The following is a 102055-nucleotide window of genomic DNA, read 5'->3' as shown; positions in this document are numbered from 1 at the left end:
AATGTATGTATAGATAGATAGACAGATAGATTTTTTTATCTACAGTTAGTTGAATCCACAGATATGGAGGGCCGACTGTATGTATCTCCAGCTCTGACTTCCATGTTCCAAATGTGTGTACCCAACTGCCTACTTGTCATCTCTACCTGAATGCCTAATGGCCATCTAAATGTAAAACCCCCAAGAAGAGCTCTTAGTTCCATGCCCCTGAATTCATTCTTCCTCTTTTCAGTAATTGGCACTATCATCTATATAGTTGCTCAAGCCAAAGGCCTAAAGGCCATTAGTGATTCCTCCCTTTTTCTCATTCTTTACATTCTATCCACCTGCAAATCCTGCTGTTCTAGTTCCAAAATACCTATGAAATCAAACAGCTTCTCTCCATTTCCATCATCACTCCCTTCATCCGGCAGCCTCCTAACTGGTCCCTCTACCTCCACCTCTACAATTCATTTTCCATGTAGCAGCCAGAGTGATTTTTCAAAAACATCAATCAAGTCATATCAATGCCTCCTTTTATTGGGCTCTGTAAGGTCTTCACCAAGGCCCACAATTTCCAGCATGCCCTGGCTGCCACCCACCTCTCTAATATTGTAGCCCTCCAGTCCCCTCTTTAATTACCACACTTCGGCCACACTGCTGTCTCTCTTTTTCTTTCAACATACCCAAGTGGTTTCCATCTTAGGATCTTTGCCTTTGCATCCCTCTGCCTTCAATACTCTGCCCTCAATCCTCACTGAGCTTTTTGTCTCACACAGACTCAATCAGTGCTCTTCAATAGAACTTTCTGTAATGAGGGAAGTGTCCTTTATCTGCACTGTACAATATGGTAGCCACTAGCCACATACGGTTATTGAGCACTTGAAATGTGCCTAGTGTGACTCAGAAACTGAATTATTTGATTTAATTTAAATTTAAATAGGCACAAGGGAGAGTGGATATCGTATTGAACAATTGAAGATAAATTGCCCACAAGCCATTCTCTATTAAATTATCCTGTTTTATTTTCTTCAAGGCACATTTCTGTAGATGAAATAATCTTATTCATTTATTTATTCATTTTCTGCTTCTATCTACAAGAATTTTGGTTCTCTGAGAGCAGAGGCCTTACGGATCTTGTGTACAGTGCACCACCCAATATTCAGAGCCTGGAACAGTGTCAGGAATGCGGTAGACACTTGATAAATATTAACTGATGAATAAAGCATTAGATCAGCAGTTCTCCACATGTGATCTGCAAATTCCTGAAGGTTCCAGGACCTTCAGAGGGTCTGTGAAGTCAGTTATTTTCATAATAACACTAAGACCTTATTTTGTCTTTTTTTTTTTTTAAGAGATGGAGTCTCGCTCTGTTGCCCAGGCTGGAGTGCGGTGGTGCGATCTCGGCTCACTGCAAGCTCTGCCTCCCAGGTTCACGCCATTCTCCTGCCTCAGCCTCCTGAGTAGCTGGAACTACAGGCGCCCACCACCAAGCCTGGCTAATTTTTTTGTATTTTTAGTAGAGATGGGGTTTCACCGTGTTAGCCAGGATGGTCTCCATCTGCTGACCTTGTGATCCGCCCTCCTCGGCCTCCCAAAGTGCCGGGATTACAGGCAGGAGCCACTGTGCCAGCCTTTTTTTTTTTTTTTTTTTTTTTTGAGAGAGAGTCTGGCTCTGTTGCCCACGCTGGAGTGCAGTGGTGTGATCTTGGCTCACTGCATCCTCCACTTCCCCAGTTCAAGTGATTCTTTTTTTTTTTTTTTTTTTGAGATGGAGTCTCACTCTGTCGCAAGGCTGGAGTGCAATGGTGCAATCTCGGCTCACTGCAACCTCCATCTCCCGGGTTCAAGCGATTATCCTGCCTCAGCCTCCTGAGTAGCTGGGATGACAGGTGCGTGACACCATGCCCGGCTAATTTTTGTACTTTTAGTAGAGATGGGGTTTTACCATGTTGGTCAGGCTAGTCTGGAACTCCTGACCTCGTGATCCGCCTGCCACTACCTCCCAAAGTGCTGGGATTACAGGCGTGAGCCACCACACCCGGCCCCATTTAAGTTTTAATCACGAGATTGAAGCAATTCAGTCGCATCTGAGGCCCTACTTCTAGTCTTGCTATTTCCACTCCGTCTGCAATGATTCCTTCCTCTGAAGTCTTTTTTTTTTTTTTGGGACAGAGTCTTCCACTGTCGCCAGGCTGGAGTGCAGTGGCATGATCTTGGCTCACTGTAACCTCTGCCTCCCGGGTTTAAGCCATTCTCCTGGCTCAGCCTCCTGAGTAGCTGGGATTACAGGTGCCCACCACCACGCCCAGCTAATTTTTGTATTTTTAGTAGAGACGGGATTTCACTATGTTGGCCAGGATGGTCTTGATCTCCTGACCTTGTGATCCACCCGCCTCAGCCTCCCAAAGTGCTGGGATTGCAGGCATGAGCCACCGCACCCAGCCACCTTCCTCTGAAGTCTTGAACTCACAAAATCATCATGACAGTTGGCATCAACTTCTTCCAAACTCCTGTTAATGTGGATTTTTTTTTTTTTTTTTTTGAGAAGGAGTTTCACTCTTGTTGCCCAGGCAGGAGTGCAATGGCATGATCTCGTCTCACTGCAACCTCCGCCTCCAGGGTTCAAGCAATTCTTCTGCCTCAGCCTCCTGAGTAGCTGGGATTACAGGCATGCGCCACCACGCCTGGCTAATTTTTGTATTTTTAGTAGAGACGGGGTTTCTCCGTGTTTGTCAGGCTGGTCTTGAACTCCCGACCTCAGGTGATCTGTTCACCTTGGCCTCCAAAGTGCTGGGATTACAGGCATGAGCCACCGTGCCCGGCCAGTATGGATATTTTGACCTCCTCTCATGAATGATGAATGTTCTTAGTAGCATCTAGAATGGTGAATCTTTTCCAGAAGATTTTCAGTTTACTTTGCCCAGATCCATCAGAAGAATCAACATCTATGGCAGCTATAGCCTTTTGAAATGTATTTCTTAAATAATAAGACTTGAAAATCAAAATTACTCCTTGATCCATGGGCTGTAGAATGGATGTTGTGTTAGCAGTCATGAAAACAACATTACTCTCCTCGCACCTTTCCATCAGAACTATTGGGAGACCAGGTACATTGTCAATAAGCTGTAATAGTTTGAAATGAATCTTTTTTTTTTTTTTTTTTTTCTGAGCAGGAGGTCTCAACAGGGGGTTAAAATACTCAGTAAACAATGCTGTAAACAGATGTGCTGTCACCAGCCTTTGTCATTCCATTTATAGAGCACAGGCAGAGTAGATTTAGCACAATTCTTAAAGGTCCTAGGATTTTCAGAATGGTAAATGAGCATTGATTTCAGCTTAAAGTCACCAGCTGCATTAGCCTCCAATAAGATAGCCTGTCCTTTGAAGGTCTGAAGCCAGGCATTGACTTCTCTCCAGCTATGAAAGTCCTAGATGACATCTCCTTCCAATAAAAGGCTGTTTTGTCTACACCGAAATCTGTTGTTTAGCCACATTCATCAATGATCCTAGCTAGATCTTCTGGATAACTTGCTGCAACTTCTATATCAACACTTGCTGCTTCACCTGCATTTTTATGTTATGAAGATGGCTTTTTCCCTTAAACCTCATGAACCATTCTCTGCTAGCTTCAAACTTTTCTTCTGCAGCTTCCATCTCTCTCTTGGGCTTAATAGAATTGAAGAGAGTTAGGGCCTTTCTCTGGATTAGGCATTGGTTTAAGGGAATATTGTGGGTGGTTTGATCTACCCAGTCCACTCAAACTTTCTCCTTATAGCAACAAAGCTGTTTCACTTTCTTATCATTCATGTGTTCATTGGAGTAGCCCTTTGAATTTCCTTCAAGAACGTTTTCTGTGTATTCACAGTGGGGCTGTTTGGCGCAAGGGGCCTGCCTACCTTTTGGCCTGTCTCAGCTTTCAACATGCCTTCCTCACTAAGCTTAATCATTGCTAGGTTTTTTTTTTTTTTTTTTTTTTTTGAGATGGAGTCTCCCTCTGTTGCCCAGGCTGGAGTGCAGTGGCGCAATCTCAGCTCACTGCAGGCTCCGCCTCCTGGGTTCAGGCCATTCTCCTGCCTCAGCCTCCCCAGTAGCTGGGACTACAGGTGCCTGCCACCACGCCCGGCTAATTTTTTGTATTTTTATTAGAGATGGAGTTTCACCGTGTTAGCCAGGATGGCCTCGATCTCCTGACCTCGTGATCCACCTGCTTTGGCCTCCCAGAGTGCTGGGATTACAGGCATGAGCCACCGCGCCTGACCAATCATTGCTAGTTTTTGATTTAAAGTGAGAGAAGTGTGATTCTTCCTTTCACTTGAACACTTACAGGCCAGTGCAGGGTTATTAATTGGCCCAATTTCAATATTGTATTGACTCAGGGAATAGGGGGGCTCAAGGAGAGGAAGAGAGCTGGGGGAGCGCCGGTCAGTGGAGCAGTCAGAACACACACGATATGTATCAATTAAGTTCTCCATCTTATACGTGCGTGGTTCATGGTGCCCCAAAATGGTTACAGTTATGTGCTGCGTAATGATGTTTCAGTGAACAATGGACCACACTGTGGTCCCGTGAGATCCTAATACTGTGTTTTTCCTGTACATTTTCTATGTTTAGACATGCAAATTATTACCATTGTATTACAACTGTCCACAGTATTCAGTACAGTAACATGATGTACAGGTTTGTAACCTAGGCACAATGGGCCATACCATATAGCCTAGGTGTGTAATCAGCTCTACCACCTAGGTTTGTATACTCTATGATGTTGGCACAACAACAAAGTTGCCTAATGATGCATTTCTCAGAATATATGCCCATTGTGAAGCAACACATAACTGCATGATAGTGACATCAAAGCTCACCGATCACAGATCACCATAACAGATACAATAATAATGAAAAAATTTGAAATGTTGTAAGAATTACCAAAATGTGACACAGAGACATGAAGTGAGCATGTGCTGTTGGAAACATGGCTCCAATAGATTTGCTTGATGAAGTCGCCACAAACCTTCAGTTTGTAAGAAATGCAATATCCGTGAATAAAAAAATAAAGTGGAGTGTAATAAAAGGGCATGTGCCTATATGCCCACCTTTTCTAGTTATCTGTGTGAGACTGAATTTTCTTCATACGCTTCAACCAAAACACCGTATTTCAACAGATCAAATGAAGAAGTAGATATGGAAATTTAGCTGCATTTCATTAACCCAGAATTAAAGAGATTTCTAAAAATGTAAAACAATGCCATTTTTCTCAGTAATTATTTTGTTTGGAAATGTAGTTTTTTAAAAAAAATTTAACAATGTTTTATTTACGTTAACATTAATTTAATGAGTCTTTTTATTTTTAAATAAATATTTTAAAAATTCTTAATTTTAACTTTTTTCTTTTTAAGACAGGGTTTCACTCTGTTGCCCATGCTGGAATGCAGTGGTGTAATCATGGTTCACTGCAGCCTTGACCTCCTAGACTCAACAGATCCTCCCACCTCAGCCTCCTGAGTAGCTGGGACTACAGGTGTGCACAACCACGCCCAGCTAATTTCTATATTTCTTGTAGGGACAGGGTTTCGTCATGTTGTCCAAGCTAGTCTCAAACTCCTGGGCTCAAGTGATCTGCCCACCTCAGCCTCCCAAAGTGCTGGGATTACAGGTGTGAGCCAGCATGTCTGGCCAATTTTAATTTATAATATGGCAAATATCAATAATAAAACCCACATAAACAAAAGCTCTTTTAAGTCTTCAATAATTTTGTTTTGAGACAGAGTTTCTCTCTTGTCACCCAGGCTGGAGTGCAATGGCATGATCTCAGCTCACTGCAACCTCCGCCTCCCGGGTTAAAGCAATTCTCCTGCCTCAGCCTCCTGAGTAGCTGGGCTTACAGGTGCCCACCATCAAGCCCTGCTAATTTTTTGTATTTTTAGTAGAAACGGGGTTTCACCATGTTAGCCAGGCTGGTCTTGAACTCCTGACCTCAAGTTTTCTGCCCACCTCAGCCTCCCAAAGTGCTGGGATTACAGGCGTGAGCCACTGTGCCTGACCTTCAACAATTTTTAACAGCATAATAGAGTCCTGAGATCAAGAAGTTTGGGAGACGCTGCTATAGATAAATACTAATCAGCTTAAAATACCTTGGTGCATTGGTGGAGGGAAAACAAGATAATTACAAATAAGCAACCCCATCTGGAAAACGGGAGAAGGAGAACACTCAGTGGTCCACGGTGTGCATTACATGAAGAACAGCAAGTATTTCCTGCCTCAGTAGAGCAGGGCCAGTCTGGCTGCTCTACCTTGGTGGAGGGACTCCCCTACCCATTGTAATTCTGTGTCCACACCTTAGAAGGGTTTTGAGGATTTCCTGTGGGTACTCTTTGGGGCCAAGACATTGCCTTAGCGGTTGATCAGCAGTCACAGGCTTCCACTTGCCAGGATTGGGGTTTCTCTGGCAAGACCACTCTATTAAAAGATGTGTAAGTTTAGCCGGGTGCAGTGGATCACACCTGTAATCACAACACTTTAGGAGGCTGAGGCAGGAAGATCGCTTGAGGCCAGGAGTTCAAGACCAGCCTGGGCAACGTAGTGAGACCCTGTGTCTACAAAAAGTAAAAAAAACCTGGCATGGTGGCACACACCTGTAGTCCTAGATACTCAGGAGGTCAAGGCAGGAAGATTGCTTAAACCTAGAGTTCAAGGCCACAGTGAGCCTTGATTGTACCACTGCACCCAGCCTGGATGGTAGAGTGAGACCCTGTCTCTAAAAAAATTTTTTAAATAAAAATAATAATAAAATAAAATACAAAGACATGTAAGGTTTCTGACTTATTTGCATTTGGGTAAGACCATGGGCTAATAACTGAGTCAGAAGAATTGTAAATTATGGTCCCTGAATCTAGACTTTGATCTTGATTTGCTAGGGAGAGGGAGGACGTCTCTCTTAGCAACGGAAACCTCCCAGTACTCAGATCCCTAAGGCCTCTGTCTTCACCTCTGCCTTGGAGCAATGTGAACAGCAGGCATGGGGGTGGGGGCACAGCTGGCCTGCTCTCACTATGTGGAAGGCTCTTTACATAAGGGTCATTGTCCTCTTAGTGGGACAAGTCAGAAGGGCTTGGGAGGGGTGTGTTTCCTGCCTCCCTGCCTTTGCTCCCATTCACTTTAACTTTGACGTAAAGAGATGAGCAATTTTTTTTTTTTTTTGAGACAGAGTCTCCCCCTGTCGCCCAGGCCGGAGTACAGTGGCATGATCTCGGCTCACTACAACCTCCACCTCTCAGGCTCAAGCAATTCCTCTGCCTCAGCCTCTCGAGTAGCTGGGATTACAGGCAACTGCCATCATGCCCGGCTAATTTTTGTATTTTTAGTACAGACAGGGTTTCACCATGTTGGCCAGGCTGGTCTCAAACTCCTGACCTCGTGATCTGCCCACCTTGGCCTCCCGAAGTGCTGAGATTACAGGCGTGAGCCACCGCACCTGGCCAAGATGAGCATTTTCAATCCTACAAAGCACACGACCATCTGACACTGAATCAGCTTGGATTGTTGGCTATGGGCAGCCTCTCTGAGCAGAGCTGTGGGAGCACAAGCTCAGGGGCCAGACTGCCTGGATTCAAGTTCATAGCTCAACTGCCATCTAGCTGTAAGACTTTGGGCAATTATTCTGTGCTTCAGTTCCTCAAATGTAAAATGGGAAATAAAATAGTACCCACTTATTTATGTTATTTGAAAGATTAAATGGGCCGGGTATGGTGGCTCACGCCTGTAATCCCAGCACTTTGGGAGGCTGAGGTGGGAGGATCACTCGAGCTCAGGAGTTTGAGACCAGCCTGGCCAACACAGCGAGACCCCCATCTCATTTTATTTAAAAAGAAAAGAAAAATAATAAACGAATTAATATGTGTAAAGCTCTTAATATAGTGTCTGGCACATAGTGAGTTATGTTAACATAGTAAGTTATGTTAAATGTTAGCTTTTTTTTTTTTAGACGGACTCTTGCTCTGTCTCCAGGCTGCTGGAGTGCAGTGGCATGATCTCGGCTCACCACAACCTCTGACTCCCTAGTTCAAGCGATTCTCCTGCCTCAGTCTCCTGAGTAGCTGGGACTACAGGCACGTGCCACCACGCCCAGCTAATATTTTGTATTTTTAGTAGAGACAGGCTTTCACCATGTTGGCCAGGGTAGTCTTGATCTCCTGACCTCATGATCCGCCCACCTTGCCTCCTAAAGTGCTGGGATTACAGGTGTGAGCCACCACGCCCAGCGAAATGTTAGCTTTTATTATTATTTTCTCTGCAAAATTTGTCTATTTCTGGACTCTGAATTGAAGATTTGGGAAAATAGCCAGCAAAGATCCCACCTTTGCTGGGTACGTGATCTGAGTTTCAGGACACTCTGGCTGTGCAGCTGCATCCCAGGGTACACCCGCCTCCCAGCCTGGGATTGGGAAATCCTCACCATTCTATAACCCACCTCAACTCAGCCGACTCCAAGTGTGAGGGGCCAGCACTAGGAGTATCCCACTTCCTGTATTAGTCAGAACTTCTTTAGTTACAGATGACAGAATCCTAACTGAAATGGGCTTTGGATAAGGGGAAAGACATTTGTTGGATTATGTTACTGAAAAGTTCAGGGGCTTTAGGCATGGTTAGATCCTGGCATTAAAATGATGTCACCTAGTGTAATCAAATGGTGTTTCTTTCTCTTTCTTTTCCAATTTCTCAGCTCCACATTCCTCTGTGAGTTGCAATATTAGGTAGTCTCTGTTCTCTGGAAGATCCATGCTTACATCTTCTCAGCTTAGGAACCCCAGGAGAAAGCAACCTCTACTCATTTGGAATTCCAGGCAATTCAGATTTGCTTTCGTGTGTTCTTTAGCCTTGTAACATCTCAGAGTGATGTCACATGTGGCCTCAGAGGACTGAAACTGCACAGCAAGGAAGGGGAGGAGAAGACTGATATTTATCAGCCATCTGTTTTGGAACAGGCATTTTATATCTTCTCATTCTGAAGACCATCACTTTTGAGAAGGAAACTCATTCCTTTTGTTTATTTGTTTGAGACAGAGTCTCACTCTATTGCCCAGGTTGGAGTACTGTGCCTCAATCTCAGCTCACTGCAACCTCCGGGTTCAAGTGATTCTCCTGCCTCAGCCTCCTGAGTAGCTGGGATTACAGGCGTGCACCACCAAACCAGGCTAATTTTTGTATTTTTAGTAGAGGCGGGGTTTCACCATGTTGGCCAGGCTGGTCTTGAACTCCTGATCTCCAAGGCCCGCCTCAGCCTCCCAAAATGCTGGGATTACAGGCATGAGCCACTGTGCCGTCTACTTCTTTTTTTGATCTAGCTATGTGATTCCCAGAAAAATCAAGGGCCATGTTTGGGTATGTTCTCGAGCTCCTTTAGGTATGCAAGGAAGAGCCAGGCTCGGAGGACTTTCAGTAATGGAGGCTACAATAAGGACACAGAGGAAGTGAGATCATTGGGGAAGTCCTCTCAGCAGCGTCCAGCAGGTCCCCGGAGAACAGGAACTGGGATAGGCTTGTGCTCCGGCTCCATGCCCTCTGGGCATGTTCCCAGCATCGATGTCTCCCATACCAGACAGTCTCACACAGGCATTGGCCTCCATCACATCCAGCTTGTCCATGGCAGCAAATAGCTCGGGCCCAAATCCTGTGTCCAATCAGCTACAGTGAGGTTGACAGGACTGGCCTCATTGGACTTACGTGACCTAGATCACAGTGATTTCATGAAGCCAGGTCAGCTCAGGTCCACTGGCCTCAGGAGGTGGCTGAGGGAGCTGTAGGCACTCGGCCTCATGGTTTTTATATCTTCCTCCTTGTGCCTTCGTTTCCTTCTTTGTCAAATGAAGGCATTGGACTGGTCGATCTCAAAGGTGCTTTCAATTCTGGCTTTCTAAGAGTATATTATTATTATAGTTTGGCTGCACATCAACTCTAGCAAAATGACATGCCATAGCCTCTCTTTGAGGACACTGTATCACATGGTGCTGTTTATCATCGGGGATCAGTCACAGGAAACAGAAGTCACTCTAATCGAGCAGAAAGGGATTTAATACAGGGAACTAGGTGCTTAAAAAAATGGGGCCAGGCGCGGTGGCTCATGCCTGTAATCCCAACACTTTGGGAGGCTGAGATGGGAGGATCACCTGAGGTCAGGAGTTCAAGACCAGCCTGGCCAACATGGTGAAACCCCATCTCTACGAAAATACAAAAGATATCTGGGCATGATGGTGGGTGCCTGTAATCCCAGCTACTCAGGAGGCTGAGGCAGGAGAATCACTTGAGCCTGGGAGGTGGAAGTTGCGGTGAGCTGAGATCACGCCATTGTACTCCGGCCTGGGCGACAGAGCAGGACTCTGTCTCAAAAAAAAAAAAAAAAAAAAAAGGTTGGGGGCGGCAAGTAAAAAGAATAGTTGGGCTGGGCATAGTGGCTCACAACTGTAATCCCAGCACTTTGGGAGGCTGAGGCGGGCAGATCACTTGAGGTCAGGAGTTTGAGACCAGCCTGCCCAACATGGTGAAACCCTGTCTCTACTAAAAATACAAAAATTAGCTGGGTGTGGTGGTGGGCGCCTGTAGTCCGAGCTACTTGGGAGGCTGAGGCAGGAGAATTGCTTGAACCCAGGAGGTGGAGGTTGTAGTGAGCTGAGAATGCACCACTGCACTCCAGCAAGACTCCATCTCAAAAAAAAAAAAAAAAAAAAAAAAAAAATAGTTGGAAGGACTGGAGGAGTGGGCTCTAGGACATTTTCAGGAATAACTCCCAGAATCAGACTCTGCAAATTGGGTCCCAGAATAGCTACAAACTCTGGCACAATTGGGAAGGTGATGAGTCAGGAAGTGACTACTAGAATTGTTGCACTGAAGAACATACCAGGTGAAAAGACTGCCCACAGATGGGAGAAAATATTTGCAAATTATATATCTGTTCAGGGACTTACATCCAGAATATATAAAGTCTTACAACACAACAACAAAGACAACTAACCCAGTTAAAAAGTGGGGAAAGGAGGCCGGGCACGGTGGCTCATGCCTATAATCCCGACACTTTGGGAGGCTGAGGCGGGCGGATCACAAGGTCAGGAGATCGAGACCATCCTGGCTAACACGGTGAAACCCCGTCTCTACTAAAAATACAAAAAATTAGCCAGGGGTGGTGGCGGGTGCCTGTAGACCCAGCTACTCGGGAGGCTGAGGCAGGAGAATGGCGTGAACCCAGGAGGTGGAGCTTGCAGTGAGCCGAGATTGCGCCACTGCACTCCAGCCTGGGTGACAGAGCGAGACTCCGTCTCAAAACAAAAACAAAAACCAAACAAAACAAAAAAGTGGGGAAAGGATTCAAAGAGACATTTCTTCTAAGAAGACATACAAATGGCCGATGAACACAGAAAAAGATGCCCACCAACATGTCATAAGGGAAACATGAATCAAAACCACAATGAAATATCACTTCATACTTACTAGGATGGCTATAATAAAACAGACAAAAAGAAATATCCATGCTTACATCTTCTCAGATTGGGAACCCCAGGAGAAAGCAGCAGTTGGAGGATGTGGAGAAATTGGAACCCTTGTATGTTACTGGTAGGTAAAATGGTGCAGCCACTGTAGAAAACAGTGTGGCAGTTCCTCAAAAAGCTAAACATAGAGTTAACACAGGATCCAGCAATCCCATTTCTGGGTATATTCCCAAAAGATTGAAAACAAGGATTTAACACCAATATTTATAGCAGCATTATGTACAACAGCCAAAAAGTGGAAACAACCTAAATGTCCATGAACTGAGGGATAAACAAAATGTGGTATATCCATACAATGTCCATGCAATATACAATGAAATATTATTCAGGCCGGGCACAGTGGCTCTTGCCTGTAATTCCAGCACTTTGGGAGGCCGAAGCAGGTGGATCACTTGAGGTCAGGTGTTCGAGACCAGACTGGCCAATAGAGTGAAACCCCGTGTCTACTAAAAATACAAATATTAGCTGGGCATGGTGGCATGCACCTGTAGTCCCAGCTACTCAGGAAGCTGAGGCAGGAGAATCACTGGAACTGGGGAGGACGAAGTTGCAGTGAGTAGAAATGGTGCCACTGCACTCCAGCCTGGGCAACAGAGCAAGACTCCGTCTCAAAAAACAAAAACAAAAACAAAACAATGAAATATTATTCAGCCACAAAAGGAAGTACTGATACATGCTACGACATGGATGAACTTTGAAAAACACTTGCTAAGTAGAAACCAGACACAAAAGGCTACACATTGTATGGATTCCATTTATACAAAATGTCCAGAATAGGAAGATTTATAGAGAAAGTATTAGATTAGTGGTTCTGGGGCTGGGGAGAAGGAGTAGTTAGGACTGATTGCCAATAGGTTTCTTTTTGGAGTGATGGAAGTGTCCTGGAATTAGATAGTGGTGACAGTTGCACAACTTTGTGAATAACTAAAATCTACTAAATTTTACAGTTTAAAATGGTAAATTTTCTGTTGTACGATTTTTTTTGAGACAGGGTCTCACTCTGAATAAAAAAACGAATCCAGAATCACTGTGTCTAGCACTAGTTCCACAAACAGATAAAACTTTGAGCCCTTTCTTATAATCTTATAACTTACTCCCTCCTCACAATTTTTTTCTTTTTTTTTTTTTTAGAGACAAGGTGTTTGTCACCCCAGCCAGACTGCAGTGGTGCTATTAGAGCTCACTGTAGCCTTGACTTCCTGGGTTCAAGTGATCCTCCTGCCTCAGCCTCCTGAGTAGCTGGGACTACAGGCACACATCACCACACCCAGCTAATTTAAAAAAAAATTTAGTAGAGACAAGGTCTTGCTATGTTGCCCAGCTCTTGGCCTCAAGCAACGGAACCCCCACCTCAGCCTCCCAAAGTGCTGGGATTATGGGTGTGAACCACCTTGCCTGGTCTGTTATACAAACTTTATTTCAATTTTAAAAACTAGTTTGGTTAAACACACGCACACATGCCCCATTGTGCCTGCAATCTAAGGATCAGAAAGCCACCCCTGCTGCTGCCAGCCCTGCTTTTCAGCCTCCATGAAGCTAGCGGATGGATGCTAGAACTCGTAGCTCAACTACTGCTGCTACTGCAACTGCCTCTTGACACCCACAAAACCAGTGAGTGGACACTGAGCTGCTGCTGAAGAGTAACCTAAGGTTGTCACAAACCTGCAGCAACAACCACACAGCTGAGAGATATCTTTGGTCTCACTTTCTCTTCCCAACTTTTATATAAATGGATGCAGTTGGTCAAGCTTAATTTTTTTAGGTTTAATTAAATTAATTAATTAGCTCAGGTGTAGTGGCTTACACCTGTAATCCCAGCACTCTGGAAGGCTGAGGCAGGCAGATCACTTGAGCTCAGGAGTTCAAGACCAGCCTAGGCAACATGGCTAAACCCTTTCTCTACAAAAAATACAAAAAAAAAAAAAAAAAAAAAAAATAGCCAGGTGTGGTGACATGTACCTGTAGTCCCAGCTACTTGGGAGGCTAAGGTGGGAGGATCACTTGAGTCCGTAAGCCGAGTTTGCAACTCTGGCTCTCTGGCCTGGGCAACAGAATGATAAACTATCTCAAAAAATAATTATTTTAAACTTTATTGTGAATAGACAAATTATAGTTGTATATATTTATGGGACACAAAGTGATGCTATGATTTTGAATACAACGTGAATAATTAAATCAAGCTGATTAATATATCTATCACCTAAATACTTATCATTTTTGTGGTAAGAATGTTGTAACCAAGCAAGTTATAAAGAAACGCCACACTTTGAGACTAACTGAGGAGTCCTTTATTAGACGATGACCGAGAGACGGCTAGTGCTCAAAATTCTCTCAGCCCTGAAGAAGGGGCTAGATTTTCTTTTATACTTTGGTTTAGAGAGGGGAGGGGGAGCCTAGCTGTAGCAATCTTACAGAAGTAAAGCAGGCAAAAAAAGTTAAAAAGACAAATGGTTACAGGAAAACAAACAGTTCCAGGTGCGGGGGCTTTAAATTCATCACAAGGTGACAGGTGCAGGGGCTCTGGGTGCTATCTGCCCGACACAAACGCGGGGGCTTTAGGGTACTATCACCTGGGCGAATTCCTGGGAATTGTGGACATAGCTCGCCACAGTACCTTATCAGTTAATTGCACTCTTTGATAAGCTGAGAGTCAGCTTGCACAAGTTAAGTCCTTGAGGAAGGGGGTGGGTAAGGAGCCCTTGATGTCTTGCAAATGAAGGACCCAAATGGAGTCCATCTGGCTTTCTCAGCTAAGAGAGAGTCAATCAAGTTAATACAAGTTAGGGTATCACATTCCCCACTTGTGTTTTTGGGGAATCAAATCATTGATTCCTCAGTTATAACAAGGGGGTCACATATTGGGTTTTAAGATACATAAGCTTGACAGAAGCTATGTGTTGCTTTACAAAGTTAAGAAACTAGTTTTAACATACAAGGTTTGAAGACTAAACAAGAGGAGGAGAAAGGGGTCCTGCCAATCCAGTAATTAGAATAGTTAGTCATGGATTACAGTTAAACATGCTTTGGTACTAGGGGGTGTTATGAATCTAAGCAGGAATGCTGTCCACTTTCAGAGCCGTTGGTGTGGTGGATGACAGTATGAGGTCTTTTCCAGGCAGGAGTGAGTCCTTCTTTTTGGAACTTTTTAACGTACATCAGGTCACCTGGCTGGAAAGAGTGGCAGGGCCCCGTCTGGTCAGGAACTGGATTGGGGTGAGCTCCCTGGACAAGTGGCTGGATGATGTCTTGCACCTGTTGGAGAGACTGCAGGTACTGTAATAAATTAGCTTGTGAGATTTCTGCTAAATGGGTATTCCTTAGCTTAGGCAAGATAGGCGGAACCTTCCCATACATGATTTTAAAAGGTGAAAACCTAGCCCGGTAGGGAGTGCATCTTACTCTAAGAAGGGCTAAAGGAAGGAGTCTTACCTAATTTTCACCAGTCTCTAAGATCAATTTTGTAAGAGTATTTTTTAGGGTGCGGTTCATGAGTTCTACCTGCCCAGAGCTCTGGGGTCGATAGGCACAATGGAGCTTCTGTTGAATGTTTAATACCTTGCTGACTGACTGAGCTATGGACGAGGTGAAGGCCGGTCCATTATCAGACCCTATGGCAGCAGGCAGCCCATGTTGAGGGATGATTTCATTGAGTAAAAACCTAACTACTGTGGTGGCAGTCTCATTCTTGGTGGCAAATGCCTCAGTCTATCCGGAAAAGGTGTCTACTAGTACTAGAAGGTATTTGTACCCAGTCCGGTGTGGCTTTATTTCTGTAAAGTCAATTTCCCACCTTTTTCCTGGTGAGTCTCCCTGGAGGCAGTGGCCTGAGCTGGGTTTAGGACCTTGCTTGGCATTTACCCGGGCACAAGCTGTACACCGGAGAGCTGCTTGCTTAACTAAGTGCTGAAGGTGAGGGACCTTGAAATGGCTCCTTAGAAGCTGGGCCAGTTTTACTCCTCCTGAAGATCTGAAGCTTGTTTTTCCTCCACTGGGGAGTATTTTGGGTGGTCAGGTAAGTCAGGTTGTGGAAAGGACACTGCAGGCAGCAGGGTCAGGGGCGCGACTGGGAGTGGAGCTGCCTCATGAGCTGCAGAGTCTGCTCTTTGGTTACCAAGGGCAATGGCTGTATCTTCTTTTTGATGTCCTTTGCAGTGAATTACAACCACCTGTTGAGGGAGCCAAACAGCTTCAAGCAGGGCCAAAATTTCTTTGTTTTTGATAGCCTTTCCTGCTGAGGTGAGTAGCCCACACTCTTGGTAGATGGCTCCGTGTACATGTACCGTAGCAAAAGTATACCTACTGTCAGTGTAAATGTTAATATGTTTGTTCTCACCCCATCGGAGGGCCTGAGTGAGGGCAATCAACTCAGCCTTCTGTGCTGAGTTACCTGCTGGCAGTGCTTGGGCCCACAGTATATCCATCTCCGTAGTGACGGCAGCACCAGCCTTTCGAACTCCTTGCTCAAGGAAGCTGCTACCGTCTGTGAACACGGTGGCATCTGCCCCCTTTAAAGATACATCTTGGAGATCATGTCGGCCAGTTTCCGTAGTCTCTAACAGTTCCTGGCAGTCATGGACAGGTGTGGTAAGGTCTGGATTACGGAGCAAGGTAGGTGGATTTAAACACCTTGTGGGAGAGAAAGTTAAATGAGGCTGATCTAACAGTAAACTGATACTGCAGGATGCGAATGTTCGACATTCATTTGTCAGAAGCACTTTGTAGCAATGTCTTTATGGCATGAGGAGCCGTAAGGGTTAAATTCTGGCTTAGAGTCAGTTTATTAGTCTCTTGGATTAGGCTTGCTGTTGCTGCTATGACTGGCAGACAACTTGGCTACCCGGAGGCTACAGAGTCTAGCCTCTTAGACAAGTAGGCTACTGGACGTCACCATGGCCCTCCACTGCGGCCATCACCATGGGCTCCTGGGGGCCAAGTGAGAGGGAGCCCCAGCCTTGTCAATCATCAGATTCCTCTGCTGTGGGGAGGATGAGGACCTTTTTCTTTTCTGGTTTTTCTTCTGGCTTTAATGGGCATTCCTTCTTCCAGTGTCCTGTTTGCAATAAGCGCATTGGTTTTATTGTAGGGAACCCCGCTCACTTTTCTGGCCTTTCTGGCGTGGATCCGGGGTTCCCTGGCTAGTACTCTGTGATGGGGGCCCTTCTTTTTTTGCTTCCTGGATGGCTGCCACTAAGATTTTCGTTTGTCTTTCTGATGTTTTGTCAGCAGCCTTTTCAGCTGCCTCAGCTGCCTGTTTTTGTTTCTCAAACTCTCGATTGTCAAAAACTCTTTCGGCTAGTTCTAAAAGTTGGCTAATGTTCATTCCAGCAAATCCCTCCAGTTTTTGTAATTTTCTTTTAATATCAGGGGCTGCCTGAGCCACAAACACCAAATTAATAGCATAGCTATTCTCAGGAGTCGCTGGGTCAAAAGGGGTGTAAGTCCGATAGGCCACCTGGAGGCGTTCTAAAAACGCTCTAGGTGACTCATCAGGCCCCTGGACAACTTCAGTTGTCTTAGATAAATTCATGGGTTTTCGAGCGGCTCCCTTGATACCTGCAGGGAGATACTGATGAAAATCATCCAAAGCTCTCTTCCTACCCGAGGAGTTTGGATCCCAATTAGGCCGGGTAGAAGGAAAAACCTCCTCAAGGAGGTCTTTGGCTTCCTCTTCTGGCCTATTGGCTGATGTGAGGAAATGCTTTCTGGCCTCTCTTGGGATACGTTCCCCCTCTTCAGAGGTAAAGGGTTAAAAGGAGCTGTTGACAGTCATCCCAGGTGGGCCGATGGGTCCAGAGCAGGGACTCCATCAGTGAGGTTAAGACCTGGGGCTTTTCGGAGAAGGGGGGATTATGAGCCTTCCAGTTGTACAGGTCAGAGGTAGAGAAGGGGACGTAAACTAAGAATGGAGCTGAGTGCTCATCACCCAGAGGGATTTGTGCCTCAGCGGGAGGAGGGGGCTACCTCCTCCTGCCGTGGCCCCAGTTGGGAGGCGATAGGCGGACAGCCCACAGGGGACATAGTCGAGGAGACAAGGGAATATTCTAAGCGAGCAGGAGGGTTATAAGGCGGCGGAACTGGGTGAGGGAGACTTTCCTCTTCTTCAGAAGGAGGCAATACAGGAGGAGCTAAGCTGGCTGAGGGTCGAGGCGAAAGGGAGGTTTGGCTCAAAAGGACCTTGGAGGTAGAATTATGAATGGCGCATGAGCAGAGCCACGGAAGAGGGCTCCGGACCAAACTCAGCCATTGATCAATGTAGGGAAACTGATGGAGGTGACCGGGAGTTCCAGCAACAACCTGCCACACAGCCTGAACAATTGCGAGGTTCAGTGACCCTTCTGGGGGCCACCCGGTTCCAAACTTTGGCCATTCTACTTCACAGAGTGCCCGGAGTTTGCCTTTTTTAAGGCAGACCCCATAATCCTCTGAGAAGCCTAGAGAGAAATTTTGTAACATACATTGGAGAGGGTTCCAATCTTTACGAGGCCGGGAAGAAGAGTTTCTCATTCTAGAGGCAATTTAACAAGGTTTGAGAAGAAATATTAAACCCAGCAGGGACAGAGAAATTTACAACCTGGGGGGCTGTAGTATCGGAAGAACGGAAGTATTATAACCAGAAGAAGCAGGAAAACTATAGTCAACACTTCTTGCCACATAAGGACTGTCTCTTTAAGCTTTGAGATCTAGGGGGAGGACAAGAGGTGGGTCCGAGGCCAGTGGGACCAATGTGATCCCCCCCCCTCCTCGACCTATAGCCTAAATATTTTTGGTGTCTCCACGACTGGGAGGGAAAAAGTTCAAACTTGGCCTTTTCTTTTAAGGGTTTAAAAAGGGAGAGTAGAGCCAAATCTTGGAGGCGCTGGACTTGCTGTGACACAGAAAAACGAGATGTGCGGGGTAAGGGATGGGGATGTGGAGGAAAGGGGCCACTGGGATCTTCTGAGGCTGGGAGGAGCTGTGCCCGGCAGCGCTGGGTCCCCTGGGTCGCCAAGACGACTCTGTGGTCCCCTGCGCCGCCTCCAGGCCCCGTCAGGCACTGCAAGCCCGGCTCAGAAGCCCGGCCCGGGGCTAAGGTCACCACGTCAGGCCGGGCCCCTGCGTTCCGAGCCGGGTGTGGACGCGCTGGTGCTCAGGGATGTCAGGGGCTTTGACGCCTGAAGGCGCAGGAGTCAGGCGCCCACGGGGGTCCCTGGGGGAGGGGGTCCGGCGCCGTCCCCTCCCGCTCCTCCCCTGCAGGTCGGGGAGCCTCTGCCGAGGGAAAGGAGGCTGTTTGTTTTGTAAACTGGTGGAGGCGCGCCTGGCCCCTGGGCCCGGCAACCCGAAGAGACACGCCTGAGACCTCCTGTGTTAGAAAATCTGCACTCAGGACTTTGAAGAAGTCCTTGCCCAGTCATCTTGGGCAATATCAACGACCAGACATAAGAAACTTAGACACCAGACAGGACAATAGACACTAAACAGGACAATAGACACTGGGGTATATAAACAATTATGACAATTTTTATAGACACACAAGGGGAGGGGGTCCCGTGATGGGATCAGTCAGATGCCCGCTTGGCTGCTCCCCCTGAGGGGACTTAGGCTCCTCTTAGCATTGGCAGGCCGGTATAAACCCCCGGCTCAGATGGAGCTATGCCCGATGCTGCCTTAATTAAGCCTTATGAGGTCGCCACGGAACCGTAGGTGAGGGCCCTCTCGAATTCCGTAGCTTTTGCCGTGGAGCTACAAACTGGAAATTCAAGCGCAAACCCTTGAACTCCACATACATGCACTGATTCACACAGAGTTTACAATCGTTTTTTTTTTTTTTAATTCCCGTTCTAAAACAGAGGTCTCCAAGAGACCTGAAAGAAAGAAGAAGAGATAAAGAGAGAGGGAGAGAGGGAGGGAGGGAGAGAGAGAGGAGAGAGAGAGAGAGAGAGAGAGACAGAGAGAGAGAGACAGACAGACTAGTCTTAACGGAGAGGCTGGCCTGCCAGAAACCAGAACTCAGTCCACCAGCGTCCTAGAATATGGACAGAGTTAAGGGAGGGCCCTCGTCAGGGCTGCTTCTCTCTCAGAGAGACACAGAGGCGCCTAAAAGAAAACCAGGACTCTGTCCTCCAGCGTCCTGGAATGCGGGCAGAGTCAAAAAGGGAGGGCCCTCATCAGAGCCGCATCTGAACCTTCTGATCAGAGGGTTCTGATCAGAGCCCTCATCAGAGCAGATCTGACTTACCTTCCCGGGACTAGAAACGGAGGACTCAGGAGCTGAATTTTTTGTGGGCACACACCGGTGGTCGATCCGTTCCCTTCCGCAAGATGGGGTCTTATGGGGCCCTGGAAGGTCTTCAGGTGGCGCCTCCCCTATAAATCTGCCGTCTGTCCAGGGGAGCCTGGAACGAGTCTGGCTCTCACCCAGTGGCTAATTTCTGGCTGGGGCCTCCAAATGTTGTAACCAAGCGAGTTATAGAGAAACACCACATTTTGAGACTAATTCAGGAGTCCTTTATTAGACGGTGACCGAGAGATGGCTAGCGCTCAAAATTCTCTTGGCCCCGAAGAAGGGGCTAGATTTTCTTTTATACGTTGGTTTAGAGAGGGGACAGGGAGCCTAGCTGTAGCAATCTTACAGAAGTAAAACAGGCAAAAAAAAAAAAAAAAAAAGTTAAAAAGACAAATGGTTACAGGAAAACAAACAGCTCCAGGTGCAGGGGTTTTAAATTCATCACAAGGTGATAGGTTCGGGGGCTCTGGGTGCTTGCTATCTGCTGGACACAAATTGGGGGGCTTTAGGGTACTATCACCTGGGCGAATTCCTGGGAACTGCGGACATAGCTTGCCACAGTACCTTATCAGTTAATTGCACTCTTTGATATGCTGAGAGTCAGCTTGCACAAGTTAAGTCCTTGAGGAAGGGGGTGGGTAAGGAGCTCTTGACGTCTTGCAAATGAAGGAGCCAAATGGAGTCCATCTGGCTTTCTCAGCTACGAGAGAGTCAATCAAGTTAATACAAGTTAGGGTATCACAAGAACATTTGAAATTTACTCTCAGTGATTTTGAAATGTACAATCATATACTATTGTATTAGGCCATTCTCGAATTGCTATAAAGGAATACCTGAGACTGGATAATTTATAAAGAAAACAGGTTTAATTGGCTCATGGTTCTGTAGGCTGTGCAAGCATGGTACCTGACATCTGCTCGGCTTCTGGGGAGGCCTCAGGAAGCTTTTATTCATGGTGGAAGGCAGAGCGCTTAATACCGGTGAAAGCCGGAGAAATAGAGAGGTGGGGGAGGTGCCCCACATTTTCAGTCAACCAGATCTGCAGACTCACTATTGTGAGGACAGCATCAATCCATGAAAGATCCACCCCATGATCCAATCACTTCCCACCAGGCCCCATCTCCAGCACTGGGGATTACAATTCAACCTGACATTTATACGGGCACAAATATCCAAACTCTATCAACTATTATTAACTGTATTCACCATGCTGTGCAATAGATCTCAAAACAAACAAACAAATGTATTCCTCCTGAGGCCTTGTACCCTTTGACCATCATTTTCCCTATTCCCCTCAGCCCTCAGCCTCTGGTAACCACCAGCTTCTATGGATTCAATTGTTTTAGAGTCTACATGCAAGTGGTAACATGTATTTGTCTGTGCCTGGCTTATTTCACTTAGCATAATGTTCTCCAGCTCCATCCATGTTGTTGCAAATAACAGAATTTCTTTCTTTTTCAAGGCTGAATAGTATTCCATTGTTTATAGATACATTTTCTTTATTTTTTCATCCGTTGATGGGGTAGACTCCAACTTGTATGCGGAATGTTAGCTGCATGGGAGTCTGGGAAATAGTTTTTATCTTTGCAGCCTCTGCAGTATGAGGAAGTGTTTGGAATGGATGCTGAAAGTCAGTTCACCATGTCTACACCAGTCTATCTTTTTAGACTTTTAGGGACCTAAATCTGCTCCTTAAAATAAGAGACCCCAAATCCCATCAGTTACATAGCTAGCTGATCCACCCTGGGTGATTATCATTCTAATTCAGTTACAATTCTACCATAACAGCATATAATCTAAACACTAAATTAACAAGTTACCAACAATAATACATTTCATTATACTAGGGAAAATATGGGAGGGGAAAATGAGTTAATATCTATAAATTAACACAATAGAGCAAGGAAGAAAATATGAAATGCTAATATAGTGCCCATTTCTCAGCTTTTCATGAGTTAGTTGTTTATATATATTTATTTCTCCACCATCCAGTCCATGATCCTTCTTCCTCAGCCAGTATATGAACTGGATTAAGTTCTTTATCTGGTGGGGTGACCCAAATCACGGAGGTAGACATTCTCTTAATTTCCACAGGGATTATCTCCTATCCTTAGAACACATGTTTTACCAGGGCATTTGGATACCTGCTACTTCTTGCTTGCAAGGTTCTAGACATGTAGAACAATGTTCTGGGAGATGTGAGATGATTAAAGTGCCTGCAGATTAGACTGCAACAGAGCTGCAAGGGTGATATAACCCAGATTCAGGACAGTGTAATGTACTGTTGACCCTGACAGGTGAAAGTAATCTGTTTTTGATGTTTTCTGCTATTTGGGCTAGAGAAAAAAGCATATTCCAGGTCAGTACTCATATTCAGTTGCATGACTGTAGGGGCCAGGGGCAGGTGTTGATTTGCTTCATAAAGAGATTATATCTAAAATAACAGCTACAAATCAAGTCCTGCATAGGCCAAACAAGTAAATTAAATGTGGATATGATAGGAGCCATCATTCCTGAGATTTCTGTCTTTGATGCGGACACTAATATCCATCATTCCCTTAGGGATGCACTATCGCCTTTGGTTTATGTTTTTGGTGGGAAAGGGCAATTTCAAGGGTTCCCTTTGCTCTTCTTATCACAATAGCTTTCACTCCATGAGTCACTCAATGTGCAGATTCTACCAGTTGCTGAGTGCGTCTACTATAACTGTGCCTAAGGGAACTGGGAATGGGTATGTGAGATTGATGCAGGCCAGAACTCCTTTTTATCACCTGACCCCCATATATTAGTTTGCTAGGGCTCCCATAACAAAGTACCATAAACTGGGTGACTTAAGTAGCAGAAATTTATTGTCTCACAGTTCAGGAAGCTAGAAGTCCTAGATTTTGGCAGAATTGGTTCCTTCCGCGGGCTGTGGGGGAGGATCTGTTCCTTGCCGCTCCCAGCTTCTGATGGTTTGCTGGCAATCCTTGGTGTCCCTTGGCCTCTGCTGCATCACCCCAGTCTCTGCCTTCATCTTCACATGGTACTTAGCCTATGTGCATGTCTTTGTGTTCAGATTTCCCCTTTTTATATGTACAACAATCGGATTAGGGGGCCACCCTACTCCAATATGACCTCATCTTAATTATACCTGCAACGACCTCATTTTCCAAATAAGGGCACATTTTGAGGTGCTAGGGGCTAGGACTTCAACATATGATTTTTGGTGGAAGGAACACAATTTGACCCATAACACCACGGAAGCCTCTATTCTAACTAGTGGACCACAAAGGCTTTTCAGGTCTCAGCATTTGTGCGGGCTTAGGGCCAATTTCCAAGTAATCCCTAAAGGCCTGGGTATTTCCATTTCGCTAAGCACACATGCATAGTTAAATGGCTCAAGATCCCTTTGGGGAAAACTAGAAGATTTATGATATAGTTATGGTGGTATTGCTGGGTGCTTCCTCCAGAGTACCCTGCACCCCTTTTTTCAAGGGCTTCAGCTCTGAGAATTGTCTGTAGATCTCCATTTTGGTGACCCAAAACAGGCCTCTATTTGCCAGACTTGAAGCTTTGTTTTGTGTTCTATAAGCCAAATTGAACCTTGGAAGGTAACCCATATATTTCATCACTTCAGCTCTGTTGCTTTGGTACCACCCCTTGGCCACTGGCACTGCAGGATCCCATCATCCCTACTGATATCAGGGATTCCTTTACAATGGTAACATCTCTTAGCTTCATTTCCAGCCTAGGGAAGGTACACACTACAAACTTTTCAAGATAAGGTGTTTCCCTTGTTTAATGTACTTTTCAATTCCTTGCTGAAAGGAATAACCTCTTGGCAATTTTGAAGGGCAAAATCAGGAGGTAAGTAAGTCACACATACGATAAATCTACAAATCAGTGTTTTTAGTATTCAGTGTTTTTAGTATCATGTTTTTAAGTTATTATTTGAGACAGAGTCTTGCTCTGTCACCCAGGCTGGAGTACAGTGGCACGATCTCAGATCACTGCAACCTCTGCCTCCTGGGTTCAAGAGATCCTCATGCCTCAGCCTTCTGAATACCTGGGACTACAGATGCGTACCACCATGCCCAGCTAGTTTTTGTATTTTTAGTAGAGACAGGGCTTCACCATATTGGCCAGGCTGGTCTGGAACTCCTGGACTCAAGTGATCTATCTGCCTCGGCTTCCCAATGTTCTGGGATTACAGGTATGAGCCACCATACCCGGCTGACTCTTTTTTTTGAGACGGGGTCTAGCTCTGTTGCCCAGGCTGGAGTGCAGTGGCACGATCATAGTTCACTGCAGCCTCAAATCCCTGAGTTCAAGGAATCCTCCCACTTCAGCCTCCTGAGTAGCTGGAACTATACAGGTACACACCACCATGCCCAGCTAATTTTTTAACTTTTTGTAGAGATGCGGTCTCGCTATATTGCCCAGGCTAGTTTCAAACTCCTGGCCTCAAGTAGTCCTCCCACCTCAGCCTCCCAGAGTGCTGGGATTACAAGCATGAGCCACAACGCCTGGCCTTGATTATTATTCTAATTCTACACTACGGAATTTTTGCCATCTCTGTATAGGCCACTTTTAAGTCCAGGTTTCATCCAATAACCTGTTAAGAGCCATTCTTGGCTGGTCGCAGTGGTTCATGCCTGTAATCCCAGCACTTTGGGAGGCCAAGGTGGGCAGATCACTTGAGGTCGGGAGTTCAAGACCAGCCTGGCCAACATGGTGAAACCCCACCTCTAGTAAAAATACAAAAAGTAGCCAGGTGTGCTGGCATGAGCATGTAATTCCAGCTACTTGGGAGGCTGAGGTGGGAGGATTGCTTGAACCTGGGAAGCAGAGGTTGCAGTGAGCCAAGATTGCACCTCTGCACTCCAGCGTGGGCAACAGAACAAGACTCTGTCTCCAAAAAAAAAAAAAAAAAAAATTCTTAGCTGCTAAAGCCAATATGCTGAGTCCAGAACCTCCAGTACCCCCATATTGATAAATTCAACTCAAATGAAAATAAATGTATATCCCTATCTTCCTAGTCTAATATCTTTGGAATACACTCTTAAATATACATTTTCCCCTTGTTTCTGCTGATACAAATTAGCAAAGTCTTACAATTCTTCTGTAAGTCTCTCAGATCAGACTTTGGGTTTGCCTTCCAGAAGCATACTGGGATCGGACTCTAGTTAGAGCCGGTAGCAAGGAGGGGTAGGGGGTGGGACACGAGAAGTATTAGTATTCCCCTTTAAGACAACTACCCCAGGATCTTCAAGCAGCAGAACCAGCCATATCTATGAAGGGAAGAATGGCTGCTTCTGGTGGTTAAGAGAAGTAGAGTCTGTGAATTGACAGCACTAGGATTTATCCAAATCCACTCAAGGGTCCCCATTGCTCATTTCAGAGCCCCATTTTCACATAAGAGGCCTGCTAAAGCTACGAATTCAACTTATGTTGTATGTAATTCAATGATCCAGAATCTCCCTTTGATTTTGATGTACATGAGCCTTGCGGCTACAAAAGATAAAATTCTTTTGGGTCTCTCCCATACTATGCCTTGAGCTGCAAATGTCAAACTTTTGAGCTTTTTGTCTTTTTCCTTTAACCCCTCTAGTGTAGTCACCATCATTTGTTCCCATTTCTTACATGATGATCTATCATGGCAGCCCTTTGAGGTGCCAACGTCTTTTCTCCAAAAGACATTTCATTTCAGGTGACCATAGGTGTAAGCAATTTGCCTACCAGTTTATCATTTTCCAATGATGACTAGATCTACATTTCATTCAAATGCAGCTTAGTCATAACTAATCTAAGAGGCCCATCTTTGAGGGCCTGTTGCTAGTAACCACTTTTGGAACCACATACTATATTAGCCAGGATTCAGTAACTGCAGGAAACAATACTCCTTTACCAATTTTAAGTAGAAAAGGATTCAACACAGGTAAATTAGGTGCTTACAAAAGCATTGGAAAGCCTGGGGAACATGGCCATAGGCTGGGCCTCCAGGAGATTCCCAGACCTGGAATTAGCCTTCCATGTGAGCTGCTACCTCTGCCACCATAGGGGAGATGAGGAATTAGGAGGCCACTACAGGTTGACTACAAGAAAACATATCACAAACTGCTATCTATGGATCCAAACACCCTTCAACACTCACAAAGCTACTGATGGCTATTAGAATGCAGTTAAAGAGAAACCTAAGGTCTCTATATCTTGCAGGAGCAATAGCCAAAGTAGCTAAAGATAACCCCTGAATCACTCCCCCTTCCACATCTTGTTTGTGCATCTAATTGTCAAAACTTAACCTTAGGTTATGTTCAGAACCTTGGTTTCAAGAAATATAAGACATGAAGTTTTTAGTTTTCCAGCCTCTACAGCATAAGAAGGTACATTAGGTGAGAACAAATGAGTATTCATTTACCATATCCACAAGCTTCTTCACACTGGCCTGTCCAAGTAGTACTAGTGATCAGACACGCCCCCTCCCAGTTTCAGCCCCTTTGAAAGCTGGCTGGCAAGCACTGCATCTGTCTGGCGTTGAAGATTACCTCTTCCTGGCCCAAAGAAATCTAAAATTTCCTTGCCTTCAGAGTTGTTTGGCTAATCTACACAATCTTGCCCCAGCTATGTCTTTGACCTAATCCACTACTCTCCCCACCTTGGTCCACTTTATTCCAGCCATATAGGCCTCTATACTGTGCTTTTTTGGAAACAGACTAAGGATGTTCTACCAAAGGGCCTTTGTACTTTATTCCTTATGTCTGCTATGTGCTTCCCCTAGATATTCACATAGTTCTCTTCCTTGCTCCATTAAAGTCTCTAATAAAGCGGAACCTTATCAAGGAGGCCCAACCTGGTCATGTCAAGTAGCATTATCTACCACTCTGTCTTCCCTGCTTTTCTTCACAGAGTACTTATCCTCAATCCAGGTTATATATCTGATTGCCTTCCCCCACTAGAGTCTAAGTTCCATGGGGACAGGAACTTTATATTTTAGTCATTGCTACATCTTATACCTGAAATGCGGTAGGTATTTCAGAATGAATGAAGGCTGTATGAAGAGGAAATTAAACTTTCCCCATTTTCTAAGCTATTATAACTTTTCTTTTCTTTTTGAGACAGAGTCTCGCTCTGTCGCCCAGGCTGGAGTGCAGTGGTGCAATCTCGGCTCACTGCAAGCTCCACCTCCAGGTTCATGCCATTCTCCTGCCTCAGCCTCCCGAGTAGCTGGGACTACAGGCGCCCGCCACTACGCCTGGCTAGTTTTTTGTATTTTTAGTAGAGACAGGTTTTCACCCGTGTTAGCCAGGATGGTCTCGATCTCCTGACCTCATGATCCGCCCGCCTCAGCCACCCAAAGTGCTGGGATTACAGGTGTGAGCCACCGCGCCTGGCCAAGCTATTATAAGTTTTCTAATGCATTACTTGTGTTCGCCTCCAGGTGGTGGTGATGGGCCTTTTCATCTGCTAAAGTGTCACTAAGGATTAGAATAAATTTAAATTTTTCATAGCCTCTGGCCTAGAGGTCTAGGCTTCCTTTCTTATATGATATCTAAAATCTCCTTTAACTCATTTCTTCTTATTCCTGCAGGAGGAAAAAACATGGGCCTTTACCAAAAACATTTTCAGTATACCATCTCAGTCTTCACAACCCCTTAACTAGGATCATCATCTCCATTTTGGCTAAGTGAAAACAGATTCAGAGAGTAAACTGCCCAAATCTCACAGCCATAGTAAGTGGAACCCAGATAAGAAATATAGGTTAGCCATAAACTACTGCCCCCCAACAGACTTCTTTGATTTTATCAAAGAAGTAAATTGTTCTCTTGAGGCTTCAAGAGAATTCTAAGTTTTGAGTTGATAATTTGCATTTCAGAGATCTCCAGGCTGTCTGCCTCTTTTTCCAACAAGTTCTCTTTTTCACACAAGTACACGCCCCTTTCAGGAACATTCTTCCAGAAATCCAAAGTCCACTAACAGCATTTCCTGTCCTAGGTGCAGGGAAATGTGTGAAGTCTGGCTGCAATGCCCAAGAGATAAGGATCTTCCAAGCTGTGGTCCAGATTTGCCATCCTCATTGTAGTAAAACATTGGCCAGGAAGACAAAAGTGCATCTGTGAAAGGAAACAGAAAGCCATCTGGTCTTCAGGGAAAGGAGGATTTCAATTTTTCCTCTGGGCCCAGGGCTAAGGTGAGAGAGGTCTGACACTGGAAGCTATTTAAATGCAAACTGAGGGCCGGGCGAGGTGGCTCATGCCTGTAATCCCAGCACTTTAGGAGGCCGAGGTGGGGGAATCACTTGAGGTCAGGAGTTCTAGACAAGCCTGGCCAAAATGGCAAAACCCTATCTCTACTAAAAATACAAAAAGTAGCCGGGTGTGGTGGCATGCACCTGTAATCCCAGCTACTTGGGAGTCTGAGACGAGAATCACTTGAACCCGGGAGGCCGAGGTTGCAGTGTGCCAAAATCATGCCACTGCCCTCTAGTCCGGGGGACAGAGCCAGACTCCGTCTCTAAATACATAAATAAGATCTGAAAGTTCGGGAAGTTGGGGCATGAAACTGACTCATACAGTCAAAGTAAGTCACTGCAAGATTTGGAATCTGACATCAGGTTTCACGAGTCTTCTATTTTCTTGCTATACTGTATATAAGCTTTCACTTCTAAGGACATTATTTTGTCAGACGGAGTCTCACTCTGTCACCCAGGCTGGAGTGCAATGGTGCGATCTCAGCTCACTGCAACCTCAGCCTCCCGAGTTCAAGTGATTCTCCTGCCTCAGCCTCCCAAGTAGCTGGACTACAGGTGTGCACCACCACGCCCAGCTAATTTTTGTATTTTTAGTAGAGACGGGCTTTCACCATGTTGGCCAGGATGGTCTTGATCTCCTGACCTCGTGATTCATCTGCCTTGGCCTCCCAAAGTGCTGGGATTGCAGGCGTGAGCCACTGCGCCCAGCCCATTATTTTATTTTTTATTTTTATTTTATTTTTGAGATGGAGTCTCCCTCTGCCTCCCAGGCTGCAGTGCAGTGGGCGATCTCAGCTCACTGCAACCAGCACCTCCCAGGTTCAAGCGATTCTCCTGCCTCAGCCTCCCGAGTAGCTGGAATTACAGACACATGCCACCAGGCCTGGCTAACTTTTGTATTTTTAGTAGAAACGGGGGTTTCACCATGTTGGCCAGGCTGGTCTTGAACTCCTGACCTCAGGTGATCCACCTGCCTCGGCCTCCCAAAGTGCTGGGATTACAGGCGTAAGCCACTGTGCCCGGCCAGGACATTATTTTACAGAGGCAAAACTCTAAGTAGTACAAACTTAGCTCAATTTTCACAAATTTGTAAGATCACATAAATATGTTTAGAGATTTTGAGGGCATACCCCCTCCTTTCATTACAAATCTCAGATTTTAGTCCCTTTTATTTAAACCAGATTAGCAAAACTGAGAAAGTTTTTTAGAACACGGAGTGGTATACCTGAGAACACGGCAAACACCTATGTCATTGCTTTGTGATTATGCGCATCAGTGTATTTCTTCCTCCAATAACAGAATATTCTGTTCTCCAACTTGTAACCATGCAACATTCACTGAGAACTCTTTTTTTGAGACAGGGTCTCTGCCACCCAGTCTGGAGTTGCAGTGATCTCGGCTCCCTGCAACCTCTGCCTCCCCAGGCTCAAGCGCTTCTCCTGCCACAACCTCCTAAATAGCTGGGATTACAGGCGTGCGCAACTACCGCCTGGCTGATTTTTGTACTTTTAGTAGAGGCGTGGTTTCACCACGTTGGCCAGGCGGGTCTCAAACAGCTGACCTCAAATGATCCACCTGCCTCGGCCTCCCAAAGTGCTGGGATTACAGGTCTGAGCCACCGTGCCTGGCCACTGAGAATTCTCTTAAGAGCTACCTGGGACTGCCACTCCTTCGCTCCTCTGAAGCATATGACTACTAGTGACTATAATGCAGAAAAGGGTAAAGTTTTGAGTAAATTGCACAGTTGCTTCTAGAGGGCAAACAAAGTTAGTTTTAATCTACTGCTTCCCTATTCAGCGGACTCAGCTAATAATTCTTCAGCCTGACTACAAAGTCCAAAACAAGCCTAGCTTTGCTTCTTGTCATGCTAAGGGTCATAGGTTTATAGATGACTACTGCGGTTGGATTTGAATACAATCCTTCTTCCCTGGGATTAGAAAAATTCAGGTCTAGAGACTGTCAAAGATGGTGCTTTGTTTCAAACACTTGGCTCTGTGGGACTATCCAAGCCAAGGAAAATGAGGTAAGTTGAATTATGACAGAAATCTTTATTAAAATGTGTCTTTCAGTAATATGTTTAGCATTCAATATACACACATACATATATACACTCTTTGACACACCTCACGGATTGCTGCCATCAGTTTAACCAATAAATTAAAACTAAAAAGAGGGAGGGGAGGGGAGGGAAACTAACGGCAAACTTTTCATATTTTATCTGGTAAGAAATTGTGAATTTCTCAGAATTTCCCTGGGCGAAAACCTGTGACCAGAGAATCTTTGAAATAAAATACATAAATCTCTACCCCTTGGAAAGAAAAAAAAAAAAAAAAAATTCCAAAAGATGCAGTTACAAGTGTGCTTCTCAGAACAGGAGCATCCATTCCACTTCATACTCTGGCTTCTCCACCTTCTGGCTTCAAGACAGTTTGTCCCTCGGCTAGGGCAGAGAGGTTCATATGGGCACTTGGGCTCGGTGCACCTTGGGCTTTGGGGGTCGAGGGGCAGGCTGCAGTATGGGAGCGGGGGGAGCCACACTCATCTGAGGTGATGTCTGGCACATCGTCTGACTGTGTATCAGAGCTCTCTAGGTCACTGCGGATGCTTTCAGGTTGGGCCAGGCTGATGTCCCAAGGTTTGCTGGCGAGGCAGTCTTTCTGTTCACAGCTTTGGTGTCTGCAGGGGGGATCCTCTTCACTGCCTCCGCCACCACTACCTTCTTCTTCATTCTCTGCCATCTGAGCATGAACATGGAGCGAGTCCTCCATGCTGCTTCCACTCACCAGCTGATAGTGGCTTGGTTTGGCTTCAATGTCCACTTGGATTTCCATATTGTTGCATTCTCTGTGGAGACAAAATCCACTTTGCTGAGTCATGCATGGGTCATGCTAAACCTGTTGGTAAAAGCAGTTCGTGGGTTCAGGATTAGGAATTTCAAAAAGATAGGTAAACAGTTAACTAGAGCTCACTTTTAACAAAAATAACATTTTAATCTAACACTCAAATGAGATGGAGGCTGGACGTGGTGGCTCATGCCTATAACCCCAGTGCTTTGGGAGGTCGAGGTGTGAGGATCGCCTGAGTCCATGAGTTTGAGACCAGCCGGGGCAACAAAGTCAGACCATGTTTCTAAAATAAAAAAAATTAGCTGGGCATGGAGGCACGTGCCTGTAATCCCAGCTACTCGCGAGGCTGAGATGGGAAGATCACTTGAACCCAGGAGTTCAAGGCTGCAGTGAATTATGATTGTGTCACTGCACTCCAGCCTGGTTGACAGAGCAAGATCCTGTCTCTAAAAACACAAAAATAAAAATAAATGAGATGGAGAAGAGTAATTAGATCCTTTTTGCTGATTTAACTATACATGCACACGTGTGCTCAGATGCACACACATGTGTATCTCAGCCAATCTCTTTAAACATACAGAAAGAGCTTCCAAAATTCAACTAAGGGTCAGAGCCCCACGCTAGCTTACTCAAAATAGAAAAGTAAAAGCTTTTTACTACCATGCCACAAGCAGAAGAAGCCAGAATACCTACTAGTGGGAGTACCACAATCACATCATCCCAGATACACTAGTTTCTCAAAATGAAAGAGAAAGAAGCTATGGGAATCCTATCAAGCAAAGGGCAAGCAGAAACCCTAGACTCGAAGACATCAATGAACATCAATGTAGCTCTTTAAGTTCCATGTAATTATACACTGTTGTAATAGCCAAGAAAGACAAAAAAAAAAAAAAAAAAAGAAAAAAGAAAAAATATATAAAAGGAAGAAAGAAAAGAAATCTCTAAAAATCAAGTGCTAACAAGAAGAATCAAGAGATGCCAAACACTCAAGTACCAAGAACTTGATCAAATGAATTCACAGGTTACACTATATATCCCACGAAATGGTACATACAGCCCTAACATGAGGCATTGAACTTCTGAAGACCTAGTACCCAACCAAAAAATGCAACCTCTCCTGGACATCTGACTGTTCACATACCTGTCCTGTGGGTTGTAGGAACTGATTATGGAACCGGCCATAGCACGAGTGCTTGCGTTGTCACTAATTGCACCAAGACTGGCTGTGTCTTTGGGGAAAATTTCCTTTTGGACATCGGCTTGAACTTCTAACCTGTGTAAAGAGGGGACGTTCAAGTTAATATGAGACCTGGGTATTCCAAGACAGTCTGCTTCCTGGCACACATCTCTTCCATTACTCTCTTGCAAATTGTGGTTGTCTGTCTGATCTTCTCCAATTGTCAAACAGCGCAAATAGATGCCCATACATTTTTTCTCTTAAATATCTATTGAAATCGTCCCCTCCTTTCTATCCCCACAGCTACTGCTTAACTTCAGGTTTTCATCATCTCCTGCCTGGATGACTAAAATTGGGCTGCCTCTCCAGTAGCCCTTAAGTCCAAGTCAAACAACCTCTAGAACAGTGCCAGTGTGAATAAAGACCAAATCACCCTAACAATTCTCTAACTCTTGGCTCCTTACTGCCAACAGGCATTAAGGTCTTCCTGATCTGCCAGGAAACTCTCTGTCCAGTTCTATCACTCCCTATAGATCCGAAATCATAGTCACTCTGAATTTTTTCTTTCTTTAAATACCTATACATTTTATACTTCCATGACTTTGCACATGCTATTCTGTCTCCCTAGAAATTTCCTTTCTCTACCAGACAAACTTATACTCAGTCCTTAACAACAAAGGAACTATCACTTCCCCTCATTATCCCAGCAAACCATTCACTTCTTGCTAAGTACTCCCACAGCACCTGCCTACTTATTTATTATTATTATTTTTTAGAGGGAGTCTCACTCTGTCACCCAGGCTGGAGTGCAGTGGCACGATCTCGGTTCACTGCAACTTCTGCCTCCCAGGTTCAAGTGATTCTCCTGCCTCAGCCTCCCAAGTAGCTAGGATTACGGGTTCCCACCACCACACCCAGCTAATTTTTGTATTTTTAGTAGAGATGAGGTTTTACCATGTTGGCCAGGCTGGTCTTGAACACTCAACCTCAGGTGATTGCCCACCTAAAAAAGGTGCTGGGACTACAGGCGTGCGCAGGCCCTGCCTACTTATTATTATGCATCTCTCACTTGTCTGTTAACTCCACAAAAGAAGAGATCACAACTCATTCACACTTTACCTTCCCTGCCTTGCACATAATAGGAAATCAAACATTTAACAATCAAATTACCTCCAGGGAATGAGACTGAAGGACGACATATAGGAGCCAACCTCTTCCCTCCTCTTGGAGCAGCAAACTTTCCCAATAGTGTCTCAGAGCCCATAACTATTTCCTTTCTTGGCTCCAACACCACTTTGTTGCACAGTTAAGTATTTCCTTATAATGGGTTTCACAGTCAAACCCATCTGACTCATTCACTTCCTATAAAATAAAGGCTTTCACAGAACTAGAACAGCTGGACTGGCTAAGCTGCAGTTTCAGCAAGTCAGTCTCCAATTATGTCTGTCTGCTTATTTACAGGGGTGTTGGTTTTAAGAAAGCACAGCAGTGAATACGCCAGCATGTGGGGGCGGGATCCCCTGACAAGAGACAACCAGATTCATCAGATGCACAGACCGGTCAGTAGCAGCCTGCAGCTGCACATTCAAGCAGCTTCCATCCTACTGCCTGAGCCTTTGCTTTGCTGTTCCAGCTTCAGGTGCCCTTCAAAAATGTGCCAAGGCCCAGGGAAATGAGGGAATGCAATGGAAAGTGCAGTGTCAGAGACCTGGGTTCTAGTTTCAGGTCTGCCACAGAATCACTCTGAGTTGGAAGAGTCTTTCAGAAAGGGCTCCTACTTAGGTGGTTCTCAGATGGTGGTTCATGCAACGGCTGTGCTAGAATTACCTGGGGAGCTTTTTCAAAACACGGATCACCCCCTAGGTGCCACTCCAGGAAATTCTAAGTTATTCATTCTGGGATGGGTCCCTGAAGTCCATTTTTAAGAGGCTCCCAGGTGATTGACAGGCACTCAGGTGTGAGATCCAGTCCACCTGCCATCTGTTGCTTGAATCCTTCTTATAGCCAAATAGCCATCTGGTCTCATTGTAAACATTTCCCAGGGACAGGCAGCTCAGTATCTACTAAAGCAGCCTTTTTCCTCTTTGGGCTTTCATGTTGCTTTTCCCTATATTCTTTATACCGAACCAAAATTAGTTTCCCTTTAGTTTCCGCCAAGTCATCTTAATCTACCTTTTGGTATGAGGCATAGAAGTCTAATCCTTTTCACAGTTGAAGGTCCTTTGGATAGCTGAAGGCAACCATCTCCTCTACCTTCCTATCCTTTGTTCTACCTTTACCCCTCCCTAGGCCTTTCTTCCCCATTGCATTCAACTAACTGCTTCTCAGGAAACATGTTATGCTCCTCTGAAAATATACACTCTGGTCTGCCTAACTAGTGAAATGACCAAGCAAGTCACAATCTTTTTAGTTACAAAGCTTTACGTATTTTCAACACAAGTAGACAGAATTGATTTTCCTTATCTAGCAAATGGAAATAGAAAGGTAATAAGGATTGCAGTATCAATAAACCAGCTGGGTGCAATGGTTCATGCCTATAATCCTAGCACATTGGGAGGCCAAGTTGGGAGGATGGCTTGAGGCCAGTTTAAGACCAGCCTGGGCAACAGAGCAAGACCCCATCTCTACAAAAAATTTAAAACGTTAGCTGGGTGTGGTGTGTGCACTTGTAGCCCTAGCTACTCAGGAGGCTGAGGTGGTAGGATTGCTGGAGTCCAGGAAGTTGAGGTTGCAGTGAGCCATGATTGTGCCACTGCACTCCAGCCTGGATGACAGAGTGAGAAAAAAAAACAAAAAAACACCCCAAAGCCCACTATCAATAAACCATGATGGGCTGGGTGTGGTGGTTCACGCTTGTAATCCCAGCACTTTGGGAGGCTGAGGCGGGTGGATCACAAGGTCAGGAGCTTGAGACCAGCCTGGCCAACATGGTGAAACCCTGTCTCTACTAAAATACAAAAATTAGCCAGGCATGCTGGCGCATGCCTGTAGTCCCAGCCTCTTGGGAGGCTGAGGCAGGACAATCACTTGAACCCAGGAGGTGGAGGTTGCAGTGAGCCAAGATCGCGCTACTGCACTCCAGCCTGGGCGATAGAGCAAGACTCCGTCTCAAAAAACAAAATAAATAAGCCATGATACAGCATAAATGCTAACTGAAAGCCAATGACAAGCCTAATGGAGAGCATAGCTTTAGGAATTCTATAAAAATGCCTACTCTCCCTTCCTGAAGCAGGCAGCCTCAGGCAGTCAAGGGAGAATCTGAAGTCAGAATTATTTTTTATATAGAGGCAGCTATGGTGCAATGGAAAGAACACTGAACTTTGCATAACTGACGTAAGCTTTTTTTCTAAGCTTGTTTCCTATTTTTTTTTTTTAAAAAAAAAGGCCTGGCGCAGTGACTCACGCCTGTAATCCCAGTGGTTTGGGAGGCCGAGGCGGGTGGATCACGAGGTCAGGAGATTGAGACCATCCCGGATAACATGGTGCAACCCCATCCCTACTAAAAATACAAAAAATTAGCTGGGCGTGGTGGCGGGTGCCTGTAATCCCAGCTACTCAGGAGGATGAGGCAAGAGAATCGCTTGAACCCAGGAGGTGGAGCCTGCAGTGAGCCGAGATCGCGCCATGGCACTCTAGCCTGAGCCACAGAGTGAGACTCCGTCTTTAAAAAAAAAAAAAAAAAAGTAAAAACAAAACAAAACCACTGACAAAATAAGATGATATATGGCACAAGCCTGGCACAGAGAAATGGCTCAATGTGTTACTTCTTATAATTCTAACCATTTCTGTCAGAAATTATCTATTTGTTTACCTGCTATATTTTCCCTTGCCACTGGAGAGAATGCCGCCACTCAGCGTGCCCCCTGAGAGGGCTGCAAAGCTGGCTGTTTCGCTGTAAGGACCTTGCATAACACTAAGTCCATCTGTAGGGCTTCCACTAGTGCTCAATACACTAGTCAGGCCTTCAATGCTGCTTTCCCCAATGCTAGGATTCTTGAGGGCTCGCCAGGCATCTGCCACTGGGGATAGAACCAAACATCCAATTCAAGACAGCAGAGCATCAAAACAGTCAGTAGGCATTTTCCTGCAATGACTTTTCAGAGAACTAATGTATTTACTTAATGAACAGGTACTGTGTGCAGTCGCCACATATCAGGTGTTTTAACATATGTTCATATTTAATCCTCCAAATAATTAGGCATTAATAGCCTCAATTTTAGATGAGAAAACTAAAATTTAAAACTAAATGACTTGTCCAAGGCCATGGTAGTTACACGAAATTATAACTCTGATTCCAAGTCCGCTATTCTTTCCACTACACTGTTGCTTCCATGTAACCAAACGTGAAGATTTAAAAAATGTGTTTGAGTCATGTGCTGATTTTAATAGGAAGCTTCTAGTAGAAAGCTAGAAAAACCAGCCAGGCGCGGTGGCTCACGTCTGTAATTCCAGAACTTTGGGAGGCCGAGGCGGGTGGATCACGAGGTCAGGAGATGGAGACCATCCTGGCTAACACGGTGAAACCCCATCTCTACTAAAAATACAAAAAATTTAGCTGGGCGTGGTGGTGGGCACCCATAGTCCCAGCTACTCGGGAGGCTGAGGCAGGAGAATGGCATGAATCCAGGAGGCGGAGCCTGCAGTGAGCCAGGATCACGCCACTGCACTCCAGCCTGGGCAACAGAGCAAGACTCCGTCTCAAAAAAAAAAAAAGAAAAGAAAAAAGAAAGCTAGAAAAACCTTTGGGGATCTCTGTGCCCTACGTTAGTTACTATGGTAAAGTAGAAACCACATTAAAGTAATAGTCAGAAGACTTGCCCTAGTCTCAGCTCTGTGAAGCTCTTAATAGATAGTGAGATGAAAGCTTAAAGAAATTCCTATTTAGGCCGGGTGTGGTGGCTCACACCTGTAATCCCAGCACTTTGGGAGGCCAAGGTGGGCAGATCATAGGGTCAGGAGATCGAGATCTTCCTGGCTAACATGGTGAAACCCCAAACCCCGTCTATACAAAAAAAATTAGCCAGGCGTGGTGGCACGTGGCTGTAGTCCCAGCTACTTGGGAAGGGCAGGAGAATCGCTTGAACCTGGGAGGCGGAGGTTGCAGTGAACCAAGATTGTGACACCGTACTCCAGCCTGGGTGAGAGACTCCGTCTCAAAAAAAAAAAAAAAAAAAAAAAGAAATTCCCATTTAAATGGAGATAACAGCTCCATCCTCCCTCGTCAGAGAGCTGTCTGTTGTACAAAGCAAGTGAGATAATTGTGTAAAATACTCTGAAAATTATCAAGTACTGTGCAGATATAAAGATGTTATTATAATCACTACTACTACCAGCATACTTGGAGTTACTTGGAATCCTACTAGTTTGTACCTGCCACACAGAGGCAAGTACCAGGGGAATTAACCTAGTAACTCTGAACAAAGAAATGAAAAGCTAAAAATACTTTACCCCCTACAAAGCTCATTATCCAAAGTAATCCAATGACAATCTCCCTGTAAAATGTGCTGAATTTTACTGATTTTTATCTTGTATATCATAAATTCAAATGGAAATAAACATCCTGATTTTTACCTGTGATTGGACCATCATCTTCGTCAAATTCAATTTTTACTCCTTTTCCGTTGGCTGTGCTAACTCCACAGCCGCCTCCACGACAAAGAGAAATGGGCACAACCCCATAGACATATGCCAGCATAATGGGGACACCAATACCTGGGGGAAGAGAAGGAAACATGTCAGTTGGCTATTAGGTTGCAAGTGCCCTGAATTCTTCTTCCCAGTCTGGGCATGGACAAACCACTTTATAAAGAAAGAAAGACAGAAAATGGCTATCCCAAAAAGGTGGCCTGGTGTAACAGAATGATGACCAGGCTAGAAATCAGAAAGGTTTGGATTAGACTCTTGGCTTCATTTACTAGCTGTATAACCTTGGACCTATCTTCCCAGGGTTGTCAGTAATCAAATGAGAATGTTATGTACTGTGCTTTGCACAGTAAATATATGTTGCTTTCATTTTCCCCTCTTCTAATCACTGCTGAAATGCTAACCCAATCAAGAGCCAATCAAGAATCAAATATTAAATAAGTGACTACTGCTTGCTTGTAGTTTAGGATCTCCTCAGGATGTTAATTCCAAAATCTTACTACTGTGTGAGGTAGAATGGCTTAGCTGTTAAAAGCACAGGATCTGAAGGCAGATTAACTTGCTTCATGCCCCAGCTAAGTGACCTTGGGAAAATTACTGCACCTTTCTTTTTTTTTTTTTTTTGAGACAGAGTCTCACTCTGTTGCCCAGGCTGGAGTGCAGTGGCACGATCTCGGCTCACTGCAAGCTCCGCCTCCCAGGTTCATGCCATTCTCCTGCCTCAGCCTCCCGAGTAGCTGGGACTACAGGCGCCCACCACCACACCTGGCTAATTTTTTGTATTTTTAGTAGAGACGGCGTTTCACTGTGTTAGCCAGGATGGTCTCGATCTCCTAACCTTGCAATCCGCCCGCCTCGGCCTCCGAAAGCACTGGGATTACAGGTGTGAGCCACCGCGCCCGGCCAATTACTGCACCTTTCTATTAAAATTGTGCTTCCTTTTGTGAGGATTGTGAGAATTAAATAAATTAATATATGCAAAAGTCTCAGAACCACTCCTGGCACATGAAGAGCCACATTAAATGTTAGTTACGCTATTATTATTCTAAAACAAACTCTTATGCCTCCCAAAGTAATGTGAAGCATTAAACAAATGAAAACAAAAGTAATTTTGTTTTGTGGATTTCATGGCAAGCAGAGAAGGAAGATGAAAGGTGAAAACTAGGGCTTAAAGTAAGTTTCTTTAATTCAACCTTTTCTATGTAACAAATGGAGTTCCAGGCACTAACTTAAGACCAAAAGATCGCACACTCTGATAATTTGGTGTGCTTGAAAAACTTAAAAATAATCATAATCATGGTGCCTAACAGAATTTACTATCAAGGTGGGTTGGCATAAAATGTAGGAGTCTTTGAGAAACATCTGGCCATCTGGCTAAACTGCTATGGTCAGAAAGCTGAGAGAGAAGAGGTGTGGTCCTGACTAGCTTACCAACACTAACTGCAGCAATAACTGGGGATGCAATGACCGACAAAGTCACTCCTCCAGTGATAGCCAAATTCCTCTTGTGTTTGGAGGTTTTCCTTCCCTCATACCTGCTGTGAATCTAAGAATAAAAAAACAAAATCCAGGTCAGCAGGTTAGGACATCAATCTTTTGCCAGAGAAAAAAAGGACCGGTGAATATTCACTTGTAAGTTATCTATATTAAAACATATCCTCCACCCCAAATAGGCGTCTTTATCAAATTTTAACCTAACTCAGACCTGGAAGATATAAAGTAATACAGACAAAGTTATTCCAAAAAGAGACAAAATAACTCAGCAGAATGAAGTAAGCATTTTACCTTCTTCTTTTTTTTTTTCTGTAGTCTAACATGCAGGCTGGAGTGCAGTGGTGCAATCTTGGCTCACTGCAACTTCTACGTCCCTGGGCTCAAGCAATCCTCCCACCTCAGCCTCCCTAGTAGCTGGGACTGTAGGCACATGCCACCATACCCAGCTAATTTTTCTATTTTTGGGGGTAGAGATAGCTTTTGCCATGTTGTCCAGGCTGGTCTCAAACACCTGGGCTCAACCGATCTAGCTGCCTTGGCTTCCCAAAGTGCTAGGCCACGTATTACAAATGTGAACCACCATGCCCGGCCCAGCATTCTACCTTTAAGTCACTGAGACAAGCCAGGCCCAGGATGTTAATAAGAACTTTCAGATCTCATGGGGGTTTATGAAAATCCATTTAAGAAAGTAAGGTTATTTTTATCTAAGAACCAGCTGGTTTTCAGGCAGCTCTGAAACATAGCTCCTTCCCATTTCCCTCAAACCTTTACCAACGAACCTCAAGTTGAAACAAGCACAGAAACCAGCATGTCTTTCTTACCTTCCTTCCAACATAAACAGGAATGCCAATGACCATGGCAGGAATGGCAATGCCAGCAATAAGAGAAATCCCCACTGGAGCACCAATCAACGTGCCCAGCTGCCAAAGAATTTTCTTCTTACGGCTCCATGGCTTCTTGCCCCAGAATGTACAGCCAGAGGGGCTGCAGGGGAAACAGACCGAAGTTAATGTCAACATTACAAATACAGCTAGTATTATCAGAGGGCTTGATAACAGCAACAGCCTTCTTTTCAGTAAGAGTGATTAACAGAAGAGTTTACGGGAAATGAATATATTACACAAGGGAGAGCAAAGGACAAGGCCAGACTATTAGAGCTCTGGGCTCTTTAACTTTTTTGGTTGTTGTTGTAAAGACAGGCTTCCAGACTTGAAATTCCTTTTCCATTCTTCTCTGCTGAATTCTGTCTTCCCTAACCCACCAAAACTGATCTAGCTTCCATGACTGACAATACTTGGGATGCTGCATAGCCTTATGCACTTGACATCCCATCCAGACACACTACACCTTGCACTAATGAACACTCTGATTTGTGTAGTTTTCTTGGCATATGTCCTACCATACCTAATAGATACTGCAAACCATGTTCCTGGGAGAGGATATAAAAAGACCTTATCATAACCTTTCTATCAGTTTGGTATTCTGAGTTTAGCTACTTTTACATTCAGCCCTTCTGTGCCCAACCATTTTTGCCCGTTCTCTTTGTGCTATCTTCTCCACTAGAAGGGATAAACAATTTTGAAAATAGGGATCATGTCTTACTCACCCCTATGTCCCCAATGACTAGCACACAGTTAAGTACTCAAATGTTCGACAAATTGGCAATGAAGGTGTTGTGTTTCATTTACACAATGAATGTTTGTTTGTAAATATTAACACATTTTGTTTATTTGTAAATATTAGCAAATATTTTGTTTGTAAATATTAACTCCTCCACAACAATATTTTAATATTCACTCAATGAGGCTGGGCATGGTGGCTCATGCTTGTAATCCCAGAACTTTGGGAGGCTGAGGCAGGCGGACCACCTGAGGTTCGAGTTCGAGACCAGACTGGCTAACATGGTGAAACCCCGCCTCCACTAAAAATACAAAAATTAGCTGGGCATGGTGGTGGGCGCCTGTAATCCCAGCTACTTAGGAGGCTGAGGCAGGAGAATCACTTGAACCTGGGAGGTGGAGGTTGCAGTGAGTCGAGATCGAGCCACTGCACTCCAGCCTGGGTGACAGAGCGAAACTCTGTCTTTTAAAAAAAAAAAGAATTCACTTAATGAATTCCTTGGGAACCCACTAAATGCAAAAAACTGTAAAAAGGTCACAACTCTAGCCTCAAGATACTTACAGTTTAGTAAGATAAGATATATACATGAAGTGTAAAGTACTGACGATATTTATGACAAAATATAAAAGAAAGTCAAAGAATGAGGCGGAAAAAGGAGAAGCAACATGGATGAAAGGCATTTAAGTGGCTCTTAAAAGATAAGAACTGAAGAAGTTGAGATAAAAGGAGGATACTGGAAGGTAGGCAGAAAGCATTCTAGGCAAAGGAAAGAACATGAACAAGTATGGAGGCAAGACAGCAAAAGGGAAAAAGCAAGTCCAGACTACCTGTAATATGGCATGCAAAGAAAGGTAGAAAGAACTAGAATAGTAGCTGGTGAAAACATGATTAGAGGAGCATGTCAGAAGTTTTCACAGCTTCCTTAATCTGTAATGAGAGAACGGCTGTGTCTTTTTGACATCCTTTTCCCTAAATCAGTAAGAGAATAAGACTACGAAAGGAATGGATGCATTTCCCATCTTACCTGAGGTAATGCAAGTCTGAGATCTCTTTCATACAAAGCCAACAGAATTCACAGCCACACACTGCGCAGGTCATGTGATTACAGCTTCCATCATTCATCTTAATAATGTATGCACTGCATCGTGGGCATGGCTTGATGTCATCTGCTATGAGTGGGGGAGGAAGAATGGGTAGAAAAAACACCCCTAGTTAAATCCAGTTTGATTTAATTATTCCTAGGAGTATATATAAGAAATGAGGCAGCAGTCAAGAACTCTTCACTGAACACTCCAAATTGTACAACCCACTTTACTGGAAGGTTGGCTATGTCTAGACCTCAGGAATTTTCATAAAATGTATCCTGTCTCTTATTGAGCTGCCTATCCCAACAACTGGCATCTTACACAGCACTTGAACCACACTCTAGCAAGGAGACTTCCTTAGGGAGAAAGATGTTTCCAAGAAAAATGAAATTTCTACCAGTCAATAGGCTGGCAGATTTAAAAGAAGAATCCTACAGAAAGAACAGCCTGCAGCCTGGAATTAGCTTTACATTTTTAAAAACTTTAGTTCGGGAAATTTATTTTTCAGGTTCAACATGTATCACTGTGATTTGCTGTTAACATAGCCCACAATCCCTTCCCATGATACTTTCAAATTCAAAACCTAAAATCAACTGGGTATGCTATGTAGCATATACTTGGTAATTTTCAGAGCAAGTTATGAACTATCCTAATAAAATGACAATTTAGGAAATTATGCTGTGCCAGGAAAAAGTGAATGGCAAAATCTTTCCTACCAGCCTCTCCCAAATGACATCAGCAAAATAAAAGTACAAGCAATAAATCCACTGGCATTTTAAAATAGGTTTCCTCTGACTCGTCAAGGTTGGAGCTGAATGTGTGACACTCCTCCTTTTAAGGTTAATCATTAATCTATACTAATACTGTTTCCTTTTCTTCAATCTGTACTCTACTTCCAAAGGCAGTGAGGCACTTAAGTCAGCTTGAAGGCAAACAGCACAGGTTTAATACTAATTAAATGTCTTTCTGTTCACAATGAAAGTTTTGAAAAAGCCCCTAGCAAAACAAAATGAACTAATTGCTCTCCAATCTGAGACATATTACTAAGAAAGTAGGAACTACATAATTCAATTTTGTTGCATTTCAATTTTATATAGGTTGGATAATCTATAACGGTCAGAGAGGGAAGTGCTATCTTTATTATAATATTGAAAGTATTACCAAATGATATTTTCTGCTCTCTGATCCTTTGGAGTACTTGGGTTATACAATAAGATAATTTCTTTCAGCTTTGGGCTCACATCATGAAATACCAAATAAAGAGACAACAAGATAATGCCAACTTATACCTGGTCCAGATTCTTGCCCATAACTGAGACCTGAAGTGTGTTTGGTCCGAACTCGTAAAGTCTGGGCCCTCTGTTGACGGGCCATATCGCATGTCTGATTTGGATGCCATATCTGCTTGCAGTGGTAGCAGAACTCAGTCTGGCAACCTTCCCTCTCACAAGTTAGCTTCGGGCAGCTTGCACAGCCATAGGCAATAACAGCATAACTAGGTAAGGAAACAGTAAGAGATACCAGTAAGGTAAGAATGATCTAACCAAAAGAGACATTATTCATCAGAGTTAACAATGTTTGGCACTACCCCACTATCACATATGATACAGAGAAAAGAATACACATACACACACATATACACACACAAGCACATTTGACCAACGGTAAAATATATCCCATGTGAGAAAGTAAACTTTTTTTTTTTTTTTTTTTTTGAGACAGAGTCTTGCTCTGTCACCCAGGCTGGAGTGTGGAGCGCAGTGGTGTAATCTCGGCTTACTACAAAACCTCCACCTCCCAGGTTCAAGCAATTCTCCTGCCACAGACTCCCTAGTAGCTGGGATTACAGGTGCAAGCCACCATGCCCGGCTAATTTTTTTTGTATTTTTAGTAGAGATGGGGTTTCACCATGTTGGCCAGGCTGGTCTCAAACTCCTGACCTCAGGTGATCCACCCGCCTCGGCCTCCCAAAGTGCTGGGATTACAGGCGTGAGCCACCACGCCTGGCTATAAATTTCTTGAGATTCCAAAAACACAAATCATTTATTTCCTTTAAAAAGTGGAGGTGGAGTATCTTACTTATCCTGGATTTCCAGCATTTATTCAATCATAGCTGAAGCTGCTTTAGGAGTAGTTTGTCACAGTAAGTTTCATAAATAACAGGGTACAAAACTATTTCCTTTTGATAGTTTGCTATATTTAGAGAGATTAGTATTTGTTTATATGAAGGAAGAGAACATTAGTGAAATAAAGAGCTATGGTAAAAACTAAAGTTTATTTTTTAATTCTTTTTTTCTTTTTTTTTTTTTTGAGATGGGGTCTCACTGTCACCCAGGGTGGAATGCAGTGGCTCACTGCAACCTCCGCATCCCAGGCTCAAGCAATCCTCTTGCCTCAGCCTCTAGAGTAGCTGGGACTACAGGTGCGCACCACCACACTTGGCTAATTTTTGTAATCTGCATAGAGATGGGGTTTCGCCCCGTTGCCCAGGCTGGTTGCAAACTTCCGGGCTCAATCAATCAGCCTGCCTCAGCCTCCCAAAGTGCTGGAATTACAGGCATGAGCCACCATGCTACCTTTTCATTCTTTTTTTTGAGATGGAGTCTCGCTCTGTCGCCAGGCTGGAGTGCAGTGGCACGACTCGGCTCACTGCAACCTCCGCCTCCCGGGTTCAAGCGATTCTCCTGCCTCAGCCTCCTTAGCAGCTGGTATTACAGGCGTGCACCACCATGCGCAGCTAATTTTTGTATTTTTGTAGAGACAGGGTTTCACCATGTTGGCCAGGATGGTCTCGATCTCTTGCTCTTGTGATCTGCCCTCCTCGGCCTCCCAAAGTACTGGGATTACAGGCGTGAGCCACCGCACCCAGCCTTTTTCATTTTTTTTTCTTCAAGTAAAAACTGTTTTATTGTCATTAACATATTTAATATAAAAAGAAATGAAGCAAACGGCTCAGTGTTGTATTTTCTAAAAAATCCAGGTTTGTGCAGGTTACTCTATTTCCATCTGGGAGCACAGCTGTCCCCACATCAGGCATAGCAGTTGCACTTCTCTGACGCCCCTTTGCAGATGCAGCCCTGGGCACACTTGCACAGCCCATGGGGCAGCAGGAGCAGCAGCTCTTCTTGCGGGAGGTGCATTTGCACTCTTTGCACTTGCAGGAGCCGGCGCACGTGCAGGAGCCGCCAGTGGCACAGGAGCAGTTGGGGTCCATTTCGAGCAAAGGAGATGCTGGAGCTCCCACCGGTGAGGCCAACAAGCAGTCAGGCAGTTGGAAAGCGTGCTGCCTTTTTCATTCTTAAGTTCCACTTCCACAGTGAAGCTGGTCTGACCATAGTCACAGAGACAATAACCCTAAAGACTTATGATCAGCATCCCTCTTGAAAGCTCATCTTATCTTTCCATACTTTTTCAATTCAAATCTATACCTTGAAATGTCTTGATAGGCTCCAGAATCCAAGAATACCATGCCTCTATCTTATAAATTAATACAGCATTAAGGCCATACCTCCCTTTCTCTCTTCTGACACATATTCTTTTTTTTTTTTTTTTTGAGACAGAGTCACACTATGTCGCCCAGGATGGAGGGCAGTGGCATGATCTCGGCTCACTGCAATCTTCTCCTCCCAAGTTCAAGTGATTCTCCTGCCTCAGCCTCCCAAGTAGCTGGGATTACAGTCGCCCGCCACCACGCCCGGCTTCTTTTTTTTTTTTTTTAGTAGGGACGGGGCTTCACCACGTTGGCAAGGCTGGTCTTGAACTCCTGACCTCTGGTGATTTGCCTGTCTTGGCTTCTCAAAGTGTTGGGATTACAGGTGTGAGCCACTGCACTCAGCTGTGACACATATTCTTCATGTAAAGATTCAGAATTTATCAGCACTAATGTCGACCATTTCTTGTAGTTCATGTTCATTTACCAAGAATTAGTCTCACACAAACAATCCAATATATTTATATAACTATTAGCCTTTCTGATTAATTCCAAATATGTCAATTAAATGCTCAGATTACTCTAACAAGAAATATAATACTTGTATAAAATAAAATTTTAGCCAGGTGAGATGGCTCATGCCTGTAATCTCAGCACTTTGGGAGGCTGAGGCAGGAAGATCGCTTGAGGCCAGCATTTTTAGACCAGCCTGGGCAACACAGCAAGACCTGTTCTCTTAAAAAAAAAAAAAAAAAAAGCCGGGCGTGGTGGCTCACACCTGTAATCCCAGCACTTTGGGAGACTGAGGCGGGCAAGTCACAAGGTCAGGAGTTCGAGACCAGCCTGGCCAACATGGTGAAATGCTGTCTCTACTAAAAATACAAAAAATTAGCTGGGCATGGTGGCAGGTGCCTGTAATCCCAGCTACTTAGGAGGCTGAGGCAGGAGAATCGCTTGAACCCGGGAGGTGGAGGTTGCAGTGAGCAGAGATTGCGCTACCATGGGTGTCACTCCAGCCTGGGTAACAGTGTGAGACTCCATCTCAAAAAAAAAAAAAAAAAAAAAAAAAAAAAAATTCAGCCAGGCATGGTGACACAGGCCTGCAGTCACAGCTACTTGGGAGGCTGAGGTGGGAGGGCTGCTTGAGGCTGGGAGGTTGAGGCTCCAGTGAGCCACGTTTGCGCCACTGCACTCCAGCCTGGGTGACAGAGTGAGATTCTGTCTGAAAAAATAATAAATAAATAAATGGAAAGTTATGAAAGTTAATCACACAATTTTTTTTTTTTTTTTTGGAGACAAGGTCCCACTCTGTCGCCCAGCTTCTGGACAGTGGTGTGATGATAGCTCATTGCAACCTGAAACTCCTGGGCTCAAGTGATCCCACCTCAGGCCCCCAAGTAGCAGTGCATATCACCATGCCCAGCTAACTTTTTCTTTTTTCTTTTTTTTTGTAGAGACAGGGTTGGTCTTGCTATGTTGCCCAGGCTGGTCTGGAACTCCTGTCTTCAAGCAACCCTCCCGCCTTAGCCTCCCAAAGCATTGGGATTACAGGCGTGAGCCACCAAGCTTGGTCTATCACACACATTTTTAAAAACATCAGTAATTGCAGGTTTCCCTGTTGCCATCTGCACTCTGTCCTCTATTCCAATACTCTCCTGCAATATTCAAAGACCTCAAATAACTTGTGCAAAAAGCTAATAACATTTTCTGGGATTTATTCTACAGTTTGCTTGTTTATTTGAATGTACATGAGATGTTAATCATAGCAACTCAAGTTCTCACGTTTATCACAGATTCTGCAAATTGACTTGAGAATGACGCTGAAAATATAAATGACAATGTATCCCCTATGTTATATAATACAGGCTGTATTAAAACTCTTTTCAGAAAGAACAAAGTGAGAATAGGTCAACCTATGAATGCAAATGATTCATATCCTGTAGGAGTTCTGAGCAAATTTACCCCACCTAGCTGCAAAATAACTACTAAAGATAAACAACGTGTCTCCTCAAGACAGTGACTAGCTTGTTATTTTGCATTAAATGGGAAAGTTACTGGATGACCTCAGAAAAGCATTAAGTCAACTTCTAAAGATACAAATTAAGTGGACAGCCAGTAGGGAGCCTTGAACACTTCATCATCCATTCCTACCTCACATGGCAGAAGTAAATGTTTATTAACATTCCCCCAAGCCCCCACTTCTTTTTTTTTTTTTTTTTTTTGAGATGGAGTTTCGCTCTTGTTGCCCAGGCTGGAGTGCAATGGCGTGCTCTCGGCTTACTGCAACCTCTGCCTCCTGGGTTCCAGCGATTCTTCTGCCTCAGCCTCCCAAGTAGCTGGGCTTACAGGCGCCCGCCACCATGCCCAGCTACATTTTCTGTATTTTTAGTAGAGATGGGGTTTCACCATGTTGGCCAGGCTGGTCTCGAACTCCTGGCCTTCAAGTGATCTGCCTGCCTCAGCCTCCCAAAGTGCTGGGATTACAAGTGTGAGCCACCGTGCCCAGCCCACTTTTTTTTTTTTTTCTTGAAAAAGAAGAACATTGGATAGGATTGACAATGTCAATTTTGAGTGTGTAACTTGGTGCCAAGAAAGTAAAATAACCCCAAATACTCATGAATCCACAGCAATCTATTACTACGACACAGAATTACTCCGGGCACGAGATTTGGCATTCCTGTTTTTGGGTACCTGGTCTGAGCTCTTGCCTCTGACTCATGCTGCATGACACAGAGCTATTAAAATCTCCAAACCGGCCTGGTGCGGTCACTCACGCCTGTAATCCCAGCACTTTGGGAGGCCGAGGCAGGTGGATCACCTGAGGTCAGGAGTTCAAGACCAGCCTGGCCAACATGGCGAAACCCCGTCTCAACTAAAAATACAAAAATTAGCCAGACATGGTGGCACTTGCCTGTAATCCAGCTACTCGGGAGGCTGAGGCAGGAGAATTGCTTGAAACTGGGAGGTGGAGGTTGCAGTGAGCCAAGACCACAACATTGCACCCCAGCCTGGGCAACAAAAGAGAAATTCCATCTCAAAAAAAAAAAAAAAAAAAAAATCTCCAAACCTTAGCTTCTATTCCACCAAATGGAGGTATAGGTACTTGTCACATTCAAACATAGCTAAACATGTTCTAAAACTGCATGTGAGACCTTGTCCTCAAAGATATATGGCGTAAAAACATCGTACACTCTTGTCCTACACTTCCTGGCCTTTACATACTCTATTCCTTCTACCTAGAAATATCTTGTCCTTACTTCTCGCCCTGACAAGTACCCATTTAAGAACAAACTCAAGTGTCATTTTCTCTGTAAAATATACTTAACCTCTCTAGGCAGCTGGTTGCCTACTTCGTGGGTGTGCACAATTATTTTATAACACTTATCACATTATATTGTAACTATCTGTTCATATGCTTGCCTCCCAAACCACATTGGACTTAAGGAGACATATCATCCACTTTTTAATCTCAGTCTAGTATACTGGTTCATGCTCAAAATACCTGTGTTGCATGAATGACAGACACCCTCTCTTGTTTTGGTTGTTTGACTTTCCCCAGGGCATTCTAGGTCTTCTCCTAGGCCATCACTCTGCTCTAAAGCAATCTTTTCAATGTATCCATGTATCTATTGGCTTATTATATGCCAGGTACTATAACCTAATCCTAAAATTTCATATAAACCCACTTCAGTGGTAAACCCCTAAGTTCTAAATAGGGTAATCTTCCCGAATAGTTGAAAAAAAAAAACCTCGCCTGGGCATGGTGGATCACACCTGTAATCCCAGCACTTTGGGAAGCCAAGGTGGGTGGATTGCTTGAGCTCAGGAGTTCGAGACCAGTCTGGGCAACATGGCAAAACCCCATCTCTACAAAAAAAAAATACAAAAATTAGCTAGGCATGGTGGTGCATGCCTGTAGTACCACCTACTCAGGAGGCTGAGGTGGGAGGATGGCTACAGCCCGGGAGGTGGAGGTTGCAGTGAGCCAAGATTGCGCCACTGTACTCCAGCCTGGGAGATAGAGCTAAACCCTGTCTCAAAAAAGAAAAGAAAAGAAAAGAAAATACCTCATCCTTGAGACCCAATCTGCCCTGTCCACCTTGTTCCTTCTCTTCCACGTCCCATGCTGGTGCATCTCTCCTACTCTGCTGTTTTAGCTTAACCAACCAGTCAGGCTTGCTAATTAGAAGCTAAAAGAAAGGTGTAGAAAATTACATGCTGTGAAGAATACAGACACAGCTGGGTGCAGTGGCTCATGCCCATAACCCCAGAACTTTGTCAGGCAAAGGCAGGAGGATCACTTGAACCCAAGAGCTCAAGACCAGCCAGGGCAACATGGTGAAATTCCATCTCTACGAAAGACACAAAAATTAGGCCGGGCATGGTGGCTCATGCCTGTAATCCCAGCACTTTGGGAGGCCGAGGTAGGTGGATCACCTGAGGTCAGGAGTTCGAGACCAGCCTGGCTAAAGTGACGAAACCCCATCTCTACTAAAAATACAAAAAAATTAGCTGGGCATGGTGTCGTGCACTTGTAGTCCCAGCTACTCCCAGCTACTCGGGAGGCTGAGGCAGGAGAATCACTCGAATCCAGGAGGCAGAGGTTGCTGTGAGCCGAGATTGCACCACTGCACTCCAGCCTGGGTGACAGAGTGAGACTCTCTCTTCAAATAACAACAACAACAAAAATTAGCCGAGTGTGGTGGGGTGCGGTGGCGTGTGGTGGCACATGCCTGCAGTCCCAGCTACTTAGAAGGCTGAGGTGGGAGGATCACCTGAGCCTGGGAGGTTGAGGTTCTAGTGAGCTGAAATTGCACCACTGCACTCCAGCACGGGCAACAGAGTTACAGGGTTAAACCCTACCTCAAAAAAAGAAAAAAGAAAAAAGAAAAAGACTACAGACCGCCCACCCCAGCCCCTGCTGCTTAAGTTCATACAACTTTTACTCATTTTATTAATTTCCTAAATCTTCAGAAACATCATAAAATGACAAGCTAGACCACAGCATTACTTAGCTTCAGCCCTGGAAAGAAAGATTTCCATTAGTATAAATTTGATTATGCTCCAATAGACTTCGGTGGTTAAAGAAATGTGTTCCTATATTATGTCTGTACTTTCCATCCCCAAGTCATGTAACATAACTAGTCTATCCATTTACAAATAGACCCCTAGTAGGCATCAGGGTGGTAGACATGCGCCAAGTTGTCACAATGAACTGTACCCTTAACATCTTCATTTTTCCTGCCCTATTTAAGACCCATCTCTAGGCTAGACAACTCCAAGAGCCCCTTATCTGCTCTCCCTATTCCCCACTCCATCCAAATTCCATTCTAGAAGGTTACTCTTTTGCTTAAAATCCTTCAAACAAAAAGAAAAAAGAAAAAAAGTGCTTCAACCCAAAACTTATTTCCATGGGTTACACAGGCCTATCAACCTGAATCCAGTCCACGTTTTCAGGTTGATCTCTAGTCATTTCCCAGGTATGGGGTCTCGCTATTACCCTGGCTGGTCTCGAACTCCTGGGCTCAACTAATCCTCCCACCTCAGCCTCCTAAGTAGCTGGGACCACAGGTGCACACCACCATGCCTGCTCCTCTGTGAAGTCTTTCTTGAAACCGTCATGCAAAATCTATTGTTCTTGCATCTATCTAAGAGCACCCGTATTTTCTTTAGTATTTATCACATGACATTTGTATAATTTTCTATCTATCTATGTATCAATTATCCGTCTCCTCTACCAGGTGAAACTTCCTATCAAGAAAATCATGTCTAAGTTCTTTTTGTAATAGCCAGTACTCACCCAGGGTTCAACATTGTATCATTCCAAAAGTATCTGTTGAAGCCAGGTGTGGTGGCTCACACCTGTAATCCCAGCACTTTGGGAGGTTGAGGCGGGTGGATCACTTGAAGTCAGGAATTCAAGCCCAGCCTGGCCAACATGGTGAAACCCTGTCTCTACTAAAAATACAAAAATTAGCTGGGCATTGTGGCATGTGCCTGTAATCCCAGATACTTGGGAGGCTGAGGCAGAAGAATCGCTTGAACCTGAGAGGCAGAGGTTGCAGTGAGGCAGAGGTTGCAGTGAGCTGAGATGGCACAATTGCACTCCAGCCTGGGTGACAAAGCAAGACTCAATCTCAAAAAAAAGTTGTCTGTTGAATTGAATGATCACCTGTCTATACTATTCTTGCTTATCTCTTTCATCTCTATTCTTCCTCTGAGAACTATGCTGCTCATATTTCTTATCTTTCTCATCAAAATTCATCTATGTACCACACTCTCCTAGAACCTAATTGAAAGACTTTGTACACAGAGTTGTAGAAATGGTTGGAATATAGATATCCTAGTCTAGAGGCATGAGCTCTCAATCTATTCAGAGCATAAGGTTTATGGTTAAATAAGGACACTAACCAAAGGCAGGCCAGCATGGTAACTATTAAAGGAGTTTAGGGAAAGTTTGAGTTAAGCCTTAAAGATGCTACAGAAAAAACAAAAACCTGTTTCCTGGTGATCTAAATTGGGGAAATTATATTATATTGAAGACTTATACTACATATTAGCATATTAGCATGTTTAAAGATTTAAGAAACTCATAAACTTGTTTTATGTTGTTTAACCCAGTATTTTCCAAGCTTATTTCCTCACAAAACATTTTTCTTTCAAGTAATGCCTGTAACATACCTTAGGAAATAGTGATGTGAGTGAAAAATAGAAAATAAAATCAAAAGATGGTTGGAGATGGCCGGGCGTGGTGGCTCACACCTGTAATCCCAGCACTTTGGGAGGCTGAAGCGGGCAGATCACGAGGTCAGGAGATTGAGACCATCCTGGCTAACACGGTAAAACCCTGTCTCTGCTAAAAATACAAAAAATTAGCCAGGCGTGGTTGCAGGCGCCTGTAGTCCCAGCTACTCAGGAGGCTGAGAAGGGAGAATGGCATGAAGCCTGGGAGGTGGAGCTTGCAGTGAGCCGAGATTGCACCACTGCACTCCAGCCTGCCTGGGCAATAGAGCGAGACTCCATCTAAAAAAAAAAAAAGATGGTTGGAAACTGTAAAGGAGCTTAAATTATAAGGATAGATCAAATAAGTTCTCAAAGACATAATGATAAGTCATCTTATAGGTTAGGTAGTCAATGAATAGTCTTAAGCAGGGAAGTGATACAGATGTTCTCCTTTAGTACAAGTACTTTGGCAAATCTGAGAGAGATGTATTGGGATGGAGGATGGTGTATGTGCACAAGAGGAGGGGGTGGTGTGGAGTTGGGGAATGCAGGGAAAAGTTGTGGAACAGGAGTTATGGAGCCAAATCAAGAGAAGAGGTTCAGGGAGGCTTTAGAAAGCAAAAATCCTCCTTCACTGACTGAAATTTGTCTTGTTCAAAGAGCTTGCTTGCTCTTCCCTCATAAATGTGCTAGGGATGAACAAAAGCTTCCTGTTTATGGGATGGTCCAGTCTAGTTGTCTGGGAAGGCCAATAGCTGATACTATTTCCTGGGATCAGGTGGGAGGAAGGATTCTGCAGAGGACAGAGGCAGCAATGAAAGGCTGGAGTGGCGGACCTGCACAAAGAATTTAGGTCAAGACAGCCTTATCCCTTCTTATTCATCTGTACAGAAGATCTGCCCCTGTACACCAGGAAATTTTCTGTTGCCTACTTTGCTCACCTGTCAGTCTCCTAGAGATTCTGAAAGGGTTTTAAGACTAGCAACAGGACACTTGAGAGGAAAACATTACAGTTACATGATTTCAGGGTTTCTGAAAAGACATACTTGGGCAGAGACTCAAAAGCATAAAAGATCAACTGTACCAATTATTAGCAATGAAACACTAGGCTCCATATTTAAACTTCTCTGAACTGGTTTCTCCTTTATAAAATGCATGTCAATATCCACCCGGATGAGACTAAAATGAAATTATGTCTGAATGAGATTACAGTCTGAAGACTATAAAGAACTATAAAAAATCAGTTATTTGTATTTTGAACTAATTTTATCTCATTTGACAGCTTGTTTTAAGATTATACTAGGCCATATTGTTCTTAGTATATTAAATAATAATGTGAGGCCGGGCACAGTGGCTCACGCCTGTAATCCCAGCACTTTGGGAGGCCGAGGTGGGCAGATCACGAGGTCAGGAGATCGAGACCATCCTGGCTAACACGGTGAAACCCCGTCTCTACTAAAAATACAAAAAAAAAAAAAAAAAATTAACCAGGCTTGGTGGTGGGCGCCTGTGGTCCCAGCTACTCGGGAGGCTGAGGCAGGAGAATGGCGTGAACCCGGGAGGCAGAGTTTGCAGTGAGCAGAGATGGTGCCACTGCACTCCAGCCTAGGTGACAGAGCGAGACTCCATCTCAAAAAAAAAAAAAAAAAAAATTATAATGTGAATGTTTTCCCACTGAAATTGGTTCCCTTATTTATGAATAAAATAAAACCATATTTGAGTGTAAGAAAAGAAAAATCCAAAACTCTTTGCTCTATCCTACAAATATTCTGTAAACAAATCATGCATCTCTGAATGTATGGTGTTCTTGTTATTATGAGTAATTATAGTAAAACTAATGATCAGAACCTGTAAGATTGCTCACATGCCCCCCTCACCCTACCAAATGCACATACAAACAAGGCAGAGGGGAGACCTGATCAATTTGGCTGGCAAGAACTTTATCTGTGGGCAGTAAAGACGGTCAGGTATGGGAATAGGAGATAACTGGGACTTGGACTTCTCTTCTAGTGTTTATCCATGACCTCTACCAGCCCCAGAAGAATAGAACAATTTGTTTAAAAAAATAAAACAAAGGAGCTGGGTGCAGTGGTTCGTGCCTATAATCCCAGTTACTCAGGAGGCTGAGGTGGGAGTACTGCTTTAGCCAAGGAGTTCGGGGTTGTAGTAAGCCATGATCATGCCACTGCACTCCAGCCTGGGCACAGAGTGAGACTCCGTCTCTAAAACAAAACAAAACAACACTGTTCAAAACAAAACAAGGGAACCATGACATCCAGTAAGAACACAGAAGCTATTTTTTTTCCTGGCATTAAAAAGAGGCAGCAATAATCCCAGCACTTTGGGAGGCCAAGGCGGGAAAACAGCTTGAGCCCAGGAGTTCGAGACCAGCCTCGGCAACACAGGGAGACCATGTCTCTACAAATAATAATAATAATATCATTAATAATAATTAGCTGGGCTTGGTGGCATGCACCCGTGGTCCCAGCTACTTGAGATGCTGAGGCAGGAGGATCGCCTGAGCCCAGGAGGTTGAGGCTGCAGTGAGCTGTGACTGCACCACTGCTGTACTCCAGCTTGGGTGACAGAGCGAAACCCTGTCTCAAAAAAAAGAGACGCAAAGCCACTAGCCACATCCCAAAGGAGAACTCAGGCATCTATTTGGCAACTAACAGAATTTTAAAGTTACTCCCTATAACCACTTTCAACTGAAGATCTCAAAACACTGTGTAAACATTAATTAAACCTCTCAAGTCAGGAAAGAATTAGGCCTATTTCAGATAAGAAAAATAACGTAGATAGGAGGCTGTTAACAACAGGAATCAGAAAGGAAACTAGACTCTAGTATCTTTGGCTTTCTCGATGTTGTCCTCAGGCTACACTTAATGAAATGCACCCAAGCAGCAGCATCCTCAATAACGCGGCTATGTTGACAAGCAAATGCTTTTTAAAACAGGGGCGGAGTGGAAGGAATATTGGCATTGGTTGGAATTAAGACCCCTGTTCTAAGCCTGGTTCCACCACTTACTAGTTATATGACCCTGAACAAGTCATTCAATTTCCTTAAACTTTAGTTTCTTCATTTGTAAAACTATATCAAACCTAAACCTATCTCACAAGGTTGTGAGTATCGAATTAAATTATATATGCCTGGCACACAGGTATTGACAGGTCAGCTTTCTTCTTTCCCCCAACTCCACCTTAAGTACATAGATGATACATATAAAAAAATAGTTTATATATATGACTATATACATGATTATCATTATTTTAACTAATTAAAAAAAATCTGGAGGATACTAACATAATACTTGGCTAAAATAAGAAATGGCCTAATTTTTTAACAACTTCCAAATAGTTGAGAGTTGTCACCAAGCTTGAAAATTATTTTCGTGCATTTTATTGATGTGAGCAAAGACAGAAACTGACTTTAGAAAAATAAAAAACAAACAGGGACCTTTTCCAGAAAGATGATCTGCCACATTTCTTAGAACTCAAGGAAACATCTCAGAAAGGAGTTAATGTACTATTCCAAAATTAACTATGCAATTTTTTTTTTTTTTTTTCTTGAGACTGAATCTCGCTCTGTCACCCAGGCTGGAGTATAGTGGCCTGATCTCGGCTCACTGCAACCTCTGCCTCACAGGTTCAAGCGATTCTGCCTCAGCCTCCTGGGTAGCTGGGACTACAGGTGTGCACCACCATGCCCGGCTAATTTTTGTATTTTTAGTAGAGACAGGATACCACTATGTTGGCCAGGCTGATCTCGAGCTCCTGACCTCAGGTGATCCACCTGCCTTGGTCTCCCAGAATGCTAGGACTATAGGCGTGAGCCACCGAGCCTGGCCTGTGTTCTCTTAATATTCGTTTGGTTAAGAAAATAGATCAACAGTATCTGTAAAACTTTAATATAAATTAACCTCAGAGGGCCAGTAAGATCACCAGACATAAACAGACAGTTCCATGAACCTAAAAGGTCCTTCCTGATACTTATTAACTGAAAGTGAAAGTGAGTCACCATAAACACCATTTCTTTGACCACAACACTTCAAAGTAATTTAGAAACCCCATTTCAGTGAGGTTAAATAACACACCCATTTCTAAACAAGTTTGGCAGAATTAAAAACAGAAGTTAACTCTTCTTACTCTCCTAGACACTCTAAGACAGCTCCTTTTGAAAGGAGACAACCAGCAGCATCATGGAGATTTCAAAACAACCTTGATATATAGGCTACAATTAAAAGTCCTTAACTCCTTTGAAGCTAAAGATCACACAACTTTTTACTAGCATTACGTTTACACACTGCAAGGAGTCCCCAAAATCTTTTTGTCGCCAAAACATGACACACAAGAATAAAATTATCTGCCCAAGGTCACAGAGCAGGTAGTGGCTGTCTGACTCCCAACTACTTAAATGAGCCCCTCTTCCTGCGTGCAACCACTTCATGGGCTATACTGACAGTAACAATTAGTTAGACTTCTAAAGGCGGGGAGGGCGAGGAAGGTCTCCACTGACTGCTTCAGATAGCAAAATCTGGTGTATTATGTCTCTGCAGATATTGCATACTTTAATTTACTGCCCTTTAAAATTCAGCCTACATGGTGCATTAAAAAGACTGTCATCAAGAACTCAAAATCAAAGGGGTTCAGAAACACAATTTCTCCTATCACACCAACCTCTGGGCATTCTTCTTCTCAGTGCCCCCATTGAGTCTCTGGACAAAGAACACGTCTGTCTATCCTTCACCCTACCCAAGGCAGCAAGGTAAGAACGACAGAGTGCCTCCCGATAGCGTGGCACAGAACACACAGTGCTCAGGGTACCCCAGAGCCTATTCCCCGGTCACCTCCATCCCAACTTTCAGCGGTGGTTGTCAGGGAGAACACACCTTCTGCAATGCTGCTAAGTTTGCCCCTAGCCAAGTGGACACACCCCTCCGACGCGCTGCCCCCTCACAATATTCTCATTCCCTCCTTGGCCAAATATCCCCTCCCCACTCTCATTAAGAGATACTCCCCACCTTGGCCGGGAGCGGTGGCTCACGCCTGTAATCCCAGCACTTTGGGAGGCCGAGGCAGGCGGATCACCTGAGGTCCGGAGTTCGAGACCAGCCTGGCTAACACGGTGAAACCCCATCTCTACTAAAAATACAAAGAAATTAGCCGGGTGTGGTGGCGGGCGCCTGTAATCCCAGCTACTCGGGAGGCTGAGGCAGGAGAATTGCTTGAACCTGGGAGGCGGAGGTTGCAGTGAGCCGAGATCGCGCCATTGCACTCCAGCCTGGGAGGCAGAACGAGACTCCGTCTCCAAAAAAAAAAGAAAACAAAAAAAGATACCGTCCTCACCTCCGGACAGAGGGCATTCCCCCAACCAAAAAAACCCGCCTCTCCCTGTCTCCTAACTTGATGGACAGCTCCCTTCCCCTCACCGAATGCTTAGCAGCCACCTCGAGCCCTGAGGCAGGGGCGGGGTGTCGGGTGCGTTCACCCCACTAGTCTGGGCTTGCCTGATGGTTACCACCCCGCCGAAGCTGCCGCCTTGCGGGTTTCCCTGCTTGGGACACCCACGCGGGGTCCCTGCTGCCCCCAGCCACGCCCCTCGGCCGCAGGCCGCCGCCACCCGCGCCACGCCCCCGCGCTCACCCGCAGTCCGGGGCCGGGCACCAGCGGCAGTCGGGGTCCGAGGCTAGGTAGCGGCGCAGCATGAACTCCTCGTACTTGTGCATAAGCGGCGGGTCGGCGAGCAGCAAGCGGATGTCGTGCGGGTTGAGTCGCTCGCTGCACTCGGGGCAGCTGATGGGCACTCTGCTCTCGCTTATCTCCAGGCGCAGGTAGTGGCGGAGGCAGTCCCGGCAAGAGCGGTGCGGACAGCTGAGGAGGCGCGGGGCGCGCTCAGGCGGCAGCCGCACCAGGCACAGCGGACACTCCACCTCCTCCGCGCCCGGGCCGCCGCCCTCCGCCGCCTCCTCATCGTCGAACCCGGGCTCCGCCGCCGCCGCCGCGGCCTCCGCCTCGGCCTCGGCGGCCGGCTCGGCGGGCAGCGCCTCGGGCGGCGGGGCCTGGGCCGCGGCAGGGGCCGGGGCGGGCGGCGGCGGCGCAGCCGGGGGCGGCGGCTCGGCCTGCGGCTTGGCCCGGGCGCGGCGGCCGCGGGCCGAGGCAGAGAAAACGCTGTGCAAGGTGAGGCGCCGGCGCCGGCCGCCGCTGCGGCACTTAGGGTCGGGCGCGGCCGCATGCAGGGATGTGGAGCGCGGCGACTCGGAGTCCTTCTCGGAGCCCATGGCCCGCAGAGGCCGAGGGGCCAGGGGCGCCCAGCGCCGCCACAGCTCCCGCCTCAGCGCCCCTCCGCCAGCGTCCGGCCGCAGCCGCCGCCGCCACCGCCTCAACCGCCCTCCCGGAGATAGAAACCGAGCGGCAACGACGAAGTGGTTATAAAGCCTCCGCCCCGCGCGCCGCTGCTCTGCGCAGGCGCTTCGCTCAAACACCTCACAACCCTCGCGCCCCGGTCTAGGGGTGCGCTGGGCAGGGCCGAGCGGGGTGGGGCCGGGCGAGCTGGGGCGGAGCTCCGCCTCCTGCAGGTCAGGTGGTTCCAGGGCCGCCATGTTGCGGAGACTCTCAGAGGTCCTAGCCCACTGCTCTCCCTGGTCTCCGCCCCCAATTCCATCACCACGACACCCAAGGTGGACTTTTTGGTTTGCCGTTCCTCACAGGTTGATTGCCACTTCCAGTAAATGATGGTTCAGTTACATTATTTATAAAAAGCAGACAGCGGTTGATCAGATGGTGACTCCCAACTGGTTCACCTTCCAACATTTCTGTTTATTAAGCAGACAGCATAAATTAATGAAGAATATATTCACTCATTGAGCTTCTACAAAGTACGAGGCATTAGTAAATAAAACAGACAAGGTCCCTTATTGCAAGGGATTTACAGAATAAAGTCCAAATTTCTTAGTCTAGCATTCAGTGTTCTCTATGTATTTAATAAACCCTGTGTATATAATAATCTATTTCTAGGCTCACTTACCATTCTATCCTCCTGGTATCTTGCTTACTTACCAAACTTGTGGAAGGAGACCCAGCGTTTTCTTGCCTGGCAGTGCCTTTGCCTTTCTTTTTCTAGTTCCCCATTCTTCTGACTGGGGGAGGATCTGGATCCTTAGGCTTCCTAGTGGGAGGCAGGCAAACAGCTTCAACAACAGGAATGTATCAGGATTACATTCAATTGCAAATAACAAAAGAAAAAAATAGCTTACGATAGAAATTTATTTATTTATTTATTTTCCTGAGACAGTTTTGCTCTGTCACCCAGGTTGGAGTGCAGTGGCGTGATCACAGCTCACTGCAGCCTCAACCTCCCAAACTTAAGCGATCCTCCCACCCCAACCTCCGGAGTAGCTGGGAGCACAGGTGCGCCACCAGGCCTGCCTATTATTTTTATTTTTTTCATGGAGATGAAGTCTCCCTGTGTTGCTCAGGCTGGTCTCGAGCTCCTGGGCTCAAGCGATCCTCCTGCCTTGGCCTCTCAAAGTGCTGGGATTACAGGCATAAGCCACTGCACCTAGCCAGAAATTTCTCTCTTTCCATGACATATAAGTCCAAAAGTGGGCAGTTCAGGGCTGTTCAGCCATCCTCAGTATTTGGCTTCCAGTGTTAAGGTCACCTCACTATGGTCCATATTCCAAACAGTGGGAAGGAAAAAGGGAAGAAAGATGCATCCTCTTCCTTTTAAGAAGACTGCCTTGGGGCTGGGCGCGGTGGCTCACGCCTGTAATCCCAGCACTTCGGGAGGCCAGGCGGGTGGTTCACGAGGTCAGGAGATCGAGACCATCCTGGCTAACACAGTGAAATCCCATCTCTACCAAAAATATAAAAAATTAGCCAGGCGTGGTGGCGGGCGCCTGTAGTCCCAGCTACTCGGGAGGCTGAGGCAGGAGAATGGCGTGAACCCGGGAGGAGGAGGTTGCAGTGAGCCGAGATCGCCCCGCTGCACTCCAGCCTGGGCGACAGAGCGAGACTCTGTCTCAAAAAAAAAAAAAAAAAAAAAAAAGGACTGCCTTGAAAATCCCGCACATTTTTGCCAAAACATACTCACATGGCCAAACTCAGCTGCAAGGGAACCTGGGAAACATTCTCTTAACTGGGTACAATGTGCCCAGCTAACAATGAGTGCTCTGTTATTAATAAGGAATGGTAAGATGGGCCAGGAGCTGTGGCTCGCACCTGTAATTACAACACTTTGGGAGGCCTAGGCTGGTGAATCTCTTAAGCCCAGGAGTTTGAGACCAGCTTGAGCAACATGGCAAAACCCCATCTCTACAAAAAATACAAAAATTATCTGGGTGTGATGGAGTGTGCCTGTAGTCCCCGCTACTTGGGAGACTGAGGTGGGAGGAATGCTTGAGCCTGGGAGGTTGAGACTGCAGTGAGCCATGATTATGCCACTGCACTCCAGCCTGGGTGACACAAAAAGACACCGTCTCAAAAGGTGGAAACCAGCTGTGATATTTTAAATCAGGTCTCCAGAAATTCAAACTTTTGACATAAAACAAGAAGGGGAGCCAACAAAGAAAACTGAAAAGTGGGGGCCAGTGACATAAAAGGAAAATTAAGCAGGCATGATGTCACAGACACCAACATATATGTTCCCAGAAGGGAGTGGTCAATTGTGACAAATGCTGCTGAGAAATCAAGAAAGATAAGAACAGAGATGTGACCACTGGATTTGGCAACACCAAAGAGTCCTAAAGGAGGGGGAGAGTTTAATCCTGAAATAGGAAGGAGGTTTGATGCTGGATGGCTAAAACAAGAATTAATGTCTATATTTATCTGGCAGAATAGGCTAGACTTGGCTATGATAACAAACAAGCCAAATATCTCAATGGCATAACACAACAATGGTATATCTTTTCCACTCATGCAAAGCTGGCTATGGGTTAAGGCACTCTCCAGGGTAGCTCTCCTCAACTTTCCTGGGTAACTCAGAGATCCAGATTACTTCTGTCTTGGGCTCCACCATCTCTATGCAAAGCTTTCAGTATTGCCTCAAAAAGAGAGCTGGAGACCGGGCACGGTGGCTCATGCCTGTAATCCCAGCACTTTGGGAGGCCGAGGCAGGCGGATCACCTGAGGTCAGGAGTTCGAGACCAGCCTGGCCAACATAGTGAAACCCCATCTCTAAAAATACAAAAGTTAGCTGGGTGTGGTAGGGGCGCCTGTAATCCCAGCTATTCAGAGGCTGAGGCAGGAGAATGGCTTGAACCGGGAGGTGGAGGTTGCAGTGAGTGGAGATTACACCACTGTACTCCAGCCTGGGCGAGAGAGCAAGACTCTGTGTCAAAAACAAACAAACAAACAAACAAACAAAAAACTGCAAGGGAGGCTGGGAAATGTAGGAAGAAACCATAAGCCATTTAGTAAGCAGTAGTATCATCTCTGCCACAGTTCCCTATAGTCATCTTTGACTCTGTTCTCAGTGCCCAACGTCCTAATCAATTGCAGAGCCCCCTTAGAGGAGGTATATGCTTATGGTGGGAATGGAGGGTAGGAGAGAGGGCTGCCTTGTTCCTTGGGTCAGATTGTGCTAAAAGATATGGGGACCCCCAATTCCAGGTAGACCTAGATGCCTTTTAGATGCTTCTCCTTGTGCAGCTGACAGAAACAGCTGTCAGAATCCCAGCTTGCTGCTCAACACTCCCAAATGTCTGCTTGTCTTGGCTCTGGCTTCCAAACAAATTCAGCCTCGGTTCAAAGCTGCCAGTGCTTTGGGGAAAATAACTTCTCTTAAATGCCACTAGACTTTGCAATGGCCCCAATTTGATTGTGTTTTCTTCTCTCCTGAGACTATCACCCTTGAATAAAGGGACTAAAGCAGTTCCTCCCACGTTTCCTTATGTGTCTCTTCTTGATAGAAACTGAGTAGTGACTCAGAGATGGCATGAGGGAGAAAAAGATTCTCACTCATCTGTACACTCATTCAGTAAAGATTTATTATACTTACTTTGTGCTAGCCTCTTTGCCAGCTACCAGGGTAATGGAGATGAAAAACATAATCTACTGGAGGTTACAGACAAGATGGCAGATCACTGAGATACCAAGTGATGAGGACATATCCAAAAAAGCTATGACAGACCAACAGAAGGCATGGCAGGCTCTGCTTAGGGTGGTCAGGGATGGCTTTCCTGAGGAGGAGCCCTTTGAGCTGGATCTCAAATGATGAATATGAGTTGACAAAGTCATAAGAAGGGGGAAGGACATTCCAAGCTTGGGGAGCAGGCAGGAAAGGCATAATGTGTATAAACACATAAGTCTGAGGAAGTATGAGCAGCAGGGTTGACAGGAAAAGAGAATGTTTGAAAGGACATGAGTGAGAAATGAAAATGGAAAGGTTCTGGCCAGGCATGGTGGCTCATGCTGTAATCCCAGCACTTTGGGAGGCTGAGGTGGGCAGATGGCTTGAGGTCGGGAGGTTCGAGACCAGCCTGGCCAACATGCAGAAACCCTGTCTCTACTAAAAATACAAAAATTAGCCAGGCATGGTGGCACTCACCTGTAGTCCCAGCTACTCAGGAGGCCAAGGCACGAGAATCACTTGAACCTGGGAGGCAGAGGTTGCAGTGAGCCAAGATCGTGTCACTGTACTCTAAGCCTGGGCGACAGCGTGAGACTGCTTCTCAAAAAAAGAAAATGGAAAAGTTCTGTATTATGGCTCCATTGGATGCAAGGACCAGAAGCCTAGCTTGAATGAGGCTAGGCCAAAGGAGTGATTTTTGGCTTCTATAACCTTTTGAACCCTTTGTACCACAGCAACTGTACCCAGGAAAGCCCCCAGATCCTGCACTCCATCATTCATCTTTGCTTCTCTGCATGCTAGCTTCTTCTTTTTTTTTTTATTGTGGTAAAATATACATTACATAAAATCTACCATTTTAACCAATTTTAAGTGTACCGTTTGGTAACATTAAATAAATTCATATTGTTGTGCAACCATCACCACCATCCATCTCCAGAACTTTTTCATTTTCCCAACTTGGAATTCCATAGCCATTAAGCATTAACTCCCTCTTCTCCCCACTTTATTTTTTCAGTCTACTTCTCTCTCTTGCTGGAACTGTAGAATCCCTAGCTTATGTGTCCTAGCTTCCTCACCAGAGAGGAGTAATTATCTTCCCTTTGTTCCAGATTCTCAAAATTCTTCAGAACAAGTCTGATTGCTGAGGTTTGGCTGCATACCCACATCTGTGGTCATGGAGGATGGAATACTATGATTGATAGGCAGTACCTGAACCATATGGCTGGACCAAAGGGAGGAGCAATTCTCCAAAAGGAAGGAGCTACTCTTTCACAAGGAAGGAGGGAGGGGCCAAACATGAGCAGATGAAATATGAAATGTTCATCAGAGACAGGCTGAGACCCAGCTACAGGAAGCCTTGAGTGCCAGGCTAAGGAGCTCAGCTTTAGTCTATGAGGTATTATGGGACAGTTTAAATCAAGGAGAGCCATACATACAATGAAATTGGACTACAAAACCTGCTTTTTTTCTTTCTTGAGGCTCTACTTTTGAGTTTTCTCTTGTCTTTTTCAAGGTTTTTGTTGTTGTTGTTTTGGTTTTTTGTTGTTGTTGTTTTCTTTGTTTGTTTGTTTTTTTGAGATAGAGTCTTGCGCTGTCACCCAGGCTGGAGTGCAATGGCGCGATCTCGGCTCACTGCAACCTCCGCCTCCTGGGTTCAAGCGATTCTTGTGCCTCATCCTCCCGTGTAGCTGGGACTACAGGCGCTAATCACCATGCCCGGCTGATTTTTTTTTTTGTATTTTAGTAGAGATGGGGTTTCGCCATGTTGGCCAGGCTGGTCTTGAACTCCTGACCTCAAGTGATCCGCCCACCTCGGCCTCACAAAGTGCTGGGATTACAGGTGTGAGCTACCATGCCCAGCCTCTTTTTTTTTTTTTTTGAGATGCAGTTTCACTTTTTCGCTTTTGACAGAGTGCAATGGCGCGATCTCAGCTCACTGCAACCTCTGCCTCCCAGATTCGAGAGATTCTCCTGCCTCAGCCTCCCAAGTAGCTGAGACTACAGGTGTGTGCCACCATGCCTGGCTAATTTTTGTATTTTTAGTAGAGACGGGGTTTCACCATGTTGACCAGGCTGGTCTCAAACTCCTGATCTCAGGTGATCTACCCGCCCCAGCCTCCCAAAGTGCTGGGATTACAGGCGTGAGCCACAGCGACTGGCTTCAAGGTTGCTGTGAAAGCTAATTTTAATTAGATGTCACATGAATATTGAGGCTCCTAGCTCCTTCCTCTGGCCTCAGAAGTCACCTCTACCTGACGTGATCTCCATTTTTCCCTGTGGATCCTGAGCTTCTGTGCCTAGTCAGCCTGATCTGGGTCACCTCCTATTTTCTGGGTCTCCTGGCCTGTCCTCTCTCTGCCTGCCTCAGGGAGTGGCCTCTTTATCCATCTGGAAGTCTTCCTGCCTCTGACCTGTCCTCTGATGCTCACATCGAAGTCCTATCTGTTTTATCTCCAAAATGCTTATGGAATCTCACCCTTTCTTCCTGGGCTTACATGCACTGCCCTGTTCAAGCCTCATTATCTCTTCTGCTTCAATTTTGGCCCCAGCTCCTCAACTGGTCTCTTTTGTGAAGCCATTGGCTCATGTCTACCCCTACTCAAAAACTTTCTCCAGTTCCCACTGCAGAAAGCCTCATCTTCTTGCATGCCTCCTGGACTCAAGCCATTTGGCCTTCTTTATGTTATCTAACTAAGTATGCCCAGGATTGTTAAGCCTTGCTTCTTGGCAAATGCTGGTCCCTCTGCTTCTTATGCCCTTCCTATCCCTCTCCACTTGGTGTAATCCTATGCATAGTGCAGGCTTATTTCCATGGTTACCATCCACCTTTCTACAGTCAGACCCACCTCCCTCCATCCTTTGTGTCCCCAGGGTACAGTGTAGATAACTCTAGAGTTACATGTATTACTAGGGTATCCACATACTTTACTGTCCAAAGCAGGACATTTGGAAGGATGAAAGGGAATGCTATTAATTTGCTGTAGTTTAACAGGTGTCAATCGATCTGTTCCAGGCAAACTGGAAGATATGATCACCCACCTACACCCAACATCGCTGTAAAACCCGCAGTTGGTGCTTTCATTTATCTCATTCATTGCTCTCAATAGCCATGTGAGCTTGGTATTGCTATCCTGTTTTCAAGATGAGAAGATGGAGCCTCAGAGAGAGGAGACTTGTGGTCACACAGCCAGCTCATCAGATTCTAAATCCTGGACTCTGACTCCACCTTTGGCACCTCCAATACCACAGGGTCTTGTCTGGGTTAGTGACATGTGGACTCTTAAGACAAAGAGGGAAGGTAGAAATGGAATCTTACTTATTGCATGCACTGGTCTCTGTCCAGGGCCTTGTGTAGCAGAGACCTCAGGACATGTTTGTTAGATAGATGACTTCTTTTTTTGTTTTGTTTATAGACGGTGTCATGCTATGTTGCCCAGGCTGCAGTGCAGTGGCTATTTACAGGCAAAATCATAGTATGATACAGCTTCAAATTCCTGGGCTCAAGCAATCCTCCTGCCTTAGTCTTCCAAGTAGCTGGAACTACAGGCTTCATGACACCAAACCCATCAGATAGGTGACTTCTTGGGGATAGATAAACTGTGTATTTTATCTTAAAATCTGTGCCCCTCCCCAGGACTTGTTATACATGGATTCATTCATTCAATCAATTAATTAACATTTAGTGTGTACCTACTATGTGCCTGGTACAGTGTCGGTGATACAGCAATGAGCAAAACAGACAAGGTCCCTGCTCACATGGAGCTTACAATCCAGTGGGAAAAACCCTTACAAAAACAATCATACAAATAAACATACAGTTACAAATCAGGATAAATGCTAAGAAGGGAAAATACTTGGTGTGAGGTGTAAGAAATATTTTGGAGGTAAATTTAATAGGTTTTGGTCATAGATTTGATTGGGGACAGCGAGATGGAGATGGTTCTCAGGTTTTTGCTTGAGACAGGGAAGAGCATTTTAGGGAGATAAGTGGGCTGGATGTGTGGGACTTGAGGCATCTGTGGGATTTCTCTTTTAATCTTTGCCACCTCCAGCAGGTTGATTTACTAAAAGCTGAAAAACTACAGCAAGTAATGGAAACCTGCAAATAAAGCTGGCCTCCAGGTAGGTAAGGTAGAAAGAGGGGCAGGTGTGGGAAGTCAGGAGAAAAGCAGAGAAAGGAAGGGGGACGAGAGGTGTTCATGGAGACAATAATCAGAGCTCCCAGACAATAATCAGACCTCCCAAGACAATAATCAGACCTCCCAAGCTCCCAATAATCAGACCTCCCTAGGACTGCGGAGATACCGTTCGTTTCACACTGCGGAAGGAGCACGGCTCGCGTCTTCCCTTGCCCGGCGCAGGGCCAGCGCCTTCCTCGGGCGCTCGAACGAGGGGAGGAGGCCGCTTAGTGCCTGGAAATCCAAGCAGCCTTGGCTTGCTTGGCTGCGAAACCCGCCAATCCGGCTGCGCCCGGTGGCGGTCCATGTGACCAGCCTCCCTTTCCCTCCCTGGCCTTCCAGGAAAGACCGGCATCCCCGCCGTCCCGCCACCCTCGCCATCCCGCCCCCGCCCCTCGCGTGCCGCATCCGCGCGGGAGGGCGCCCGGCAAGGGGCCGGGATTCCGCCGCAGTCCGCTGCGGCGCAGGGTACGGGAAGGGAGCGGAGGCGAGCGAGTTGCTGCCGCAGCTCCCGCAGTGTTTTCCGTCAAGGTCAAGCATACCCACTCTTTGACAAGGCTGCCTCCAAAATCCCTCCCTTGCAGTCCTCCCAGCCGTTCCCACCGCCTTTGCCACTCATCCGGCGGCAGCCGTCCTCGGACCACTGCCCCTGCCTCTCACTGGGCTTCCAGCAGACACAGCGGGGGATGGGAGGGTTTCAATAGATTCTGTCCCGCAAGCTTCCCAGCCACCTTTCTCATACGTACAGCTCATGGTGTGTCGCCCTGCCTTAAACCCCACGCTGGCTCCCCGTGCCCGATGAGAGAGCATTTAGATCCTTCATAACCAAGACTCACCTTCACCCTCACCAGTCCCACCGCCTCCTTGCACGGGAGACCCCATACCTCTGGACCCGGGGCTCTTCCAGGGATAGCCATCACTTGCATACTTGTGACTGCTCTTGCTGTAGGGTCCCCTTTCCCCCTTTGTGAGCCTAGCGAATTCCTAGACCCAACTTAATTATAATAAAGCAACAGAGGGTAGAAACTGGCACTAAAATGCCGCTTAGCAAAGGTCACAAAGGTGAAAGCCTGCAGGAGTCAAGCAGGAGAGAGAAATACGGCTGGTGCATGACGGGCATAAGAAAAACCTGTTTTGCCGGGCGCGGTGGCTCACGCCTGTAATCCCAGCACTTTGGGAGGCCAAGGTGGGCGGATCACGAGGTCAGGAGATCGAGACCATCCTGGCCAACACGGTGAAACCCCGTCTCTACTAAAAAAAAAAAAAAAAAAAAAAAAAAAAAAGAAAATTAGCCAGGCATGGTGGCGGGCACCTGTAGTCCCAGCTACTCGGGAGGCTGAGGCAGGAGAATGGCAGGAACCCGGGAGGCAGAGGTTGTAGTGAGCCCAGATTGCGCCACTGCACTCCAGCCTGGGCGACAGAGCGAGACTCGTCACACAAAAAAAAGAAAAAAGAAAAAAGAAAAAGAAAAACCTGTCTTATGGCATGAAGTACAGTATTTAGAAAGAAAAACGAAAGGAAAAACCTGTCTAAAGTGCAGGGAGTCCGCTCTTCATTTAGGCCAATATGCTCCTTGGGAGAAATTTGGGTCTTATGATGCCAGATTTTCTGAATTTATAAGAAAAGCCACAAATCTGGACTTTTATGTGTAATCCATCAATTTTTAAATGTTGATCTGATTGTTTAAAAACACCCCTGTGAGCCAGATGCATATCATAAACCCTCAGAGCATGACCTCCACCCTTAGAGAAGACGATGGCTTTCATTAGGAAAATGCTTTGGAAAACCAGGGTAAAGGTGTGGTCTTGAATGTCTGAGAGGCAGCAGTTGCGGGGGCAACAAAGAAGAGAAGGCCAGGCGTGGTGGCTCACACCTGTAATCCCAGTACTTTGGGAGGCCAAGGCAGGCGGATCACGAGGTCAGAAGTTTGAGACTAGCCTGGCCAACATAGTGAAACCCCATCTCTACTAAAAATACAAAAATTAGCCAGATGTGGTGGCACGTGCCTGTAGTCCCAGCTACTCAGGAGGCTGAGACAGGAATATCGCTTGAACCCGGGAGGCAGAGGTTGCAGTGAGCCAAGACCACACCATTGCACTCCAGCCTGGGTGACAGAGTGAGACTCCATCTCGAAAAAAAAAAAAAAAAAAGAAGAAGAAGAACTTAGATTTGGATCTGTTCCCCAATGGCTCTGGATGTTTTAAGCAAAAGGTCATACATACACTGAGAAGCTACTGAGGGCTCAGAGATTCTACCAGAATCTGGAGGACTGGATTTGGGAAATGGGCAGGACCCGAGGGCTCTGGGGAGGGGTGGGCAGCAGGAAGCCAGAGAGGGCCAGAATGACAGCAAATGTTTCCTCCTATCCTTGTGCGGACTACATGAGGGCCAAAGAGGAGCCCTGTAAGGCTTTCACTTGATGATGGTGGTGATGGGGAGATAGGAGAGAAAGCCAACCCCCCAACCCTGAGGCTTCACACAGTGGGATAATGCCTGGAAGAGAAATCTGAGAGGTCCTTAGGAAGAGAGAGTGGAATGAATAGCCAAAGGCAAATGTCCTTTACCAGGAGACAAGAGCTGGCTTGTGGCTGAGGCTGGGGGCTGTGGAGGAAAGTAGAAAAGGCTGTCTTGGAAACCGGAAGTTGTTTTTGTTTTTGTTCACCCTGAGGTTTATAGCTACGATGTGAATGTCTCTGCCTCCTATCCCTGGAAATATTCAAGAAAGATCTACATTCACGGAGGCTGCCCTGACTGGGGTGTTGGTGGAAACAGCTGAAGGGGCCAACTTTTACATCTGTTTTGGTATAGTGCTGACCAAAGATAGTACAGACTGAAGTAGGAACTGGAGCAGGAGAAATAAAGCCTCCCGGGAATTTGCAGTAATCCTGGAAAGGGGTTTTGGAATGGGTGCTTGGGTCCATCCTTTGAAGGCTTAAAAATAGGCTTCGTGTTATATAATTTTGCCCAACTGAAGGCTAGTGCAAGTCTTCTGAGCATGTTTAAGATAGGCTAGGCTAAGCTATGATGGTTAGGTTAGGTTTATCAAATGCATTTTCTGCTTACAATATTTTCAACATATGATGGGTTTATTGGGACATAAGTTGAGAAGTGGCTGGGCACGATGGCTCACACCTGTAATCCCAGCACTTTGGGAGGCAGAGGTGGGTGGATCACTTGAGGTCAGGAGTTTGACACCAGCCTGGCCAACATGGTGAAACCCTGTCACTGCACTCCAGCCTGGGCAATAAAGCTAGACTCCGTCTCAAAGAAAAAAAAAAGTTGTATACATTTGCTTGTTCAAAACACTGTATTAAATGCTACATACATTACATCTGTTATCCTCACAGTGATTTTTTTTTTTTTTTTGAGACAGAGTCTTGCTCTGTTGCCCAGGCTGGAGTGCAGTGGCGCAATCTCAGCTCACTGCAACCTCCGCCTTCTGCGTTCAAATGATTCTTCTGCCTCAGCCTCCCTAGCAGCTGGGATTACAGGCACTCGCCATCATGTCCGGCTTATTTTTGTATTTTTGTAGAGACAGGGTTTCACCATGTTGCCAGGCTGGTCTTAAAATCCTGACCTCAGGTGATCTGCCTGCCTTGGCAGGCAAAGTGCTGCCAAGCACTTGGCACCCCAAAGTGCTGGAATTACAGGCGTGAGCCACCTCACCTGGCCCCCAACAGTGATTTATGAGGGAAGTACTATTATCATAACTCCCACTTGGTAGATGAAATTAAGGCCCAGAGAGGTGAAGTGACTTACCCAAGACCACAGAGATAGCAAACAGTGGATTGGATCTGCTCTCCAGACAACTGCCCTCAGCTGAAATTGTCATCTTGTTTGGCATTTCTGCCCACTCAATGACAGCACTTACCATCTTACCATGAAGAGATATAGATGATGTTTTGATTTGGTTGTCTGTCCTCTCCACTACCATATAAGGGCACAGGAGCTGCTAATTGCAAGTGCCCAGAATACCAGTGGGTGCTGCATACATGTGAAATAAATCCCTTTAGGAAAGCTAATAGAGGTACCCTCGAATCTCAGATCTTTGTGCCCTTGGGCAAGACATTCTGGGTCTCAGTTTCCTTATCTGTGAAATGGGGATTATAATATACACCTCACAGGGTTATTGTGATATTTAAATGAGACAAGGCCATGGAATTTCTATAAATTGCCATACAAATGGCAGCTGTTGCTGCTTCTATAAAGATGACGAGGATGATGAGAACTGAGGAAGGAGCAGGGAAGGAAACCAGGACTAGAAATCTCAGAACTGTATCAGCTCAGACAGGAAATTCTCAGAAGACCTAGCCAGTTTGCAACGTTCCCAAAACTACCATATCTTCATTCATTCTTCATTGATGGAACACCTATGTACCAGTGCTTGATCTCATTTCATTCAAAACTCTGCAAAGCAGACACTCAAATTATCCTCATTTTACAAGTGAGAACTATAAGGTCAGAGAGATGATATGACTTCCCCAAGGAAACACAGCTAGAAAGTGACAGAGGCAGGATTTGAATTCAGATCTGTGTGATTCTAAATCCTGGTTCTTTCCATTTTCGACTCCACAGCTGTTTCAGTCTTCCCTTCATTCTTCAGAACATTTATCAAGCATCAATTAAGTGAGAGGCCTTTTGCGAGGGGCAAGAGATACAAGCCCCAGACTCTGATTTCTGGTTTAGCTGGGGAGGTAGAGAACTCAATGGATACTGACATTTCAGCATGATAATCTCTCTCTGTTGCGGGTAGGGTAGTGCAGGTGAGAGAGAGGAGTGGGCCCTTGCTTTAGACTTGCTTTTCTCCTTGGTCTACAGACCCCTGAGGCACATCTCACACTTTCCAAATGGCTCCCTTCACAAGTTCCCCTCACCCCTCCTGTCTGGGGGTGGAGGCGGGTGATGCAGTGGGGAACATATAGCAATCAACAATTGGGTCCAAAAGAGGCCTGGTGCAGTGGCTCATGCCTGTAATTCCAGCACTTTGGGAGGCCTAGCGGGGATGCTTGCTTGAGGCCGGGAGTTCGAGACCAGCCTGGGCAACACAGCAAGATCCCATCTCTACAAAAAAGTAAGAAGAACCTAACTGGGCATGGTAACACGCGCCTGTAGTCCTAGCTACTTGAGAGGCTAGGTGGAAGGATCACTTGGGCCTAGGAATTCAAGGTTGCAGTGAGCAGTGATTGCACCACCATACTCCAGCCTGGGTGACAGAGTGAGACCCTGACTCAAAAACAAAACAAAAAACCACAATTGCCTCTAAAATAAATCTCTCTCAACTAGCCCTCTTCTCTCTTCTGTCTTCTCTCTCTCTCTCTCTCATACACACACACACACACACACACACACACACTCTCTCTCTCTCTCTCTCTCTCTGGGGGTGATGGGATTAATGCTGGTAGAACTGGTTTCTCCATCCTTTAGCATGCCTTGATGTAGTGGTCCTTGCCTCTGCCCCAAAGCCAAAATGACAGGAAACTTGCATTTAACATCTTGTTAAATATGCCTTAAAAAGAAATCCAGGAGCATTAACCCAACTGTTAATAGTGATTATCTCTAGGTGATGAAGTTATATGTAATCTCTATTTTCTTATTTTTACTTATTTGCTTAAGTTTTTTTTCTGCCATGAATTTATTAAGTTTTGTAATAAGTAAAAATAAATACATAAAATTATTCTCTATTTTAATAATTATCTGTGGTCCCACAGATGGAGGTATTTCTATTAAATACTTAGAAGGGGGCCGGGTGCAGTGGCTCACGCCTATAATCCCAGCACTTTTGAAGGCCAAGGTGGGTGGATCACTTTAGGTCAGGAGTGGCCAAGATGGTGAAACCCCATCTCTACTAAAAACACAAAAATTAGCCTTTTCCTTTTGCGGGTGGTGGCGAAGGTGGAGAGAAAGCCATGAAGGCCTTGGGCATACAACAAGAGCACAAGGTGGTGTGTCACTGCCTGCCCACCCCCAAATGCCACACACTGCCCCTCTACCACATGCAAATCTTTGAGCCTAATCATGTAGTTGCCAAGTTCCACTTCTGGTACTTCCTATCTCAATTAAAGAAGATGAAGAAGTCTTCAGGGGAGACTGTCAACTGTGGGCAGGTGTTTGAGAAGTACCCACTGTGGGTGAAGAACTTTGGCATCTGGCTGTGCTATGACTCCTGGAGCAGCACCCACAACATGTACGGGGAATTCCGGGACCTAACCACCATGGGTGCTGTCACCCAGTGCTACCGAGACATGGGCACCCGGTACCGCACCCGGGACCACTTCATCCAGATCATGAAGGTGGAGGAGATCGCGGCCAGCAAGTGCCGGTGGCCAGCTGTCAAGCAATTCCACGACTCCAAGATCAAGTTCCTGCGCCCCACTTGGTGCTGTACCATCAGCAGAAGCCACGCTTCACCAGGAGACCCAACACCTTCTTCTAGGTACAGGGCCCTCGCCCGGGTGTGCCTCAAATAAACTCAGGAACACCCGGGTGGGGAAAAAAAAATTAGCCAGGCATGGTGGTAGGTGTCTGTAATCCCAGCTACTCGAGAGGCTGAGGCAGGAGGATAGCTTGAACCCAAGAGGTGGAGGTTGCAGTGAGCCGAGATCGCACCACTGCACTCCAGCTTGGGTGACAGAGTGAGACTCTGTCTCAAAAAATAAAAAAAAAAAAGAAATACTCTCAGCAGGGGTTTGTCCTGGGCACTGGCAGCACACAGAGAGGAAGTGAGAGCTCATCCAGGATTAAAAACAAGAATCACCATTCCTGAAGGATTCCTCTGAGCCCAGTTCCTTATTCCTTCATAGCCATTGATATGCATATCTCAGTTAATCCTCAAAATCAGTTTAGGAGAAAAATTATTTCACAGCTGAGGAAACCAAAGATCCTGAGACTTAGAGAGGTTACATTACTTGCCCAGGGACACACAGCTAGAAAGTGATGGAGGCAGGATTTGAATCCAGATCTAAGTGACTTCATAGTTTGTAAATTTTTAACCTCTGAACTTTGCCCTTCCAGTTGCAAGATGCTGATGCATTCCTGTATTTCCAGCTCTTCACACACAGGCACTCATCGATATTAGCACTGCCTAGAGAAGCCAGTGAGGTAAAGATCATTGTCCCATTTTCCAGATGAGAAAATTAAGGCCAGAGAGGGGACTTGGTCAGTGTGGTCAGCTGAGAAGTAGTGGCATTCCTTCTAGAATCCAGGTCTCCTTTCTCGCCTCTGGCAGCCTTCCTCCTTCTGCTACTTTCTGCCAACTGCTGAGGCTTCCTTCTCGAAACAAATGACTCAAGGTAAATCACTGGTTGGACTTCCCCTTTCTCAAAACACAGGAAGTCTGTGTTGTTTGCAATCCCTGTGGGTGAACAGTTTCAGCTCAGTAACGAAGTAGGCTGGGCCACATAGAGGACTGGGTCCTGCTGGGGCAGGGTTTCAGGCTACTGGGGCTGACACAGCTGCATTTTTCCTTCCTAAGAGTCAAGTCAGTGTGTCTGTCAAGTCAGGCTTGACGTCTTACCCCAAAGAGCCGGCTGTACTATTATGAAATTTAGAAAAATGAGCCCAAGAGGGAGGGGCCCTCTCAATAATTAATAATAACGACTATTATTTCATGTTTATGGCACATTAACCTTCCTACCAGGCACTGTGCTAAGTGGCTGACACGTGAACCCATTTGAGCCCTGTAACAGCCCTAGTAATAAGGTTCTAGAGCTTTGGAGCCAAATAACACTAGATACAAATCACAGAAATGCCACTTTCCAGCTGTGTGACATCAGGGACATTATTTACATTCATTCAATAAATACTTTTGAGCACTTACTATGTGCCACATTTCAGTGAACAGAACAAAGATCCCTGCTCTCTTGTGATGTTTACATTCTACAAGGTAAAGCAAAGTGTAAACATAATAAATATAATAAATTATAAATACGCATAAATAAACTGTGTTAGAAAGTGGTAAGGGGAAGATACAGTAGAGCAGGGAGGAGACAGGGAGTGCTGATGCAGCATCAGTGCAGGAAGAGGCAGGATGAGTTGTTGAACAGTGGTGTCAAGGAAGGTCTTGCTAAGAAGGTGCTATGCATTCAAAACTTTAAGGAGGTGAGGGAGTTAGCCATGCATGTAACTGGGGAAACCCTTATTAAGCAGAAGGAACAGCCAAAGCCTAAGTGTGCTTGGTGGTTCCAAAGAGTAGCCAGGGCCGGGTGCAGTGGCTCACACCTGTAATCCCAGCACTTTGGGAGGCCGAGGTGGGCGGATCACAAGGTCAGGAGTTCAAGACCATCCTGTCAACATGGTGAAACCCATCTCTACTAAAAATACAAAAATTAGCTGGGCGTGGTAACACGCCCCTGTAGTCCCAGCTACTCGGGAGGCTGAGGCAGGAAAATCGCTTGAAACCGGGAGGCGGAGGTTGCAGTGAGCCGAGATCGCGCCACTGCACTCCACCCTGGTGATAGAGCAAGACTTTGTCTCAAAAACAACAACAACAAACAAACAACAACAACAACAACAAAAACCAAAGAGCAGCCAGGAGGCTAGTATGGCTGAACAGTGAGCCAGGGAGAGAGTCCTCCCTACCCACAATGTTGCCCCAGTCATTCTTTCTTATACCTTGTTCTGTGCTTCCTTCCTTGCTCTTCTCATAATTTCCAAGTATTTAATTTACTTGAGTGTTTGCTTATTTCTTATTCGTTTCCTCCACTAGCCCTAAGTTCCTTAAAGTCAGAGAACACATTAGTTTTACTCGGTGTTGACCACAGAGCCTGGGACATAAAAAGCACTTAAAGCTGAATTAATCAATAAACCATCCATCCATCCATCCATCTAGTCACAGTTATGATAGAATCCTCCCATCATGTAGATGGGAAATAGTAATTTCTCAGGGTAACCAGAGTTCTAGGTAACTAGACATTAGCAACATCAGGACATTAGCAACAGAGTTAAACTGCATGGGTTCCAGTTCTGGTTCTACTGTTTACTGGTTGTGTGATCTCAGGCAAGTTAACAAAAACCTCTCTGTGCATCAGTTTCCATATCTATCAACTGGCAAAATAGTAGTATCATTCTCTAAGGGAGGGTTGTAAGCAGTATAAACAGCACCAGGGGTATAGTGCTTATGTATGTGTTTACCCTATGCAGTCTAGCCATGAGTGTGAGGAATCCACTTCCTTCCTCCTGTACCAGATCCCAAAAGGGCAGAGAGAAGGACAAGGGGTGCCATGGTGAGTGAGGCTACAGAAAATCCCTAATGCGTGCTGCCACATCTGTGCTGTATGTTGGCAACTGGGGGTGGCCCTAGGGTCTTCACTGAAGTGGCATTCTGGGGATACTGTTCTTGATGTATAGCCCCCCAGCCTGATCCTCTGGCCTTTTTCTGCTAGACAACCTTTAGTGGAATCTTACTGCTTGCAGTTGAGAAAGCTGACTGATACAGATATTAATACTGAATACCTATTTCTTTTTTTTCTTTTTGAGACAGTCTGGTTCTGTCGCCCAGGCTGGAGTGCAATGGCGCGATCTCAGCTCACTGCAACCTCCACCTCCCGAGTTCAAGTGATTCTCTCACCTCAGCCTCCCAAGTAGCTGGGATTGTAGCACCTGCCATCATGCCCGGCTAATTTTTGTATTTTTAGTAGAGACGGGGTTTCACCATCTTGGCCAGGCTTGACTCCAACTCCTGACCTCAGGTGATCCGCCTGCCTCGGCCTCCCAAAGTGCTGAGATTGCAAGTGTGAGCCACCACGCGTGGCCCTGAATACGTATTCCTATGCCTGATACCTTACATTCATATTTTATTTTTTTTTGAGATGAAGCTCCGCCTCCCGGGTTCACGCCGTTCTCCTGCCTCAGCCTCCCAAGCAGCTGGGACTATAGGTGTGGCTAATTTTTTGTATTTTTAGTAGAGACAGGGTTTCACCGTGTTAGCCAGGATGGTCTGGATCTCCTGACCTCGTGATCCGCCCACCTTGGCCTCCCAAAGTGCTGGGATTACAGGCGTGAGCCACTGCGTCTGGCCTACATTCATTATTTCATTAACTCTTTACACAGACCTGAAAGGCAGACATTAACCCCATTTTACAGATAAAAGAACCAGCTCAGAGAGGTGGAGTAACTTGATCAAGGTCATGTAGCCAACGACTGGCAGAGCCAGGGTTCAGGCCCAGGGTGATTCCTAAATTGCTCTCTCAATGTGATTAAAGGCCCCAGCAGGATTTTCTCCTCCAGCACTTGCTGTCGGTGATGACAGAGCACAGCTCAGCTCAGCCGGAAGGGAGGAAATCGTGTGAATCTGGTCCCTAAGCAAGAAAGAGAAATGGGTCGGGGCAGCCTGGGAGAGTTCTAGAACCTGGAGGGGAACTGACTGTGCCTTGCCTAGGTAAGTGCTTCAACATGAGGAGTCCTGTCCCTACTGCCCCTAAGACCAGAGACATTTCCTCTCTGAGGTCTGAGCCCAGCTATCGCTGAATGGCCTGATTCTCATGAAAATGTGGAGACAGAAAACATCTGGGGCGGCTGTGGTTGCCAGGCAACAACCAGCCATTCACTCTCTTGCTAGAATCAAGAAGGCTGTCTGATGAGATAGCTGCATCTGAGGCCTGGAGACCTAGATTTTGGTTCTGATTTGCTGTGTGGTCTTGGCAAGTCCCTGCCTTTCTCTGAGCCTTCATTTCCCATCTTTTATGTAAAGAGCAGTCAGACTTACAAGTGGCAATATGAGCAGGCACCAGATGGTCAGAATTAGAGTGATAGTGTGGCACAGGCAGAGGACCAGGGCAGGTCATGGGTGAGGGAAGACTAAGTTCTCCCTTCCATCCTGCCCTAGGCTATCCTGACTCTAGTTACTAGCTAGGGGCAAGGGACATTTCCTTTCCCACCCTGAGCTAATTTGGGCCACCCAGACTCCATCCCAGGCTCACCCTTGCAGCTCAGAGTCTAGGAATTGTCTTCATACCCACAAATTAGCACAGCCACCACCTACTTGGCCAACTTTTCCCCATGGGGAATTTCCTCAGTTCCTGCTGAAGTGAAGCTATCCAGCTTTGGGTGTTTCCCTGGACACCCATCAGAGGACCTTCTGACAGTTTGCAGAGAATGCATTGATGGTAAACCCTGAGGGTGGTGTGTTTCGCAGCAATCAGTAGAGTTAACATTTTCTATTTCACATCCATTACAAAATATGACAGCAGCTGCCATTTGCTGGGCCTGGCACAGCCTCAAATGCTTTATGTCTGTAATCTCATTTAATCCTCATACAATCCAGGGGGATAGGAATGAATGTCCTATTGTACAGATGAGGAAATGGAGCCTGAGAGAGGAGAAGTGATTTGCCCAAGGTCCCAGTAAATGGTGCAGGCAGGACTCCCACTCAGGGCCACAGCCTGGGGTTTAACCACTACAGGACACTGCTTCCTCACAGTCCCACCAGACAGCATCAGAGCAGGAAGGGCTCCACCTGCTCCCAACTTTACAGATGGACAAATCAACGCCCAGAGGGAAGAAGTGACTGGCCCAAGGTCATGTAACAAGTCAATGCTAGAGCAGATTCTAGGACTGCTCTGTTAAAAGGCTCACCACACCATTCCAGAAAACAAAAAGTGCCCCAGGCAGAAGCAGTGGCTATACCAGAAATCTCATTTTAAGAAATCCATAGCATTTCCTAGGAAGTCAAACAGTGCATGAGGTTCACAAGACAAGGATCTTGCAGAGGTTCTTGAGGTTAGGGCAGAGTCCCAGCATTCCTCTAGGCAGTAAGGGGCCTGTGGGTGTCACTCTTTTGGTCCTACAGATGAAGCTGCAACTCCGGCTACTGGCGGAGGTGATATGTATGTCCAGAATGTTCTCAACTGCCTTGCCTAATGCCTACCTGTCTTCAAGTGTTAGTTCGAAGTCACTTCCTCTGGGAAGGCCTCTCTGAACTCCTAAGCTTGCCCCACTGTAGATTCTCATGGCCCTAGCTCTTTTCCATAAGAGCACTGTCCTCAGTTTGCCCTGTGGACTCACATCAGAGGCACATTTAACTGACACCAGCTTTACAACTTATCCTCCAACCACTGACCTCCAAAGATGCCACCCCAGAATTTGGTATTATCCTCACAAAACCAAACTTACCTTTTAGCATGCGCTAAGCTGATAATGCTGAATATAGAAACAGATTGGAGTCACCCCTGCAGATACCAGGAGCACTCCTGAATTCTGTCCTCAATCTCAATGCATCCCTTGAGATGGGGTCATTTTTTTTCTTTTTTTTTTTTTTGCTATTAATCCTGCCACAATATTTTTAATTACGTACAAAGATCTGACATGTCACCCAGGGACCCATTTCACCCACTGCTCTGTTTGGCCGCCAGTCTTTTGTCTCTCTCTTCAGCAATGGTGAGGCGGATACCCTTTCCTCGGGGAAGAGAAATCCATGGTTTGTTGCCCTTCCCAATAGCAAAAATGTTGGAAAGTCGAGTGGCAAAGCTGTTGCCATTGGCATCTTTCACGTGAACCACGTCAAAAGATCCAGGGTGCCTCTCTCTGTTGGTGATCACACCAATTCTTCCCAGGTTAGCACCTCCAGTCACCATACACAGGTTACCAGTGTCGAACTTGATGAAATCAGTAATCTTGCCAGTCTCCAAATCAATCTGAATGGTATCATTCACCTTGATGAGGGGATCAGTGTAGCGGATGGTGCGGGCATCATGAGTCACCAGATGAGGGATTCCTTTTGTGCCTACAAAGATCTTTCTCACTTCGCACAACTTGTACTTGGCCTCCTCAGGTGTAATACGATGTACAGCAAAGCGACCCTTGGTGTCACAGATCAGACGGAAATTCTCTCCTGTCTTGTCAATGCTGATGACATTCATGAATCCAGCAGGGTAGGTTATATCAGTTCAGACCTTGCCATCGATCTTAATGAACCGCTGCATGCAAATCTTCTTTACTTCATCTCCTGTCAGGGCATACTTAAGTCTGTTCCTTAGGAAAATGATGAGGGGGAGACACTCTCTCAACTTGTGGGGACCGGTGGATGGACGAGGAGCAAACACACTGGTCAATTTATCCAGCATCCAATGCTTTGGAGCTGCTACCCGCTTCAGATGCTTCTTGGGACCACAAGCCATGGCTGCGTTAGGCAAGGAAAGAGCGAGATGGGGTCATTTTCTTAAAGGCAGAGAGGCTTCAATGTCCAGGTATCTCAAGACAGCCTTTCCTTTAGTTACTTATTTTAGCATACAAAAGAATTTGAAGATGGAAGAGGGGACCACCAGCCAAGGAATGCAGCCCAAGAAGCTGGAAAAGTTATGAAAACCAATTCTCATTGAGCATACAAAAGAATTGAGCATACAAAAAAATTATTGTGCAGCACAGGTAATTTAAGGGCTTTATTTTATTTTTTGAGATGGAGTCTCACTTTGTTGCCCAGGCTGGAGTGCAATGGCACGATCTTGGCTCACTGCAACCTCTGCTTCCCAGGTTCAAGCAATTCTCCTGCCTCAGCCTCCCGAGTAGCTGGGATTACAGGCGCCCATCACCATGCCCAGCTAATTTTTGTATTTTTAATAGAGACGGGGTTTCACCGTGTTGACCAGGCTGGTCTCAAACTCCTGACTTCAGGTGATCTGCCCACCTCGACCTCCCAAAATGCTGGGATTAGAGGTGTGAGCCACTGTGCCCAGCCCTAAGGGCTTTAAATGTAGTTTTGGGTATGTCCTTTCCACTTGACTGCTGACTTTAAAACTGAACCCCATTCAGAGACACCCTCATGATTATAAATATGAAAGAGTATTGAATTTCTACATACACATCTCTCCACAGACCCAAAGTCCCATGATAACTTGTTTGGCTCATCTCACGGTAGCCACACCTAGCACCATGCTGGGCACAAAGCAGGTACTCAGTAAATGTTTATTGAAGGAACAAATCAAACATGCTTACTTGTGAAAATAAGACCAAAAGTGGTTTGTGTGGGTCTAGGTGGCTACAGGTGCTCTCACTCTTCAAGACAAGAAGGCACATATGCACCACTATGCACCTGCTCCCCCAAGTACACCAGGCCAGAGGCAGAGTGAAGGTGAATGTGGATTTATGTTTATTCACTCCCTACTATGTGAAAACCGGAGCCAGTTTTCTATAATATTTTTGGCAATTACATCTATATCAGTTTCACAAATTACCACAAATTTGTGGCTTAAAACAAGACGATTTTTATTGTCTTACAGTTCTGGAAGTCAGAAGTCCAAAATGGGTCTTATGCAGGCTAAAATCAAGGTGTGAGCAGGGCTGCATTCCTTCTGGAGGCTCTAGGGGAGAATTGGTTTTCATAACTTTTCCAGCTTCTTGGGCTGCATTCCTTGGCTGGTGGTCCCCTCTTTGATCTTCAAAGCCTGCAACACAGCATCTTTAAATCTCTCTTTGTTCTGTCTTCATACATTATCTTCACTCTTATAAGGACCCTTGTGATTACATCAGGCCCAGTAGGATGATAGTCCAGGATGATCTCTCCATTTTAAGATCCTTAATGTAATCATATCTGCAAAATCTCTTTACCGTCTGAGGTAACCTTCACAGGTTCTGGGGACCTGATATCTTTAGGTGGTCATTATTCAGCCTACTGCAGGATATCATATTTTGCTTTGTTGAGCAAGATGCTTAATACATGTTTGGTGAATTGCATCGTAACAGAAAGAAAAACTACTGCCCCAGCAGAGAGCCCACAACCGGAGTACCCTGGAGCTGTAAGAGCTAATAAATCATGGGCATAGCATAACCCAAAGCTCCTTCCAACATAGGGGGGTAGGAGCTGAATCACTAAGTCCCCCAACACTCAGGGAATTGCTGTTTCTCTTTCCTCACGATACTGATCACTCCTGCTCCAACCTCTTCCAGGGATGAAAATTTTTGTTCTTATTTTATATCTTGAAGAAATAACTTGCATGTGTTATTGTTACTAAACAATTCAAATCTTTTTTTTTTTTTTTTCTGGAGACAGAGTCTCACTCTGTCGCCCAGGATGGAGTGCAGTGGCACGATCTCAGCTCACTGCAACCTCCACCTCCTGGGTTTGAGTGATTCTCCTGCTTCAGCCTCCCAAGTAGCTGGGACTACAGGTAGGTACACACCACCACGCCTGGCTAATTTTTGTATTTTCAGTAGAGACAGGGTTTCGCCATATTGGACAGGCTGGTCTTGAACTCTTGACCTCAGGTGATCCGCCCACCTTGGCCTCCCAAAGTGCTGGGATTACAGGCATGAGCCACTGTGCCTGGCCTAGAATCTTTATTTCTGTTTATTAATTGAGAAAAGGAACTAACCATTTTAGTTAAACATGAACTTCAGAGTCAGAAAGATCTTGGTTCAACTTCTCCCCTGAGAAAACACCAAGTTGCAGATGACTGGTGCAGAGAGAGGACTCAGAGGCCCTCAGGGCCCTGGAATCGAGGTCATAGTGGTTTCCACGGAGGCTTTGGTAGTGGCATTGGGGCCTGGATAGTGGTTGGTGTCAGGGCCTGGGCCATGGAGCTTGCAGAGGCAAGGATGAAGACGAGGAAGGGATGCCTGTCACCAAGTTGGGCTACCTGGTCAAGGACATGAAGATCAAGTCCCTGGAGGAAATCTAGCTCTTCTCCCTGCCCATCGAGGAGTCTGAGATCATTGACTTTTTCCTGGGGGCATCTCTCAAGGATGAGGTTTTGAAGACCACGCCTGTGCAAGAGCAGACCTGCGCTGAGCAGCATACCAGGTTCAAGGTGTGTGTTGCCATTGGGGACTACAGTGGCCATGTTGGTCTGGGTGTTAAGGGCTCCGAGGAGGTAGCCACGGCCATCTGAGGGGCCATCACCCTGGTCAGGCTCTCCATTGTCCCTGTGAAGAGAAGCCACTGGGGGAATAAGATCAGTTAGCCCCCACACCATCCTTTGCAAGGTGACAGGCTGCTGTGGCTCTGTGCTGGTGTGCCTTATCCCTGCCCCACTGAGGCAGTGGCATCACCTTGGCCCCTGTGCCCAAGATGCTGCTGATGGCTAGTACAGACCAGTGCTACACCTCAGCCAGGTGTATTGCATCATAACAGAAAGAAAAAGTACTACCCTAGCAGAGAGCCCACAACCTGAATACCCTGGAGCAGTGAGAGCTGAGAAATCAGCTGTACACGGTGGCTCACGCCTGTAATCCCAGCACTTTGGGAGGCCGAGGTGGATGGATCACAAGGTCAGGAGTTCGAGACCAGCCTGGCCAACATAGTCAAACCCCGTCTCTACTAAAAATACAACAAATTAGCCGGGTGTGGTGGTGTGCGCCTGTAGTCCCAGTTACCCAGGACGCTGAGGCAGGAGAATCACTTGAACCCAGGAGGTGGAGGTTGCAGTGAGCCGAGATGGCGCCACCACACTCCAGCCTGGGCAACAGGGACTCCATCTCAAAAAAAAAAAAAAAACAGCTGATAAATCATGGGCATAGCATAACCCAAAGCGGCACTGCCACCCGGGCAACTTTGCCAAGGCCACCTTTGGTGCCATCTCCAAGAATTATAGCTATCTGACCCCCAACCTCTGGAGAGAGACCATATTCATCAAGTTTCCCTATCAGAAGTTCACTGACCATCTCATCAAGACCGAGACCAGAGTCTCTGTGCGGAGGACCCAGGCTCCAGCTATGTATACAATATAGAGTTTTGTTTTGTTTTTGTTTTTTGAGACAGGGTTGCCCGGGCTGGAGTGCAGTGGCATGGCCACGGCTCACTGCAGCCTTAACCTCCAGGGCTCAAGCAATCCTCCTGCCTCAGCCACTCCCTAACCCCAGTAGCTGGGACTACAGGCATGCACCACCGCCCCCAGCTAATTTTTTTGTGTGTGTTTTTTGTAGAGACAGGGATTTGCCATGTTGCCCAGGCTGGTCTGGGACTCGGGCTCAAGTGATCCGTATGCCTCGGCCTCCCAAAGTGCTAAGATTACGGGTGTGAGCCACTGCCCTGGTCAATGGAGTTTTTACACAAGAAAAAATAAAATGAATTAAGCCTGTTAAAAAAAAAAAAAGATCTGGATTCAAAGATCTTGGTTCTGCCACTTACTAGTTATAAATAGTAATTTTAACTCTGAGAAGCCTCAGATGATGTTTTCGTTTGGTTTTGTTTTTTTAACCTGGAAAATGGGGATAACAGAACCTCCATTATAAGGTGGCTGTGACAAATAAATAAGATCATGTATATCAAAGTGTGGTCTCCAGACCAGCTGCATTAACATCACCTGTGGAGTAGCCCCACTTCTGACATACTGAATCAGAAACCCTGGGCATGGGGCCCAGCAATCTGTGTTATAACACACCCTCCAGGAATTCTGGTGTAGTTCAAGTTTGAAAACCACTGATATATATGTAATATGCCTAGTACCCAATTGGCACTCAACAAATTATTCTCACTGTCATCACTATTGCTTACTATTGACAGTTCTAGCATATTCCCTCTGAGATGTTGAGTTAGGTATGTATCTTTTCCCCCTCATGTCCTACAAACACTGTATGTCTTAATATCTGGGTTGTCTGCTAATGCAATCTATTACCCACACAGCTGCCCTTTAATATAAGGTAGTCTTCCGGTCTTTCCTTGCATACTTGCGTAATAGGTAGCTCACTATTTGTCTGGGCAGGGTAAACCCCCTGGTCAAGCCTGTTCATACAGGCATGCCAACTGCGTATGCACTGTAAAGACCTTCCCCTAAAGGCCTCTTCTCCAAGGTCCCTCAGCTGTGCTTAGGTCTCTCTTCAGCTTCAGGGTAGCTCTCCTGTATGTCTGAGCCTCAAATGAAGCTTGATCAGCCCTGAGGAGCAGGGGAGGCTTCCTTCTCAAATCTGGGACCATGTTTCTACTTGCTTGCCTGGTGTTTTGGCAGCCACTTCACCCCGCTGACTCACTCTGGTCTGAGGTCACGCAAAACCCCCAAGCCTTTTTCTCAGGAACTGCAGGAACTTGCATCAGCTAGGTCACTCCAGTCCTTGATGTGTGCAATTCATTTCTTAAAAATAACATTACTTTCAAATTATGAAAGACATGCTTGATATAGTAAGTTAGGAAAGTGCAAAGGGAAAAAACCTCACTGGTAATGGTCATCCTAAAATTGACATCTGATTTTCAAAAAAAGGATCCTATATTCTTGTATTCAAGAAAAAAAAAAAAAACCCACTTAAGCAATTTCCATTTCTGGGGTAAAGAAAAGAATCAGAGAAAATGAAACTAATGTACCGTAGGAATAATTGTGAATTCCAGCATATATGGACATCTCTTGTCTCATAATTTGAATGTACATCAATGCATAACAATGTAAACTCATCCCCCCAGAGACTACCATTGCCACTCTTTTGGATATAGCCTCCAGTTCTTTGCAGTTACCATCCTGTATTTTTTAACTTAACTCTAGGTCTAAATTTAGCACTGAATTTGGAGATAGACAAACCTGGTTCAAATTCTGGCTTTTGTACTTATGAGTTATACCACTTTGGAAATTCATTTAACCTCCTGAAGCCTCAATTTCCTCGTCTGTAAAAGGGGGCTGATAATATCTGCTTCCCAGGTTTGTTGTAAAGATGGAAATTAATGAGGGCCAGGTGAGGTGGCTCACGCCTGTAATCCCAGCACTTTGGGAGGCTGAGGTGAGCAGATCAGCTGAGCTCAGGAGTTCGAGACCAGCCTGGCCAACATGGTGAAACCCCATCTCTACTAAAAATACAAAAATTAGCTGGGCGTGGTGGCGCATGCCTGTAATCCCAGCTACTCGGGAGGCTGAGGCAGGAGAATCACTTGAACCTGGGAGGTGGAGGATGCATTGAGTGGAGGTCGTGCCACTGCACTCCAGCCTGGGTGACAGAGTGAGAGTTCATCTCAAAAAAAAAAAAAAAAAAAAAAAGGCCGGGCGTGGTGGCTCACGTCTGTAATCCCAGCACTCTGGGAGGCCGAGGTGGGCAGATCACGAGGTCAGGAGATCGAGACCATCCTGGCTAACACAGTGAAACCCCATCTCTACTAAAAATACAAAAAAATTAGCCAGGCGTGGTGGTGGCTGCCTATAGTCCCAGCTACTCGGGAGGCTGAGGCAGGAGAACAGCGTGAACCTGGGAGGCGGAGCTTGCAATGAGTGGAGATTGTGCCACTGCACTCCAGCCTGGACAACAGATCGAGACTGTCTCAAAAAAAAAAAAAAAAAAAAAAAAAAGAAATTAATGAGAATAAAGCTTCTGGCACACAGTAAATGCCTTCAGAGTTTGTACTGGGCTTGCTACTATTAACTCTTCATCTGGCCAACTACTGCTCCCTTCTTCCTCCAAGGCAGATGCTGTCCCCCTTTGTATCTTTCCCCGCCTTGCTGCTCTCACACATCACACTCCCTCTCTGTCTTGCTGCTGTCCCATGTCTATCTTTGTGTTATAGCATCAGACACGACACAGTGCCCCTCTACCCTATGAGCTCCTCCAGTGCAGGACCACGTCCACCTTATTTTTTCTATGTCCCCAGGGTCCAGCAGAAGGCATGACCCAGTGTGGCTGTCAGGTTAGAAGGGGCTGGATAAGAATTTGTGATGGAGGCCGGGTGTTGTGGCTCATGCCTGTAATCCCAGCACTTTAGGAGGCTGAAGTGGGTGGATCACCTGAGGTCAGGTATTTGAGACCAGCCTGGCCAACATAGTGAAACCCTGTCTCTACTAAAAATACAAAAAAAAAAAAAAAAAGAAAAAAAATTAATTAGCTGGGCGTTGTGGTGCGTGTCTGTAATCCCAGCTACTTGGGAGGCTTAGGCAGGAGAATTGCTTGAACCCAGGAGGTGGAGGCTGCAGTGAGCCGAGATCATGCCACTGCACGCTAGCCTGGGCAACAGAGTGAGACTGCATCTCAAACAAACAAACAAACAAAAATAATGTGTTGATGGAATGAATAAACTTAGAAGAGATTGAATGCATGAATGGACGAGTGCATGAATGAGTCAGTAATAGCAGGTATCTACCAGCGGAATCCTCTTTCTCCTAGGGATAGAATCCTCCACCTCCCAGACTCCATCTCAAAAAACAAACAAAAAGAATGTGTTGATGGAATGAATAAACTTAGAAGAGACTGAATGCATGAATGAGTCAGTAATAGCAGGTGTCATCCACCAGCAGAATCCTCTTTCTCTTAGGGAGAGAATCCTCCACCTCCCAAGGTGGGCCCTGCCACGTGTGGGAGCAGGGCTCCTGCCTGGCACAGGCTGGGATGAGAGGCTCTGCCTCTCATAGAGAGAGTGTCGCTAGGGTCAGGGGTGAAGGGAGGGGGACGGGGTGAAGGGAGGGGGACAGGGTGGGGCTGGAGTGGTGGCAGACTTGTAGCCCAGGTAGGGGGGTGCCCTTGCCTAACTTGGTGGGGCTAGAACCCGAGTACTGATGCAACCAAGCTGGTTTCCTACTGCAGCTGTACTCTGGCTCCCACAGTTTGTTACCCCATCACTGATGACGGAGGCGTGACCTACAGGAGGGCCTGACCTACATAGCAGAGAAACAGAGGCCTTAGAGATAAGGGGCGGCAGCCTGGCTGGCTGGCCGATGAATCCAGGTCCAAGCTTAGTGGGTACTTCCTGCCACCGGGTCCAGCGCCTGCCAGTTCACCTGCTGTGCAACCCTAGCTAAGACATGTCTCCTCCCCCCTGCCTCAGTTTCCCCATCCTGGGGGACTCTTCCTGCTTTGGCATCATTAGAAGTCTTACCTCTCTCCCAGGCAATCTTCAAAAAATTTTCTGATAGCAGAACAAAAACCAAAACCTGATACTCGATACCTCTTTTGAGTCCACTAAGCAGCCCCTTAAGAGAAGCAGAGAGCTCAGAGTCAGGCTGAAAAGCTGTGTTACCCTAAGTTACTTCCCTCTCTTCAGTTTCCTTTCCTGTAAAATAGCCATTGATAATGACTATTTCCATCCCCACAGGATAGCTGTGAGGATTAAGTGAGCTGTTGGATGTAAACTGCTTTGCAGGGATTGGGAGCATTACTCTTACTCTCAGAGAAGTAGTAGCTTCAGGCCCAACCTTTCCTGAGGCCAGCCCCCGACACGCCCTCAGCTTGTGGCAGCAGCAGAGATGGGAGGGCCTCCTGGGACATTCCTGAGCCTGGTGTGGCCACAGTTGAAGAAGCAAGTCTGCATATACTCTGTGGTGAGAGCCTGGCTGGTCTCAGGGCTTGCAGGGAAGGGAGTTTTTAGAGAAGGAAATGATTGTGGTGAGACAGAATGATGGAGCAACTTCTTGGGGATCTGGGTGGAAAGCCCCCACTCCTGGTATGTTCTCATGGTGGGATATGGAGCAGATAATGCAGCCCTGCACCAACCTCATTCACCATCAGAAAGTACCTGGTGTTCACCGACTGCTGGGCTAGAGCAGAAACAGGTTTTAACATGAAACCTCAGACCACTTGCCATTTCTGGGCCTCAGAACCTCCCTCCCCCCAAGCAATTACTAGGGTCATCTGGAGGCTGGTCCTGCCAGCCAAGCCTCTATTCCGCCACTCCAAGGGATGGGCCAGGAAAATAGCCTTTGGAGTTAGCTCCTGATTTGCTGGTGACATGGGATGTCCTTTTCCCTCTTTAGACCTCGGTACTCGGTGAGAGTGAAGTTGTATCTGGTTTGGCCGTGGCATGACCTTGAAACCCAAGATACTGTGGCCATGCCAAGTATTTTGTAAAGTCTGGGCTGTTGGACAGTAGAAAGGCCAAGTGCTGTGGAGGAATGAAGAAAACGCCCAGGACAGTTGAGGGCTTCATCACTTTTCACCCAGCAGCTTGAAGGAGACCCAGCCTTCTGTGTTTCTACTTCCTCATCAGCGGAATGGGGACATTTCTTTTTCTGTGGTTGTTGTTTGTTTGAGACAAGGTCTCGCTCTGTCATCCAGGCTGGAGTACAGTGGCATGATCATGGCTCACTACAGCCTCCATATCCCGGGCTCAAGCGATCCTCCAACCTGTGCCTCCCGAGTAGCTGGGACCACACACATGCGCCACCATGTCCGGCTAATTTTCGTTTTTGTAGAGATGGAGGTTCGCCCTATTGCCCAGACTGGTCTTGAACTCCTGGACTCAAGCGATCTGCCCACCTCAACCTCCCAAAGTGCTGGGATTACAGGCATGAGCCACTGTGCCTGGCTGGGACATCCCTCTTTAGGCCTCTCCTTCCTTCTCTGTAAAACAGGAGGCAAGTGAGCTTCCAGGGTCCTGGGCCCTGTGATTCTGCTTCTCAGCTGTGACCTTGGGTAAGTCACTTCATCTTCACCTCTCTGCATCTTGGTTTCTCCATCTGTCCAATGGGTATTTTCCCCCTCCCCACTCTCAGAGTTGCTGAGCTCAAATGGGGTGATGAGCACTAAGGTGTTTTGAACAGGAAAAGTGAAAAGGGCTTCTGCAGGGCAGCTCCTTTGAAGCCCCAACCTCCTTGCCCTCACCTGTCCTCCCAAGAAGGTGTAAAGCCTTTTGTGGAGTTCCACCTAAAACAGAGGCCCCTGGTTAGCTCCTTCCTCAAGCCCTGCTGGGTTATCTGACAGGCCCATAGCCTAACCTGGCTGGTGACTGGCCTGCTTCTCTCTAGCTGGCACAGCCCTGGAGTCCAGGCTATGAGAGAAGAGGCCTGGGTCTCTGCCCAGTGGCTTCTGCAGCAAAGGGTTTTCTAGTCAGATAGAACGGGGTTTGAGCCCCAGCTCTGCCACATTTTAGCTGTGAGCTGTGATGGTTAGTTTTAGCCATTTCACAATTTGATGGTGTCAGTCCGACTGCACCATGGGATACCCAGATAACTTTGGACTTGGACTGGAACTAAACCACTCTCCTGGGTCTCCAGCTTGCCGACTCACTCTGCAGATCTTGGGACTTGCTGGCCTAGCGTGATATATATAGATCCTATTGGCTCTGTTTCACTGACTGGTACAGAGGCCTTGGGCAATTTGCTGCTCCTTCTGACTCTCTGTTTTGAAATCTGTAAAAAATGGAAATGATAATTCCTAGCACAAGGACCACTTCCCTGCTTTAGAATTCCCATTATTGGCTGGGTGCCGTGGCTCACGCCTGTAATCCCAGCCCTTTGGGAGGCTGAGGTGGGTGGATCACGAGGTCAAGGAGTTCAAGACCAGCCTGACCAACATGGTGAAACCCCGTCTCTACTAAAAATACAAAAATTAGCTGGGTGTGGTGGCACCTGCATGTAATCCCAGCTACTCAGGAGGCTGAGGCAGGAGAATTGCTTGAACCTGGGAGGCAGAGGTTGTAGTGAGCCGAGATCGGGCCACTGCACTTCAGTCTGGGCAACAGAGCAAGACATTGTCTTTAAAAAAAAAAAAAAAAAAAGAATTCCCATTATTTACTGAAATGAACTCTAAATCTTCTTTGCAAGTATTTCTTTCTTTTCTTTTCTTTTTTTTTTTTTGAGACAGAGTCTCGCTCTGTCTCCCAGGCTGGAGTGCAGTGGTGCAATCTCGGCTCACTGCAAGCTCCACCTGCTGGGTTCAGGCCATTCTCCCGCCTCAGCCTCCCGAGTAGCTGGGACAACAGGCGCCCGCCACCATGCCCGGCTAATTTTTTGTATTTTTAGTAGAGACGGGGTTTCACCATTCACAGGATGGTCTCGATCTCCTGACCTCGTGATACACCCGCCTTGGCCTCCCAAAGTGCTGGGATTACAGGCGTGAGCCACTGTGCCTGGCCTTTTGCAAGTATTTCAAGGACATGCTCTGCTCTGCCCTGGCCCACCTTGCCAAAACTCATTTCGTCCATCACTGACTGGACACTCTCACTGGACACCATTCCCTTTCCAGCCTCCATGCCTTTGTACAAGCTGTTCCCTCCCTTGAAATATGCATATTCTCTTTTGTCTACCTGGTAAACTTTCACATGTCCTCAGGACCCATTTCCAATGTGTGCTCTTCTCAAGGCTTTCCCTGACTCCCCTAGGAGTTGTCTGTGCCCTCACAATGCCTGGCACATCCTTTGGCTACTGCATTATCCATGTCACATTGGGGCTTGGGGTCTGTATGTCTCCTCCCTCCAAACTGTGACCCTTTGGAAGGCCTGGCTCCAAATCACTCATCTCTATATAAAACAACAGAGTGGTAGTTTCCCCTTCCTCTTGTTCTTTCAACATTTTTCAGTTTCTGGAGCACTTTTAAGATCCTTGATCTCACTTAAACTCATCGCAACTCAGGGAAGGAGACAGAGCCAAGATTAAAGCCCCCAGTTCGTCCCATCTTCCTGGCCAGGGCTTTTTCAGAAAGGAGATGTCCAGTGGGGAGTGGGGTTGGTTCTTTGGTATCTAAGGTTTCCAGCTCAGCAGGAGTTAGGGAGGTTGGGGCCTGCAGGTTGGCAGAGGGTGCAAGGGCAGATGGAGGCCACAGGAAAGGGTCATTCAGGTCTAGGGTAGGCAGGAAAGGGCTGGATCTGATTTCAGATGTATACCTCTCTGTGGGGCCTTAGGCAGCACTCATTTCTTCTTTTCCTTTTCTTCTCTCTTCCTCCTCTTTCTTCTTCCCTTCCTCCCTCCCTCCCTTCCTCCTTTCTTCTTCCTTCTACTCTTCATTTCTTCCTCCTCCTACTTTTTTTTTTTTTGAGAGAGGGTCTTGCTCTGTCACCCAGGCTGGAGTGCAGTGGTACGATCTTGGCTCACTGCAACCTCTGCCTCCCAGGTTCAAGTGATTCTCCTGCCTCAGCCTCTCAAGTAGCTGGGATTACAGGCATGCACCCCTACACTTGGCTAATTTTTGTATTTTTAGTAGAGATGGCATGTCACCATGTTGGCCAGGCTGGTCTCGAACTGCTGACCTCAAGTGATCCACCCACCTTGGCCTCCTAAAGTGCTGGGATTACAGGTGTGCGCTACCGCACCCGGCCTTCTTCTATTTTTTTGAGACGGGGTCTTGCTCTGTCACCCAGGCTGGAGTGCAGTGGCACAGTCTCGGCTCATTGCAACCTTGACCTCCAGGGCTCAAGCAATCCTCCCACCTCAGCCTCTCAAGTAGCTAGGATTACAGGCATATGCCACCACACCTGGCTACTTTTTTGTAGAGATAAGGTCCCACTATGCTGCCCAGGCTGGTCTTGATCTCTTGGGCTCAAGCAATCCTCCCACCTTGGCCTCTCAAAGTGCTGAGATTACAGGCGTGAGCCACCGTGCCCAGCCTGCAATTTTCATTTCTCAATCTTCCATCTCTTGAATCGTTTTTAGCTCCATAAAAGGTAGCTCTGAGGGTCAAAGTGGAATGTATAAGATAATCAAAGTGTGGGTGCTCTGGGAACGAAAGTGACTGAAGAAACTATAGACATGGCAAATACATGCCCCTAAATGTATTCAAACACTTCAACTGCTCCCAGCTTGCTGACAAGTGATCTGTTATTGTTAGAACCCCCTCCCCCAGGTCCTCTAAAAACTCATCACCAGAACCCAAGTCTTTTCCTTAAGGGCCTAGAGGCCCTCCCAGTACCACAAAAGCTCTTGAATGGGATCAAGACCTTCTTAGGGCCCAAAGATAACCCCTCCCACTTCAGGGCTTGAGGGCGCAGTGTTCAAGGGCTTGGAGCTTCCTATAGCTAACAAGTCTCTGATGGTGGCACCCACATCCCTTAGAGAGATTACAGGGGCCTGCACTGCTTGCCCAGCATGGGGCTCATGCTCCATTTCATCCAAAAGCAGTTGTTTGCAATCTCAAGGGCAGAAATACCATAATTTGCTCTGAATGTCTGCTCTGAGCTCTGGGGACCCTGGGCACCCTCAGGCTCAGAACAGGGTTGCTCCCAAGTCAAACTATCTCTCAGGCCACTATGGTATTCCTCCAGGAAGTTGTTTCCCAGGAAAGTCCCTGGGAAACAACTGGGAACGTGTGTCCGTCATTCAGGGGTAGCCTGGCTCAGGGCAAAGCTGGGAAAGACAGCAACAGTTTTCCTCTATGATCTCACCAGGTTATCCTGAAGCCCAGAGATGTGTGTTCTCATCCTAATTCTGACCTTGTTGTGACCACGGATGAATCACTTAGACTTCCCAGGTCTGTATGCCTCTGAATAGGGAGAGTGGGCCCTATCTCACAGATGATCCAGCAATATTAAAGATACGAAAATTCTTTGCTGTTGACATCTGAATAATGGGAGAAAAATACCAGTGGGAGGAAACTGCAAATTAGTGGGCCTTGAGTCAGACAGATCAGAGTTTTGGCTCCAGACCTCCCTTACTGGCCAGATGACCTGAAACAAGTCATCTCGTACTTGGTAACACTCTTCCTGTGCTGCTTCAGGAAGCCGGTTCTCTAGAACCTCATGTTCAAACTGCAACTCAGGGATACCTTCCCTGTCTGTGTGGGGAGGTCAGCTTATTGGTATGATCACACCTTTAGCATCTGTCTTCCCAGCCAGACTGAGGGCTCCCAGCAAGAATTTTGTCTGGCCTGTTCTCCAGAGGCCAGCATGGGGCCTGGCCCATAGGTGCTCCCTGTTTCTGTACCACCTACAAGTTCTTTCAGTCTCGGCTGCCTTGCTAGGCTGCTGGAGAAACCCAGAAGGTAGACGAGGAGACCCACAAGTATAAGGCATTTGGAATGCATGGGCTACCCTGTGAAGAACTTTACCTGAGGTTGGAAGGGGGCAGAGTGCCCTGAACAGGAAGGCATAGGGTGGCCTTTGGCCTTCAGGGAAGGGAGGAAGTATGAGACACAGGAGGAAATGCAAGCAGCAGGAGGAAGAGTGTTACCAAGCTGGGACTCCAGAGGCTTGAGGCCCTCCCCAGTGCCTGTGAAGCCTGTGTGTGGGCTCTGCTCCTTGTAGCCTTGGAGCCTTGAGCTGTGGCTCAGGAACTTGGCACTCAGTCCTGTCCCTGCTGCCTCCCACCTGCCCTGTAGCCCCATCTCCTTGCACTCACACTCCTCCCCACCATCTGCTACATGGAGCTCACCCTTTCCTCAACACCTGGTCTTTTTTGTCTCCGGACCACTGTGCAGGTTGTTCCCTCAATAGGAATGCACATCCCCTTCTCTACCTGGAAGATGCAGTAGCTCCACGTCCTTCCTGTAGGGAAGCCGTCCAGGACACTGCAGGCAGTCAGTTGCTCTCTCCATGGAGCCCTGCAGCTCCTTGGGCATCCTTCTCGCTATGCAGTGCAGTACTTCCTTCTCTCTGTGCAGGGCAGCACTTATCACACTGGGTTGATGGCTGGTTTTCCTGTCTGTCTCACTCCCCCCGCCCCCCTTCACCCCCATCACCCCCTGACAACCAACTGGAAGCTACTTGAAGGCAGGGATCAGCTCAGCTCCTCTCTGTGGCCCCAGTGCCAGCAGGGCTTGGTACCAAGGAGAGATCCTAAATAACCTGGGGCCTGGGTTCTATGCAGGAGGGACTACTTTGTGGTATCCCAAATGTCCAGCCTGTCACAGATGATATTAGGGAGGAAGGTCATGGACAGGGGCAATCTTATTCAACTGCCTTCCAGGAAACTGAGGCCAATGGAGGGGTAGGGATTTGCCCAAGCTCTCACAGCACATCAGCCACCAAGTTGGGCCTGGAACTCAGGGGTCCTGGTGCTTGGTCCCCAGTTCTAGCTGTAGCAGCCTTGAACAGTGTCCAGGCATTGAGCCAGGGTGTCTGGAGGCCCCAGGGGCCCAGCCCATGCAGCTGATCACTCCACCCTGGCTCAGCCCCTCTGGCCCGGCTCTCAGCCAAAGGCAGCACGAGGCTCTGGCTGCCCCTGCCAAGGGTCACGCCTTCAGCAATTTGGGAAGGTGGCCAGGCCACTTCCCTCAGACACAGCAAGACATGCAGCAGCGTCTCTATTGGACTGTGGGCTCTGAGGCTGGTCTCCCAGGTGGACAGTGTCCTTCTTGCCAACTTGATTAGAACCTGGTTAAACCTGAGGTAACAATCTGAAGCCCACAGAGCAAAGCACAGTATGGAATATGAGCTCAACAAATGTTCATTAGCGTATCATTATTACTGTGACGACGATGAGATCCTACCCAGCACAGTAACTAAAAGCACAGGCCCTGAAGTGTGCCAGCCAGAGTGCAGTCAGGCTCGCCATTTACCAAGTTACGCAAGTTATTTAATTATTTTATGCCTCAGTTTTTGAACCTTAAAATGAGAATAATAGTATCTCTCTCACAGGGCCCTAGGAGAATTAAATCATTTAAAATGTATAAGGTGGCTCGGCGCGGTGGCTCATGCCTGTAATCCCAGCACTTTGGGAGGCCAAGGTGGGCAGACTGCTTGAGGCCAGGAGTTCGAGACCAGCCTGGCCAACATGGCGAAACCCCATCTTTACTAAAAATGTAAAAGTTAGCTGGGCATGGTGGTGTGCGCCTGTAGTCTCAGCTACACGGGAGGCTGAGGCATGAGAATCGCTTGAACTCAGGAGGCGCAGGTTGCAGTGAGCGGAGATCACGCCACTGCACTCCAGCCTGGGCAACACAGTGAGGCTCTATCTCAAAAAAATAAAATAAAATAAATGTATAAGGTAATTAGAATGGGGCCTGCAGAGAGTAATCAGAGTAAGGGTTAACTGTTAATACTATTAAGTGGCCAAAAGCCTTGGGCTAACAGAACACCCCTGGCCTCCGCCCTGGCCTCTCTCTCCTGCTCCACATTAAAACACAAACTGACCACATCATCCCTTCCCTGCTTGAAAAGCTTCAATAACTGGCTCTAAAATGTGTCCAAACCCTTTGCATGAGAGTAAGGTCTGCTCTTCCTTGTCCTCTGCCTGCTTCCCTAGCTGCTTCTCCCAGCCCACTTCCATTCTTCCCATGTTCCTTCAGCTATACGCATACTCACTGACCCTGGAACCTGCTGTGCTTTTTCATGCTTCCATGCCTCATACAAGCTCTAGTGTCTTTCTGTCTTTCACCACCCAGCAGACTCCTGCTCAATTTCCCGTGTGTCCAAAGTAGTTGATCTCTCCTGTGTCCCCTTCATGCTCCAGATATCCTTTCATCCCAGCACATATCACCCAGTATTACAATGGACTGTTTACATGTGAGTTTCTCTCTGGACTGTGAGTGCTTCCAGGGTTGGATTGTACCCTTTGCTTCCTGAATCCTTTTTGCCTGACTTGATGCCAGCAGGCCTGTGGCAGAGAAGCTCAATGTTTGTGGAAGAAGCGAGACTCCCAACTACCTATCCCTGCATCAGAGATGCAGCTCTGATCAGTTGGTGCTAGGCGTGGCAGGATAGAGATTGAGACCTACTCTGTCTTTGAAGGAGCCCCAGTCCCCTGGAGAAGATGAGTCCACGTATTTACAAATAAAAGGGTGCTGAGGCTGCATGAGTGGAGTGTGGGCCAATCACATTTCCAGGAGACAAATTAGAGGTTGCCAGGTGGGTGTGGAGAGGAAGAAGACATAGAAGGAGAGAAACAGGGAGGTAATGATTTCATGGAACTCTAGGTGGTTGTTTTGCGTGAGCATAAAATTAAGAGAAAGATGAAGCCAAACAGGCCTTGTGTGGCAAGATGATGAGCCTAGACTTTAGCATGCATGCAAAACTCTTCCCCGGCCCCGAATTCTAGGAACTCTTGGCCCAGGGAGGGGTTTCTAGGGCATTTCTTATGTTTCCTACAGCAGCAATGCAAGCTGAGGTATGAACCTAGAAGGGAAAGGCAGCCCAATTTATAAAACACATTTACTTTGACACAGCTTATCTGATTCTTACAAAACTCTGCCCCAAGTGGCTGCCTGGCAAACTCCTACTAACCCTTCAAGGTATGGCTCAGATGTCCCCTACTTTGAGGCCTTCCCAGATCCACTTAAGCTAAGTTGATTGCTCCCTGATCTATGTTTTCCACTGCTCTCCATAAGTCTCTCTGATTTTATATCCAACTCCTCTGCTAGACGGGGAGGTCCTTGGGGGCAGGCACTGTCTTATTCATCTTTGTTTCTTGGTCTCCCAGGCCCAGCAAAGGCAAGAGTAAATCTGTTGAATCAATAAATGTGGTATTACTGTGTCTATTTTGCAAATAGGGAAACTGAGGCTCAAAGACTGTGAGTGATACATTCAAGGCCACCTAGTAAGGAGCAGAACCAGGACCTAGGCCTGGTCTGAAGAATCCATCTGGCGGGGAGGAAAGGCACAAGGTTTCACATGCTTAAGGTCAGAGTCTGGCAAACTTTCAAAGGAATTGTGCTTTGGTTCTGATCCCCACTGCCCCAAAAACAGCACAGCTGAGGGAAGAACTTCACATTCTGCACTACCTCTGTGATGACCTGAGGTCAGGCCACTTACTTCACTAATGCAAACTTCCCAGGTGACCACTGTCTACTTTACTCACCAGCGTCATAGCTCCAGGCACAAGCTTCTCAGCCAGACAAGCTGGGTCCAAGTCTCAACCTCAACACTTACTGTGTGACCCCTGGGTTTCAGTTTCTCAACTGTAAAATGGGGATAATGATGATACCAAACTTGCAGGTCATTGTAAGGGTTAATTGAGATAATGCATACAGAGAATTTTTTTTTTTTTTGAGATGGAGTTTTGCTTTATCGCCCAGGCTGCAGTGCAGTGGCACAATCTCGGCTCACTGCAACCTCTGCCTCCCGGGTTCAGGCAATTCCCCCACCTCAGTCTCCTGAGTAGCTGAGACTAAAGGAGTGCACCACCATGCCTGGCTAATTTTTGTATTTTTGTAGAGACGGGGTTTCGCCATGTTGGCCAATCTTGTCTCGAACTCCTGACCTCAGGTGATCCACCTGCCTCAGCCTCCCAAAGTGTTGGGATTACAGGCGTGAGCCACCATGCCTGGCATACAGAGGGTTTAGTACGATGTCTGGCACATGGGAAATGTTCCTTCCTTTCCACCTCCCTACCCCATTGCCCAAATCTTTTATCTCTTCAGGGTTTGGCTCCAGTCTCTCATCCTCCTCCATGAAGCCTCCCTACTGTGACTGCTGCAACCTTCACTCATTGCCCTCTAACTCCTGCAGCCCTTGTTTATGCCACACAATTCAGGGTATTCAATTGAGCTGGATTCCTATTGGTTACATCCTCAGGATCCGGACTGCTTTCCCCTTCCCCAAAGTCTCAATTCCCATCAGGAATCCATGTAGTTTCAGGGAAGCTGATTCTACTCTCTCCCTCCCCTATCTCCCCAATTCTAAGGGTGAGGCACATGATCTAGGCTAAGCCAGTAAACAACCCTTGCCACTAATTGCTGATTCAGAGGTGGGCATGTAATCTTATTCAGTTCACAGTGACTCTCAGGACTTTTGCTGGGAATTCTGTGATACAGGGTCTCCGTATTTTCTCTTGTTCTGGATGTTGTGGAGTACAGATGTGACGTCTGGAACTGCTGCAGTCATTTTGCTACCATGAGAGAGACAAGCCTGATGATACCAAGGGGGCAGTCAGAGACTGGCACATAAGTGAAGTCCTGACCACACCATGCCTGACTGCTGGGCTCCACTAGACTCTTCAGTTGCATGAGTCAACACACGTCCTTTATTGAGCCAGTTTTCTGTTATTTACAACTCAAAGCATTCTGATTTAAACATCTAGTTAAATGATTTTGTTTAGGTCACCAAGAGATGTATTTATTCACTTGTATGTTGACTAGGTCCCTGCTACATACAAGTACTGTGCTGGATGCTAGGATTTAACGATGAATAGCATTAATGTGGTACTATTCTCATCAGGGAGCCCAAGCATGACATATAGTATGGCAAAAAGAATTAGAGATTAAAATGCCTGTGTTTAGGTGATGGCTCTGATGTTGTATTTAACTTCCTCAGTATCCATCTTACCTCTTTTGGATAGCAGAACCCTGACTTTTCTTTGGGAAGCCATCTAAAGGCCTGGTCAGTGGACCCAAGCCTGGCCAAGAGGCATATTCCATGCTCCTGGCCACAGCAACTAATTCAGCGATGGGCATAAAAGTCAGCCCTGAGACTGCAAACTTTAAAAACAGGTCCTGTCCTGCTGGGGTCACTGAACTGGGGAAACATAAGCCTGGGTTTCCTTAAGCTGAAAAAGAGTGCTAAGACTAGTTTATCTCTGAGAGTTGGTAGCAATAAACTTCTCTGACTTCACCCATTATTCAACTAGATATTATCTATCATTCAACTAGATATTATCAGTGCCTCCTCCGGGCCTGGCCCTGGGCTGCATGATAGGGAAAGAGGGATGAGGCAGACTTATTCATTTGCCCTCTTTAGCTGAGTCTTGAAAAGACTCAGCTAAACATACACAGTATAGCCATACAAGGGGTAATCAGAGGGCACCAACTCAGCCTGAATTGTTAGTTTTGTGTTTTAAAATTATGTGACATGTTAAACATAGGAAAATTAGAAAACATACTAAAAACTTTAAAACAAAAATCTCCCTTAGTTTAACCACTCAGCTATGATCATTGTTAACATTTTCATCTATATGCACCCGGATGCTTTTCTATGTACATAAACTTTTAAATAAAAAAAAAATACCAAATGCAATGTGGTATAAAGGGTTGGAGCCTGGATAGAAAAGACATTAGTGGAAAAGCTAGTGAAAACCAAATATAGTCAGTCTAGTAATATACCAATGTTAATCTCTTAGTTTTGACAAATGTACCATACTTAAGTAAAATGTTAACATTAGAGGAAACTAGGTGAAGTATATACAGAAACTCTCTATACTATTTTTAGAACCTTTCTGTAAACTTAAAATTACTCCAAAATAAAAAGTTTCCTTTTAAAAATAGATCCATTCTTTACCCAGACATGGTGGCGCACAAGACCAGCCTGGGCAACATATAGAGATCCTGTCTCTAGGAGGGAAAAAAAAAAAAAAAAAAAAAAAAAAAGCATATTCCATTCTGTATTGTTTTAAAACCTTTGTTTATTCACTTAATAAATTTACCATAAAATCTTTCTGTCTTAAAATGACTTATTTCGCGATCGCATACTATTCCATCCCATGAATGAATCAGCCAATCTTCCCTTTTGTTGGAAATTTAGGTTGTTTCCAATTCTAACCCTGTTATAAAGGATGTTTTCTGCACATACTTAGTCATTTCCTTGGGGGACATGTACAAACTGGAATTGCTGAGCCAGAGCTGCTAGCTAGGAAACACTTACTGAGCACTATGGGAGTCACTGTTCTAAAACACCTGATAGACATGAACTCATCCTGTCAACAGCACAAAGAGAGAGGTACTGTTCTCATTCCCTTACCACAGGACAATTTTCAAAGGTTTCCAAAACATGAGCCAACATATTCTCACTAAAGACTCTCATGGCCCACTCCAGCACCTCACTGGTGTCACGTGCACACAGATCTACCCCATCATGTTCTTTTGTGCTCCCTCCTATTTTGGCCTCAAGATAGGAGCAGGTACAGCCAGGCCAAGGTGTGGTTTCGCAGTTGAAGATGCTCCCCTCATCTTCAACTATAGAATGTCCTACTCTCAGTAAGCTTTGGGGGTACCAAGACCATTGCTATCTGGTTGGCTGCCATGTCAGGACCATAATGTCTCCTGCCAGCCTGGAGTAGAATCAGCATCCCTGGGGAAGATAACACTGATTCCCATCTCCACTCAGGGGCACATCTGGCAGCTCAGGAAACACTCCAGTGAAAAGCAACCTGTTCAGGTTTGGTACAGAATTCCAAGGGGGATGAGGTGGCACTGAGGAATAGGAATGGGTAAAGATACCTATTCTGAAATAGCTGGTAGCCATGGTAAGGTCCTTTTTTCCTCAGCAAATGGCCTTGGGAAAGGACACAGAAAGGATCATTTATTGGGCAGCTGCTATTTCTCAATTCATATGAACTTCACCACTCTTCTAGATGAGTGCTATGACCCTCATTTTACAGACGAGTTCATTGAGGCTTACAGGTTAAGTGTCTCCCTCAAGGCACATAGTAAGCTCCTGTCAGGGCCAAGGTCTAACCACAGACCATCTTTGTCATCCTCAGAACTCATGCCCATACCACTAGACACATGACTGGAAAAGAGAGCTGACAATACAACTGAAGGACTTCCCCCGCTTCAGTCCCACAGCAAAGTATCGCCTGATTCATGGTCAAAGCACAGACTGTGGTGTGTTTAGGGGAGGGAGGAAGAGTGGCACATGGGCTGAGCTTAAAGCGGCCCATCAATCTCTATGTATGTATCCTTGTCTTTTGCTCTTCTGCATTCTTGACATTATTCATGAGTTGAAAAACTTCCCTTCTACGGTCACTGTGCTTTGTTTGAAAAACTTATCTCTAATCAGATACAGATTTCCCAAGAACTCTGGTAGGGGTTCTCTAGGTCAGCAGTCCCCAAGATTTTTGGTACCAGGGACTAGTTTCGTGGAAGACAATTTTTCCACAGACTAGGATGAAACTGTTCCACCTCAGATAATCAGGCATTAATTAGATTCTCACAAGGAGTGGGCAACCTACATTCCTCGCATACACAGTTCACAATAGGGTTTGTGCTCCTATGAGAATCTAATGCCACTGCTGATCTGACAGGAGGTAGAGTTCAGGCGGTAATGCTCACTAGCCTGTCGCTCACCTCCTGCTGGTGGTAGTTGTGGCCTGGGGGTTGGGGACCCCTGCTTGAGGTTAAAGCAGCCCAGAGCACCAGTGGCCGCTGTACCTTCCCTTGTGCTGTGCCCTCAGCTGGAATGCTGCCACCCTCTGCATGGAGTCACCCAGATCCCACTTCCTTCACAAAGCTACCTTCTTCTCTGCAGTCTGACCTCCTGTACTGCATAATTAGCCCTTCCTTTACACTCTGCCTCTCTTCCAAAATAGACTCAAGGCAGTTTACAACACATATGAGTACAGAAATGCTAAACACAGAACTAAGATTGGGCTGGCGTTGGAATTTTATTAAGAAACCATGGCTGAGGAATGATTAACAACTGAACACAAGACGTAGTTTTGAGTTTCCTCACAGCCAGGGCAAGAAGGAAAACAGTAGAAAATGAAGCATTTCTTTTTTTTTGACACAGAGCCTTACCCTGTCGCCCAGGCTGGAGTGCAATGGCGCGATCTCGGCTCACTGCAACCTCCGCCTCCTGGGTTCAAGCAATTCTCCTGCCTCAAACTCCCGAATAGTTGCGATTACAGGTGGGCGCCACCATGCCCAGCTGATTTTTTTGTATCTTTAGTAGAGATGGGGTTTCACCACGTTGGCCAGGCTGGTCTCAAACTCCTGACCTTGTGATCCGCATGCCCCGGCCTCCCAAAGTGCTGGGATTACAGGCATGAGCCACCGTGCTCGGCCAAAAATGAAGCATTTCTTATCTAGTAGAAGAAAGAAGACCAGCTAAACAGGAAGCATAATGAACTCCTAGCTAAGCTCAGAGGAAGTTGTCTGCAAAACCTTTACAGAATACCACACAATCAAATTATTTGCTCTATAGCAACTTTACCCCCAAGGTGCAGATCTGTTTGGCTTATTGGCTTGAGGGCTATCTGCACAGGATCTAGGCCCATGTTGTCTTGCCCTCTGATACTTTGTCTTTCCATTTCCACCTGCTTTCTGCTGGGGGCACCTCAATCTGGACTGGACACCTGGAAGGGGTCCTCTGTGAGAGCAGCTCATCATCACACTGCCATGGATGACTCTAAATCCAGAGCTGCTGCATTCCCAAGACATCAGAAGCACACTGCTCCCCCTGGAGTTATGAATAATGCAACACCATCAGCTACACAGAGCTGCAGTCTGAGACAGCTGCCTGTGACTCAACAGCCTACATACACACCCTCCCCTGGCCACCTTATCCAGAAACAGGAGATAATCGTGGAGGACAGGGGATGGGAACCAGCTCCTTCCCCCAACATAACTCACCCCTCCGGCCTTTCTGGAATACAAGTG

The 102055-nt window shown here is 46.2% G+C and overlaps 3 protein-coding genes and 1 pseudogene across 9 annotated transcripts; 1 reads left to right on the top strand and 3 right to left on the bottom strand.

Annotated features, from left to right (window-relative positions):
- Positions 1–30037: 30037 nt before the first annotated feature.
- Positions 30038–62669, bottom strand: RNF19B (ring finger protein 19B). 7 transcript variants are annotated; one of them, XM_054464107.2, is made up of 11 exons: positions 62574–62669; positions 59084–59192; positions 57671–58839; positions 43164–43369; positions 41814–41958; positions 39991–40153; positions 39107–39221; positions 37604–37744; positions 35844–36051; positions 31997–32128; positions 30038–30903 (listed from the first exon to the last, which is right to left on the bottom strand). In XM_054464107.2, exons 3-11 carry the CDS (start codon positions 58624–58626, stop codon positions 30882–30884), a joined length of 2088 nt encoding a protein of 695 aa, XP_054320082.1. In that variant the 5' UTR covers positions 58627–58839; positions 59084–59192; positions 62574–62669; the 3' UTR covers positions 30038–30881. The 7 variants fall into 7 exon arrangements, with proteins under 7 accessions (XP_054320082.1, XP_054320086.1, XP_054320048.1 ...); XM_054464111.2 differs by having other exon boundaries at positions 41814–41955; positions 62574–62662; XM_054464073.2 differs by having other exon boundaries at positions 30038–30853; positions 62574–62652.
- On the bottom strand, positions 44834–45807 carry LOC129020165 (metallothionein-1E). Its single transcript, XM_054464123.1, is given in 2 exon segments — positions 44834–44965; positions 44968–45807. Coding segments are annotated over 2 exon segments (183 nt in total). The 5' UTR covers positions 45089–45807; the 3' UTR covers positions 44834–44903.
- Positions 62670–72150: 9481 nt separating the features above from the next.
- Positions 72151–72707, top strand: LOC129020170 (large ribosomal subunit protein eL20-like; annotated as a pseudogene).
- A 5828-nt stretch (positions 72708–78535) lies between these two features.
- LOC129020113 (small ribosomal subunit protein eS4, X isoform-like) lies at positions 78536–79428 on the bottom strand. The gene is given in 1 exon segment (XM_054464016.1): positions 78536–79428. A coding segment is annotated over 1 exon segment (792 nt). The 5' UTR covers positions 79387–79428; the 3' UTR covers positions 78536–78594.
- Positions 79429–102055: the final 22627 nt, after the last annotated feature.

Source organism: Pongo pygmaeus, chromosome 1, assembly GCF_028885625.2.
Source record: "Pongo pygmaeus isolate AG05252 chromosome 1, NHGRI_mPonPyg2-v2.0_pri, whole genome shotgun sequence".
Classification (NCBI taxonomy): Eukaryota; Metazoa; Chordata; class Mammalia; order Primates; family Hominidae; genus Pongo; species Pongo pygmaeus.
This window is presented reverse-complemented; position numbering and strand designations above follow the sequence as displayed.

Excerpts from the sequence above, each read along its gene's own strand:
- RNF19B (XM_054464073.2), bottom strand. The coding sequence starts at position 58,626 with ATGGCGGCCCTGGAACCACCTGACCTGCAGGAGGCGGAGCTCCGCCCC. Across the intron at positions 32,129-35,843 it reads GGCAAGGGAAAATATAGCAG|GTTAGAAGTTCAAGCCGATG; the intron begins GTAAACAAATAG and ends CTCTTTACACAG. Across the intron at positions 30,854-31,996 it reads TCCTACAACCCACAGGACAG|AGAATGCAACAATATGGAAA; the intron begins GTATGTGAACAG and ends TTGTCTCCACAG.